At 45.6% G+C, this 144,179-nt stretch overlaps 1 protein-coding gene across 2 annotated transcripts; it reads left to right on the forward strand.

Annotated features, from left to right (window-relative positions):
* Positions 1-29,187: 29,187 nt before the first annotated feature.
* On the forward strand, positions 29,188-108,491 carry HAO1 (hydroxyacid oxidase 1). Of its 2 annotated transcripts, none has more exons than XM_073553868.1 (8): positions 29,188-29,438; positions 36,315-36,466; positions 39,687-39,942; positions 44,131-44,306; positions 59,766-59,857; positions 63,475-63,633; positions 63,730-63,799; positions 108,288-108,491. In XM_073553868.1, exons 1-8 carry the CDS (start codon positions 29,302-29,304, stop codon positions 108,353-108,355), a joined length of 1,110 nt encoding a protein of 369 aa, XP_073409969.1. In that variant the 5' UTR covers positions 29,188-29,301; the 3' UTR covers positions 108,356-108,491. The 2 variants fall into 2 exon arrangements, with proteins under 2 accessions (XP_073409969.1, XP_073409968.1); XM_073553867.1 differs by lacking the exon at positions 108,288-108,491 and adding an exon at positions 73,212-74,233.
* The last annotated feature ends 35,688 nt before the right edge of the window (positions 108,492-144,179 follow it).

The following is a 144,179-nucleotide window of genomic DNA, read 5'->3' on the forward strand; positions in this document are numbered from 1 at the left end:
ACTCTAATGTATAACGTAGTATTAGATTGGTGGCTTTTTCCAAGCGGTGTATAATTGTGCCCTCTACCTTTGTGTGTAGTCTTACTAATATATGATTCTTTAACATGAATGACGTCTTACTCCTTCCTTCCTGTCCTTCACACTAGAGGTTTTGTAATTGTCGTATCATGTATTTTAATTTTAATCTAAAAAAGTGTACGTATTTTGAGTTGTGTCCACTTTTACTATTTTTCGCAAAACTTATGCAGTATAATGGTAATTTTTTGATTTACTATTTCCTTCAGGGACATGATATCTTTATGAATCACTCCCTTTTTGATATAAACACTTTCATGGATGCAGATACCCACGGCACATACGCCACAACTAACAGGCGTTAGCTACACCCGATAGGGAATGTAAATATATATATATACTGTATATATGTATACTCAAAATGTCATCACACGCTGCTAATCCCTCAGAGGAAGCCCATGTGAAACGCTCGTTGGGGTTGTGAGGCACACACCATAATTATGGGTAAGGAACTCTTGGCCCTTTTACACTGCTCATAGCTATCTTCCATTTACATGGGGGATGCTTAACACACATGTGCTCTACTTTGTATACTATACTATATGATTTTTGTGCACTCTACTATACTTTGGACTATGCAGGGATGCTTATTATTCTCATATTTTGAGACTAGCTGATATTTTTGTATCTCTATTTTTTGTATTACATTATACTAGTGATTTTCCTTTTACTACCTATGTGTATAGACTTATTTGCTTGTCCAATTATTGTATTCCTCTATTTGAGCCTTCACTGTGAACCTTGCTTATTTTTTGTTATTATGTCTATACATTAGATTACACTGCGCTTTGGACGCTGCACATGTCTGACGCATTCAAAGTGCTGCCGTCTATTGAACGCAGGTGAATCCGATCCGCATGTGTTCACTGAACCGTGCAAATTCACCACATCCAATATATTCTATTGGTGAAATTTCTCTTGCGGAGACTAGCGTCTCCATAAGAGAAATTGACAAGCTGCGGTCTGGAGGGACGCGCTGCATATCTGTCTTCGGGTGATTCGCGGGCGTCTCTGGACACATAGTGGTCATGGGATTCATACACTGTGCTGTAACATCTGGAAGCTGCGGATTTGATGCTTCATAACTCTGGATCATGCGCACATAACCTAACAATTACTAGAAAGGGTCTTTTCTCTGGAAGTCACTAATTTCAATTAGACATTCTTCCATGGCATGGGGCTGATAAGATAGTACATTGCCTCCTAAAAATCAGAGCTCAGAGGCCCTTCATTATACTTCTTTTTTTATATAAAAAAAAATTGAGGTTTGTGACATCAGACCTGTCTCCTTCATATTTTTCCATCAATAGAGCTGTGTGAGCGCTGTTTTTTTCCATGGCAAGCTGTTCGTCTTTATACCAATATACGGAACATGCGATGCTGTGATAGCTTTTTTTTTTAATTTGTGAGGAGTTGTGGAGAGCAAAAAAAATCACATTGTGTTTTGGGTTTTCCTCTCTTTACAGCTTTTCCGTATGGATTAATTCATTTTAGATTTTGGATGACCTCACTTTTATTTTTTAATGGAAGAAAAGAGGAGCGATTCTAATTTTTATGTAACCCATTTTTAAATTCTTAAAAGGTTTAGATTACAAGTCTGTAGTCCCTCTCCATGATTGCAGACTTGTGAATATTCACAGTGCACGTATTGTGTACTGTGAGGATTCTCCGCTGCCGGCAGCGGCGGGTACATGATTGCAAATATATGATTTGCATGCATGAAGTCACATGCCGATTAGATGTGTGCTGCCTGGCTCAATGCAATTGTATTGAGCAAGGCCAGACATGTCTAGTCGGAATGTGGTGGAAGTATTCAAATAGCATACTTGCAGTCACATGACCGTCCCGCGGCAGAACTGTGAGGATTCACAAGTCTGCAGTTACATACAGTGACAGCAGACTTGAAGCCTAAGGGTCCCATTACACACAGCGATCTCGCTAGCGAGATCGCTGTGTGTGACGGGGATCAGCGACCGGCCCCCCTGCCGGTTATCGCTGATCGTGCTCGAGCGGCCTGGGCCGTTTTTCGATCGCTGGTCTCCCGCTGCCCAGCACGCATCTCGTGTAGCAGCGAGAGACCAGCGATCAGCGACGCTGGATGCTGGTTGCTAATGTAAACGTCGGGTATCCAGGAGTCGCGGTGCTCCTGGATACCCGACGTTTACATTAGAAACCAGTGTCCAGCGTCGCTGGTCCTGATCGCTGGGGCTGTCTATGTGACAGCTCACCAGCGATTAGCATAACGATGTCCCAGCAATCCCATCATGTCGGATCATTGGTGGGATCGCTGGGACATCGTTTAGTGTAAGGGGGCTTAAGACAGGACAACCCCTTTAACTTTCTTTTCTCATCCCCTTCAGGGACTTTTATCTTGTGATCTGATCATTTATTCTGTATACTGCAATACCAATTGTGCAGTATATAGTCTCTTATGAGCCACGGGCTGTGCTTCACAGGAGTACCAAGATAGCAGTTACAGGTCCTTGGCTGCCATGGTAGCCCATTGGTGCCTCACATGTGCACACCACACTATTTAAATGCCACTGCCACAGATTGTCATCTACATGATTAACAACAATTATTTTAGGCTGGTTTCACACTTGCATAGGGCAGAGCTGCGGAGGGTTGCGTACATCCTCCATGAAGCCCTGCCCACTGCCGCACCTCTTCTATTCAGCTCCGCCTACGTCGGCATGCGTCCTGCGTCCTGCGTACCTATATTTAACATTGGGTATGCAGGCCATGCAAATGTATGCGGATGCCTGTGCATGTGTCTGCCGTACGCAAGTGTGAAATCAGCCTTAGCTCATGTCCATTCACTGCTATTATAGATGTATGCCATCAACGTTACATTTACCGTTTGTGGTGGGCGGTATGCTCCTGACTACCTCTCCACGCATGTGGACCCCATCACTGATATATAGTTACGTCAATTTGTGGTAAAGAGATCCGATCATGTGAAAAAATATATATTAACCTGCAGATATGGGGTTAATCTTTAGGTTATTAGCATATTTTACATGACAGGCTCACTTTAAGCTGTTAGAATTTTTCTGATATGTTAGATCCCTTTTAAATGCTCTGTAGATCTGTGGGATGCCTTTCTACCCCGACCAATCACAGAAAACCACTGTACAGAATAACACAGAACAGTCCATGAGCTTAGTAGAATGTCTGTGAGTCGATACACTCCTGTGTGCAGGCTCATGCAGGTGCTGAGCGCTTCAGTACAGTGGTTTGAGCAACTTGCAGAAGTTTCAGGAGCTGGACCCCCTCCAGTCTAGAAGGAGTTTAAAAGACTCCAAAATATATTTAAAAAATTCTTAAAGTTTAGTTACACTGTAAGTGGACTGAACCCATCAGTTGGCATACAGATTGCTCAGTGCTTTGAGTTTATCTATATAAAGGGCTAAGCGTCACTCTGTCTGACACCTCTATAGACTGCGCAAGCGCGACACGCCTGCGCACTGCGCAGTCTTGATCCAGACAGAGTGACGCATCCCTCCCAAGAGATTGCGGTATGTGTAAGCACTGAACGCATACCGCGATCTCTGCAACACCTTACCGAGCTGATGTTGCTGTTGCCGTGGAGTCTTGTGCCATGGGATGTCAGGAGAGGGCGGGTTGTGGCGTCGGAAAGATAGGACTACGCAGGCGCAGAGTCCGGCGCCACAACCCACCCTCTCCTGACGTCACATGAATCGGCGCCTACGCAGTCCGTGCTTACCGCCGCCATGTTCTTGAAGACACACTGCAGTGTGTCTTCAAGAACATGGCGGCGGAAAGCGAGGACTGCGCAGGCGCCCAGTCCGGCACCACAACACACCCAGAACAGGACAGCGCTGGACACAGGGAAGAAAGGTGAGTATAAATATTTTTTTTTTAATGTGTGCAGTTTAATAGGGGTGAGGGGGACCATTCATATCAGGATTGGGGGTGAGGGGACCATGCATACCAGGAAAGGGGGTGAGAGGACCATGTATACCAGGATTGGGGGGTGAGGGGGCCATGCATACCAGGAAAGAGGGGTGAGGGGACCATGCATATTAGGGTAGGGAGTGAGGGGACCATGCATATTAGGATAGGGGAGTGAGAGGACCATGCATACTAGGATTGGGGGGTGATGGGACCATGCATACCAGGATTGGGGGGTGAGGGGACCATGCATATTAGGATAGGGGGTGAGGGGACCATGCATATTAGGATGGGGGAGAGGGGACCATGTATACCAGGAAAGGGGAGTGAGGCTACCATGCATACCAGGATAGCGGGGTGAGGGGACCATGCATACCAGGATTGGGGGTGAGGGGACCATGCATACCAGGATTGGGGGCTGAGGGGACCATGCATACCAGGATTGTGGGTGAGGGGACCATGCATACCAGGATTGGGGGCTGAGGAGACCATGCATACCAGGATAGGGGGGTTAGGGGACCATGCATACCAAGATTGGGGGGTGAGGGGACCATACATACCAGGATTGGGGGGTGAGGGGACCATGCATATTAGGATAGGGGGGTGAGGGGACCATGCATACCAGGATTGGGGGGTGAGGGGACCATGCATATTAGGATAGGGGGGTGAGGGGACCATGCATACCAGGATTGGGGGGATGAGGGGACCATGCATACCAGGATAGGGGGGTGAGAGGACCATACATACCAAGATTGGGTGGTGAGGGGACCATGCATATTAGGATAGGGGGTGAGGGGACCATGCATACCAGGATTGGGGGGGAAAGGGGTCCATGCATATTAGGATAGGGGGATGAGGGGATCATGCATACCAGGATTGGGGGGTGAGGGGACCATGCATACCAGGATTGGGGGATGAGGGCACCATGCATACCAGGATAGGGGGGTGAGAGGACCATACATACCAGGACTAGGGGGTGAGGGGACCATGCATATTAGGATAGGGGGGTGAGGGGACCATGCATACCAAGATTGGGGGTGAGGGGACCATACATACCAGGAAAGAGGGTGAGAGGACCATGCATACCAGGATAGGGGGGTGAGGGGAGCATGCATTCCAGGATTGGTTGGTAAGAGGACCATGCATACCAGAATGGGGGATGAGAGGGCCATGCATACCAGGATTGGGGGGTGATGGGACCATGCATACCAAGATTGGGGGGGTGAGAGGACCATGCATACCAGGAAAGGGGGTGAGAGGACCATGCATACCAGGATAGGGGGGTGAGGGGAGCATGCATTCCAGGATTGGTTGTAAGAGGACCATGCATTCCAGGATTGGGGGGTTAGAGGACCATGCATACCAGGATAGTGAGGTGAGAGGACCATGCATACCAGGATTGGGGGGTGAGAGGACCATGCATACTAGGATTGGGGGATGAGAGGACCATGCATACCTGGATTGGGGGGTGAGAGGACCATTCATACCAGGATAGGAGGGTGAGGGGACCATGCATACCAGGATTGGTGGGTGAGAGGACCATGCATACCAGAATAGAGGGGTGAGGGGACCATGCATACCAGGATAGGGGGTGAGGGGACCATGCATACCAGGATAGGGGGGTGAGGGGACCATGCGTACCAGGATAGGGGGGTGTGAGGACCATGCATACCAGGATAGTGAGGTGAAAGGACCATGGATAGGGGGTGAGAGGACCATGCATACCAGGATTGGGGGGTGAGAGGACCATGCATACCAGGATTGGGGAGTGAGAGGACCATGCATACCTGGATTGGGGGGTGAGAGGACCATGCATACCAGGATAGGTGGGTGAGGGCACCATGCATACCAGGATTGGTGGGTGAGAGGACCATGCATACCAGGATAGGGGGTGAGGGGACCATGTATACCAGGATAGGGGGGTGAGGGTACCATGCATACCAGGATAGGGGGGTGAGGGGACCATGCATACCAGGATTTGGGGTTCAGAGGACCATGCATACCAGGATTGGGGGGTGAGGGCACCATGCATACCAGGATAGGTGGGTGAGGGGACCATGCATACCAGGATTGGGATGGGAGAGGACCATGCATACCAGGATGGGGGGGGTGAGAGGACCATGCATACCAGGATTGGGGGTTGAGGGCACCATGCATACCACGATAGGGATGAGGGAGTACCATGCATACCACGATAGGGATGAGGAGGGTGCCATGTATACCTCGATAGGGATGAGGGGGGGTGCCATGCATGCCAGGATTGAGGGGTGAGGGAACCATAAATACCAGTATATGGATAAGGGGGTACCATACATACCAGGATAGGGATGAGGGGTACAGCACATACCAGGATGGGAGACCATATAACAATAAAAAGGCCCGCCACCTGGACGTAGAACAGGTTCATAGCTAGTTACTTATATCTGTATAAATATGGTTGTCAATGTACGGTATATACCGTATTTTTCAGACTATAAGATGCACCTTTTCCGCAAAAAATTTGGGGAGAAAATGGGTGGTGCGTCTTATAGTCAGAAAGCAGGCTTACTGGGGGGGGTTGCTGCAGTGGTGTAGCAGCGTCCCTTCCTCTGTAAACCGGCAGAGACAGATGTGTGGGGATGCTGAAGCTCGGTGTCTGCGGTGAGCAGTGCAAAGTGCATCATCGGTTTCCCTGCAGCCATCTTCCTGAAGCTGTGGGCCACTGGAAGCGGTGAGTGCGTGGATTGAGATCTTGGGTGGGCCGCTCGTGCTCCATTTTCCTGAGGCTGTGGGCTTCAGGAAAATGGCCACCAGGAGCCGCGCGTGTGCAGATTGAGATCTTGGCGGCCCTCGGCTTCAGGAAAATGGCTGCCGGAGCCCACTCGTGCACAGATTAAGATCTCTGCTGCTCTCGGCTTCGGGAAAATGGCCTCCAAGAAACCAATGATGCACTTGGCTTTGCTCACCATGGATACCGGGCCGCAACATCACCACATTTCTGCATCCTGAAGAAGGGACCCTGCTCCATGCAACGCACTCTGCTCTACCTCACCGCCGACAGCGGACCTGCTGCATCGCACCGCTGGGATGCCCCGGGACTGCAGCATTGCCCCCGCTTCTGCCGCCGCCAACTTCTAGAGGAAGGGACCATGCCTCCTGTGACCCTGCTCTAACACCGCCGGCTCTCAGGTAAGCTACCTTAAAATCGGATGATAAGATGGACCCCCATCTTATAAAAATCTTTTTTTGCTATTTCCATCCCAGAATTTTGGGTGTGTCATATAGTCCGTGCAGCTTATAGTCCAAAAAATACGGTATTGTTGTTCTTGAGCTCCTGTTTTGTGGATTGTCTTGCCCTGTATAATTGTGAACACACGGACATGTGCGCAACCCCATAGATTATAATAGGTGCACGATTCAGATCCAGCATTATCACACACTTTGAAAAGGCTGCTAACACTTTTAGCTATACAAAAGAGATGTCATCAATCATCACAGCTGATTTATGATTCATTTTCTATTGTTTTTTTTTTCTTTTATAAACTGTGTAGTTTTTAACATTTGTTTTATTGTAGATGGTGGAGACCGATGCTGAAGTTCTTTTTTTCTTTATAAATAATTTATATAATATATAGACTACTGTTTATTAGAGTTGAGCGAAATGGGTCGAAAAATTTCAAAAGTCGCCGACTTTTGGCAAAGTCGGGTTTCATGAAACAAAACCCGACCCTAGGATGAGGTCGGCCATGAGGTCGGCGACTTACGCGCCAAAGTCGCGTTTCAAAAGTTTGTTTTGCGCTCTTTTTCAGCCAATCAGGATCCACGGACACTGTGGGCAACGTGATGACATAGGCAGGGGTCACCACCATCTTTCAGAAAGGCATGCAAGTGATTGGCTTGCTTTGGTGGGCGTCACAGGGGGTATAAAAGGGCGTGCACGCCGACCGCCATCTTACTTCTGCCGATCTTAGCATAGGGAGAGGTTGCTGATTCTGTAGGGAGAGCGTTAGGCAGGGAAGAAGAAAAAAAAACTGCTTCTGCTGCTAGCGATTTTGCCTGTACAACACACCAGTCACTGTGTGTGCAGTGCAAGGGGAGGCTATATTGTGGTGGATCAGCGGTGTTGGTTGTTAGGCTGCCTTCTAAGGCTTCCTGACAGCTGCATTGCTGTTTACCCACTGCTCTGCAAACTGCTTTTTTAAAAGCAATCCCAATTTTTTTTTTTGTCCTGCTGAGGTACTGAGCGTGCATTTTTTCACACCATACAGCGGTGTACGTTCCTCACACAGTACCGTGTAACGGCTGTTATCACAGCCACAGTGAAGCTATCTGTGTGTCACTGTGGAAGGATAAGTGGAGGACTTGTTCCGTTCTTACAGACCTACACTCTAGGGAGATTCCTATTCTGCCCAATTCTACATACACCTTGTAGTTTGTGATACACTAGCCAATTTCTGCCTGTGACATAGCGCTCTGATATTCAGTGGGCCTCACACAATCCAAAAGTGTCCAGTGTCCACTAGTGTCTGCAGAAATTCAAAATCTCCCTTATCCTGTAGTCACTTTTTTCACACCTGTGCCATCGAGCCTGTGACATAGCGCTCTGATTTTCAGTGGGCCTCACACAATCCAAAAGTGTCCAGTGTCCACTAGTGTGTGCAGAAATTCAAAATCTCCCTTATCCTGTAGTCACTTTTTTCACACCTGTGCCATCGAGCCTGTGACATAGCGCTCTGATATTCAGTGGGCCTCACACAATCCAAAAGTGTCCTGTGTCCACTAGTGTGTGCAGAAATTCAAAATCTCTGTGATCCTGTAGTCACTTTTTTCACACCTGTGACATCGAGCCTGTGAAATAGCGCTCTGATATTCATTGGGCCTCACACAATCCATAAGTGTCCAGTGTCCACAAGTGTGTGCAGAAATTCAAAATCTCCCCTGTCCTATAGACACCTTGTACCTTGTTTTACATTACTATATAGTTTGTTGGATTTTGTCTACATTTCTACGAAAAATGAGGAAGGCTGGTGGAAGAGGCCGTGGAATTGGGCGGGGGTTGGCAGCTGGTAATGATGGTGTTGGTGGTGGATCTGATGGTAGTGGCAAGAGCAAAATAGGACCGAATGCAGGAGGTGTTGAGCCTGCGTCATCGTCTGGCTCCATAAGGCTTTGAAGGCTTAGTTTTCTAGGAGTTGGCAAACCGCTTTTAAAGCCAGAGCATCAGGAAAAAGTTTTGTCTTACATTGCTGACTCAGCCTCCAGCTCTATCGCCTCCTCTTCTGAAGTTGTAAAAAGTAAAAGCACTGAGTCGTCATTGGAGGCTCATGTTCATGAACCACACCTTTCCTTGTGTCCTTCACCCCAACCAAGATTGAAGGATGACGCAGGCCATACTACTGATTACTCCATGGAGCTGTTTTCACATACCATGCCTGGATTATCAAGTGAAATGGTGAATTACCCAGGCCAAGATGAATCTGACATGGAGTGCACTGATGCACAGCTGCTGATAGATGATTCTGCTGGTACATTCACTCAGAGCACTACATTGTCCTCGCAGTGTACAAAGCCAGATTCTGACCCTGATGAGACTCAGGTGCCCCTTCCCGCACACTATACCACCATACACGGTGACACAGAGGAAGGTGCACATGACATTGAAGAGGAGGTGATGGATGACCCAGTTGTTGACCCAGATTGGCATCCATTGGGGGAAGAGGGTGCTGCTTCCAATAGCTCAGATGAGGAGCATCCACAGCAGACATCGACATCGCAACAGCTGTTATCTGGCAGGCCCGGAACACTCCAAAGACAGGTTCCAAAAATCAAAAGAGTTGCTGGACAGCTTGTCCAGAGGGTCAAAAGATCACAACGTGCTAGGCCGCAAAATGTCTACCAAAGTAGGAAGAGTGCAGTGTGGCACTTTTTTGAACAAAATCCTCATGATCAGGCCAAGGTTATCTGTAAGAAGTGCGCAAAGACCTTTAGCCGAGGGAAAAATCTGAAAAATTTGAATACCAGTTGCATGCTTAGACATTTAACCAGCATGCACTTGCAAGCGTGGACACAACACCAAACCTCAAGTGCCACATGTGCAACTGATCACAAAGAAGGTAGTCAGCAACGCTACATTGTTTCCCCCACTGTAAGCCCACCGGTTAGCACAGCAGCAAATGTTGAGGTGTCGTTGCAAGGCCACAGCAGTCAGGGAATCCCACTGTTATATCAATGAAATACTGAATCTAGGCCATCAGAAAGAACACCAACTCCATCACCATCATCAACCCTCTCTCAGTCCGCCCTGTCCACCGCTACTTCCACCATATGCAGCTCTCAAGTCCAGCTCACTCTCCCAGACACTATGAGTAGGTCAAGAAAGTACTCAGTCTCTCATCCGTGTACACTGGGTTTGAACGCCCACATTGCCAAACTAATCTCGCTTGAGATGATGCCCTATCGGTTGGTGGAAAGCGCAGCTTTCCGCGAACTCATGGCCTATGCAGTACCACGCTATGACCTACCCAGTCGCCACTTCTTCTCTCGCAAAGCCATCCCAGCCCTCCACCATCATGTAAAAGACAGCATTGTCCATGCACTCAAGCAGTCAATGAGTGGAAAGGTGCACCTCACAACTGATGCATGGTCAAGTCGACATGGCCAGGGCCGTTACGTGTCCATCACTGCGCACTGGGTTAATGTGGTGGATGCAGGGTCCACAGGGGACAGCGGTGGTGGGACAGTGCTGCCTATCCCACGGTTTAGGAAACAGTTGGCTGTAGGCGTTCGACCCTCCTCCTCCTCCTCCTCCTCCTCCTCCAGAAGCGAAAGCTCGTCCACAGAGCGCAGTCGTACGAGCACTCCATCTGCAGCTGCCACTGTTGCACACGAGGTGTCACCCTATCGAGCAGCTAGTGGAAAGCGTCAGCAGGCTGTGTTGCAGATGATGTGTTTTGGCGACAGACACACCGCCGAGGTGCTGGCCGAGTACTTGAAGCGACAAACTGAGTCATGGCTGGGCAGTGTACATCTTGAGGCAGGCAAGGTAGTTAGTGATAACGGCCGTAATTTTGTGGCAGCCATAGCCCTTTCAAAACTCAGCCACATACCTTGCTTGGCTCACTCCTTGAACCTGGTGGTGCAGTGCTTCCTCAAAAATTATCCGGAGTTAACAGCCCTGCTCCAGAAGGTGCGAAGACTGTGCATGCACATCCGCCGGTCGCCTGTATACTCTGTTCGTATGCAGAAGCTGCAGCGATTGCTCCACCTTCCCAACCACCGCCTCATTATCGACATTGCAACAAGGTGGAACTCCACCCTGCACATGGTGGAGCGGCTGTGCGAGCAGAGGCAGGCCTTAATGCATTTGTGGGAGGATACATGGCCAGGCACTTTGAGAGCAGACATGGAGTTGACCGGTGTGCAGTGGTCGAAGCTGAAAGACCTCTGTAAAGTCCTTCAGTGTTTTGAGGAATGCACACGGCTGGTAAGCACAGACAACGCCATCTTAAGCATGAGCATCCCACTTATGCGTCTTTCTCATGCAAACTTTGATGCACCTTAAGGAGCTGGCGTCTGCAGCCAATGTTGATAAGGAGGAAGAGGAGGAGGGAATCCTTGATGACATTCAGTCATTGTCTGCTCAGGGACCTCTCCTGGACGAGGTGGAGGAAGAAGAGGAGGAGGAGGATGATGATGGGGATGATTACTTAGGGAAGGAGGATGCATCTCGTGGGACAAGTGAAAATGTTGGCGTGGCAAGGTCTGGTACAGTGTTTGTGTGTGACTGGAGGGATGTGGATTTGCCAGAAAGTGCTCCTCCAACCAGCACTCGCAGTGCATCATTGACACCGGGAACATTGGCCCACATGTCAGATTATGCCTTGCAGATCCTAAAAAGGGACCCCCGCATTGCCAAAATGACGAACGATGACGACTACTGGTTGGCCAGCATCCTGGATCCACGCTATAAAGGCAAATTAGAAAACATCATGCCACAGGAGAACCTTGACCTAATATTGGCTAATAAACAAGCAACTCTGGTAAATCGGTTGCTTGAGGCATTCCCAGCACACAGCAGCGGTGATGGTTCTCACACGAGCCGTACGGGCTGGGGGCAGCTTGGCAGAGGTGTTCATGATGCACACAGCAGAAGTGGCGTTGGAGACAGGGGTTTCATGACAATGTTGTGGACTGATTTTTCAAGTACCGCTCACACAACTGGTAATACTGCATCGATGGAAAGTGACAGGAGACAGCAGTTGTCAACTATGGTTACAAACTACTTTTCCTCCCATATCGATGTTCTCCCACAGAGGTCATTCCCCTTTGACTATTGGGCCGCTAAACTGGACACCTGGCCTGAATAGGCACAATATGCCTTTCAGGAGCTCGCTTGCCCAGCTGCAAGTGTGCTATCGGAAAGAGTCTTCAGTGCAGCTGGATCAATCCTGACAGAAAAAAGGACCCGTCTGTCAACCCAAAATGTGGATGATCTAACCTTCATTAAAATGAACCATGCATGGGTTTCCAAGGATTTTGTCCCACCTTCCCCTGATGACACATAGGGTGACAGAAAAATGGCTTGCTTTGGTCCACCTCTTCCTGGGACTTGACCTATTTCGCCTTTTGCATCAGCTGAATGTCCAACATCAACATATGCCACTTTCTAAAACTCCCTAACTGTGCTGCCTCCCCCCCCCATGGCCGGGGTCACCACCTAGCGCACGACACCGTGCGAGTGCCGTTGCCCTGGACAGGTGGGTAGGCCGACTCTTGGGCACGGGCACTGGCACAGGGTCCCTCATAGTGCAATCAAGTGTCTCTGACGGTGGTGGTGCACACCCGCCGTCAGACACACCGCCGTACTATGAGGGGCCCAGTGCCAGTACCGACGCCCACGAGTGGGCCCCCCTTGCTTGGGCAGGGCCCCAGCATTTGCAATCTTTACCTCTCCCTGCTCCTCCGCTGTGTAGTCTGGGCCGTCAAATCCATACTGTGCCTGACACCGTCTGAGCCTGCCTCCTGATGTATAGACATATATTTTGAATGTGTACGCTATCCATACATGTTATCCGGGGATACGGTACCCTTTCTCACCTTTGTGCAATCACGTGCAATCCATACTGGGCCTAACACCGTCTGAGCCTGCCTCCTGATGTATAGACATATATTTTGAATGTGTACGCTATCCATACATGTTATCCGGGGATACGGTACCCTTTCTCACCTTTGTGCAATCACGTGCAAGCCATACTGGGCCTAACACCATCTGAGCCTGCCTCCTGATGTATTGACATATATTTTGAATGTGTACGCTATCCATACATGTTATCCTGGGATACGGTACCCTTCATCACCTTTGTGCAATCACGTGCAATCCATACTGGGCCTAACACCGTCTGAGCCTGCCTCCTGATGTATAGACATATATTTTGAATGTGTACGCTATCCATACATGTTATCCGGGGATACGGTACCCTTTCTCACCTTTGTGCAATCACGTGTAATCCATACTGGGCGTGAGAACGGCTGGCGAGCTGTTAAGCAAGCTACAGCACCTGTGGTTTGCACACGTAAGTTTTTCATTTTTTCAGGAATGACGGTTAGGCCTAATTCCGGAACTGCGGTTGACCTGCACTTACTGGGAAATCATCGTTCGCGGGTAATAATTGTAATCAGTGATCCCCATCACTAACGTTGTTCAGCGGGTTATCTGCACCTGTAAGCGACAAACGCTGGCCTTTTCAGTGTAGCGCACATGCAGCCACGGACATGTAAGGGCATGACACACCAGTTATTGGCCAATCTCATGTGCCAGAGCCTCACGTGTCCCTCTAGTAAGCCGGACTCGGACCGCAGGGCATGACGGAGTCTCGTTCGTTAACGGAATTAAGCTTGCAATGTGTGCATCTGTTCTGTAGCTGGCATGGTTGAGGTTTCCCAGGTGGAGTCGAATTTAACCGTAGGCTCCACTCCTGGTGGTGCCCTTCTGGACATTCCTTTAAGGTTCAGCTTTGCAACCATACTGCCCACGTAAAACAAACACTTTGCCTTCATGAACGCTGTTTGGAGGGTCATGACTCGTGGGAATAATGCCGCCCAATCAGTTAACCTGCTAGAGAGATCCTTCGTTGCTCCCAAGCATGACATCACACTCCCTAGGAGGAAGGTAATGCCACTGTGGCGACCGTACTCCTGGGGGCAACACAAGTGCACTGATGCCGAGCCACTGCTCGATGAATCTGCTGGTACATTGACCCAGACCACTACATTCCCCTCGCACGCTACACGGCCTGAATCTGACCCTGATGAAACTCAGGTTACCCTTCCCATATACAGTTCCATCTTACACGGTGACAAAGAGGAAGCTGCAGATGAAAGTGCAGGTTCGGCCCACCCGCCATCAGACACACCACCGTACTATCAGGGGCCCTGTGCCAGTGCCGTCGCCAACGAGTGGGCCCCCCCTGCTTGCTCAGGATCACAGCACTTGCAAGGTTGAAATACTGTGCAGTGAGATGGAAGATGGGGACGACGAGGAGTCCAGACTAGTACAGGGATTCCCTAGCGAGGAGACTTATTTGATTGTTTTCAATGTTGGGACAGCAATTTTTGGGGAGCACTATACTCTGGAGAATGATAGATGGGGCCCACCATACACTGGAACATTCCAAAGGTGGACATCAGACACTGGAGCATTAGAAATGGGGCCCATTATGTTTGGAGCATTATTTGGGCCCATAAGACAGTGGAGCTTCATCCATGGGGACCAACATATACTGTAGCATTATGTGGAGCTCATCATATACTGTTTCAAACATTATATGGGACCAATGATTCTGTATGGAGAAATAGATGAGCCTCGTCATGAGATGTAAAAAGTGAAGTATTTTTCATTGTACTATACCGCTATTTCTCTGCCGTATCGGAGCATGATGAGTTGTGGTATGTGTTAAAGGGGCACTCTTTCGCCCAGGGTACATGAAAACCTGGAGCCAGCCCTCCCCCCCACAACTTTAGACAAATAACCCCCATTTTTCAGTGCGTAACTTGTTTTATGAAGTTAATTAAGGTTGACAAGCTTAAGTAAAAAGAATTGATGCTTTTGGCATTCAAATGAGCACTGTAGGTGTTTTTCCTGTCCTCCTCTCACTGCCGACTTTTATTCCCCATTGACTTACATTGGGTTTCGTGTTTCGGGACGACCCCGACTTTTCCCTATAATCGTCTGATCTTGCTCGACCCGACTTTTGGAAAAGTCGGGTTTCACGAAACGAAACTCGACCCTAAAAAACCAAAAGTCGCTCAATTCTATTGTTTATACCTCTCCTATATTTTCTAAGCAGAGGTAAGAACGTGAAGAGAAAAAAAATAATGTAAATTTGTCTTTCCCTTATTTAATATTAAGGATAGTTTCAATAGTTTTCTTTTGCTTGAAATATATGCAGTAAGTCAGGTGTCTTTTGCGTTTAGAGAAGTAATTTTTCGTTATTAATCGTACACTAGATTAACAGCCTGGTACTGTAGATATGTAATTTATCCATTAGATGGCGCTATCATACTTGGAAAGAAATGTAACTATGAGCTCAGCTGCTGTCTGCATTTAGTTTGTCAATAGTTAATATTCTAATATTTAACTTACATATAATACTAACATGGCATACCGTGCCCCAGCTCACTTAAATCATTGCTGACTACAGAAAATGCTGGATATATATATATAATATATATTCACTGGATAGAATGCTGCTGCAGCCATACAATACACTCACAGTTATGGGAAAAATACTACTTCATGTAACACTTCAATATTATTAGCATAAACCATTGTTAAGTTTTAGGCAGGTGTGGAAATATGCTGCAATGTAGCAATGCTTTAAAAATAGAGGTGTTAATAATTTATTTTTATCAATTAGCAGAATGCAAGGTGAGTGATTAAAATCTAAATCAAATCTACTGTATATTTGTTCAGTCAGGTATTTTGTAAAATTGTCATGTGTATAAGTAATCATTTTTACCAAACAGTTGATAATGATCATCATTATCACATATAATTTCAAATACAAGCATTAACTGAAACAGAAACCTCCGTGTTGGAGGCTTACAACCGGGTGAAGAACAGTCAAACTCTGCTACAAAGGTGAGATTATGGAAGACAGTTTTATGGCACAGGTCATACATTCATTATGGCAAGGCTGAGTGCAGTGACAAGACACAAGGTCATTTAAATGCATCAACAAGGTCTTTCCCAGGCAAAGATTTCAAAGCAGACAAAGATTACAAGTTGGGCTGTTCAAGCTCTTTTGAAGAACACCAAGAAATGGACAATGCTGAGCACCATAGACACAGAGGTCAGGCAAGGAAACGTAGTGCAGAAGATAAAAGACACAACATGCTCTCTTACCTTTGACACTGGAAAATGCCCAGCAGTGGCAGTAGTTTAGAATTGACAGCAATTAGTGGGACCCAGCTACACCCATCTACTGTTCTGAAAAGTCTGGTCAGAAGTAGTTTTTATAGAAGCGTAGAGGCCAAAAAGCCATAGTTTTTACATGGAAACAAGGCCAAATGTATTAACTATGCTTGGAAACATAGGAACTGGGTTGTAGAAAATTTGCAGCAGGTGCTCTAGACTGATAAGTCAAAATATGAAATATTTGGCTCTAACTGCAGAAAGTATGCTCACTAAGAGCTGGAGTGCTACAATGATGAGTGTTTGCAGGTAACAGTGAAGCATGGTGGAGGGCTTTGTAAGTTTGAGACTGCATATTAGCAAATAGAGTTGGTGATTTGGTCATGATAAATGGTGTCCTCAAATTTGGGAAATACATACAGAGGTGTATCCATTATGCAGTAGGACAGCGACCCCAAAACATATAGGTGATGTTAGAATAGTGCCTCTTTCCTCATAGACTGTAAGCTTGCGAGCAGGGCCCTCTTTCCTCTTGGTATTTGTTATAATCTACTGTATGTGATTATTGCTATGCTGTAATGTCTATTGTCTGTACAAATCCCCTCTGAAATGTAAAGTGCTGCGGAATATGTCGGCGCTGTAAAAATAAAATTTATTATTATTATTATTATTAATAGTGTGAATCAATTTGCAAGAACCAGGCCACAGGTCAGGTCAGTAATCTCTGCCACTGATGGGAGCCCTGAGAACTGCCTCTTACCTACCAGAATTCACAGTTCATCTTTGGATTAATTGGCATGACATCATATATGCAAAACAACACAATGATGAAGTCCCGCCAGGCATGTTAATCAAAAGTTAAACCACAAATGCTGGAAGGTAAGCGGTGATTCTCAAGGTTCCCATCCAGCGGCCAAAGATTACAGACCTTACTGATGGACTGGGTCCTGCTAATCGATTTGCAAGAGTTCTATTTTCAGCATAAAGAAGAACAAAGAGTCCTGGAAGTGATGATACGGCTCCACATATCCCTGATCTCAAAATCATCAATTCTGACAGGGATTAATGAGGAGACAAAATGATTTTTGGAAACCGACATCCACAGAAGATCTGTGGTTAGTTCCCCAACATGTTTTGAACAATCTCTTGGCCAACTTACTTCAAATTCTCTGAAAGGGCACGTAGAAGAATTGATGCTGTTTTGAAGGCAAATTGATTTGATTTAGGTTTCTCTTTTGTTCATTGACTTTGCAATTTGTATATAAATATTTATATATAAACAGTTGATTTATTTATACAAATATATATAAATAAAGGCAATGTAAATGGACATAAAACATTAATATATATTGTGAAGAATTGAATAACAATTTAAAACCTTTTTTCTGACTTAAAAAAATGCAAATTTTCTAGCACCTTTTATCCCCAAAAATTGCGACTTGGGATTTTGCACTTTCCTTGTCACTTTTCAAAAGTGCCTGTAGAAATGGCCAATGTTTAGTGGAGGAGGTGGTGCCTGACTAACTATAATTTACAACAGAAAGTGGCTACACTGGTTCATAGCTCGTAAATTTTAGTTTGCACTGCATGGACAGCCCAAGATTTGCAAAGTTATTTAGATGTGTGGGCCTCTAAATAAGTTTGATGCATCTTGCTCTCAGTTGGTTTCTGTTTAAGACTAAGGGCCCCGTTTCACTTAGCGACGCACCAGCGATCCCGACAACGATGCGACCTGGTAGGGATCGCTGGTGCGTTGTCACACAGCAGCTATTCTGAACGATTCCAGCCTGCGTCCCTGAGTTCTGCGTCGCCAACAAGGTCGCTCGTCAGCGTCAAACACAGCGATGCATGCTGGCCAGCGGCACACCGACAATGAAAAAATGGCCCAGGACATTCAAGCACGATCAGTGATATCCAGCGGGGGGGCCGGTCACCGCTATGTGTAACATGTAGCGAGATCGCTGGCGAGATCGCTGTTGCGTCACAAAATCGGTGACTCTTCAGCGATCTCGCTATGTGAGACGGGGCCTTCAGGTATAAAACCTAAATCTTAATTCCTCCACATTGATTTTGCAACATTTTAATTAGCACACAAAAAGTCTAAGATATGTCACTTCTCATTTTCATTTAACGTAGAAATCCAATCTGTACTTCAAATATGGACAATCACGATTTGTTACCATGAAGCCCCAACCAATGCTAGAGGAAGCTGTTTTAGGCCTCATGTCTTCTGTTAGGTTTTCATGGATTATTGAGATTTGTTAAGATTGAGCTTAAAGGGCCTTTTACATAGGGTGATATTCATCGGAATGATTGTGGTTCATTGCATCTTTGTGCATACATCATAATTAATTTGTTAAATGCCACTAAATGTAAGTGTTTCATACAAATGATAGTTCATACAATACCCATGTGAAAGTTGCAACAACAGGTAAATATTATTAAACCAAGGCCAATCATCTTGCTATAGAGTCCTTTGGTGCTAATAGTGAAAAATGTATCTGCCTTTTTTGCAAAAATAACCTTCGAGTGAGGACCTAGGGCAAAGTGTGACCAAGACAAAAAATAAAAGTGGGGCCCCAAATGCTAACATATGACACTATGACACAGAAATGTATAGGCGCTATTACCCCGTAATGTACTGGAGGACGTAGAACTAAGTACAGGGAAAGAACCGAATGAGAACTGCATGGAACTTGCTGTTGATATTGTAACTGACGAGAATGTGCTGCCAAGTTGTTCAAGTTAAAGTTCCACTTGTTTCATTTGAACCGGACTGTGTCTCAACTCTTGCGAAACCAATTGCAGAAAGGCTTCAGCACCGCAGTGGTATCCCTGATGAGAGAAGACACAGATATGCTGGTGAAAGAATGCTGTCTTCATGTGAGAGGAGGCCAGGGCTCAGATACACCGGATTGTTCAGTCATGACTACGGACCTGGACCTACCTTACACTTGGCGTAGTCGGCAGGATGTGACTACCTTGCAATGTGGAGAAACCGAAAAGAAAGATGATGTGGGTGATGTGAAAGTATTTGCTGTTTCAGAAAACTTAAAGATGAAGATTTGGTGAATGTTAATGAAATGCCGGATGTAACTAACAAACTAGACTTGACGTGAAAGAAACTGACATTGTGTTGGCCAAGATGGCGGCCATGAAGATGGCAGGAAATGGCATTGAAGAAGAAGAAGAAGACATGGGCCTTTCTCTTCGTGGGTGCTTCAGTACAGTATTGGTGCAAAATCCACCTGTCGATATTCCCCGGTCCGCCCCTGGTGGGTGCGGATGAAGAAAAGAAGACCTCGCCTTCCCCTAGAGAATTCCAGCAAATGGGTGGAGTTGTCGGAGGCGTCCCCATCTGGAAATGGAAGGAGGAAAACCCAGATAGAAGGAAAACCCAGGTGCAGCTGCACGGCGCCATTGTGTGATCTTGGACCGGCAGCGATGGAGCACTCCTGCACCCGAAGTTGCCGAGGCATAGACCGGATGGAGCTGAAGTGGCGGCAGGAAATGGAAAGAATCCGGCCCGGCAGATCGTGGGAAGATATTGTGGAGGTCCCCACTCACCCAATCTCGGTGAAAGGCTTCAGCACCACAGTGGTATCCCTGATGGTGCAGTGAGAGAAGACACAGGTACGCCGGTGAAAGAATGGTGCTCAGACACAGCGGAGTGCTCAGCCATGACTACAGTCCTGGACCTCCCTTACACATGTTAACACAAACACACAGTCTGCATTTGTAGGAGAGAGGGTCCCCGCCGAGTGTCTGGGCCGGAACCAAGGGGACCATCACCTGGGTTCCGGGGGAAACTGTTTCCGGGGGACAGAATTCAGGGACAGACCGGTGTGACTGACAGATGGGCTGGGGGAGGAGCCGGTATAAAAGGGGCGGGGAATGAGAGTCACAGTGAGTCAGCAGAATGGGACAGAAGGAGCAGGAGACCATGGGAGCGACTGAGAGCCAAAGCAACTTACCGGAGCCAGAAAGGAGGACAGAGGCAGGAGAGACACTCATCCGGGACATCAGTGGGACAGTGCCAAGATGACCATCCAAGGACCACTGCGCTGCGTCGACCAGCATCCGCTGCCGCCTCACTCCGCCCCGCGGCTGCTGCCTACCCGCAGTCACTCACGGCCATTGCCGCCTCGCTCCTGCCCGCGGCCTCCAGCGGCCGTTGCCGCCGCACTCCACCCCGCGGCTGCGGCCTGCCCACAGCCACCAGTGGCTGTTGCAGCCTCACCCCAGTCCGTGGCTGAGGCCTGCCTGCGGTCATTCGCGGCCGTTGCCGCCTCGCTCCTGCCCGCGGCTGTGGCCTGTCTCCCGCCACCTGCAGCCACCCCGCTTCCACCCATGGCCGCGGCTAGTTCAGTGCTGTCGGCAACCACCACTGTCCCGCTCCAGTCCGTGGCAAGGGCCGGGCCGTTGCTCGCCGCTTGCCAACCGCCACCCCACATCACCGCTGCGAGCCCCGATCCGGGGGCTGCGGCCCATCTGTCCAAGAACTCCTCCGTGGCCTGTTGTGCCCCTGCTACACCAGAGCGTCGGAACGCTCGAAGATTACGACAGATCTTCAGTGGCTGGACCCAGCGGCTGCTACGCCAAAGAACCATCGTCCTGGATGCCAAAGGACGTCAGGACGGTTAAGTGACACTTTATAGTTAAGGACCCGTAGTCGGCCATACCGCGGCCCTATAGTGACCGGCTTTTGCCGGACATAGTCGTGTTCTTATATTTCCGTGTTTGTGTGTAATGTATTGAGTCCCTGTGAGGACAAGTTTTGTTATTTGTTCGGTTGCTTAGACTACCCCTGCGGATAGGTACCTACAAACCTATAAAAGTTATTACCAAAAACACAAAACCGTCTCGCGTCTTGTCACTGCATCCCGCGTGCCTGCTAGTACCACATTTGGCGTAGTCGGCAGGATGCAGTCTCCAAGCGCAGACAGCGATACTCCCGACCAAAGTGGCGACGCAGGCGCCGCCGATGATGGGGGCCCCCGGTCCAGCATCTCTTTGGGGGCTATACTAAGCAACCTGCCATGGTTTTCTGGCTCCAATACCCTGTTGTGGAGCTGGACAGAGTGCATGCGGGGGCTCTTCCGCATGCATCCAATGACCCCTGATTTGGAAGCTGAGGTAGCTCTCATGGCGTTAGATGGGGAAGCCTGGTATTCAGTAATGTTGAGACCCCCGGGACACCGCAACACCTTCGCTAGGGTCTTGTGGATTCTGGAAGAAACCCATGGGGATCCAACAAACGTGGGAGAGTTGAGGACCCGGTTTTTCAGTCGAATGCAGGGGGAGGGGGAGACCATCACTCAGTATATGAACGTCCTCCAGGAGTTATACACAGCCATCAAGCGGAAGGACAGAGTAGGGGTAGGACCTATTGACATTACCCTACGTGACCTGTTAGTGACTGGACTCCGGGACCCATTAATAAAACAGGCTTTGCGGGAGCAGATCCAAGTGAACCCACTTATAGCTTTCTCTGAAGTGGAGAGTCAGGCCCGGGTACAAGAGCAGGAGCAGGGGATGACGGTCCCTGTGGGGAAGGCCCGGGGCATGGAGGCCTCCGTGAATGCTGTCGGAGAGCCCCAGTGGATTGAGGAAGTGAGACAGGAGCTGAAGAGCATCCTAGGCAAGCTGGCCGAAATAAGGAAGAGAACTGAGCCCACGCCTGGGCGGCATGGCTTCAATGCCCGGGGTGGCCGAGCCTCGCAGCCCCAGTGTTATGAGTGCAGAGAACCGGGCCACTTCACACGAGAGTGTCCACGACGTGGGAGATACCCACCCCGACGGGCATTAAACTAGAGGGCCCCGTGCAGGGGGGACACCGCTCGGAGCTGGAAGCCACAACAAGGGGTGGTGGAAGTCCCGAAGATCTGGTCGCCAAGTGCCCAGTAGTATGGGCAGAAGTTGAGGGTCGTGCTGTATGGTGCCTAGTGGACACGGGGTCGTAAGTAACAACCATGGCTGCAACCTACTTCCGGCAGCATTTCCCGGAGGCAACAAGGCCCCAGTGGGGGTCCATGATAAAGCTAGTAGCCGCAAACGAACTGCCGGTTCCCGTCGCCGGAGTGGTATGGCTCCAAATGACGCTGTGTGGGAAACCCTCGGCTGCCGGGGAGTGGTCCTGACCCAAGGAGAAACTAACAGCCGCCATCCAGTTATCTTGGGCATGAACATACTATGGGAATTCGGCAATATACTCCTCAACGACCCCACTCAGAAAACCCTGAGCCAGTGGGGTTCCCGCATGGCCCAAGGGCGGGTCTTCCAGCAGTTGGTGCGGGAGGCGCGGGTGCTCCAGGATTGCCAGGAGGGCGAGGCGCTGGGCAAAGTCATCGCGCCGGCAGCTCCTCCGCTCGTGCTTCCCCTGGGGCAGACGGTGGTGGCCCTGCCGAACCACACCCCAATGCCATTGGAGGGCGTGGAGATGCAGGTGGAGCCATTCTACTCGGACCGCCTGCACCCTGGCATCCTGGTATCTCATTCCCTGGCCACGGTGCGGGAAGGGACCGTCCTGGTGCGCTGCGTCAACCTGGAAGACCAGGATATCGTCTTGAAGCCCCAAGCCGAAATGGCCAAACTAGTAAGACCTTTGGAGGAGGTGCTGCCAGCCCCAGCGGTCCAGTTGAAGGTGCAGCCCGAGGATCCTTGGGCAGTAACTATATGGATCCTACAGACTGCCGAATCCTCGACCCAAGAGAAAGGTCGAACCATCCTGGAGAGAATGCGGGCCAAACTCTCTGGCCTAACGCCAGCCCAACTTCGCCAGGTAGAGACACTTCTCGGACAGTATTAGAGTGTCTTCGCCAGCCACGAGGATGACTTTGGCTGCACCACGGCCATCATGCATGGAATCCCCCCGGCAGGAGCGGCCCCCATTTGGGAATGATATCAGCAAATCCCTCCACAGCTATACCAGGAGGTGAAAACCCTACTAGCCCAAATGCTCCGGAAGGGCATCATACGAGAAAGCCAGAGCCCCTGGGCGGCCCCAATTGTGTTGGCACGCAAAAAAGACGGCACCCTGCGTTTTTGTGTGGACTATCAAAAGTTGAACGCCTGCACCATCAAGGATTCGTATCCACTGCCCCGCATAGAAGAGTCTCTGTCCGCCTTGGGAAATGCAACATACTTATCAACCCTAGACCTGGCTAGTGGGTACTGGCAGGTGCCGATGTCAGAGGAAGACAGAGCCAAGACGCATTTATTCTTCCTATGGGGCTGTTTGAGTTCAATCGTATGCCGTTCCAGCCGGCCAACGCCCCAGGAACCTTCCAGCGGTTGATGGAGCGGTGTCTAGGAGGTGTCAACTTCGAAGCCACGCTGATATGCCTGGATGATATTATCATCTATTCCGCCACGTTTGAGGACCACCTGCGGCGGTTGGGGCAGGTGCTCGGCCGGCTGCAGAAGTACGAGTTGAAAGTAAAGCCCCAGAAATGCCACCTGTTTTGCACCCAGATCGAATGTCTGGGGCATGTCAACTCGGCAGAGGGCATTAGACCATCCTGGAAAAGGTTGCCGCCATCCAGGGGTGGCCTACCCCCGAGACAGTTGAAAGACGTGCGAGCCTTCCTGGGGTTGGCCGGCTACTACTGTCGGTTCGTGAAGAATTTTGCATGCCGAGCCCTGCAGGATCTGCTAAAGGGGGATCCTGCCGGGGCAAATAGGCGGAAGATCCAGTGGCAGCAACTGCAGGAAGACGCGCTTCAAGATCTTAAGGCTGCACTCTCGGAAGCCCCGGTGTTGGCGTATGTGGATTTCTCACAACTGTTCATACTGCATACTGATGGGAGCCTCCAGGGACTAGGGGCTGTGTTGTCACAGGTTCAAGACGGCCGAGAAAAAGGGATCGCCTATGGCAGCCGGTCGCTGCATGACTCCGAACGCAACCCTGCCAATTCCAGCTCTTTTAAGCTTGAGCTCCTCGCGGTAGTGTGGGCAATGACGGAGCGCTTCGCAGAGTATCTGGTGGGCTCCAAGGTAGTAGTGCGGACTGACAACCCGCTAGCCCTTTTGGAGAATGCCAAACTGGGGGCTCTGGAGCATCAGTGGGTGGTTCGGATGGCTAAGTACAACTATAAGATCATCTACAAGAAAGGGGCTGAAAACGTGCACGCTAACGCCCTCTCCAGGATCTGGCACACCACCCCAGGGAAAAATTGAGATGGCGAATTGGAAGGAGAAGAAACGCCGTTCGCCCTCACTACCGCCGTGCTTACAGCTGCCCTGCAGGGAGTGCCACATCCAAGACTCCCCCAGGGGATGCTGGAACAGCCACGCAGCAGGTGAATCCAACAGCAGCAGGAAGATGGAGAAATTGGACTCCTGCGCCGATGGGTGGCCACCGGCAAATTGCCCACTGGTACACAGAGACAGGATATGTTGCTAATCTTGCGCCAATGGGAAAAACTGGTCATCAAAAGGGGGCTATTATATCGAAAGGCCGTGTCCCGGATGACGTCTGCTACAACGTGGCAGGTGGTCGTGCCCACAGCCCACCTAGGCAAACTGGCGCTTGAAGCCCACGAAAAAGGGGCTCACTTCGGTGCTCAAAAGACTTTGCAATGGTTGCAGCAGATAGTCTACCACCCGCGCTTGCACGCCGCCGTGGAAGAAGTTTGCCGAACCTGCCGTCCATGCGAGCTTGCCACACCACCCGCACAAAGAGCCCCGCTGCAGACAATCGTAACATCAGCTCCCCTCGAGCTCCTCATGGTGGACTATCTGACCATAGGTCCCGCAAACCAGGAGTATGAACATTGTTTCGTTATGGTGGATCATTTCACCAAATTTGCCATGGTCACCCCCACCCGAGACCAAACAGCGGAGTCGGTCGCCTATGCGATTTGTACAAACTTCATCCAAGTGTACAGCCGCCCGCAACGAATACATTCGGACCAGGGAGCGTGCTTCCTAGGAAGAGTCATGGAAGAATTACATCATCTCTACGGTATCGATAAGTCTCAGACTACATCATACCACCCGCAGGGGAACGGGGCCTGCAAACGATTTAATCGGACACTAATTCAAATGCTGCGTACCCTAGAAAGCGACCGAAAGGCCTGCTGGCCTGAGTATGTCCCTGAGCTCGTGTGGGTTTACAACAACCGAGTGCACCGGGTGACCGGTTATACCCCCTATTCACTGCTGTTTGGACGAGTAGGCAAAGGAATCACAGAAGTGGAGTTGAACCCGGAGGAACCTCAGCCTTGGACAGAAGTATCCTCCTGGGTCCGAAGCCACCGGCACCGACTACAAACCCTCCACCGAATTGTCCATACAAAGCTCCAGGACCTAGAACTCCAGGGGGAGCGCTACCGCCACCTATTGACTTTCAAACTGGGCATCGGGTATTCGTACTAGATCAATGCCCCCAGAACAAGTTAGAACCCCGCTAGGAGGAAAGCCCGTATCGAGTGTTGCGCCGAATAAGCCCCGAAGGGCCTGTGTATGAAAAACAATCTGAAGAAAACAGCGTGCCTGTCACTCATGTTGTGCAGCGTAACATGCTACGTCCGTGTGCGTCCACTGATCCCCTGCGATCCGAGCCGACCCATCAGGTCCCTGACCCCCCGTTAACGGTCTGGGGCCTAGATGATGAGGAGGACTCCCCAGCCATCCAAGTAGTGACATCGCAGTGGACCCAGCCATCCCACCAGAATCTACCAACCGACCACCATCCACCACCCCAGAAAGCTTCACCACACCCGAACTTAGACGCTCCGAGTGGTCCACAGCTGGCAAACCCCCTGAACGCTACGAACAGGACCAGTTCGTATAGCGACAAGAAATTGTCATCTCAAAAGACTAACTCGAGTCTACTAAAGCCCTCGCCCGGGGACTGGCGAGCATACAGGGTGGGGGAGTGTAGGAGAGAGGGTCCCAGCCGAGTGTCCAGGTTGGAACCAAGGGGACCGTCACCTGGGTTCTGCTGGGGGAATCTGTTTCCGAGGGACAGAATTCAGGGATGGACCGGTGAGACTGACAGATGGGTTGGGGGAGGAGCCAGTATAAAAGGGGCGGGGAATGAGAGTCACAAGTGAGTCAGCAGATGGGACAGAAGGAGCAGGAGACCGTGGGAGCGACTGAGAGCCAAAGCAACTTACCGGAGCCAGAATGGAGGACAGAGGCAGGAGAGACACTCATCCGGGACATCAGTGGGACGGCGCAGAGACAACCGTCCGAGGACCACTGCGCCGCGTCGACCAGCGGCCGCTGCCGCTTCACTCCGCCCTGTGGCTGCGGCCTGCCCACGGTCACTCGCGGCTGTTGCCGCCTCGCTCCTGCCCGTGGCTGCGGCCTGCCCGCGGCCACCAGCAGCCGTTGCCGCCTCACCCCAGTCCGCGGCTGCGTCCTGCCTGCGGTCACTCGCGGCTCTTGCCGCCTCGCTCCTGCCCGTGGCTGCGGCCTGCCCGTGGCCACCAGCGGCAGTTGCCGCCTCACCCCAGCCCGAGGTTGCGGCCTGTCTCCTGCCACATGCAGCCTACCCGCTTCCACCCGTGGCCGCGGCTAGTTCAGCGCCGTCGACGGCCACCACTGTCCGTGGCAAGGGCCGGGCCGTTGCTCGCCGCTGAGCCCCCCGTTGCAGCCGCTGGCTGCGCAGGTGGCTTGGCAACCGCCACCCCACATTGCCGCTGCGAACCCCGATCCGGGGGCTGCGGCCCATCTGTCCAAGAACTCCTCCAGAGCCTGTTGTGCCCCCTGCTACACCGGAGCGTCGCAACGCTTGAAGACTACGACAGATCTTCAGCGGCTAGGCCCAGTGGCTGCTTCGCCGAAGAACCATCGTCCAGGACGCCGAGGGACGTCGGGACGGTTAAGTGACACTTTATAGTTAAGGACCCGTAGTCGGCCATACCGCGGCCCTATAGTGACCGGCTTTTGCCGGACGTAGTCGTGTTCTTATATTTCCGTGTTTGCGTGTATTGAGTCCCTGCGAGGACAAGTTTTGCTATTTTTTCGGCTGCTTAGACTACCACTGCGGATAGGTACCTACAAACCGATAAAAGTTATTACCAGAAACACAAAACCGTCTCGCGTCTTGTCACTGCATCCGGCGTGCCTGCTAGTACCACACATGTTACACACATACACACAATGCACCCTATAATCACACATAAATACTGCAACTTACCCGCATACACACAGTTCATTTTACACAAACACACTATATGTCACACACTGCATTTTCCACACAAACAATGCATATTGCATAGATGCACACACACTGCATGTTACACACATTGCATTAAACACACACACGCGTGCACACACAGACAAAATGACACATCTCATACATTCTGCATATTACACACACACACATTGCGTGTGGGTCGCCCTCCCAGGGCTGTGGGTACTCGGTACCGGGCCGGTGGGATGTGTCACAGCAGCGGTGACCCGGACCGTGGCCCTGGGCGCCCAAGTAATGGGGGAATGAATGTAATGGTTTGAATGAATAGTTTGTGACGCCACCTGTGGTGCTCGGCAAGTGAGGTGTTAGGCCAACGCTGCTTGCAGATCCTGTGGGGCCGGTGGTGTGTTGCAGCCAAGATGGTGAAGCTCCCCACAGGTGGAGCTGTAGCCCCAGGGCAGTGTGGATGTAGGGGAAGAGGAGAGGCGCAGGCGGTGTAGAGGATGGTACCCAGATGTAGCGGTGCTGAGTGTGTTAGCGCAAGAATGAATGGAGGACACTGTGGCTTGTAGTTCCAAAGCTTTACTCACAGTCTGTAGTACATACAGGTGCCTGCCTCCGGGCCGTGTCCTCCGGGTCAGAGACTCAGTCAAACTCCAGGCAAGATGGTATGCTCCCTTCCAACACTCCGCCAACATGTACCTTTCTGAACGTCTCCTCTATAGCGCCTTTAAGTGTGAAGATCTCCTAGTACTGAGTTACACTGGAGTTCCTCCTGACAGATGTTCCCAAGAACTCTACTTGTAAGGCAGACAGCTGTAGCCTGCTTCGGGGACTCCCTACTCCTGAGTCCCGGCTCTCTATCAAAGTTGCTGTTGTGCCCCAAGTCTTAGATGGGAGAAGTGCATTTACAGCCTACTACTCCACCGGTGTCTGCTGCAGAACCATAAGTGTCCATACAACCTCGGGAACCGGGCCCCGGCCTTGCGCTTAGTACTTCTAGGCAGGGTTCTTCCTCTAACCCACATTCTCTCTGTTCTCTGTTACTCCTTCATTCCGTACTAATCTCTCTCTCTTATGGAAGTTCAGGTTTCAGTTCAATGTCTTTCTCCTTTCCTTTACTGTGCCAGCTGGCTACACATATTGCATTTCACACACATGTACTCACAAACTAGATGTCACATACACGCTACATATTACACACAGATACACACTGTATGCTACACACGCGCATGCTCCCACAGACTACATGTCACATACACACTATGTATTGCACACATACACACGCTGCATGTTACACACATTTCATACACACACACATGTGTCGCACACACTGACTACATACTACACACACACAATACATATTACACACACACTGCCTGTTACACACACACATACACACTGGGAAGACCTAGGTGGCACTTGGCTATTTTGAAATCTCAGCTTAGGCACATGGAGCAGGTGCACATATTGGCTGAAAATCTTAACAATGCCATAAAATGTAAAAGTATATAAACTTTTTATAAAACAATGTAAGCATAAAAAGCCAGACTACAACCTGCAAGTGATAAACGTCTCAGTTTTGCACAAAAGGAGAAAGTCCATTCTAAAACTGTATGCATGCAGACTGGTGTTTATCCATTTACAGGGAGGACTGCTGTAGGTTATGTAAGCATGACACCGTAATAGTTATTTATTATCTTTCCCCCCATATAGCAAACTCCAAATAACCCATAGCAAGGGTTCTGTGACTTGGTGGACATATCAGCTTAAAATGTCTTCAAATCCTATTACTTTGGATGACTTTGAGCAATATGCGAAGCGTTTTATGAAAAAATCAGTGTATGATTATTACCGATCAGGGGCCGAAAATCAACAAACCCTAGCCGACAATGTAGCAGCATTTTCAAGGTGAGGCACAGAATGCAATGATTTACTCTGCTTTTCTTATTTTAAAAATAATCTTGATCGCCTTGTTCTACATTACCCTACTGTACTTGTCACATATACTGGTTGTAGCTTGGGAACCGTGAATAAAGTTGCAATTATCTCAATGGAATCCTTTATGGGAAACACAGCATTTACGGGAATGCCGACCCCTGAAGGCACCCATCCTACCTGCTATTATGTTATTGCCATAGGTTTACAATTATGTGTTGAATATGTATTTTCATTTTTTTTAGTTATTATGGTAATCATGAAATGAAATAAATATTGTTTTACTTTTTTGCTGCTATACTTTTTATATGTAGCTTCACCAAATTAGTGACCACAGATTTTGCCTCATTGCTCCCAGTACGGCCGGTTCACACATCCTCATTTCTCGGTTCGTGTATGAACCACATTTTCTAAACCAACCAGAGGTTTCCTATCTGTCTCTTAGGTCACGTTCACACGTTCAGTATTTGGTCAGTATTTCACATCAGTAGTTGCAAGCCAAATCCTGGAATGGGAACAATCAGAGAAAAAGTATAAGGGCTCTTACTTGCGAGAGACTCGCACGATTCTCACGTGAGTCTCTCCTGCATGAAAACCCGGCACTGCCGCCGGCACTCAGACAGGAGCGTGCGGCTGCATAGAAATACATGTAGCTGCACACTCCGGGCCCAGTGCCGGCGGCAGTGCCAGGTTTTCATGAGAGAGACTCACGTGAGAATCGTGCGAGTCTCTCGCAAGTGAGTATGAACCCTAATAGACACACGTCACCACTTCAGGATTTCTCATCCGCTCCTGGTTTTGCCTTACAAATACTGATGTAAAATACTGACCAAATATTGAATGTGTGAACGTGGCCTAAGGCTGTTAGTTCAGATCAAGAGAGCTACTGTCGGTCTGGAAACGGATTCATACATGGACTATGAAATGCAGACATGTGAAGCGGAACTTAGGCTACATTTACACACATTTACATATTTGTGTGACATGTCCAAGAAAAAAAATGGAACGGCATGTGGACTCATAGAGATTCATGGACCCATACTCACATCTGTGACAAAACATAGAGTAGCGTTTGACATCCATGAGATTTAGAGAAGTTCCTATTTAGGATCTGCGTTTCTGGATTAGATTCTTTCATTCAAGTCTATGGGGATCGGTGAAATACCGACGCAAATTGGAAGCCTTCCAAAAAGCTGGATGAGAAAAAAAAAGATTGTAAAGCGGATGCCACAAGGAGGTGATTCAGATGAGAAAAAAAACAGCCAATTTCTGACGGATACTAAAATTGTCACGGATGTGTAACTGTAGCCTTAGATTTATAGATACGACACCTTTTTAGTGGCTAACAAAAAATATTAAAAAGCAAGCGTATGGGACATCTTGAATCTTCATCAGTCATCAGTTGTCTCGAAAGCTTGCAGTATAAAGGGGTAGTCCAGGTTTAGCAACAAAGTCTGCAGCACTCTATGTTGTCTAGCAGTTGCACCGCTGGCCCTGGAGAATTCTCATAAAGTAATTGGAAGAATATTTAGAATTGAGAGTCCTCAGTGGTTGATACCTTTTAATGGCTAACATGAGAAGATGGTAACAAATTGCAAGCTTTCGAGACTACTCAGGTCTCTTCATCAGCTCAGTGACTCTCAATTCTAAATATTCTTCTATCTACTGGCTAACACGGTACAAAGATATATATCTTTCCTGTATCATAAAGTAACTGCACACTTTCATGAGAGAGCTGGAAATCCCTTTATTATAATTTTAGCCCTCAATTATTTTTAAGCAATATTTTTTAAACGCACTTTTGCTTTTTACTTATTTAGTTATAGCAGGATTTTTGTTTATTTTGCTTTTTGTAGGTTTTGTCAATGTTTTTGGGCCAAAGTGAACATTCTTTTATATGCTGCATGTACACCAACTTTAACTAAGCTCAATTTTTGTGTGTATTATCCAACAAGACCATGGGGAATAGGGCATGACTTTTTTGGGCTCAAGTGCAAAATCGGTAACATGGCCCACCAAGCAACACTTTTTAGACACCGTAATGACTCTTCATACAGTGCAGAGAAGCCTTTCACACTATACTCTTCTGTTTGTACCATTGGGTGGAACATGGGCATACTGTCCATAGCGGCAGTCCACCTGGCTGCTATGAAGCCTGTAAGTTGTAGGGGCCCGATGCAGCTTGGCACCAGGCCCCCTCCTCCTGTTATCACAATTTCAGCAATATAGGCATCCCCAGGACACAGATACTGTTGAATAGAAAAGTGGATCACAGGGCCAAAGCTCTTTGACTCATCATTCAGCCTGCACCTGTCAGTCTTGAGTGGGCCATTATACTGAGTGAGGGCTGGTGGAGGCCAATTTACTGAGTGGGGAGGCTGGTGGAGGCTATTATACTGAGTGAAGGGCTGGTGGTAGTAATTGCACTGAGTGGTGGGTTATGGGGGACTGTGATGGCCCACATACTGAGTTGAGACTGTGGAGGCTCCAATTCTGAGTGGGGGGTTCTCATGTTGAGTGATGAGCTGTTGGGGTTCTCTTTCTGTGTTGGGGGGTGTGATTGTCCTCTAACTGTGTCACGGGTTGAGGGGGGCCTTTGTTGAATGGTAGGCTGAGGAGGCCATCATACTGAGTGGGTAGTTGAAGGAGTTATTATATAGTGTGAGGGTTTGTGGGGGCCATTGTTCTGTGAGGGGCTGTAGGGACCATGATACTGTATGAGGGGCCATGGGGGGCCGTCATACTGTGGGACGGACTGTGGGGGTATCATAATAAAAGGGGATCTGTAGGGTTCCCATACTAAGTGTATGGTTGTGGGGGCCCTCATTCTTTGTTGGGGTACTCTTACTGAGTAAGTGGTTGCAGGGCCTTCATACTGAGTGTGACATCGGCGGCCGTGCCCGCCGATGCCCCTTCAGCGGCGGCACCTGCCGCAGCATCTCCTCACCTGCACGCTCCTGTCCACGCGCACGCCCGCTCTGCCTTCCGCCCTGCTGCGGGCACTCACGCCGGCCTTAGGTCGCAGGCGCGTGTCCTCTCGCTCTCTTCCTCTGGTGGGGGGCGTCGCTGAGGGGCGGGGCTGCAGGACGTACTTCCTGGCTCCAGGATATTTCAGGCGTCCTCCCTATGAGGAGGGCGTCTGGTGATCGTGTGATAATCCTGCACCTTTCTGGCCGCTACAGTTCCACTGTAGTCCTCACTTCACGTATTTTCCTTGACACCCGTCTGCTCCACTTCTGTCCCTGTTCCTGTACTGTCCTCCTTTCCTGCCTGCCCCGCTCTGTCTGTGCATTTCCCCAGCGTCTTCCCTGTCTGTCGGCTGTGTTAGACCCTCTCCGCCTGTCTCTCTGTACCCTTCCCTGCTGCTCCTATTGTTCCTCCTTCCGCCCAGGAACCCCTGCTCTAGTTCCTTAGTTCCGTCTGTCTCCCATAGCTTTGCTGTCCTTCGAGCCGTCCCTCTTGGTTCCGGCTGTCGCGCCTCTGTCCCCTGTGGTCCTGCCCCAAATGATCCCTGTATAGGGGTCGGTCTTCACCTGGCGTGCTGGCCCCAGGGGCTCCAGATCCGCGATCCAGAGGGTCCACTCTCGGACGTAGCCTGCTCCTAATCGTCACACTGAGTAGGGGGCTGCAAGGGGATCCTTGCTGAGTTGGAGGATGTGGGGACCCTCATACTGAGTAGGAAGCTGAGGGTGCCCTCATACTGATTAGGGACCATACTTTGTTGGAGGCAATATGGAGTCATCAACAGGGACATAATTACTATGTATTTGTTACAATACATGTCCATATATGTCTATCTATCTATATATACATATATATTGCCTTGAAAAAGTATTCATGCCCCGTATACTTTTCTACATTTTTCCTCATTAGGCACACAAACTTAAATGTTTTTTTTATTTGGATTTTATGTAACATACCAACACAAAGTAGTTGTGAAGTGTGGTTTTCTAAATATTTAAAAAATATACATCTGAAAGTGATGACGTGCATTTATATTCAGTCCCGTTCTAGTCTGATACCCCTAAAATCATGAGTGACCAACTGCCTCCAGAAGTCGCATAATTAGTCAATTGATTCCACCTATGTGTAATTTATTCTCATTATAACTACAGCTGTTCTTTGAAGGCCTCAGAAGTTTGTTTGAGAACATTAAGGATCAAACAGCATAATTAAAACCAAGGAACACACCAGACAGGTCAAGGATATAGTTAAGGAGATGAGTAAAGCAGGGTTAGGTCATAAAAAAATAGTCCAAGTTCTAAAAATCTCAAGGTGTACTATTCAAAACATCATCCAAAAATGGAGTGTGACTACTGAGATTTGCCCTAAACTAACATCCTAAGCAAGGAGAGCATTAATTAGCGAAGCAGGTGGGAGAATCTGTCCAAAAGACTCTGTCATGACTAACATCCAAAGATTCTGTCATGCAAGAGAATAAAATCCTATGTACATATGACCCTCAGATCAAATTCTGCTGCGAGCCTGATTCGAGTGTCATTTTAATGTGATTCTCTTGCATGCGAGAATGAGATAGCAGGTGTGGAGAAGACTGAGAACTTAATTTCTCAATTTTCTCCATTCTGTGAGTTGGCGTGTGTCGGTCTGCACTCGGATGACGCATAGACTTGTATGGGTGCATGCGATCCGATTCTTGGATGTACTAGCAGCAAGCTGCGACTGTTTTATCATACCGAATAACCATGAGCAAATGATTGCTGATCAGCACTTCTGCATGGTATAACATTGGGCCAAGTGCAATCCTATAGAACAATGCCGTGAAATGAGAGCTGCATCAGGTGTTTGTAAAGACGCATGGCTCTGCTCTACTCTCATCTACTGCTTATAATGACAGTAGATACAGGCAGTGAGATCAATGAGAAGAGCAGGGTTATGTGTCATCATTACAAGTCTCTCACAGAGAAAGTCAGGTCTGACATTCTCTAGGGGCATGTTCTTTTTTTCCCTTGGCATGGCACCTCATTCTTATGATTGGTTAATATCATGCGGGGGGGGGAAAGGAAACACCCACAGAGGAGAAACTCTGCTATTGTCTCAGTGATCTTAACAAAAATTAGAATATTAACTTTGCAAGCTAATATCTCTGTAATGGAGCTAAGAAATCAAGAAATAAAATATATGCTTTATGTAGCTCTACCATCAATATTTCATGGTGTGGTGGTGAAGAATTCTCATTAGAAAGATGTCTGTCTTCGGACATAGACCTGTCTGTGATGGCAATGTTTGCAGCTCAATGTTTATGCATAGAAAAGAAAGAATGGGTTTTGTCAATGTAGAAATAAAAGTCAGACTTTACAAAGGGTTACTGCTTAGTATGGAATTTAGTACCACTACAAAGAAGCCCTTGTCTGTAGTGAATATGTGGTTAAGCTACAATGTAAAAACATCATAAAAATGATACTAAAATAGACGTCTCTATTTCTTCAGCACATAAAATCTGAAGAAGATAACAATTAGCTGTAAATGTACTGTAAACACATTGTAAATAGCAATTAAATAACTGTATCTTGATTAAGTGCAAACTGAGTATACATTAATCTAAAATATGACTGCTTAAATATTGTAGGTTTTGTAGAAAGTTTGAAAATCCTGAAGAATTTGCGTAAATGCATTTAGATAAATGAAGATCATGCTATAAAATGAATAACACTTCAGTCAATATTCATTTTAATTTGTTTACTGATAATAAAACTCTTTTGTGATTATGTGGCAGTAAATTTTTGTGTGTGATTAAACAATTTGCAACATTTAGATTTTTACAAGGAGAGAGAGAGAGAGAGAATTTGTATGTGCCAGAATGGAAACTGCGGCTGCGCATCTGCAAAAACAATTGACATGCTGCGGAAAATAAGACGCAGGAAATAATTTTCCGCAGCATGTGCACAGCGGATTTGGTTTTCCATAAGTTTACATGGTACTGTAAACCGCATGGAAAACTGCTGTGGATCCGCAGGGCCAAATCCGCAACGTGTGCACATACCCTAATGGTGAATCTCATCCGATTTACCAAAGAAACTTGTACATGCTTTGATTTCTTTCTTTCACGTGCAGATTCAGTCAGTAAAAAAATTGTTCATCTGCCCTGACCCATTGAATAACATTGGCTGTTTTTTTCATATACAGCACTCAGACAGAAAATGCGGTCATGTGAATGAGTCCAAAGACTAAGGCGCTCTGACAGATTCTTGGATAATCTCATTCTGCAATGTGCAAAGAAACAAACAGCCTCAAAGCCAAATACATTTTTTTGCTGCATTTTTGCTGAAGACTAATTGTAGAAATAATTTTTAGACCAAAACACAAGCATTTAGGTGAAATAAAACTGCCACCAAAAGTGTCCATATTTTTTAACCCACCGACAAAACGCCCCCAATTTCTGTAGCACTTTACAATCATGGAAAGAGATAGTAAAGAAAATGCCAGAATGTTAAAATAAGTAAACATTTACTTTGAAACGAGAGTGTAGAAAAGAGCACCATTTATAGGAAATATGGAGAGACGCAAACCTGATATATGTAATTGTTCCTTGGAATGGGCAGAATTCGCACGGCCAGGGTAGCAGTAAAGATCGGGATGACACCTCTTCTGTACAAATATGGATAAAACAGTGCGACGTGGAAGCAATTTGGTGTTTGCTGTAAAACTGGATTGGATTCAGTTCTGCTTCTTGTCATTAGCACGTTGATTAAAGAATTGGCACAAATAGCTGCCATGAAAAATGATCCCTTTAGGATTTGCCTTGAAACGTTGCTTAATTTAAAAAAAAAAATGTGAAAACCAAATCCTAAACATGTGTCTAAAGCTCGATTTCAATCTCATTGTTGTCAGATGGAGGTTGTATCCTCGTGTTCTGAGAGATGTTTCTGGTGTCGATCTCTCGACAAGCATCCTAGGACAGAAAGTGAGCATGCCGATATGTGTAGGAGCAACCGCAATGCAGAGAATGGCGCACCCTGACGGAGAAACGGCAACTGTGCGAGGTAAACCCGCTCTTATAACGCTAGACTGTGCTCCTCCATAGAGAGGTGTCCTGTAAAAAATGTACACCAACCCAGATAGGTTTTTTAAACATAGGAGCTGCGGCCATTAAGCTTTATGTCCATTGAGAGCTTCCTCAGAACTGAAACCTTGGGCTGACACTACAGGAGGCAATTTCAGTCTATCATGGTTACCAAAATGGTGGTAACAATTAATGATTTACTATTAATAAATTAAGCCCAATGGGGTAGATTTACTAATCCTGTGCAATATTAGACAGTGCAAACTTAGATTTGACAGTCATAAAATTTAACAAATTTATAGCAGTGGCCCATTCTGGATGGTAACTTTTCTGCATATGTGGCGCCCCTGAGGCTCAGTCGCCACAGAGGTACTGCACCTTCTCCTATGGTGAGGTGCCCCACCATCCAGATAAGTTGGAGGCTCCTGACCACACTCCAACACTCGCACCCCACATTACAGAGTAGTTCAGCAAAGCCACATTGCGGCTCCTTGCTTAGAGAGTAGCAGAGCACCTTTGGTGGTTCCTTGCTTGGAACACTAAATGTGCTGGGAGGTGGGTGGAGTTGAGAATATATAAAAGAGCAGGGAGGTTTAGAATTACAGGTCAGTCAGACAGAGAGTCTGAGGAAGGAAGCCACTCGGAGAGGAGTGGGGATCCCTGGAAGAGGGATGGAGGAAGGAGTGCTGCAGCTGCCTCAGTGATCTGAGCCAGCTGACACGGGAAAGGAAAGAAGGAGAAAGACAATGAACTGCAACCTGAACTTCCATAGGAAAGAAAGACAAGTACGGAACGTAGGAGTAAAAGGGAACACAGAGGACGTGGGTTAGGAGAGAACCCTGCCTAGAAGTTCTAAGCGCAAGACCGGGGCCTAGTCCCCGAGGTTGTATGGACACTAATGGTTCTGCAGCAGACACTGGTGGAGTAGTGGGTTGTAAATGCACTACTCCTATCTAAGACTTGGGGGCACAACAGCAACTTGGATAGTGAGCCGGGACTCAGGAGTAGAGAGCCCCCGAAGCAGGCTACAGCTGTCTGCCGTACAAGTAGAGTTCTTGGGGACATCTGTCAGGAGGCACTCCAGTGTAACTCAGTACTAGGAGTACTTCACACTTAAAGGCGCTATAGAGGAGACGTTCAGAAAGGCACATGTTGGCGGAGTGTTGGAAGGGAGCATTCCATCTTGCCTGGAGGTTGACTGAGTCTCTGACCCGGAGGACACGGCACAGAGGCAGGCACTTGTGTGTACTACAGACTGTGAGTAAAGCTTTGGAACTACAAGCCCTGGTGTCCGCCATTCATTCTCGCGCCAATGCACCCAGTACCGCTACATCTGGGTACCAGCTTCTACACTGCTTGTGCCTCTCCTCTAATTTTACATCTACACTGCCCTGGGGCTACAGCTTCACCTGTGGGGAGCTTCACCATCTTGGCTGCAACACACCACCAGCCCCAGAGGATCTGCATGCAGCGTCGGCCTAACACCTTACTTGCCGAACACCACAGGTGGCGTCACGAACTATTTAATCTAACTACATTCCAACGTTAAATTTCCCCCATTAATTGGGCGCCCAGGGCCACGGACCGGGTTACCGCTGCTGTGACACATCCCACTGATACCGGCCAGGTACCGAGTACCCCACGGTCCTGGGAGGGCGACTCACATCCTTAAAATGATTGTTCACTACTGGGACAACCCCTTCTTGAACTAAATGTTTGCCCCAATTAAATTAAAAAAACCTTATACTTACCTCCCATGCCGGTGCCATTCCATCACTTGCTCTACCCAGGCCCTCGTTCGGTGTTATGACATCTGACCCTGGCACTCAATCGGCGCAGGCGTCACTGTCCCCGCCTACTTACAGATTCAACATGAAGAGGAAGTCAGAGATCAGCTGCAGCCTGGACTGCCTCTTCATGTTCAATCTGTACATTGGCGGTGACAGTGACGCCAGCGCTGATTGAGTGCCAGGGTCACATGTCACAACAGTGCACAAGGGCCCAGGGAGAGCGAGCGCCGAAACCGCAGGAACGGCGCCGGCACAGGAGAGGAGTATAGGCTTTATTATTTTACCGGGACCAAACATTTAGTTCAAGAAGGAGTTGTCCTAGTAGTGGGCAACCCCTATACGCTATCTTCACACGTTCCGTTTTAACAGCAGTTTTTGCTACATTTTTTTATACAGATTAAAAGCTGTGTTTTACAGTACTAGCAAAAGCTACGAGATTTCAGAAATCTCTTGCTTTTTTCATGACCTAATTGAAAGACTGCTGTTTTTTTAAAAAAAATTTGCAACTTGTCAATTTTGTCAGTGTTTTTGCAGAAATTTTCACTGATGTCAGTTTTTTGGTAAAAAAAAAAAACCATTCAGTAGGATGTGAAACCCATTTATTTTTGTGATTTTCCCAAATATAAACCATAATGTTATAATTTCTTGACCATGGCTGTTAGTACTTTTTATTGTAATGTAATTTGCACTTAGGCTATGTGCCCGTGTTAGCGTTTTTAAATGCTCAGAAAACCGGACTCCTTCCCAGAAACCGCGCGTTTTATGTCCGCGCGTTTTTTGCGTGATTTTTGCACAAAAAACGTGCGTTTTTTCCGCGCGGTTTCTGGAAAGCTTGGAAACATCTAAAAACGCGGACCTATGTGGAAAATAATGAGCATGCTGCGTTTTTAGCCGCTAAGCATTTTCTGAGCGGAAAAAAAAGCATGCATTGGCACAAAAAGCCAGAAATGCATTAAATTTAATGGAAAGCTTCTTTTAAGCATTTCTGAAGCGTCTGATCCGGCACAAACACTTCAAAAACACTTAAAAAAACACAACGTGGGCACACAGCCTTAATCTTTTTATTTAAGAAATATTTTGTTTCTCCCCACTTCAAGCAGTTAAATTAAATTAGTGATTATTAAATTAATGATTTATGTTAAATGTAGACAATGTCCCACCTAATAAACATAAAAAAATTTCCCCTAAATAATTTGATCAAATTGCTCGTTTTTGCACAAATGTTTTATGTTTTTGCATACGTCCTGCATTGGTGATCTAACACCTTGTATTGTATATGCTTACAGGGTGGAAGTACACATATTTTTTTCAAATGATGTTCTAATTTGCACCAAAATTGAGAGTTTTATGGGTAACATTCACATATTACCCATATTTCCATGTTATACATTGGCTCGTTTCACAATTTAGCTTGCAGGTCAGCTGGAACAGGAATGATGTTGAGCTCTTGGGCCACCTCCTCCATTGAAGAAGTTGCTGAAGCTGCGCCCGACTGTCTGCGATGGATGCAGCTGTACATCTACAAAGATCGCAACCTAACAAAGTCACTGGTTCAAAGGGCTGAACAACATGGATATAAAGCAATCTTTCTAACTGTGGACACGCCTTATCTGGGGAGGAGACTTGATGACGTGCGGAATAAGTTCCAACTACCTCCTCATCTCAGGTAATATTCCCATGTAACCAGGCTTGGACAGGAGAACAGGAGAATCCTCCAGTGGACCCCTGTGCAAGACTGGGCCACCACTCTCTTATATGAACAGTACTTGGCACAATATACTTGAATCACTATATATAGACTAAGGCAGCATCTTATTAATTTAACAGTCTACCTGGTTTATTGTTATATACATTTGGGAATTAGGGTATAGTCTGATTTGCATGTAGCTGAAAAGTGAGCCCCTAGAATTGGTTAGTGGTGGGCCCGTGGCAGCCCGGTCCGACACTGCTTGTAACTATTACTGATTGTGTAGGATTAGAAAAAAAAGTCAGTTTTCTTCCAAACATACCATCACACGTTACAGGCTGTGCATGGAATTGCGGCTCAAACCTCTCAGTTAAAGTAGTAGTTAAAGGGAACCTGTCAAACGATTCATTCCAAATGAATCAAAGCCTAGATGCACGATTGCAGCCAGGCATATTTTTCTCTAATATGCTCTGGTATTTCAGAGACAACATAGTGTAAGAAGCCGGTCGAGGACCATAGGGAGAGACATGTCTAGTTCACACATGGGTGAGACCTGTCAATCAACTACAGCAATGCAGGGGGGTGGCGTCACACTAGTAATATCAATCCCTCTGGCATTCTGGATCCTTGTCCGGTTCTATATAATATGATTTCTTTGAAACACTGTAGTGTTTCAAGGAAAAACATAAATTATTATTATTATTTATTATTATAGCGCTGTTTATTCCATGGCGCTTTACATGTGAGGAGGGGTATACATAACAAAAACAAGTACAGTAATCTTAAACAATACAAGTCATGACTGGTACAGGAGGAGAGAGGACCCTGCCCGCAAGGGCTCACAATCTACCAGGAATGGGTGAGGATAGAGTAGGTGAGAGTAGAGCTGGTCGTGGAGCGGTTTGGTGGATCGGTGGTTACTGCAGGATGAAGGCTTGTTGGAAGAGGTAGGTCTTCAGGTTCTTTTTGAAGGCTTCCATGGTAGGCGAGAGTCTGATATGTCGTAGTAGAGAGTTCCAGAGTAGGGGGGATGCGCGGGAGAAATCTTGTATCTGATTGTGGGAAGAGTAGATAAATAGCTGTGGTTGTTCAGCCTGGCTTAGGTTCATGCTGTGCGTAGTTTGTTACAGGTTCCCTTTAAACTCTGGTCAATATATTTCTTTTACTTAAAGAGCAATTGTCATTTAGATTTTTATGAAATAAAAAACAGGCTCTAACTATTGTAACTACTTTTGTAATATAATAAGCTACCTGATTCTGCCTATTTCATGCTTTATGCTGCTCCCCAATTGCTGCCCCTGTCTTTTTTCAGTCTAGTAGATGATGGTTGTTCTGTCCTATTTGTACTCAGCTCAATCGAGGCTGAATATTAATATTTGATAGGGGAAGGGCCCTCTGCGATGCACCAGCTCCACACAGCTATGACAAGCATTGTGGCCCATATTCATCAAGACCGGTGTTGTTCATGCCAGACTTGATGAGTGGGCGTGCTGGAGTCAGAGGCTAATTAGTGAATCAGGCAAGTCTTAAAAGTGGTGTGTGCCTCCGCCTCCTGTATCAGCACAGCTTCTATCCTGCACTAATTTCCCCTTCATATGTGTCCCTCCTTTTCCATTGCCTAATTCCTTCACTCTTAAGATCTATGTACAACCTTCTCACCTCCATGCTGCTATTTCCAACATTAAGTGAAGAAAGGGGGAGAGAAAAGAGAGCTGTCAGGAGTAGGAGCTATGATGATTTTGTATATTTTTGCACAACATTGAGTTAGATACATTCAGCAGCAGCAAAATAGCAGTATTTAGAAAATTGCTTAATTTTGCAGTTAGAAAGCAAATGAACAATATTAGTGCAAAGGCCGTAAGCATTTACACAGTCAAGACAGACACACATTAAGGCTAAGTTCACACGTAGCGGAACTCTCGCGGAAATTACCGTGAGAATTCCGGAATTCCATTCCGCGGGAAAATCGCATTTTAAATTCCCGTGATTTTCCCGCGGAAAAACTAGCATTTTGCAAGTGTATTTAGCTTGCAAAATGCTAACGTTTTCCAAGCGATCTGTAGCATCGCTTGGAGAACTGACTGACAGGTTGGTCACACTCGTCAAACATAGTGTTTGACAAGTGTGACCAACTTTTTACTACTGAGGCCGCCTATGCAGCATCAGTAGTAAAAGATAAAATGTAAAAAAAAAAAAAAAAAATGGTGTTATTCTTACCTTCCGACGTCCCGCGCAGCCGTTCCCAGTAATCCTTTGCGAAAATCATAGAATCATAGAATCGTAGAGTTGGAAGGGACCTCCTGGGCCATCTGGTCCAACCCCCTGCTCAAAGCAGGATTCGCTAAATCATCCCAGTCAGATGTCTGTCCAGCCTCTGTTTGAAGACTTCCATTGAAGGAGAACTCACCACTTCTCGTGGCAGCCTGTTCCACTCATTGATCACTCTAACTGTCAAAAAGTTTTTTCTAATATCTAATCTGTGTCTCCTCCCATTCAGTTTCATCCCATTGCTTCTAGTCTTTCCTTGTGCAAATGAGAATAAAGTTGATCCTTCTACAATGTGACAGCCCTTTAGATATTTGTAGACAGCAATTAAGTCTCCTCTCAGTCTTCTCTTTTGCAAACTAAACATTCCCAAATCCTGCAACCTTTCCTCATAAGACAGGGTTTGCAGACCGGTCACCATTCTGGTCGCTCTTTTCTGAACTTGCTCCAGTTTGTTGATGTCTTTTTTAAAATGTGGTGCCCAAAACTGGACACAATATTCCAGATGAGGTCTGACCAAAGAGGAGTAGAGGGAAATAATGACTTCACGTGATCTAGACTGTATGCTTCTGTTAATACATCCTAGAACTGCATTTGCCTTTTTTGCTGCTGCATCACACTGTTGACTCATATTCAGTCTGTGATCTATTAGTATACCCAAGTCTTTTTCACATGTGCTGTCACTTAGCCCTATTCCTCCCATTCTATATATGCTTTTTTCATTTTTATTGCCCAGATGTAGTACTTTGCATTTCTCCCTGTTAAAAACCATTCTGTTAGTTACTGCCCACTTCTCCAGTTTATTTAAATCTTTTTGAATCCTCTCTCTCTTCTCTAGTATTAGCTATCCCTCCTAGCTTTGTGTCATCAGCAAATTTAATCAGTTTACCCTCAATTCCTTCATCTAAATCGTTGATAAAGATGTTGACGTCATCGCGGTAATTCGCGATGACGTCACGCGAATGACCGCGAGACTTCGAGATCCCGCGAGAACGGACGCCATTGCGGGCATTTTCGCAAAGGATTACTGGGAACGAGAGCGTGGAGAGACGCGGGAAGGCTGCGCGGGATGCTGGAAGGTAAGAATAACAATATTTTTTATTTTAAATTCTATTTCTTACAGGGATATGGTACCCAAAGCCCGGAGGACAGTCTCCTCTCCTCCGGACCGTGGGTACCATCCGCAACTGTTCTGCTTACTTTCCGCATGGTGTACACAGCCACGTGCGGGAAGTAAGCGGAACAATGCATTCCCATGGGTGCGGGATCGCCGCGATTCTGCAAAATTAATGAGCATGCTGTGGTTTTTACCGCGAAGCGATTCCGCCGCGGTAAAAACCGCAGCATTAGCACAGCATTGCGAAATCCCATAGGAATGCATGGGATGCTTATTTTTCGCGTTTTCGCGGCAAAATCGCGCGGTTAAAACCGCCGCGGAAACGCGAAAAAAACGCCACGTGTGAACTCAGCCTTAAGATCATGGCCCCGATTCATCAAGATCGATGGTAAATTCATGTAAGTTTTGATGAAGAAGTGTGCTGGAGTCAGCCACTCCTGATTCATTAAGAGGCACATTGGACGGCTGGCAGACGGCTGATACAGGGAGACACACCATACCTATGGGACGCATTACAGGTATGAGGACCTATTCATAAAAGTCAATATTTCTGCGTTAGTAGGGGTCAGAAACAGAAGACCCACCTTCACAGAATGCTTCACAGGTTCCCTTTAAGAAATACATTGCTGATCCCAAACAACCTACTTAGTACAATGAGATGCAGGCTAAAAAATATTAAACTGTTTCAGTCCCATGTCTATTTGCATCCATAATCAATTCTTACTAATATTTCCTTTACATTTACTTGTAACCTGCTATTCATTTCTGTTAATAAATATCTGAAGGATGAAAAACTTTGAGACTGAAGACTTGGCATTTTCATCAAAACAAGGCTATGGAGACAACAGTGGTTTGGCAGTGTATGTGTCACAAGCGATTGATGCTTCTATCAAGTGGGAGGACATTGAGTGGCTTAAAGGATTAACGTCTCTACCCATAGTAGCCAAAGGGATTTTAACAGGTCTGTAAAAATGTAATACTGTATTACAACATAATCAATGAATTCAGCAGCATTGTGGAATGCAGTGGCCAATCAAGATACGCTTCTAGTTATCTTATGACAAGTCTTTTAGTCATGTTACCGGATGGCACCAGAGACCCACCCCATGGGTGGCAAAACTCAAAGTGCTGAAACACTCCATAGAATACCATGTCCATTGACTGTGACACCAATTCTTAAAGGGAATGTGTCACCCTCTGGACGTATGTGACCTATTAATATGGGCATACAGATGATAGAAATGTTACACTAGTCCTACCTTTAACCCCTTTCTGACATCCGACGTACTATCCCGTCCATGGGCCCCGGGCCCCTATGCCCATGGACGGGATAGTACGTCTACCGCGATCAGCGGCGCCCACGTGGTGAGCGCCGCTGATCGTGGCCGGGTGTCAGCTGATTATCACAGCTGACACCCGACACAATGTGTCAGGGGCGGTCACGGACTGCCCCCGACATGTTAACCCCTTGCACACCGCGATCAAACACGATCGCGGTGTACCGGGGGATAAAGGGAAGCATCGGCAGGGAGGGGGCTCCCTCCGTGCTTCCCTGAGCCCCCCACGTCAGCGCAATGTGCAGCGCTGCTGCGGGGGGCTCCTTTCCTGCAGGCCCCCGAATCCAAGATGGCGATGAGGGCCTTCGGGGGCCTGCAGGAAGCTGGCTTCCTCAGTGCCTGCAAAGCGCAGGCAAGAGGAAGTCTTCTTCAATGCCTGTGACAGATTGCTGATCTGTCACAGTGATCTGTGATGTGACAGATCAGCGATCTGTCACAGGACAGTGATGTCCCACCTGGGACTATTTAATAAAGTTAAAAAAAAAAAAAAAAAGTGTTAAAATAATTTTTAAAAAATCGCCAAATAAATTAGAAAAAAAAAAAATATTCCCCCAAATAAATCCATTTTTTGGAAATAAAAAAAACAAAAAACAATAAAAGTACACATATTAGGTATCGCCGCATCCGTAACGACCCGCCCTATAAAACTGTCCCATTAGTTAACCCCTTTAGCGAACCCCTTAAAAAATAAAAATAAAAAACGAAGCAAAAAATAATGATTTATTATCATACCGCCAAACAAAAAGTGTAATAGCGAGCGATCAAAAAGACGCATATAAATATCCATGGTACCGCTGAAAACATCATCTTGTCCCGCAAAAAACGAGCTGCCACACAGTGTCATCAGCGAAAAAATAAAAAAGTTATAGATCGCAGAATAAAGCGATGCAAAAATAATTATTTTTTATATAAAATAGTTTTCATTGCATAAAACCGACAAAACATAAAAAAACGACCTAAATGAGGTATAGCTGTAACCGTACTGACCCGAAGAATAAAACCGCTTTATCAATTTTACTGCACGCGGAACGGTGTAAACGCACTCCCCCAAAAGAAATTCATAAAACGCTGGTTTTTGTTCATTCTGCGTCCCAAAAATCGGAATAAAAACCGATCAAAAAATGTCACGTGCCCGAAAATGGTACCAATAAAAACGGCAACTCGTCCCGCAAAAAATAAGACCTCACATGACTCGGTGGGTCAAAATACGGAAAAATTATAGCTCTCAATATGTGGTGATGCAAAAACTATTTTTACAATAAAAAGCGTCTTTTAGCGTGCGACAGCTGCCAAACATAAAAACCGCCATAAATAGTAAATCAAACCCCCCGTTATCACCCCCTTAGTTAGGGAAAAATAATAAAATAAAAAAATGTATTTATTTCCATTTTTCCATTAGGGTTAGGGTTAGGGCTAGGGTTAGGGCTAGGGTTAGGGTTAGGGCTAGGGTTATGGTTAGGGTTAGGGCTAGGGTTAGGGTTAGGGCTGAGATTAGGGTTAGGGGTGTGTTGGGATTCGGGTTGGAGTTAGAATTGGGGGTTTCCACTGTTTGGTCACATCAGGGGCTCTCCAAATGCAACATTGCGTCTGATCTCAATTCCAGCCAATTCTGAGTTGAAAAAGTCAAATGGTGCTCCTTCCCTTCCAAGCTCTGCCATGCGCCCAAACAGTGTTTTACCCCCACATGTAGGGTATCAGTCTACTCAGGACAAATTGCAAAACAACTTTTGGGGTCCAATTTCTCCTGTTACCCTTAGGAAAATAAAAAATTGGGGGCAAAAATATCATTTTTGTGGAAAAAAATGATTTTTTTATTTTCACGTCCGAGCGTTATAAACTTCTGTGAAGCACTTGGGGGTTCAAAGTGCTCACCACACATCTAGATAAGTTCCGTGGGGGGTCTAGTGTCCAAAATGGGTCACTTGTGGGGAGTTTCAATAGTTTAAGTACATCAGGGGCTCTCCAAACGCACATGACACCCGCAGACCATTCCATCAAAGTCTGCATTCCAAAACGTCACTGCTTCCCTTCCGAGCCCCGACGTGTGTCCATACAGTAGTTTTCTCCCACATATGGGGTGTCAGCGTACTCATGACAAATTGGACAACAACTTTTGGGGTTCAATTTCTCCTGTTACCCTTGGGAAAATAAAAAAATTGGGGACTAATTGATCATGTTTGTGGAAAAAATACGATTTTTTTATTTTCATGCCCTGGCATTATAAACTTCTGTGAAGCCCTTGGGGGTTCAAAGTGCTCACCTCACATCTAGATAAGTTCCTTAGGGGGTCTAGTTTTCAAAATGGGGTCATTTGTGGGGGGTTTCCACTGTTTAGGTACATTAGGGGCTCTCCAAAGGCAACATGACACCCGCAGACCATTCCATCAATGTCTGCATTCCAAAACGTCACTACTTCCCTTCCGAGCCCTGACGTGTGTCCATACAGTAGTTTTCTCCCACATATGGGGTGTCAGCGTACTCAGGACAAATTGGACAACAACTTTTGGGGTTCAATTTCTCCTGTTACCCTTGGGAAAATAAAAAAGTTGGGGACTAATTGATCATGTTTGTGGAAAAAATACGATTTTTTTATTTTCATGCCCTGGCATTATAAACTTCTGTGAAGCCCTTGGGGGTTCAAAGTGCTCACCTCACATCTAGATAAGTTCCTTGGGGGGTCTAGTTTACAAAATGGTGTCATTTGTCGGGGGTTTCCACTGTTTAGGTACATCAGGGGTTTTCCAATCGCGACATGGTGTCCGATCTCAATTCCAGCCAAAAACGTCAAATGGCGCTGCTTCCCTTCCGAGCTCTGCCATGCGCCCAAATAGTGGTTTACCCCCACATGTGGGGTATCAGCGTACTCAGGACAAATTGCACAATAACTTTTAGGGTGCTGCTACCCTTGGAAAAATAAGAATGGAGGGTGAAAAGATCATTTTTGTGGAAAAAATATGATTTTTTAATTGTACGGCTTTATGTTATAAACTTCTGTGAAGCCCTTGGGTGTTCAAAGTTCTCACCACACATCTAGATAAGTTCCTTAGGGGGTCTAGTTTCCAAAATGGTGTCATTTGTGGGGGGTTTCCACTGTTTTGGTACATCAGGGGTTTTCCAATTGCGACATGGTGTCCGATCTCAATTCCAGCCAAAAACGTCAAATGGCTCTGCTTCCCTTCCGAGCTCTGCCATGCTCCCAAATAGTGGTTTACCCCCACATGTGGGGTATGAGCGTACTCAGGACAAATTGCACAATAACTTTTAGGGTCCTGTTACCTTTGGGAAAATAAAAATTGGGGTGAAAAGATCATTTTTGTGGAAAAAATATGATTTTTTAATTGTACCGCTGTACGTTATAAACTTCTGTAAAGCCCTTGTGGGTTCAAAGCTCTTACCACATATCTAGATAAGTTCCTTGGGGGGTCTAGTTTCCAAAATGGGGTCACTTGTAGGGGGTTTCCACTGTTTAGGTACATCAGGGACTCTCCAAACGTGACATGGCGTCCGATCTGAATTCCAGCCAATTTTGCATTGAAAAAGTCAAACGGCGCTCCTTCCATTCTGAGCTCTGCCATGCGCCGAAACAGTCGTTCCCCCCCACAAATCAGGTAGCAGCGTACTCAGGACATATTGCACAATAACTTTTGCAGTCCAATTTCTCCTGTTACCCTTGGTAAAATAAAAAAAATTGAACCTGAAGTATTTTTTTTGTGAAAAAAAGTTAGATGTTCATTTTTTTTAAATATTCAAAAAAATTCCTGTGACGCACCTAAAGGGTTAATAAACTTCTTGAATGTGGTTTTGAGCACCTTAAGGGGTGCAGTTTTTAGAATGGTGTCACTTTTGGGTATTTTCTATCATATAGACCCCTCAAAGTGGCTTCAAATGTGATGTGGTCCTAAAAATAAAATGGTGTTGTAAAAATGAGAAATCGCTGGTCAATAGAGTTGAGCGATACCGTCCGATACTTCAAAGTATCGTATCGGATGGTATCGGCCGATCTTTAAAAAAAGTATCGGTATCGCCGATTCCGATACCGGAAGTCCCATTCAAGTCTATGGGACTTCCGGTATCGGAATAAGAAAAACCCTTTCCTGCCCTTGTACAGCCTCTCTGGGGTCTGTACGGGCCTTTCGGGGGGCTGTGCCGGCCTGCCAGGGGGTCTGTGCAGGCTCCGGTGGTCTGTGCCGGCCTGCCGGTGGTCTGTGCAGGCTCCGGGGGGCTGTGCCGGCCTGCCGGGGGGCTGTGCCGGCCTGCCGGGGGACTGTGCAGGCTCCGGGGGGCTGTGCCGGCCTGCCGGGGGGCTGTGCCGGCTCCGGGGGGCTGTGCAGGCATCGTCCGATGGGACTACAAGTCCCATCGGGCGATGCCTGCTACCATGACAGTGATTGACACATTAGCCAATGATGGGACAGTAGTAGTCCCATCATCCGGCTAATGTGTTAAATGTAAAAAAAAAAAAAAAAAAAAAAAAAATTACATGCTACATACATACAACATGCATACTACATACATACTACATTCATACTACATACTACATACTACATACATGCTACATTCATACTACATGCAACATACATACTACATATATACTACATGCATGCTACATACATACTGCATACTACATGCTACATACATACTACATATATACTACATGCATGCTACATACATACTACATGCTACATACATACCACATACATACTACATATATACTATATGCATGCTACATACATACTACATGCTACATATATACTACATGCATGCTACATACATACTACATGCATGCTACATACATACTACATGCTACATACATACCACATACATGCTACATACATACCACATACATACTACATATATACTACATGCATGCTACATACATACTACATGCTACATACATACCACATACATGCTACATATATACTACATGCATGCTACATACATACTACATGCTACATACATACCACATACATGCTACATATATACTACATGCATGCTACATACATACTACATGCTACATACATACCACATACATGCTACATATATACTACATGCATGCTACATACATACTACATATATACTACATGCATGCTACATACATACTGCATGCTACATGCATGCTACATACATACTACATACATACTACATGCTACATACATACCACATATATACTACATACATACAATACATTCATACAATACATGCATAGACATACAGTACATATAACATAGAGTAACATACTTACCAATACTTGTCACATTGTTCCCCGAAGCCATTGTCGTCTACGGAATAAATATTAACATAACAAACCACAAAAATACTCACCCACGATCCGAAGCAGTCCACGAGTGTGTCCCACGACGATCTTGGGTAGAGAACGGCAGCATCAGCTGTTGCTGCCGTTCTCTACGGGCTGCAGGAATCCAATGACGGAAGGTAGGTATCCTTCCGCACTGTATTCCTCCGCCACTTAAAAAAAAAAAAGTCCCTAGTCTCACTTTATGCCATTGCTGTGTGGGAAATTCCCACGCAGCAATGGCATAAAGTGAGACTAGGGACTTTTTTTTTTTTAAGTGGCGGAGGAATACAGTGCGGAAGGATACCTACCTTCCGTCATTGGATTCCTGCAGCCCGTAGAGAACGGCAGCATCATCTGATGCTGCCGTTCTCTACCCAAGATCGTCGTGGGACACACTCGTGGACTGCTTCGGATCGTGGTTGAGTATTTTTGTGATTTGTTATGTTAATATTTATTCCGGAAAGACAATGGCTTCGGGGAACAATGTGACAAGTATTGGTATAAGTATGTTACTCTATGTTATATGTACTGTATGTCTATGTATGTATTGTATGAATGTATTGTATGTATGTAGTATATATGTGGTATGTATGTAGCATGTAGTATGTATGTAGCATGTATGTAGTATGTATGTAGCATGCAGTATGTATGTAGTATGTATGTAGTATATATGTAGTATGTATGTAGCATGCATGTAGTATGTATGTAGCATGTATGTAGTATGTATGTAGTATATATGTAGTATGTATGTAGCATGTAGTATGTATGTAGTATTTTTTTTTTTTTTTTTTTTTAACATTTAACACATTAGCCGGATGATGGGACTACTACTGTCCCATCATTGGCTAATGTGTCAATCACTGTCATGGTAGCAGGCATCGCCCGATGGGACTTGTAGTCCCATCGGACGATGCTTGCACAGACCCCCGGACATCAGCACAGCCCCCCGGCAGGCCGGCACAGCCCCCCGGCAGGCCGGTACAGACCCCCACAGGGTGCACAGACCACCGGCAGGCCGGCACAGCCCCCCGGCAGGCCGGTACAGACCCCGGGCAGTCCACACAGCCCCCCGGCAGGCCGGCACAGCCCCCCGGCAGGCCGGCACAGCCCCCCGGCAGGCCGGCAGAGACCCCCGGAAGGCCCGAAATGACGGCGCATCATGATGCGCACACACCGCGCATCATGATGACGTCAGGCCGTCAATCAACTGAACTTCCGATTCCGATGCCGAATTCCGATATTGAAAAAATATCGGAAGTCGGTATCGGAATTCCGATACAGCAAGTATCGGCCGATACCCGATACTTGCGGTATCGGAATGCTCAACACTACTGGTCAACTTTTAACCCTTATAACTTCCTAACAAAAAAAAATTTTGGTTCCAAAATTGTGCTGATGTAAAGTAAACATGTGGGAAATGTTAGTTATCAAGTGTTTTGTGTGCCGTATCTCTGTAATTTAAGGGCATAAAAATTCAAAGTTGGAAAATTGTGAAATTTTCAAAATTTTTGCCAAATTTCCATTTTTTTCACAAATAAACGCAAGTTATTTGAATGAAATTTTACCACTAGCATGAAGGACAATATGTCACGAGAAAACAATGTCAGAATCACCAGGATCCATTTAAGCGTTCCAGAGTTATGACCTCATAAAGGTACAGTGGTCAGAATTGTAAAAATTGGCCCAGTCATGAATGTGCAAACCACCCTTGGGGGTGAAGGGGTTAAACCTTTCTCCCGCACAAACATGTCAATGATAGAAGAGCCAGTTTTATGTCGCTATTTTTTTATTTTTGCGTATATATTTATACATATGATTAATTCATGTTAAATCATTTCACCTTTCAGCTGTAAGACTTGGGCTTCATTCAGACATCCGTGTAGCACGTACATGTTCTGTGCTTTTCACAGATACAATTGTAGTTATTATAGTCAATGAATACAAGTCTATGGCTTCATCATGGATATCATAGTCCATGGATCCATGAACATGGATGACCGTGTGCAGTCTGTGCACTGTCTGTGATTAAAATTGCAATGGAAAGGAGAAGCTTTGCAATTTATTTATCCACACGTGATAATCACAGACGTCTGAATGAGACCTTTTGGTACATTCATGCTGTACCACAATATTTAACAGTCAACTTTCAGCTGCAATACCCGGCAGACCCTGACTCCTAATGTGAGTTGACTGCATGATATAAGCCTATGAGACCATTAGCTCAGGTCCGGAGACTCAAGAGGGGGCCAGGAATTGTGTCGCTCACAGACTGTAAAATATGGTGATGTAATTGCACCCTAAATGTAGGGGCATATACCGTGAAGTATCCATGTGAATGTAAAAATAAAATGACTACTTTAACCCCTTCATGACAAATGACATATGCAGTATTTACATAATATGTCATGTCCTTGACTTTGATGTCGCCTCCAGCGCTGAGCCCGCATCTTTCCTGCAAATGACAGCTGATTTAACTACCGCAGGTAGATCGGAGCTCCACTCTCGGCTGTAAGCCAGTTAGATTCTGCTGTCAAACACTGACAGCAGGATTTAACGCACGTCATTCCGGCTGCTTCTTGGCATCCCGTGATCACAGGGTGCAGAAGGTTTGTCATGACAGCCGGGGGACAGCAGAAGACCTCCGTGCCTGTCATCACGATACTTCTATGAATGCTGGTCGGTGGAGCTGAAGTCCTGGTAGGTATAGCACGGATGTCACAGCCTCAAGTCTCTTAAGGAGACTATTAAATAAAGTAAAAAATGAAAACAAAGTTTTTAAACATATGAAAAAAGCAAACAGAAGTTCAAATCACCCCACTGAAAATAAAACAATAAAAAAAGCACATATTTGGTATTGCTGTGTTTAGAAATGTCCGATATTTCAAAATCTAAAGTACGGTAAATTAATCAGATCGGTAAATGGTGTAACGAGAAAAAAATCGAAACGCCAGAATTAAGCTTTTGCCGCCTCAACATTGCAATAAGTGGCCATCAAAACATCATATCTATGACAAATGGTATCAATAATAACATAAGCTCAGGGCACAAAAAGTAAGTCCTCACCCAAAAAATGGAACTCTACAGATCTCGAAAAATAGCAACAAATGCAAAATTCCTACAACCTTCAGAATTTTTTTCCCCTACTCCCCCCCATAAAAACTATACTATATACGTATGTTTGGTATCTGCGTACTCATACTGACCTGGGAAATCATATCGCCAGGTCAATTTCACGATATAGTGAACATGGTAAATGGAAAAAAATAAAAACAGCTATTGTGGAAATGCAGTTTTTTTGCAATTTAAATCAATTATATTATTCAAAAGTAATAATAATAATAATAATAATAATCTTTATTTATAAAAGTACAACTCGTCCCACAAAAAAACAAGTCCTCATACAGCTATAATGATGAAAATATAAAAAGTTATGGCTCTTGAAAGAAGGTGAGGAAAAAAACAAACAAAAAAAAAAACGGAAAATGGCCATGGCGTGAAGGAGTTCAGGTCTAAGCCTTAATACATACATACAGTCATGGCCCAAGTATTGACACCCCTGCAATTCTGTCAGATAATACTCAGTTTCTTCCTGAAAATGATTGCAAACACAAATTCTTTGGTATTATTATCTTCATTTAATTTGTCTTAAATGAAAAAACACAAAAAGAATTGTCCTAAAGCCAAATTGTATATAATTCCACACCAAACATAACAAAGAGGGTGGACAAAAGTATTGGCACTGTTCGAAAAATCATGTGATGCTTCTCTAATTTGTGTAATTAACAGCACCTGTAACTTACCTGTGGCACCTAACAGGTGTTGGCAATAACTAAATCACACTTGCAGCCAGTTGACATGGATTAAAGTTGACTCAACCTCTGTCCTGTGTCCTTGTGTGTACCACATTGAGCATGGAGAAAAGAAAGAAGACCAAAGAACTGTCTGAGGACTTGAGAAACCAAATTGTGAGGAAGCATGAGCAATATCAAGGCTACAAGTCCATCTCCAAAGACCTGAATGTTCCTGTGTCTACCGTGCGCAGTGTCATCAAGAAGTTTAAAGCCCATGGCACTGTGGCTAACCTCTCTAGATGTGGCCAGAAAAGAAAAATTGACAAGAGATTTCAATGCAAGATTGTGCGGATGTTGGATAAAGAACCTCCACTAACATCCAAACAAGTTCAAGCTGCCCTGCAGTCCGAGGGTACAACAGTGTCAACCCGTACTATCCGTCGGCATCTGAATGAAAAGGGACTGTATGGTAGGAGACCCAGGAAGACCCCACTTCTTACCCCGAGACATAAAAAAGCCAGGCTGGAGTTTGCCAAAACTTACCTGAAAAAGCCTAAAACATTTTGGAAGAATGTTCTCTGGTCAGATGAGACAAAAGTAGAGCTTTTAGGGCAAAAGCATCAACATAGAGTTTACAGGAGAAAAAAGAGGCATTCAAAGAAAAGAACACGGTCCCTACATTCAAACATGGCGGAGGTTCCCTGATGTTTTGGGGTTGCTTTGCTGCCTCTGGCACTGGACTGCTTGACCGTGTGCATGGCATTATGAAGTCAGAAGACTACCAACAAATTTTGCAGCATAATTTAGGGCCCAGTGTGAGAAAGCTAGGTCTACCTCAGAGGTCATGGGTCTTCCAGCAGGACAATAACCCAAAACACACTTCAAAAAGCACTAGAAAATGGTTTGAGAGAAAGCACTGGAGACTTCTAAGGTGGCCAGCAATGAGTCCAGACCTGAATCCCATAGAACACCTGTGGAGAGATCTAAAAATGGCAGTTTGGAGAAGGCACCCTTCAAATATCAGGGACCCGGAGCAGTTTGCCAAAGAAGAATGGTCTAAAATTCCAGCAGAGCATTGTAAGAAACTCATTGATGGTTACCGGAAGCAGTTGGTCGCAGTTATTTTGGCTAAAGGTTGTGCAACCAAGTATTAGGCTGAGGGTGCCAATACTTTTGTCCGGCCCATTTTTGGAGTTTTGTGTGAAATGATCAATGTTTTGCTTTTTGCTTCATTCTCTTTTGTGTTTTTTCATTTAAGACAAATTAAATGAAGATAATAATACCAAAGAATTTGTGTTTGCAATCATTTTCAGGAAGAAACTGAGTATTATCTGACAGAATTGCAGGGGTGTCAATACTTTTGGCCATGACTGTATATGCCCATATCAGTTTTGACTGGTCCACACTCAAACCACATAGCTAATATCAGTCAATTAAAGGTGTTATCTGTGGCTTAGGGTCTTTTTTCCTATAGGGTTAAGAATAGTGTTGAGCATTCCGATACCGCAAGTATCGGGTATCGGCCGATACTTGCTGTATCGGAATTCCGATACCGACTTCCGATATTTTTTCAATATCGGAATTCGGCATCGGAATCGGAAGTTCAGTTGATTGACGGCCTGACGTCATCATGATGCGCGGTGTGTGCGCATCATGATGCGCCGTCATTTCGGGCCTTCCGGGGGTCTCTGCCGGCCTGCCGGGGGGCTGTGCCGGCCTGCCGGGGGGCTGTGTGGACTGCCCGGGGTCTGTACCGGCCTGCCGGGGGGCTGTGCCGGCCTGCCGGTGGTCTGTGCACCCTGTGGGGGTCTGTACCGGCCTGCCGGGGGGCTGTGCCGGCCTGCCGGGGGGCTGTGCTGATGTCCGGGGGTCTGTGCAAGCATCGTCCGATGGGACTACAAGTCCCATCGGGCGATGCCTGCTACCATGACAGTGATTGACACATTAGCCAATGATGGGACAGTAGTAGTCCCATCATCCGGCTAATGTGTTAAATGTTAAAAAAAAAAAAAAAATACTACATACATACTACATGCATGCTACATACATACTACATATATACTACATACATACTACATACATGCTACATACATACTGCATGCTACATACATACTACATACATACTACATGCATGCTACATACATACTACATATATACTACATACATACTACATACATGCTACATACATACTGCATGCTACATACATACTACATACATACTACATGCATGCTACATACATACTACATATATACTACATACATGCTACATACATATTGCATGCTACATACATACTACATACATACTACATGCATGCTACATACATACTACATATATACTACATACATACTACATACATGCTACATACATACTGCATGCTACATACATACTACATACATACTACATGCATGCTACATACATACTACATATATACTACATACATACTACATACATGCTACATACATACTGCATGCTACATACATACTACATACATACTACATGCATGCTACATACATACTACATATATACTACATGCATGCTACATACATACTACATGCTACATACATACTACATATATACTACATACATACTACATACATACTACATACATACTACATGCATGCTACATACATACTACATGCATGCTACATACATACTACATGCATGCTACATACATACCACATACATACTACATGCTACATACATACCACATATATACTACATACATACAATACATTCATACAATACATACATAGACATACAGTACATATAACATAGAGTAACATACTTACCAATACTTGTCACATTGTTCCCCGAAGCCATTGTCTTTTCCGGGATAAATATTAACATAACAAACCACAAAAATACTCACCCACGATCCGAAGCAGTCCACGAGTGTGTCCCACGACGATCTTGGGTAGAGAACTGCAGCATCAGATGATGCTGCCGTTCTCTACGGGCTGCAGGAATCCAATGACGGAAGGTAGGTATCCTTCCGCACTGTATTCCTCCGCCACTTAAAAAAAAAAAGTCCCTAGTCTCACTTTATGCCATTGCTGTGTGGGAATTTCCCACACAGCAATGGCATAAAGTGAGACTAGGGACTTTTTTTTTTTTAAGTGGCGGAGGAATACAGTGCGGAAGGATACCTACCTTCCGTCATTGGATTCCTGCAGCCCGTAGAGAACGGCAGCATCATCTGATGCTGCAGTTCTCTACCCAAGATCGTCGTGGGACACACTCGTGGACTGCTTCGGATCGTGGGTGAGTATTTTTGTGGTTTGTTATGTTAATATTTATCCCGGAAAAGACAATGGCTTCGGGGAACAATGTGACAAGTATTGGTAAGTATGTTACTCTATGTTATATGTACTGTATGTCTATGTATGTATTGTATGAATGTATTGTATGTATGTAGTATATATGTGGTATGCATGTAGTATGTATGTAGCATGCATGTAGTATGTATGTAGCATGCATGTAGTATGTATGTAGTATGTATGTAGTATATATGTAGTATGTAGTATGAATGTAGTATATATGTAGTATGTATGTAGCATGTAGTATGTAGTATGAATGTAGTATATATGTAGTATGTATGTAGCATGTAGTATGTAGCATGCATGTAGTATATATGTAGTATGTATGTAGCATGTAGTATGTATGTAGCATGCATGTAGTATATATGTAGTATGTATGTAGCATGTAGTATGTATGTAGCATGCATGTAGTATATATGTAGTATGTAGCATGTAGTATGTATGTAGCATGCATGTAGTATGTAGCATGTAGTATGTATGTAGCATGCATGTAGTATATATGTAGTATGTATGTAGCATGTAGTATGTATGTAGCATGCATGTAGTATATATGTAGTATGTAGCATGTAGTATGTATGTAGCATGCATGTAGTATGTAGCATGTAGTATGTATGTAGCATGCATGTAGTATATATGTGTTATGTATGTAGCATGTAGCATGCATGTAGCATGCATGTAGTATGTATGTAGTATATATGTGGTATGTATGTAGCATGCAGTATGTATGTAGCATGCATGTAGTATATATGTAGTATGTATGTTGCATGTAGTATTTATGTAGTATGAATGTAGCATGTATGTAGTATGTAGTATGAATGTAGCATGTATGTAGTATGCATGTTGTATGTATGTAGCATGTAATTTTTTTTTTTTTTTTTTTTTTTTTTACATTTAACACATTAGCCGGATGATGGGACTACTACTGTCCCATCATTGGCTAATGTGTCAATCACTGTCATGGTAGCAGGCATCGCCCGATGGGACTTGTAGTCCCATCGGACGATGCCTGCACAGACCCCCGGAGCCTGCACAGCCCCCCGGCAGGCCGGCACAGCCCCCCGGCAGGCCGGCACAGCCCCCCGGCAGGCCGGCACAGCCCCCCGGAGCCTGCACAGCCCCCCGGCAGGCCGGCACAGCCCCCCGGCAGGCCGGCACAGCCCCCCGGAGCCTGCACAGACCACCGGCAGGCCGGCACAGACCACCGGAGCCTGCACAGACCCCCTGGCAGGCCGGCACAGCCCCCCGAAAGGCCCGTACAGACCCCAGAGAGGCTGTACAAGGGCAGGAAAGGGTTTTTCTTATTCCGATACCGGAAGTCCCATAGACTTGAATGGGACTTCCGGTATCGGAATCGGCGATACCGATACTTTTTTTAAAGATCGGCCGATACCATCCGATACGATACTTTGAAGTATCGGACGGTATCGCTCAACTCTAGTTAAGAACTCTCCGACAGGTAGTACCTAGCTACCTGCCTGTTGTGCCTTTCAACAGACCTTTCCTTGGTAAGAGCATTCATGGAGCGCTCCCACCGGCGATTCTCCTCCCGGTGATGTCATACTCTCCTCTGTTATGGGGCATCAATGCTGATGCCATGCTGATTGACAGCTGGCTCCCTTCTGACTGATTGCACGGAGCCGGCTGTCAATTAGCATGACATAAGTAATGATGTCCCATTGACAGAGCAAATCAGAAGAGAGGGAGCTGCTCTGTTGATGTGAGGTCAAAGGAAGCAGGAGAATTGCCGCCTAAACTATGAAAGATCTCCGCAGGGCAGAATAGGCAGTTTAGCATCTACCTGCTGATAGGTTTTATTTTCCTATTGTGCTAAGAACTTACCGCAAGTGCCAGATAACCTCTTCAACCTAAAGTGGTCCAATCAATAAATAACAAGTATGTATTCAGCTAACTAAGTTGTTTCAGGCCAGATTCTCCTATGAGTATTTTTGCACTCATAAAAAAATAATAACTTGACAATCTATTGCAATGCTATATTACTAATAACGCATTAAACTTCGTTAGGGGAAAAAATAAATATAGTATGTAATAATAGCTAAAAATAAAAAAATAAAAGAACGATAACCTCCCCTTTTACATTAAATACAAATATTGTTAGCGTAAAATCATTCATAAAAGTCAAACTATAACATTGTTTAAACAATACTGAAAAAACAGAATGAAAAAAAAAAAAACTCCTAAATTGCTGTTTTTCACTCACCTTACATTCAAAATAGGTAACAAAAAGCTGTCAAAATCATATGTACCCCAAAACATTAAAAGCATAGATTTAGCATCATAATGACCAACAGACTCAAATCACAAGGTCATTTTTACTGCACCAAAAAATAAGGCCCAAAATCTTTTTGTGGAATTGCAATTTTTTCCCAGCATTTCACCATACTTTTTCTCTTTTTATAGTACATTATATCACAGTGAATGGCATCATTTGAAACTAAAAATTGTCTCGCGAGAAACATATAAATATGTTTCTTGTGTACAAAGCTAACATATACATATATGGCTTTGTGGATGGAAAAATTAAAAAAAGTTATGACCTTTGAAAGAAAAGAAGGAAAAATGGAAGCAACCAAACAAAAATCGGTTAAGCACAGGAGACTATTATTTGAGGGACTTCCATGGCTGTAAATATAACTGTATTAATTGTATCTTTCCTTTAAGCGGAGGATGCAATAGAAGCTGTGAAGTGTGGCGTAAGAGGTATCTTGGTGTCCAATCACGGTGCACGTCAGTTGGACGGTGTCCCAGCCACAGTAAGTGCATGCTTAATATTTAATGTACCGCAACTCAAAGGGTCTAGATACTCAACAGGGCTTCCGCATGTAAAACTGTCTATATCAGAAAGGTAACACATAATTCTACAGCTGTATAACTATTCTTCTCTCTACTATAAGCAAATCTCAAGATCCAGAGTTCAAGTTCAGAGAAGTTAAAGAACATCATTATGTAACCTTTCCGCTGACACATATAGAACATGGTGTTCACATAGGGGCCGATTCATCAAACGATTTCCACCAGAATTCTGGCATAAAATTGCTTGCACTTTGTGTATATAGGAGGAAAAAAAAAACACCAGTATCCAAATGCTTCAACTTAGGGCCATAAATGACTCGAAGCGCGTCAGCAGTGGTTTCTGTTTTATGCAGTTGTATCCGAAGACATTCTGATGCTTTTCATTGCACAATAAGAAAGCAAGACTTTTTAAATGGGCCATTTGGATGCTCGTGCTTTTCTTTCTTTTTCATAAACCTGATTGAATTGTTGGAATATTTTTGAGCAACTCAAAGTTCTGAAAAATTGCAGGTTTTTACATTTTGATGCCAGCTTTAGTTTTCACCATTTCACTCCTATAAAGGGTCAAGGCCTTGGTTGAGAAAGCCCCTGGTTGTGTCCACAGAGTAACTGCTGGCTGATAGAGCGAGTTTGCAATGGATCGTCCTCTTACTGGGATAGTAAGATAATCCAGGTTAGGTAGTGGGAAGGAGAAGTAGATACATGAGGCCCATTCATCAAGGCTGGCTGTTCTTATAACAGTTGTGAAAAAAAGTTTGTTAGAGTAAGATACACTAATTTCACAAGCTGCCAGCCTCTTGATGAATTTTGCACATTTTTGGGGGCTGTAGAGCCACACAGTTTGAAATTAACTCATGGTGTGAAATGTAGTGATTTTTTGCTATAGTGATGCTGTTGGGCTGCACTTGGCCATGCTCCATAGCAATACATCCTGCGCATTTTTAAAAAAGGATGGTGCTGAACTTGTGAGACCACAAAAAAAGTCACAACATTTTTGCGCATATAAGCATAGGGCAAAAACTTGCAACTTGTATATACCACACTTGCTTACTTATATAAAAGACATGATGAATTTTGTCCATAGAGTTACATCAGAAAATGATATGTATCCATCACTAGGGCGCTTATGAGTTTACTGTATACAGTTTATTAAACAGATCAGGACCAGACCATCTTCCCCATTCTCAACCAAGCACATTTTAAGATGTTATCATATGAATCTAAAAAATGTTCTCTTTTCGATATCAAGTAACTTTTTGCCTCTTTTTTTCAATATCTATGAGGGCTAATTTTTATGTCATTTTTTATATTCCTAATTAATAAAAAATATAAGGAAGAAAAATGTAATGTCTATTTTTCACATTTTTGTAGTTATTTTTTATGACAACAAAAGACTGCTGCCAAAAAAATTTAAATTAGAAATTATTTTTATTTATTGGACATAATTTTCTGCAACCGTGTCGGGACTATAAATAGCCATTTGGACAGGTGGTGTTGTTTGTTGTTTTTAATTATTTTTTCTTCTTCTCTATTTTTTTTCTTCATTTATTCTGCACAGTATGATTCCCATAACGTCTTTATGACCTCTGTGGGAATTTGAACATATAAATAGGTTATTTTTATTGTTCATTACTAAAGGGCTAGTAATCCCAGTTACAGGGGCTACAATAGGGCCCACTGGACCCAGCTGCTCCTGATCCCTCCCCACACTCAGAGATCACACGATCACTGGGTTCTGGAGGAGGAAGTGTTGTTAGTATACAGAACTCATTCCGAATTGTGTGCACAGTGATCAGGAAGGAAAAATTGTAAAAAATCATGTCTGCCTTCTCTTTTGGTAGTTGACTGTGTCTGACAATGGCTCCCTGTCCCTGCAGCTGCACAATCTGCTGTAGGCTGCCTACTTTGCATTGAAACTTAAGAACGTCACTACAGAGTAAAGTGTGGACCGCCCGCGCATTTAACGTCTATGAGCAATCCAGAAATAGCACTCCTTAGTGGTGGGCAAAGGCAGGCGAAGTCTTAAATTTTGTCTCAATGAAGATGGCTTAAAAAATATATGGCAAAAAAATGTGAAAAAACATTTCAGGTTTGTTAAAGTTTAAAATAAAAAGAGTTCAAGATTATTCACTAACAAAAATGCATAGAGAAAACAGCCGTTTTACACATATTCTCCCAAAATGTACCGGAAAAATGAATTGGGGTGATCCAGGATGTTGTCATTATACAGAGACCTGATATGAAAATGCTCATTCATGGGTGAAACACAGGATTCGAGGTACATGGGGGCACATCTAGGATATGGTTATGTACAAAAAAGTGCAAAAAAGTTTATCAATATTTCTAACGCAGCAGTACAGTGCCTCTCAGAACACCAAAAATTGGCAAATTTAGTTTAATCTAATGTTGATCTTTGTACACCTCATTGGATATCGTCTCAATAGCATTGTACACTGTATCCCAGGATATTCATACCCACAAAGGCAGGTGTCACGTCACCACTTCCTTCTGCCGTGCCAACGCTCCCTGTGCCCCGTCAAACTCACCAGATTGCAGCTTCCCGGTGCGTCCCCGTCTGTTCCCCTGCTCTGACGACAGCGCTTGCTTCCTCCCGGGCGTGCACTCCCCGCAGCTCTCTCCATGCACGAGCACTTCCTCCTCTCTGAGCTGGTCACTCTTCCTGGTCCTCTCTATGGTCAGGAGGACCCTGACCCGGGAGCTCCTCCCCATGCTCCCATATCAGGCCGTCGCTCCCTAGTGACGCTGCCTGATCGTCACTTGCCTTCCCTTGTGATTCTGGCCCCTTTTGCTGGCATTCGCCGCCGCTACCTCCACGTCTCGTCCCCTGGCTTGCTCTCTCACATTTTGTTACCTGTTCTCTTCTATGTTCCAGTGTTCCTACCTTGCCAGCCCACAGCTCCAGTCTCCTGTGCTCCCGCCGCTCTACCCTGGTCCAGTCTCCTTCGTTCCTGCTGCTCTACCCTGGTCCAGTCTCCTGGTTCCTGCCACTCTACCCTGGTCCAATCTCCTGGTTCCTGCTGCTCTACCCTGGTCCAGTCTCCTGTGTTCCTGCCGCTCTACCCTGGTCCAGTCTCCTGGTTCCTGCCACTCTACCCTGGTCCAGTCTCCTGTGTTCCTGCCGCTCTACCCCGGTCCAGTCTCCTTTGTTCCTGCCGTTCTACCCCGGTCCAGTCTCTTGGTTCCTGCTGTTCTACCCTCGTCCAGTCTTCTGTGCTTCTGCCCTAGGTACCAGCTGCCGCGGTAATAGTTTCCCCTGGGCCTGTCCCTAACACTCCCTGTATAGGGGGTGGTCCACCTGGTCCGCTCGCCCAGGGGAGGTTCGTTGCCATGGTCCAGTGGGTTCACCTTCAGGGTTCCTAACAGCTGGATATTTATGTAGTGACCCTGCATACTTTCTCTGAAGGTGTATGTGTCATTAGTTATTAGTGATGTTATTTCTGTAGTCCATAGCAGAAACATTCTGATATTGTACAGTGAGGGATGGCTGTGCCTTTTATTTATGGTACCGATTTATATGTGATACTGAACGTCATTTATTCACCGTTTTACCCCACAGCTTGACGTGCTTCAGGAAATTGTGAAAGCTGTGGATGGGAAAGTCGAAGTATATCTGGACGGTGGAGTAAGGAAAGGAACAGATGTTCTGAAAGCCTTGGCATTGGGGGCCAAGGCAGTGTTCATAGGAAGACCTGTGTTATGGGGCCTGGCCTATCAGGTACAGTAGATTTATAGGATATGGAGGCATGTAGAATACATTACAATGATCAGTAGAATTTGAATTGCTTACGTACACCTTCTGTATTAATACAAGGGAGAACATGGTGTGGAAGAAGTACTTAATATTCTAAGAGATGAATTTCGTCTGGCCATGGCTCTCTCAGGTAAGTTAAAGAGTAAATATAGAAATATATGTACGGTATATACATATGTGTGTATGTATAAAAGTAGTCACATATCTTATTACAGACATTTGCTTCTAACTCCTCCTGGTCTGCTCGCTCATTCATGGAAAAAACCTGTCTTCAGTGACTACAGATTTTCCCAGCACTGAGGGGCTAGATGACAGTTGGTGCTTATAAAGTTCTATGGAGAAGGAGGAGCTAGAGGCAAATACAGATATTATGCATTTCCTGAAATGACAGGTACACTTTAATGCACTTTTTTCATGGCTCGTGGCAGCAAAAATCATTTCCCATCATAGTTACTGTGACAATCCTTGAGCTTCAGAACTGTTCCTTCTCCTATACATAGTAAAATTTTTACATTATGATGTTCCTATCCTGGGGGGAGGGGGGAGCTGGAGGGATGAAAGAGGCCCGATCACTTCTATTGCTCCCTTTTTGAGGTATAAGCCAGGAAATGATTTCGCACAGTTTAGCCCATGTGAGCTATTCCCTGTTTTTTTTAGACATTTATTCAACCTTAAATGTATTTTATTTGGTAAATCTCAGAGTATTAGTTTTGCCCACAGTGTTTCTCAAGTTATTTAGGTTACAATACGTAAAGAAACTATGCTGCAACCACAGTTCATGCAACCGACCTTGTGCGCTTATCTTACTGCAATCTGCAATAACTACAACTTATACATGAAATCTCTATCTTACTACATCCATTATCAGGATGCATCAAAGGAAAGATGAGAGCTAAATCTCCTTACAACGTGTCAACAAAAAATGCAAAAAAAACTATAAAGAAGTCCCGTTATATTCTAAAAGAAATAAGTTACTTTATTAAATATTAATAATTAGACAGGACATGACAAAATGTCATACAATTAACAAAGAATAAAATGTATAAAATCGAGAACAGGCGAACAGTGATGCAGCCGAAGTAATGGAGCGGGGAAAATGTAAACAAAAGGTATTAGAAACCCCCATGTTAAACATCAAAAAATGGGTACTATATCATGAAACACAGAGTCAAACCCCATGTGGCATATGTATAAGGAAAGTGCATAGAGGCACCAACAATACAAGGGTGGTAGACTAGTGCAATTAAGCCAAGATATGCACAAGGCTCCCTGTATGGAAAAATAGTCCAACAGCAGATAATAATTGCAACCATTAAATAAACAAATCACAGAGGTCTCATACCCATGGTGAAGGTGTCCCCGCACCACACAGAAGCCCCAACGCGCGTTTCGCACCTCGCTTCCTCGGGTGGCAGTGTAATCCTTCATGACCTGCATGTCTAAATGTATTACATTGGTATACTTACATTTATCGAGATTTGATATGCATTGTTAGGGCTGTATGTCATTTAATTGGTTATTGTATAGTCATGTCCTTAGTTAATATGGAATAATATAGCTTTATGTGTCTTATTTACATTGCCACTTTTGTGCTGCGCACGTCGTCGGTGCTTTCCGGTTGACTTATGCATCCGCGACATTGGAAGTGACGGTGTGTCTCCTGGTGCCCCGCCCCCGTGCGCTCCGTGTGCACACTGCAGCTGATTGGCCATATCCATAGGACGGCGGCATATTTAAACACGCAGATCATGAAGGAATACACTGCCCCCCAAGGAAGCGAGGTGTGAAACGCACGTCGGGGCTTCTGTGTGGCGCGGGGACTCCTTCACCATGAGTATGAGACCTCTTTGGTTTGTTTATTTAATGGTTGCAATTATTATCTGCTGTTGGACTTTTATGTCCTGAAGGTTTTTTCCATACAGGGAGCCTTCTGCATATCTTGGCTTAATTGCACTAGTCTACCACCCTTGCATGGGTGGTGCATCTATGCACTTTCCTTATACATTAGCCACATGGGATTTGACTCTATGTTTCATGATATAGTACCCATTTTTTGATGTTTAACATGGGGGTTTCTAATACCTTTTGCTTACATTTTCCCCGCTCCATTACTTCGGCAGCATCACTGTTCGCCTGTTGTCGATTTTATACATTCTATTCTTTGTTAACTGTATTGTATGATATTTTGTCATGTCCTGTCTAATTATTAATATTTAATAAAGTGACTTCTCTCTTTTTGAATATAACGGGACTTCTTTATAGTTTTTTTGCATTTTTTGTTGACATGTTCTAAGGAGATTTTAGCTCTCATCTTTTCTTTGATGCATTCTAGCTATATGGAGAGTATCTCTAACCATAATTATGGTATTTTTGTGTATCCATGTTCCTAGCTATGTGCTCATGAATCCATTATCAGCAGAGGCCTGAAGCATAACTGGACATCAAGGCTCACGGTTATGAATGCAGATGCTACACAGTAGCTTCTCTGTGGATAATGAGTTGCATACAAACCAATTTTTCTATAGTGTTACCTTGTTCTGCAGGTGGCAACATCTAAAGATAACTTGACTACACTAAAGCCAGCCATACACATTAGATGGCTATCAGGCAAACAATGCGCCGGCTCATAGTTTGGCTGACAGCCATCTAGTCCGTCTCACCCATACACAGCAGTGCTCATTCGGCTGAAAGCTGTTCTGTTATACATGAGAAAGCCACCGACAGATACAGTATGTCTGACAGCTGATTTAACTCTGTGAGAACCAAATGATTGGCAGTCCAAGATTGGACATATCTGATTTGACATCTCTCCCAACAATCAGTTGGTCAGCTTCCCCATATACATTAGAGCGTCACCTGAACCCCCTGATATTGATGGGTTTGCCCGACATTAGTCTATGTATGGGGGCTTTAGCCTGTGATCATCTCCTTAACCAATGGAGTAGACACAGTTATGAAACCATGGAAAAACAAATGTCTTGGTCTGTGTGATGTCATAAGTTGTACTCACGTAGTCTGCAGCCTGGAGGTCTGGGTTATGTAAGGTTGGGATTTAGCTGTAGCTACCTGTTTCCTACACACAGAAATATGCCATGTAAAATGGACTCTGAAGTTTCCAAATCCAGTGTAAATGATGATAAATCAAAGAAAACCAGGGTGGAAACCTGTTCAGACTTTCTTAGTTGCCGTGAATTTTTGCAGTGTTTTAGCTATGCTTCATCCGTGCCAGGAACATACCTGTTGTATCTGCCGCATTATACAACTTCAAAATTCTATGGAGCCATAATACGACACCCAGTATTACAGCACCCAAAGACTTATATAGGGCCCTACTCTTCCTCCAGTTATATAGAGAGGCATGTACAGAATTTTGTCTCATGGAGTCAGTATGAAACATTTGCCATGTTACATATAATTCTCCATGTAGGTTCTCTGTAGCAGCTCATTGAATGCCAACATCTCTGTATTATGGAGCCATATGGTCTCTGTATGTATGAGATTATTTTAAGTAAAAGGGGTGTTACCAGTGTGAGACATGTAATGACTGACAGTCTGCTCTCCCGATCTACATGTCTCAAACTTTTTGATTTAAAATAATCTGCTATCCCTTGAGGCAGATTCTCAGGAACATCTATGTCCAGCCCAAAGATCTTAACAGCTCATTTACATACTGAGGAAACCAGGATTTGCCTGGGATAAAATATCGGATCAAAGATATCAAGGTATCATTTTATTCAACGTTCTATGACCAAGGCAGGTGTTAGCGGCAGACAGACCAGGCAGCTGCCTAGGGCACCCGCTCCCCCAGGGGCCCCCAGCCAATGGCGTGCTGCTAGTAGCGGCATATCACGCAGCCGCTATGGGGCTTCTGGGTCAGGAGGGCCCACCTGCCACCAACGCCGATTCCCCCAACGCCACCACCGCATTCAAAGCAATGATGGAGGAGAGAGCGTCATTCCACTCTGCCTCTAACAATACGGGTACGTGGTGACATCACTTCTTCACGCACCGCACCCACTGTGTGCTGCCATTGAGACCGTAGCAGAGCCTGGAGCAGCACGGTGGGCGAGGAGAGGTGAGGATTGTGGGTTTTTTTTATATATATATCAGTGAGTAGAGTTGAGCAAAACAGGTCGGCCAGATTCATAAGTCACCGACTTATGCCAAAGTCGGGTTTCACCGACCGAAACCTGACCCATAGCGTGAAGTCGGCCATGCGGTCGGCAAAACGAGCGCCAAAGTTGGATTTCCCAGAATGCTTGCAGGTGCCTTTTTTCAGCCAATAAGCAAGGACGTACACTGTGGGCAACAAGATGACATGCAGCGTCCACCACCATCGTAGAGAAGGGCATTGCAGTGATTGGCTTGCTTTGGGGGCGTCATAGTGTCTATAAAAGCCCTGATCACCGACCTCCATTTTACTTCTGCCGATCTTAACAGTAGGGAGAGGTTGCTGTTTATCAGTATGGAAAGATATAAGAAGTTCGTATGTGCTTGTGCTGATAGCAATTGTGCTGTACAGTTAGTGTGCAGTGACAGGGGAGGATTTAACTGTGTGCAGCATTATTAGGCTGCCTGATAGCTGTATTGCCGTGTGTACACTGCTGTGCAGACTGCTTTTTACAAAGCACTAATACTTTTATTCTTTTTTTCTGAACAGTTACCGACCGATCATTTTTTCCCACACCGTATAGAGCTGTACGCTCCTCACACACTACCGTATACCGGCTGGCATCACAGACAAATACATGCTGACTATCTGTGTACGACTCCGGAAATAAATACAGAGATTTAAATTTTCCCTTACACTGTATACAGCTGTACGCTCCTCATACAGTACAGTATATCTGCTGTTTGTATTACGGTCAAACCCATACTGAGTGAGCGTCTGTGTGTGACTCCGGAAATAAATACAGAGATTTAAATTTTCTCCTACACCGTATACAGCTGTACGCTCCTCATACAGTACCGTATATCTGCTGTTTGTATTATGGTCAAATCCATACTGAGTGAGCTTCTGTGTGTGACTCGGAAATATATACGGAGATTTAAATTTTTCCCTACACCGTATACAGCTGTACGCTCCTCATACAGTACCATATATCTGCTGGTAGTTTTGGTACATTTTCCCAAACATGAGGAATTATGGTGGAAGAGGCCGTGGACGTGTGCGGGGGGAGCAGCTGGTACTGATGGTGGTGGTTGTGCATCTGCTGGTAGTGCCAAAAGCACAATAGCACCTAAGGCAGGAGGTGTTGAGCCTGCATCATCGTCTGGCTCCAGAAGGCCTGGAAGGCTCCCTTTTCTGGGAGTAGGTAAACCGCTTTTAAAGCCGGAGCACCAGGAACAGGTTTTGGCTTACATTGCCGAAACAGCCTCCAGCTCTATCGTCTCCTCTTCTGAAGTTTCAAAAACTGCAAGCACTGAGTCATCAGTTCAGGCTCCTGGTCAGGAACAACACCTTTCCTTGTGTCCTTCACCCCCACCAAAATTGAAGGATGCGGCAGGCCACACTTCAGATTACTCCCTGGAGCTCTTTTCACATACCATGCCTAAGTTATCAAATGAAATCCTGAATTCCCCAGTCCAAGATGAATATGACATGGAGTGCACTGATGCACAGCCAGTGCTATATGATTCTGCTGGTACATTCACCCAGAGCACCGCATTGACCTCACAGTCTACTGAGCCAGATTCTGACCCTGATGAAACTCAGGTGCCCCTTCCCGCATACTATACCACCTTACTTGGTGAAACAGAGGAAGGTGCAGATGAAATTGAAGAGGAGGTGATGGATGACCCAGTTGTTGACCCGGATTGGCATCCATTGGGGGGAGAGGGTGCCGCTGGCAATAGCTCAGAAGAGGAGGAGGATCCGCAGCAGGCATCGACATCGCAGCTGCGGTTATCTGGCAGGCCCATAGCAGTCCAAAAACGTGTTAAAAAAACAAAAAGAGTTGCAGGACAGCTTGGCCCATAGTAGGAAGAGTGCAGTGTGGCACGTTTTTGACCAAAATCTTATTGATGAGGCAAAGGTTATCTGTAAGAAGTGCGGAAGGACCTTTAGCCGAGCGAAAAATCTCTGAAATTTGAATACCCAGTTGCATGCTTAGACATGTAAACACCTGTTTTACCACGTCAAAGTGACAGGGCGGGTACGCCCTTACCTAACGCTCACTAATATACGAATTAGGCACACTGAATACAGTTTTATGGTAAAACAATAATGTAACAATTTATTAAGATTACATCAGGATAATGCTAAATTATGGAATGGCAAATATAATAGTACCCTGTTTTGTTAATTAATTCATTTCATGTGAATCATACAATTAATATGAATTATAGTACATAGAGAAATAAGCATCGATACATTACCAAGTAGTATTGCAACATCACTTCTCCACTGGAGGGACCACAGTGTCAACAAGAAGGAAATACTCTGGTCTTTTCATCACAGAAATCGTGCACCCACGATACCTTCTGGAAATGTCCCCACCTCACTGACACAGGGTCCACCTTTTTATGTTGAATCTATTTTATTGAAAACAATTAGACGTAACAACATACAATACAACAAACAGTGTACACCAAGGCATATTAAGGTTACAATATAATCATTCTCTTATAAGGATGAGATATCTTCTGGTTCTAAGGCTCGTAACTCCTCTGTTGAATAAAAACGGTGTATATTCATCAGTACTGTCAAGTACCAGAGGACAAACGTATTTCATCCCGTGGTTTGATAATCTCAACTGTATATACATCTGTTATACATTGTTGACTCGTAGATATCAACCAAAAGAGATGTCACGCCGCCCCGTGTTTCATCCGGAACATCAACATCATTAATAAGCAAATATAAAAGAATAGTAACTACAAGCGTGTTTAACAATGTCACACATGTAACCAGTATAGGCGTACTTCAAAAAACATTGAAAGAAAAAACTAAGAAAGGGAAATAAGAACCTTGTGAGAGGTATAGCGGGGAGAGCGGACCTCGGGCCTCTGAGTCGACCCTTAATTTGCTTCCTCGACCAAGCGGGGTAATTCGGGAGTTTCCTTGAATAATATCCAAGGCCATTAATTCCTCCATACGGAAGATGTCTGCAAATTCCGTCACCCATTCTGCCATAGTCGGTGGTGTTGTTGTGCGCCAATGGCGTGGAATTACCATATGCTCCGCGGTAATGCAAATTTTGAGAAGGTTTTTTTTCTGAGTGGATATGGGACCTGGAAGGATTAGGATGGCAATTAGTGGGGAGGGGGGAACACATGCTCCAGAAATCTTTTGATAAACTCCGAACACCTTTACCCAAAATGGTTGTATAGCATGACACTGCCACCAGATATGGAATAGCGTGCCTCTTTCAGACTCACATCGCCAGCAGGTATCGTCAACTGACGGATAAATTGACTGTAGTCTGACGGGGGACAAGTACCACCTAGTCAGTATCTTAAAATTTTTCTCCTGCGCGCCCCCAGCCGGAGACATTTTATGTGTAAAAAGATAAGCTTTGTCAAGGTCTTCAACTGAAAATTTTTGTCCCATCTCCTCCTCCCATGCCTGGATGTAATTTGGAACCGCATCCGAGTCTCCTGAATGAAGTTCCTTATATAAAAGAGAAATCAGATGAGAAGGAGGGTCTTGTTGCGATAGTAAGTTTTCAAACCGCGTCGTGGGGGAGTGAGAAGAACGGTCGCCCGAGTGTCCCCGAATAAATGATCTCAGCTGATTATATTCCATCCAGGAAAGTGTTCCCGCGGGGGACCCCTGCGTTAAGGTTTCCAAAGATGGAGCCCTCCCCTCTATCAACACCTGTCCCAGACGCAAGTCAGAACTTCTATGCCAACCCAGAAATTGGTCTCTGTGACGCCCTGAAGGAAAATCTGGGTTACCAAATATTGGTGTCAGCGAATTCAGAGCGCTGATCAATTTCTTTCTGGTTTTAACACGATGCCATAACTGTAAAACTTCTCGAGTCAAGAAGCCTGTATTTCCCTCAGAATCATTTGTGACCAAGTCATAACGTCGGATCCATGGAAGGTGGCGCAATGGAACATTAAAAGATGTCTGCTCCAGCTGGACCCACTGTTTGGAGTGATGACCGAATTGCCAATCAAATAAACGTGCCAGTATGGACGCTCTATGGTATAACTCAAGGTCAGGGAGGCCTGCGCCACCCCTGGACTTTGGGGTAGTCAAGCTAGCGTACTTTAGACGGGGTTTAGAGGTCTGTTAGATAAACCGGATCAGCACCGATCTGATGGTCTGGAAGAATGTTTTCGGCGGTACAATCGGGACCGCCTGAAACAAGTATAAAAATCTGGGGAGAATATCCATCTTAAATGAGTTCATCCTGCCAAACCATGAGATATTCTTCCGTCCGTACTCCCTCAAACGTTTCAAGTTCGACTCTAAGAGGGGCAGGTAATTTAATTTGTACAGATAAGTCATGTCGGAAGGGATTTGAACGCCCAAGTATTGAATAGCCCCGACCCTCCACCGAAAGGGGAAATTTCCCATGATTCTTGTAAGCTCTGTGTGTCTCAAAGATATATTAAGGGCTTCGGTTTTCTGAAAATTAATCTTAAAGCTGCTGACTGCTCCATATTTGTGAAACTCTTCCATCAATGATGGAAGGGTAATGTGAGGCTGGGATATATACAGAAGGAGGTCATCCGCATAAAGAGAGACCTTATAATGAACATGGTCTACCCATTAACCGTGCACACTGGGGTTCTTCCTGATCGCTACCGCAAGATGTTCCATAACTATTGCATATAGCAGAGGCGACAAAGGACATCCCTGTCGGGTTCCATTCCTGATGGCCATAGAGTCTGACATCGCCCCGTTGACTTTAACTCTCGCCGAAGGGCCGGAGTAAAGAGCCGCGATCCTATGTAGGAAGCGACTCCCCAGTCCTATTTGTCGTAGGGCCGAAAACATGAAGCCCCAGTGTACACGGTCAAAGGCCTTCTCTGCATCAATCGACAGCAAAGCCAATGGTTTATGATTTAATTTAGCATGTACAGTCAGGATAAGGGTTTTACCTATACCATCTCTCGCCTCTCTTACCCGTACAAACCCCACCTGGTCCGAGTGTACCACTAAAGGCAAAAGAGGGGCCAATCGATTTGCTAAGATTTTTGCGTATAGTTTTACGTCGACGTTAATGAGAGATATTGGACGGTAAATGATTACCACTTTAGGATCTTTCCCTGGTTTCGGTATCACCGTAATAAAGGCTTCTAAGGATTGCGGAACAAATGGGGAACGCATCTTGAGGAGTTCTCTGTGCGGGGGGGGATGCGGGGGTGCGAATCGCACTCCCCGCAGCCCGCTTTGTAGCTGGTATCCAGTAAACACAGCGGGTTGCTAGGGACCGCGTTCCCCGCTCTCCCGCATGTGGGGAACATGCGGAGGCTGAGAAAATTTCTAAGTTCCCTGCTGGATTCGCAGGGAACTGAAATTCTCTCAAATGTGAACCTAGCCTTTAGAACCAAAACAAAATGTTAATTTGAAATTATTTATCTTGCAGATGAGGAGACTCCTCCTCTACCAAAAAAGAGAGCTCGGTTGGCGAGTGAGCTGACAGAGACCGCAAAATATGGCACAGTGTGGCGTGAAGTACAAGTGGGGAAACGTCTCCATTTCACCCCAATAGAACCGTACCCTACAGATGGAGAGCCAAGTGCTAAGGCCAGACGAAGTGTCCGGAGTCGCCTTCAGAGCTTCCTCTGTTTTATCACTCTTGACATGCTTCGTAGCATTCAAGAATGGACTACTCAACATGCACGTCACTCGGAGCTGGTGGATTGGTTCATGGGTTTTGTTTTGAAGCACACATGAAGTGTTTTGGGAGAGATGTGACCTTTTGCTGCTGATCCGTGATGTTGTGCTGCATTATCCAGGACATTTTGCCAAATGTACATATAGTTTGCAAAACATACAATCTGTTTCAATTTTTCAAGTTTTTCTAAAAGAATTTAGTTATGTTTTTGTTTTAAAAAAAATGTGAAAGAAGTGGGTTAAAAATGACAGACAAAAAAACAAAACAAATAAATTGTGTTGATCCACCTCAACAAAGGTCTTGTAAAAGAGCAAAAGAATGTAAGCTGCTCCTGAGTGTGTCTGCCCACCCCCAGCTGCATTGTTGTGCGGGGGATATGCATAAGGTTGCTAACACCTTAGCAAATTTGCATGCAGCCTCTTGTGCTGTGGGGGATAAATAGGTGACTGCTTCACCTATTTTGTTCATAAGAAACAAAATGCAGAGAAGGCTCACCACTCAATTGTGCAACTGAGAGATGTATTGACTGCTACAAATACACGTGTGGCAACTGTACCAGGGACATACCCAGGCAGTGCCAGGTATGTTCCGACAGTGCAGACAGACTGCTCGGTGAGTGCTGAAATGCTAGTCACACAAGAAGGACATGCCACTCACACACACACATGCAGCCCCGCCACTGTAGCCTATTGTAAATATGTGTGGAATTGTTTTATTTCTTGTATTTTTTTTATTATTTTTATAACAATAATAAAAAGCATGGAAACAAATAGTTGTTCTTTTGTATATTTTTCACACTGAAATTTCAGCCCTCTTGTGCGATTTTTTTTCGCTAGTGTGCTTGAGGCCTTAGACACAAATGATTCTGGTCATTACTCACAGCTGTACCTTGCTCTAAAATTTCTAATTCTCTATTTAAAATATATAAAAAATGATTCATTGTTTCAGTGCTTTTTTGCTCAAATAAAACTAAACTAAATACAATATGTATAGTCTTTATATTATCAAATACAATAAACTAAATAGAGCTAACTAGAAACTAAATGGCTAAACTCAATGGAAAACAACAACCTCCTGTGGTGCGACAGTAATGGCCTTAATTACAGAACAAAAGACGGTGATTAGAGGACGTTAACTAAAATCCTTCAGGTCATTCGACCCGTCTCTGGGTTCCAAAGGTAGAAATGTTAAATGACCCCTCTCTGGGACTTCTAGTGTTAAAGTGTGTCTCCTGTAGAATCAGCACATTTACTCTTTTCTTGTGCATACCATATAGGATTTGTGACCGCGTCTGCGGGATATTAACCCCTTCCTGACATCAGACGTACTATCCCGTCCATGGGCCCCGGGCCCCTATGCCCATGGACAGGATAGTACGTCTAGCGCGATCAGCGGCACCCACGTGGTGAGCGCCGCTGATCGCGGCCGGGTGTCAGCTGAATTATCACAGCTGACACCCGGCACTATGTGTCAGGGGCGGTCACGGACTGCCCCCGACACGTTAACCCCTTGCACACCACGATCAAACATGATCGCGGTGTACCGGGAGTTAAAGGGAAGCATCGGCAGGGAGGGGGCTCCCTCCGTGCTTCCCTGAGCCCCCCACGGCAGCGCAATGTGCAGCGCTGCTGCGGGGGACTCCTTTCCTCCAGGCCCCCGGATCCAAGATGGCGACGGGGGCCTTCGGGGGCCTGGAGGAAGCTGGCTTCCTCAGTGCCTGCAAAGTACAGGCATGAGGAAGCCTTGTGCACTGTCTGTGACAGATTGCTGATCTGTCACAGTGATCTGTGATGTGAAAGATCAGCGATCTGTCACAGGACAGTGATGTCCCACCTGGGACTATGTAATAAAGTAAAAAAAAAAATAAAAAAAAGTGTAAAAATAATTTTAAAAAAATCGCCAAATAAATTAGTAAAAAAAAAAAAAAATATTCCCCAATAAATTCATTTTTTGAAAATAAAAAAACCCAAAACAATAAAAGTACACATATTAGGTATCGGCGCATCTGTAACGACCCGCCCTATAAAACTGTCCCATTAGTTAACCCCTTTAGTGAACCCCTTAAAAAATAAAAATAAAAAACGAAGTTAAAAAATAATGAATTATTATCATACCGCCAAACAAAAAGTGTAATAACGCGCAATCAAAAAGACGCATATAAATATCCATTGTACCGCTGAAAACGTCATCTTGTCCCGCAAAAAACGAGCTGCCACACAGCATCATCAGTGAAAAAATAAAAAAGTTATAGCTCGCAGAATAAAGCGATGCAAAAATAATTATTTTTTATATAAAATAGTTTTCATTGCATAAAACCGACAAAACATAAAAAAAGACCTAAATGAGGTATCGCTGTAACCGTACTGACCCGAAGAATAAAACCGCTTTATCAATTTTACCGCACGCGGAACGCTGTAAACGCACTCCCCCAAAAGAAATTCATGAAACGCTGGTTTTTGTTCATTCTGCGTCCCAAAAATCGGAATAAAAAGCGATCAAAAAATGTCACGTGCCCAAAAATGGTACCAATAAAAATGTCAACTCGTCCCGCAAAAAATAAGACCTCACATGACTTGGTGGGTCAAAATACGGAAAAATTATAGCTCTCAATATGTGGTGATGCAAAAACTATTTTTACAATAAAAAGCGTCTTTTAGCGTGTGACAGCTGCCAAAAATAAAAACCGCCATAAATAGTAAATCAAACCCCCCGTTATCACCCCCTTAGTTAGGGAAAAATAATAAAATTAAAAAAATGTATTTATTTCCATTTTTCCATTAGGGCTAGGGTTAGGGCTAGGGTTAGGGCTAGGGTTAGGGTTAGGGTTAGGGCTAGGGTTAGGGCTTGAGTTAGGGCTGAGATTAGGGTTAGGGGTGTGTTGGGGTTCGGGTTGGAGTTAGAATTGGGGGTTTCCACTGTTTGGGCACATCAGGGGCTCTCCAAATGCAACATTGCGTCTGATCTCAATTCCAGCCAATTCTGAGTTGAAAAAGTCATATGGTGCTCCTTCCCTTCCAGGCTCTGCAATGCGCCCAAACAGTGTTTTACCCCCACATGTAGGGTATCAGCCTACTTAGGACAAATTGCAAAACAATTTTTGGGGTCCAATTTCTCCTGTTACCCTTAGGAAAATAAAAAATTGGGGGCAAAAATATCATTTTTGTGGAAAAAAATGATTTTTTTATTTTCACGTCCGAGTGTTATAAACTTCTGTGAAGCCCTTGGGGGTTCAAAGTGCTCACCACACATCTAGATAAGTTCCATGGGGGGGTCTAGTGTCCAAAATGGGGTCACTTGTGGGGAGTTTCAATAGTTTAGGTACATCAGGGGCTCTCCAAACGCACATGACACCCGCAGACCATTCCATCAAAGTCTGCATTCCAAAATGGCACTGCTTCCCTTCTGAGCCCCGACGTGTGTCCATACAGTAGTTTTCTCCCACATATGGGGTGTCAGCGTACTCAGGACAAATTGGACAACAACTTTTGCAGTCCAATTTGTCCTGTTACCCTTGGGAAAATGAAAAAATTGGGGACTAATTGATCATGTTTGTGGAAAAAATACGATTTTTTTATTTTCATGCCCTGGCATTATAAACTTCTGTGAAGCCCTTGGGGGTTCAAAGTGCTCACCACACATCTAGATAAGTTCCTTAGGGGTTCTTGTTTCCAAAATGGGGTCATTTGTGGGTGTTTCCACTGTTTAGGTACATTAGGGGCTCTCCAAAGGCAACATGACACCCGCAGACCATTCCATCAAAGTCTGCATTCCAAAATGTCACTACTTCCCTTCCGAGCCCTGACGTGTGTCCATACAGTAGTTTTCTCCCACATATGGGGTGTCAGCTTACTCAGGACAAATTGGACAACAACTTTTGGGGTTCAATTTCTCCTGTTACCCTTGGGAAAATAAAAAAATTGGGGAATAATTGATCATGTTTGTGGAAAAAATACGATTTTTTTATTTTCATGCCCTGGCATTAAAAACTTCTGTGAAGCCCTTGGGGGTTCAAAGTGCTCACCTCACATCTAGATAAGTTCCTTAGGGGGTCTAGTTTTCAAAATGGGGTCATTTGTGGGGAGTTTCCACTGTTTAGGTACATTAGGGGCTCTCCAAAGGCAACATGACACCCTCAGACCATTCCATCAATGTCTGCATTCCAAAACGTCACTACTTCCCTTCCGATCCCCGACGTGTGCCCATACAGTAGTTTTCTCCCACATATGGGGTATCAGCATACTCAGGACAAATTGGACAACAATTTTTGGGGTCCAATTTCTCCTGTTACCCTTGGGAAAATAAAAAAAATGGTGACTAAAAGATCATGTTTGTGGAAAAAATACGAATTTTTTATTTTCACGCCCGGGCGTTATAAACTTCTGTGAAGCACTGGGGGCTTCAAAGTGCTCACCACACATCTAGATAAGTTCCTTGGGGGGGTCTAGTTTCCAAAATGGTGTCATTTGTGGGGGGTTTCCACTGTTTAGGTACATCAGGGGTTTTCCAATCGCGACATGGTGTCCGATCTCAATTCCAGCCAAAAACGTCAAATGGCGCTGCTTCCCTTCCGAGCTCTGCCATGCACCCAAATAGTGGTTTACCCCCACATGTGGGGTATCAGCGTACTCAGGACAAATTGCACAATAACTTTTAGGGTGCTGTTACCCTTGGAAAAATAAGAATTGAGGGTGAAAAGATCATTTTTGTGGAAAAAATATTTTTTAATTGTACGTCTTTATGTTATAAACTTCTGTGAATCCCTTGGGGGTTCAAAGTTCTCACCACACATCTAGATAAGTTCCTTAGGGGGTCTAGTTTCCAAAATGGTGTCATTTGTGGGGGGTTTCCACTGTTTTGGTACATCAGGGGTTTTCCAATCGCGACATGATGTCCGATCTCAATTCCAGCCAAAAACGTCAAATGGTGCTGCTTCCCTTCCGAGCTCTGCCATGCGTCCAAATAGTGGTTTACCCCCACATGTGGGGTATCAGCATACTCAGGACAAATTGCACAATAACTTTTAGGGTCCTGTTACCCTTGGGAAAATAAAAATTGGGGTGAAAAGATCATTTTTGTTGAAAAAATATGATTTTTTAATTGTACCGCTGTACGTTATAAACTTCTGTAAAGCCCTTGTGGGTTCAAAGTTCTCACCACATATCTAGATAAGTTCCTTGGGGGGTCTAGTTTCCAAAATGGGGTCACTTGTAGGGGGTTTCCACTGTTTAGGTACATCAGGGACTCTCCAAACGTGACATGGCGTCCGATCTGAATTCCAGCCAATTTTGCATTGAAAAAGTCAAACGGCACTCCTTCCATTCTGAGCTCTGCCATGCGCCGAAACAGTCGTTCCCCCCCACAAATCAGGTATCATCGTACTCAGGACAAATTGCACAATAACTTTTGCAGTCCAATTTCTCCTGTTACCCTTGGTAAAATAAAAAAAATTGAACCTGAAGTATTTTTTTTGTGAAAAAAAGTTAGATGTTCATTTTTTTTTAAATATTCAAAAAAATTCCTGTGACGCACCTAAAGGGTTAATAAACTTCTTGAATGTGGTTTTGAGCACCTTAAGGGGTGCAGTTTTTAGAATGGTGTCACTTTTGGGTATTTTCTATCATATAGACCCCTCAAAGTGGCTTCAAATGTGATGTGGTCCTAAAAATAAAATGGTGTTGTAAAAATGAGAAATCGCTGGTCAACTTTTAGCCCTTATAACTTCCTAACGAAAAAAAAATTTGGTTCCAAAATTGTGCTGATGTAAAGTAAACATGTGGAAATGTTAGTTATCAAGTTTTTTGTGTGCTGTATCTCTGTGATTTAAGGGCATAAAAATTCAAAGTTGGAAAATTGCGAAATTTTCAAAATTTTTGCCAAATTTTCATTTTTTTCACAAATAAACGCAAGTTATTTGAATGAAATTTTACTACTAACATGAAGTACAATATGTCACGAGAAAACAGTGTCAGAATCACCGGGATCCATAGAAGCGTTCCAGAGTTATGACCTCATAAAGGTAGTGGTCAGAAATGTAAAAATTGTCCCGGTCATGAACGTGCAAACCACCCTTGGGGGTGAAGGGGTTAAAACCCCTAGTGTTCAAAGAGCCCAATATACCATAATCTTTTGCATGGCCTTCTTACCTAGCATTGCATTTGTAGTCCGAAGTCAAGAACACAGACTTCGCCAAGAAGGGTGGGTCATCCTCGGAGTCCGGTGCCCGCTGTGAGGAGGGGAGGAGGGAGCTAATAGGGGGAAGTAGGCACAATCAGAGAAAATAGGTAAGAGTTAGAGAAACAATGGTACAAGAAAATTATAACAATACGAGTGTGGATAGACACACTCTAACAAACAATTTAGAGCCAAGTGGAGGTTATTGTTAATTGCTGCGTGCCTCAATGGCCAGGCAGCCCTCCGGGGGGTAAGTGTACGACAGAAGAAGAGTCGGAGACGCCGTCTCCTCCGGTTTCCGACCCCATTATGATGTATCAGTCGCAACCTCTAAAGCAGTGAGTCTGATGGGTACCGGCCATATACAACCCAGCCTAACTGTGGACCCATGAGCCGTGACCCATCCCATTTTGTAATTACTTTCAGTATCATCAAAAAAATAGAACCCAACCAAACCCGCCATTGTTTAAAGGCACCCTAATCTATAATCCTGAAACAGCATAACTTTTAGACAGCAAATCTATCCTTTAGACTAGGGCGCCCCACCTTAAACCACCAATAAAAGCTTGTGGGAGTGGTTAATATGAAGGATTAACTGTCTAAGGGTGTGAGGGGGCATTTGATAGTGTAAGAATATTTACATTTTAGTCCTGTATTACTCGTAGTAAAGATCCCCGAGTCCCACCCCCGTCCGAATACATATAGACCCATGTCAAATCGGATAGAAAAAATTGAATTTTACAATACTGGATAATCAGTCAGCGTCTTCCTCTATTAGATATGCACGCCCATGTCCATTGGGCCGTCTTCCACGTCTATGCTGACGTTGAGGATCTGGGCCTCCGGGAGGGTCTTCCATTCTATAAAACGATGGTAGGATTGGCCACTCAGGAATATCCACCTCAGGTATATCCAGGGCGACCGAAAAGGCTGGAATGCCGCCAGGGTGGCTCAGTCGGTGTACTCTGCCTTTCTTCTGAACCTGAAGACAAAACGGGAACCCCCATGTGTAGGAAAGTTCACGTTGCTGCAACTCCTCCAGAAGGGGGCGGAGAGCTCTGCGTCTTTGTAAGGTCCATCTGGACAAATCTGGTAAAAGCTGTATGCGGGTGTCCAAGTGGTTTATGGACTTTGCCCTCCTGGCTGCCCCCATGACCGCATCTTTAAGTTGGTATTTATGTACCCGGCAGATCACATCTCTCGGTGGGTCCTGCTCGCTAGGACGTGGGCCCAGGGTATAGTAAAGAGAAAGTATTCAGTCAAAGCAAATATCACTTGTGTGCAAATCAGGATAATGAATCTTTGAAACACAGAGCTTCAAAGACCACAGAACAATTCCTTGTCTTACGGTATTGACACAGAGCAAACGCTTTGTGGCTCAGTATCAAAGTTCAGTATCAATGATAAAACACCATAGTATATTGCAATATATAGTGTTTGGATTCAAACAACCATATTTCATATTTGCAATACATTCCACCCTTGGTCTAATGACCACACTATATCAAAGCATATAAGCAATATATTACAATATTTAGGTTATAAGATATCCATATTTTATTAGCACCACAACACCATGCACTTGCAATGCAAAATCTCAGGTAGCACATGTGCATCTGCTCCGACTGAAGGTAGCCAGCAACCCTACATCGCTTCCCCCACTGTAAGCCCACCTGTTATGAATGGGTCACCGAGGAGAAAAAAGCAACACACGCTAAGTCTCAGAAAACCAGAGAGGTTGGTAACTATGCAGATTGCAGATCCCTGATCTTAACACACAACTAGCAGTAGTCGTGGAGCGTGCCTACGATGGTCCTGGACGCCTCGTCACAACCGGAGAGCTAAATAAGCCTAAAGAAAGAAAAGAGCAAAACTAACTTCCCCAGAGCAGACCCCAAAGGAAAGACAGCCCCCCACATGTATTGACGGTGAAGCAAGATGAAAACACAAACAAAGGCACAAAAATAGGTTGAGCCAACGATGGGGCCAAACTAACTTGAAAGGACAGGAAAGGAAAGAAACTGTCTGCAATCTGCCAAAAAAACCCTACCCAAAATAATGTCCAACACTTCTGATAACAAAATTAACCCTGAAGTCACTAGAATTCTCCCACTATATCAGCACTCTGAAATATTCTGAGACAGAGCAAAAAAGAGGCCAATCTAATAAAGGACAAAAAGGCAAATTGGCAAATACAGATAAATAAGAGTGGAAATTCAGCACAGCCCAGCCGGGCTGGCTGACTGCACAAAAACTGAGTTGACCAACAAGAGCAAGTGTGAACAATAGCAAAAACAAACTTAACTTGAGAAGACTGGAGCAGAGCTGAAGTCCAAGACCTGAGAAGCAGACTGAATCACCAGCACTAGGATAGGGCGTCGGCTGTCTTATATCCAGTCTGATACTCCAGAGATCCAATCATTATCCTCCTCGTCAGGTGGCAGACCATTACCAATTAAACCAACCTCACTACCTCCTGTCACCACCAGAGGGAGAACGCAAGGAGAACTCCCAGCTGGTGGAGCAGAAAATGAGCTCATAACACCCACCGGTTAGCACACCATCAGCAAGAAATGTTGAGGTGTCGTCGCAAGGCCAAAGCAGTCAGGGAATCACAATGTTTTTCCAACGAAAGACTGCATCTAGGCCATCGCCACCACCACCACCATCACCATCACCAACCCCCTCTTAGTCCGCCATGTCCACTGCTAGTTCCACCATATGTACAGTAGCTCTCAAGTCCAGTTCACCCTAGCAGAGACTCTGAGTCGGACAAGAAAGTACTCATCCTCTCATCCGCGTACACTGGCTTTGAATGCCTACATTGCAAAACTGATCTCATTAGAGATGATGCCCTTCCATTTGGTTGAAAGCGCAGCGTTCCGAGAGCTCATGGCCTACGCTGTCCGATGCTATGACCTATCCTGTCGGCACTTCTTTTCTAGAAAAGCCATCCCTGCCCTCCACCTGCATGTGAAAGACCGCATTGTCCATGCACTCAAACAATCAGTGAGTGGAAAGGTGCACCTCACAACAGATGCATGAGCCAGTAGGCATGGCCAGGGCCGCTAAGTGTCCATTACTGCGCACTGGGTGAATGTGGTGGATGCAGGGTCCACAGGGGACAGCGGCGGTGGGATAGTGCCACAGGGGACAGCGGTGGGATAGGCAACAGTTGGCTGTAGGCATTCGACCCTCCGCCTCCTCCTCCTCCAGAAGCGAAAGCTCGTCGACAGAGCACAGTCACACGAGCACTCCATCCGCCGCTGCCAGTGTTGCACCCGAGGTGTCCCACTGTCGAACAGCTAGGGGTAAGCGTCAGCAGGCTGTTTTAAAGATTATGTCTTTGGGTGACAACAGACACACCACAGAGGTACTGGCCGACTACTTGCAGCGAGAAACTGAGTCATGGCTGGGCAGTCTACATCTTGAGCCAGGCAAGGTAGTCAATGATAACGGATGTAATTTTGTGGTGTCCATAGCTCTGGCAAAACTCAGACACATACCTTGCCTGGCTCACACCTTGAACCTGGTGGTGCAGTGCTTCATAAATAATTATCCGGAGTTACCAGCCCTGCTCCATAAGGTGCGAAGACTGTGCTCGCACATCCGTTGCTCGCCCGTAGACTCCAGTCGTATGCAGAGGCTGCAGCGATCGCTCCACCTCCCCAAGCACCGCCTAATCATAGACGTTGCAACAAGGTGGAACTCTACCATGCACATGGTTGAGAGGCTGTGCGAACAGAGGCAGGCTGTAATGCATTTGTGGGAGGATACACGGGCAGGCAGTTTGAGGGCAGACATCGAGTTGTCAGGTGTGCAGTGGTCAAAGCTGAAAGACCTCTGTAAAGTCCTTCAGTGTTTTGAGGAATGCACATGGCTGGTAAGCGCAGACAACAATATCATAAGCATGAGCATCCCACTTATGCGTCTGCTCATGCAAAGTTTGACGCACATTAAGGATCAAGCGTCTGCAGCAGAGGAGGAGGAGGAAAGCCTTGATGACAGTCAGGCATTGTCTGCTCAGGAAACTGTCCTGGACGAGGTAGTGGAAGAAGAGGAGGAGGATGAGGGGGATGATTATTTTAGGGAGGAGGATGCTTCTCAGGGGGCAAGAGAAAATGTTGGCTTGCCAAGGTCAGGTATAGGGTTTCTGCGTGACTGGAGGGATGTGGATTTGGCAGAAAGTGCTCCTCCACCTACCACTGGCAGTGCATCATTGACACCTGGAACATTGGCCCACATGTGTGATTATCTCTTGTGGATCCTAAAATGGGACCCCCGCATTGCCAAAATTATGAAGGATGACGACTGCTGGTTGGCCAGCATCCTTGATCCACGCTAAAAAGGCAAATTACAGAACATCATGCCACAGGAGAGCCTAGAGCTAATACTGGCGAACAAACAAGCAACTCAGGTAAACCGTTTGTTAGAGGCATTCCCAGCACACAGCAGTGGTGCAGGTTCTACCACGAGACGTACTGGGCAACATGGAAGAGGTGTTCGTGGTGCACACAGCCGAAGTGGCGTTGGAGACAGGGGTTTCATGACCATGTTGTGGACTGATTTCTCGAGTACCGCTCAAAAGACTGGTAATACTGAATCGATTGCAACAGACAGGAGACAGCAGTTGTCAACTATGGTTCAAAATTACCTCTCCTCCCCTATCGATGTTCTCCCTCACAGTTCATTCCCCTTTGACTACTGGGTCTGTAAACTGGACACCTGGTCTGAATTAGCACAATATGCCTTACAGGAGCTCGTTTGCCCTGCTGGTAGTGTGCTATCAGAAAGAGTCTTCAGTGCTGCTGGATCAATCTTGACAGAAAGAAGGACCCGGCTGTCGATCCAAAATGTAGGTGATCTCACCTTCATTAAAATGAACCATGCCTGGGTTTCAAAGGATTTTGTACCACCTTCCCCTGATGACACATAGGTTGCCAGCAAAATGGCTCGCTTTGTCCTCCTCTTCCTCCGACTTCTACAATTCCTCCATTTGCAGCTGCTGAACATCCAGCCTACACCTCAACATATGCCAGTTTTTCCACCTCCCTAACTGGGCTGTACCCCCCCACAACTTTAGCCAAATAACCCCCAGTTTTCAATGCATTTCTATTATTATAAAGTAAATTAAGGTTGACAAGCTTAAGTAATAATAATTGATGTCGTTGCCATTGAAATGGGCACTGTAGGTGTGTTTACTGTCCTCCACTCACTGCCGACTCTTATTCCCCATTGACTTGCATTGGGGTCAGGTTTCGGTCGGAACTCCGACTTTTGCCGATAGTCGGCCGATTTAGTTTGACCAACTTTTGGTAAAGTCGGGTGGTCCAAAACCCGACTCGACCCTCCCGGAGGTAAAGTCGCTCATCTCTATCAGTGAGTACTGGACTGTGGGGTCATTCTTGGGGGGGGGGCTACATTAAATTCTATGGGGAGGTGGGCTGTGTTATATTCTATAGGGGTACATTATATTCTATGCAGGTGGGCTGTATTATATTCTATGGGGGGGCTACATTATATTCTACAGGGAGGTGGGCTACATTATATTCTATGGGGTGCTACATTATATTCCATAGGGAGGTGGGCTGTATTATATTCTATGAGGATACATTATATTCTATGGGGGCTACATTATATTCTATGGGGGGATGTATTATATTCTATGCGTGAGGATTGCATCATATCCTTTGATGGGCTACATTATATTCTATGGGAAGGTGGGCTGTATTATATTCTATGGGGGGCTACATTATATTCTATGGGGGGCTGTATTATATTCTATGAGGGGTGATTGCATAATACTCTATGAGGTGGCTACATTATATTCTATGGCGGGGCTAGATTATATTGTATGGGGGGCTTCATTATACTCTGAGGGGGCTACATTATATTCTTTGGGGGAGTGCATTATACTATATGAGGAGGGCTACATTGTATTCTTTGGAGGGGCTACATTATACTATATAAGAGGGCTACATTATATTCTATGGAGGGGCTGCATTATATTCTGTGGGGGGCTGCATTATACTCTATGAGGGGGCAAACCATATATTGTATGAAGGGGCTGCATTATACTCTATGAGGGGGCAAACCATATATTGTATGGAGGGGCTGAATTATATTCTATGGGAGTTAAATTATATTGTTTGGCGGGGCTGCATTATACTTTGAGAAGGCTATATTATATTGTGTGGGGTGGCTGCATCATACTCTGTGGGGTGGCTGCATTTTGCTCTATGGGGTGGCTGCATTATACTGTATCGAGGACTATGGGGAATACATTATACTATAAGAAGTACTATGGGAAGTGAATTGTACTACATACATGGATACTATGGCGGTGCATTATGGTAAATGGAGCACTATGAGGAGTGTATTATACTATATGGAGGAATGAGCAGTGCATTTTAATATATGCAGGACAATGAGGAGTGTATTATACTATATGGAGGACTGAGTAGTGTATTTAAATTTATGGAGGACTATGAGGAGTGTATTATACTATATGGAGAACTATGGGAAGTATATAATACTATATGGAGGACTATAGGGAGTGTATCATACTATATGGAGGACTATGGGGAGTGTATTATACTATATTGAGGACTATGGGGCACATTATATTATATGGAGGACTATGGGGTGTGCATTTTACAATATGGAGGACTGTGGTGCACATTATAATATATGGAGGACTATGGTGTGTATTATACAAAACAAGCAAAATGCTGCCTATTTATCGAGTGACTGGATTGTTTATCCCGGAACAGAAATCATTGTTCTCAGCAGCACCTCGCCGGTGGAAACTGTAGATATGCTGCCGATAACATGATACTCTATGTGGACAGATTGATCTATTAGTGATTGTTCTGTTCCCATCATTCTTTCTCAGTTGGTGTAAAGAGGCTGGGAAACAAGCGTCGAATTACTTCAGTATTGTCAGTCACGCTCGTTTAGTGGCCTGAACTCAGCGCATGTAAATATAACAGAAATACTTCTGTGTGATATGCAATATGTCAGCATTTGGGGCCCAATTTTAAACTTTTGCCTAGGGCCCCACTTTGCCTAAAACCGTCCCTGTCTATGACCTATGTGCCCATAAAGACAGAAGTGGGTTTATCCTACTGTCAGACTCCCTATAAAGTAAGCTAATAATCGTAACTTTCATAGTTTACCTTGCTATTTAATATACAGTAAATACAGCATATTATCTGTGTGTAACCTGCATATGGCCAAAACATGCATTTTTCCTTATAAAGCTTCATCCTAATTAGTTGGCAGTGCATTCATGCAGCGATTAGAACAGGCATTTAATTTGTAATACCCCATAAAACCCCTTTATTTGGCTAGTTCATTAAAAGAGGATTTATAGCAGGTGTCAAGCTTCTCTGTCACATTTCAAGGCATGGCTTTACCCAAGACAAAAGTGTTCAGGTAATGACTGACATGGAGAACAATTCAGACTTCAACCTATTTATTTACTGTTCTTAGTTTTAATCTCTTCATTGAAACCAAGGTCTTTGTAGTTATTTTAATCTCTTCAAAGACAAGACAGCGAAAAACTAATACAACGTACATTTTACCATTTTACTGTAATTTTCTACTGTTAAAGGGGACTTACAGTATTTGGGTTGGAATATAGACAGGGCACCAGTAATGAGAATACTAAATTTATCCAACAAAATTTAAAGGGATTAATATACTAATAACCAGACTCATTACAATACACTTTGCCACTGCATGCAACTCCAGTACTTCATAATATGAAAACAAGAGAACCATAGGAGTTTTATAATATAAAATTACAAAAGTTACTTTATTAATATAACAAAATGCCCGAGTCCTCCTTTCTCCTTTCCACAAATTAACTTATTGATGTGGACATAATATGAAATTGGGTTTACTGTGCTGTGGTATAAAGGAGAAGGACCTTTAAGCAGTTGCATGGTCCCAATTAGTAGCTTTTGTGGCAGTCTAACTTACTTCATGGAGGACTCAGGCGTTTAGGTTAGGTATGTGTTAGGGGATTGCTCCCAGGATATATTATTATCTGACATATAATGCAACGGTGTATATATGTTGTATTGATTGCCATATGGTCTTTTTTGGTGTCCGGTGTAACACATCTTTTTATTCATGTTTGTCTTTTAGCTTTGTTATATTAATAAAGTAACTTTTGTAATTTTATATTATAAAACTCCTATGGTTCTCTTGTTCTCAAAATTTAAAGGGAGTCTGAATGCACAGAATGACCAAGTACAGGCGCTCAGGGCATCATGGCGGGGCAATTCATTTAATTACATGTTCCCATCTGCTTGTTTTCCCTCTATCTTGACCACCTTCTTCTTTGATTGACAGCTCTGACTTTAAAGAGCCAGAGAAGGGCTGACATAGATGGAAAACAAGTAGGTGGGCAGGTGCATTTAAATGTCTGACCCCCCCCAAGGGTGCGCCTGTACTTAGTTTGCACTCCTTGTAACAAATGTGTTGGGGTTGTGATTTTGTGGTACTTATCAATATAAGTGTTACTGGTTCTCCTCCTGTACTTGTTAGTGCTGCCTTTCTCACAGACTGATAAAAAATAAAGATAGCACGCACCAACATAGCTAATGCAATGGGGTATAAAATATAATATATACTACCAACAAAGGGGTTAGTGATAACCCCATAGTATACATGGTGTTGTGGACTAAGTAGAGACCATTTGTCAAACAAATATATGCAAGGGGGAGGAAGAAAGAAAAACTTCCTGACAACAGACAGGTCAATAAATAAAATTGCTTTATTTAGGATACAGGGCAAGGAACAATACCAATAAAAATTTGTATAAGTTGTTAACTTGTCATGAAAAAGGTACCAAAAGTCCTCACATATCAATCAAGCATAACCCAAATGGGAAGGACAAAAGGGAAAAACACAGAGATGTTATACCAAACACACAAAGTATGAAGTGGGAACATAGCCCACTCAGTGTAGCAGTGATACCGTCTTGATATATAGCACAGAGTCATGACACACAAAAGTAATGTGGGAACATGGCCCGCTTGATATGACAATAATACCATCAGAGTATATTACACAGAGTCATGACACAGAAAATATACATCTGTCCTACATTACCAATTAAAATGTCCGTGCACAAAGACAGGTGAAAGGACCAGGTACCCGCCCGTACCTTGCCCTGTATCCTAAATAAAGCAATTTTATTTATATTCTGTTGTCAGGAAGTTTTTCTTTCTTCCTCCCCCTTGCATGCTTTCTCACAGAATGCATCATTCTGACGATGCGACGACCCACGTCTAACACTAGTTTGAATTTTGATGCAGTTGCCGCATCGTCAAAACGACACACACTGTACTGATTGTATATGTCACTAACATTTCTACATCTATGTATTTTGTGTGTATATACTGTATGTAATCCATCTATTCTATCCTGTCGGGTCCTGCTGTGATTTTACTGTACGCGGCAGATGAATTGCCAACTTTTATTCTATCTACCATATATACTCGAGTATAAGCCGACCCCCTAATTTTGCCACAAAAAACTGGGAAAACTTATTGACTCGCGTATAAGCCTAGGGTGGAAAATGCAGCAGCTACTGGCAAATTTCAAAAATAAAAATAGTTACCAATAAAAGTAAAATTAATTGAGACATCAGTAGGATAAATGTTTTTGAATATCCATATTGAATCAGGAGCCCCATATAATGCTCCATACAGTTCATGATGGCTCCATAAGATGCGCCATGCAAAATACACCACATATAATGCTGCACAAAAGTTAATAATGGCCCCATAAGATGCTCCATAGAATAATATGCCCCATATGCTGCTCCATAAAGGTTATGGCCCCATAAGATGCTCCATAGAATAATATGCCCCATATAATGCTCCATAAAGGCTATGGCCCCATAAGATGCTCCATAGATTATGCCCCCAAAAGATGCTCCATAGATTATTCCCCCATAAAATGCTCCATAAAATGCTCCATAGATTATGCCCCATAAGATGCTCCATAGATTATACACCATAAGATGCTCCATAGATTATGCCCCCATAAGATGCTCCATAGATTATGCCCCCATAAGATGCTCCATAGATTATGCCCCAATAAGATGCTCCATAGATTATGCCCCATATGCTGCTCCATAGATTATGCCCCCATAAAATGCTCCATAGGTTATGCCCCCTTAAGATGCTCCATAGATTATGCCCCAATAAGATGCTCCATAGATTATGCCCCCATATGCTGCTCCATAGAATATGCCCCATATATGCTGCCCAATAGAATATGCCTCCATATGCTGCTCCATAGAATATGCCCAAATATATGCTGCTCCATAGAATATGCCCCCATATGCTGCCCCAATATGCTGCCCCATAGAATATGCCCCCATATGCTGCCCCATAGAATGTGCCCCAATATGCTGCCCCATAGAATATGCCCCCATATGCTGCTTCATAGAATATGCCCCCATGTGCTGCTCCATAGAATATGCCCTCATATGCTGCCCCAATATGCTGCCCAATAGAATATGCCCCCATATGCTGCCCCATAGAATATGCCCCCATATGCTGCTTCATAGAATATGTCCCCATATGCTGCTCCATAGAATATGCCCCCATATGCTGCCCCAATATGCTGCCCCATAGAATATGCCCACATATGCTGCCCCATAGAATATGCCAAATATGCCCCCATATGCTGCCCCATAGAATATTCCCCCATATGCTGCCCCATAGAATATGCCCCCATATGCTGCTCCATAGAATATGCCCCCATATGCTGCTCCATAGAATATGCCCCCATATGCTGCTTCATAGAATATGTCCCCATATGCTGTTCCATAGAATATGCCCCCATATGCTGCCCCATAGAATATGCCCCCATATGCTGCCCCATAGAATATGCCCCCATTTGCTGCCACAAAGAATATGCCCCCATATGCTGCCCCATAGAATATGCCCCCATATGCTGCCCCTTAGAATATGCCCCCATATGCTGCTCCATAGAATATGCCCCATATGCTGCTCCATAGAATATGCCCCCATATGCTGCTTCATAGAATATGTCCCCATATGCTGCTCCATAGAATATGCCCCCATATGCTGCCCCAATATGCTGCCCCATAGAATATGCCCCCATATGCTGCCCCATAGAATAAGCCCCCATATGCTGCCACAAAGAATATGCCCCCATATGCTGCTCCATAGAATATGCCCCCATATGCTGCTCCATAGAATATGCCCCCATATGCTGCCCCATAGAATATGCCCCCATATGCTGCTTCATAGAATATGCCCCCATATGCTGCCCCATAGAATATGCCCCCATATGCTGCTCCATAGAATATGCCCCCATATGCTGCCCCATAGAATATGCCCCCATATGCTGCTTCATAGAATATGCCCCCATATGCTGCCCCATAGAATATGCCCCCATATGCTGCTTCATAGAATATGCCCCCATATGCTGCTCCACAGAATATGCCCCATATGCTGCCCCATAGAATATGCCCCACATATGCTGCTCCATAGATTATACCCCATATGCTTAAAAAAAAAACAAAACGCTATACTCACCTCTTGTCGGTGGGGGACAGGTGCCAATGTCGCCGCTTGCTCAGGACCCGGCACCTGAGACATTCACCTGTCCCGGGTCCATCGCTGCTTGCTGCTGTCTGCTGCATCCTGTGTCAGTGACTGTTTAGCCAGCAGAGGACGCGGCGCGCAGTAACTACGTCATCAGGTCCTCTGCTGCCTAAACATCACTGACACAGGATGCAGCAGACAGCAGCAAGCAGCGATGGATGGGGGACAGGTGAATATTGGATATACTTACCCCCTCCTAGCGCATATTCATGAGTTTAATGAGTGGTACCACGTGACCGTTGAAGGAAGGAAGGGAGACCGTGAGAGAAGCGGGGGGGCTGCAGAGACGCATCGAGGGGGTCAGTATGATCTCTGACACCCCCGTTCCCCCTCTCCCGCCAACCCCCATGTATATGACTAGAGTTGAGCGAAATGGGTCTAAAAAATTCAAAAGTCATCGACTTTCGCCAAAGTCGGGTTTCATGCAACGAAACCCAACCTTAGTGTGAGGTCGGCCACGAGGTCGGCGACTTTAGCGCCAAAGTTGCGTTTCAAAAGATGCTTTAGCGCCCTTTTTCAGCCAATCAGGAAGAACGGACACTGTGGGCAACATGATGACATAGGCAGCGGTCACCACCATCTTGGAGAAGGGCATGCAAGTGATTGGCTTGCTTTGTGGGGCGTCACAGGGGGTATAAAAGGGAGTGCACGCCGACTGCCATGTTACTCATGCTGATCTCAGAATAGGGAGAGCTGCTGATGATGATTCTGTAGGGAGAGCGTTAGGAAGGCAAAAAGAAAAAAAAAAAAACCTGCTTCTGCTGCTAGCGCTTTTCACTGTAGTTACTGTTCTGTGCAGTGAAAGGTGAAGATTTTTGCTTTTGTGCTGCAGCGCTGGTGGTGATTAGCCTGCCTTTTAAGGCTAGCTGCATTGCTGTGTGCACACTGGTGTTCAAACTGCTTTTTTAAAAGCAATCCAAATTTTATTGTTTTGTCCTGGTGAGGTACTGAGCATTCATTTTTTCACACACCGTACAGCGGTGTACGCTCCTCACACAGTACCGTGTAACGGCTGTTTTCATGGCCAAATTGAAGCTATCTAAGTGTGTGACTCTGTAAGGAAAAGCCTAGGGGTTTGTCCGTTCTTATAGACCTACACCTTATAGTTTTGTCCATTTTTCAAACAGTTTATTATATTTGCTGTTTGATTACATTCAAAACTAGAGAGAGACAGCGTGTGTCAGTCCGTATACAAAAACACGGAGCTTGACAATTTTACATACACCGTACAGCGGTGTACGTGTACGCTCCTCTCACAGTACCGTGTAACGGCTGTTATCACTGCCAAATTGAAGCTATCTAAGTGAGTGACTCTGTAAGGAAAAGCCAAAGAGTTTGTCCGTTCTTACAGACCTACACTCTAGGGAGATTCAAATTCTGCCCAATTCTATATACACCTTGTAGTTTGTCATACACTAGGCAATTTCTGCCTGTCACATTGCGGTGTAATATACAAAGGGCCTGACAGAATCCAACTGTGTCCTGAAGTCTAGAGAGATTCCAATTCTCCCCAGTCCTCTATACACCTTTCTTACACCATTCAGAATCTGCCTGTCACATTGCGGTGTAATATAAACAGGGCCTGACAGAATCCAACTGTGTCCTGAAGTCTAGAGAGATTCAAATTCTCCCCAGTCCTCTATACACCTTTCTTACACCATCCAGAATCTGCCTGTCACATTGCGGTGTAATATAAACAGGGCCTGACAGAATCCAACTGTGTCCTGAAGTCTAGAGAGATTCAAATTCTCCCCAGTCCTCTATACACCTTTCTTACACCATCCAGAATCTGCCTGTCACATTGCGGTGTAATATAAACAGGGCCTGACAGAATCCAACTGTGTCCTGAAGTCTAGAGAGATTCAAATTCTCCCCAGTCCTCTATACACCTTTCGCACACCATCCAGAATCTGTCTGTCACATTGCGGTGTAATATAAACAGGGCCTGACTGAATCCAACTGTGTCCTGAAGTCTAGAGAGATTCAAATTCTCCCAAGTCCTCTATTCACCTTTCTTACAACATCCAGAAACTGCCTGTCACATTGTGGTGTAATATAAACAGGGCCTGACAGAATCCAACTGTGTCCTGAAGTCTAGAGAGATTCCAATTCTCCCCAGTCCTCTATACACCTTTCTTACACCATCCAGAATCTGCCTGTCACATTGCAGTGTAATAAAAACAGGGCCTGACATAATCCAACTGTGTCCTCAAGTCTAGAGAGATTAAAAATCTCCCCAGTCCTCTATACACCTTTCGTACACCATCCAGAATCTGCCTGTCACATTGCGGTGTAATATAAACAGGGCATGACAGAATCCAACAGTGTCCTGAAGTATAGAGAGGTTCAAATTCTCCCCAGTCCTCTATACACCTTTCTTACACGATCCAGAATCTGCCTGTCACATTGGGGTGTAATATAAACAGGGCCTGACAGAATCCAACTGTGTCCTGAAGTCTAGAGAGATTCAAATTCTCCCCAGTCCTCTATACACCTTTCTTACACCATCCAGAATCTGCCTGTCACATTGCGGTGTAATATAAACAGGGCCTGACAGAATCCAACTGTGTCCTGAAGTCTAGAGAGATTCAAATTCTCCCCAGTCCTCTATACACCTTTCTTACACCATCCAGAATCTGCCTGTCACATTGCGGTGTAATATAAACAGGGCCTGACAGAATCTAACTGTGTCCTGAAGTCTAGAGAGATTCAAATTCTCTCCAGTCCTCTATAAACCTTTCTTACACCATCCAGAATCTGCCTGTCACATTGCGGTGTAATATAAACAGGGCCTGACAGAATCCAACTGTGTCCTGAAGTCTACAGAGATTCCAATTCTCCCCAGTACTCTATACACCTTTCTTACACCATCCAGAATCTGCCTGTCACATTGCGGTGTAATATAAACAGGGCCTGACAGACTCCAACTGTGTCCTGAAGTCTAGAGAGATTCAAATTCTCCCCAGTCCTCTATACACCTTTCTTACAGCATCCAGAATCTGCCTGTCACTTTGCGGTGTAATATAAATAGGGCCTGACAGAATCCAACTGTGTCCTGAAGTCTAGAGAGATTAAAATTCTCCACAGTCCTCTATACACCTTTTTTACACCATCCAGAATCGGCCTGTCACATTGCGGTGTAATATAAACAGGGCCTGACAGAATCCAACTGTGTCCTGAAGTCTAGAGAGATTCAGATTCTCCCCACTACTATATACACCTTTCTTACACCATCCAGAATCTGCCTGTCACATTGCGGTGTAAAATAAACTGGGCCTGACAGAATCCAACTGTGTCCTGAAGTCTAGAGAGATTCCAATTCTCCACAGTCCTCCATCCACCTTTTTTACACCATCCAGAATCTGTCTGTCACATTGCGGTGTAATATAAACAGGGCCTGACAGAATTCAACTGTGTCCTGAAGTCTAGAGAGATTCCAATTCTCCCCAGTCCTCTATACACCTTTCTTACACCATCCAGAATCTGCCTGTCACATTGCGGTGTAATATAAACAGGGCCTGACAGAATCCAGCTGTGTCCTGATGTCTAGAGAGAATCCAATTCTCCCCTTGTCCTCTATAAACCTTTCGTACACCATCCAGAATCTGCCTGTCACATTGCGGTGTAATATAAACAGGGCCTGACAGAATCCAACTGTGTCCTGAAGTCTAGAGAGATTCAAATTCTCCACAGTCCTCCATCCACCTTTTTTACACCATTCAGAATCTGCCTGTCACATTGCGGTGTAATATAAACAGGGCCTGACAGAATCCAACTGTGTCCTGAAGTCCACACTACAGATTACTCCATGGAGCTGTTTTCACATACCATGCCTGGGTTATCAAGTCAAATCGTGAATTACCCAGGCCAAGATGAATCTGACATGGAGTGCACTGATGCACAGCCACTGATAGATGATTCTGCTGGTACATTCACTCAGAGCACTACATTGTCCTCGCAGTGTACTGAGGCAGAATCTGACCCTGATGAAACTCAGGTGCCCCTTCCCACGTACTATACCACCATACACGGTGACACAGATGAAGGTGCACATGACATTGAAGAGGAGGTGATGGATGAGCCAGTTGTTGACCCAGATTGGCATCCATTGGGGGAAGAGGGTGCCGCTGCCAATAGCTCAGAAGAGGAGGAGGCGCATCTGCAGCGTGCATCGACATCGCAACAGCTGTTATCTGGCAGGCCCGGAGCAGTCCAAAAACAGGTTACAAAAACCAAAAGAGTTGCAGGACAGCTTGGCCAGACGGTCAAAATAGCACAGCGTGCAAGGCCTCAAAATATCTTCCATAGTAGGAAGAGTGCAGTGTGGCACTTTTTTGAACAAAATCCTAATGATCAGGCCAAGGTTATCTGTAAGAAGTGCGCAAAGACCTTTAGCCGAGGGTAAAATCTGAGAAATTTGAATACCAGTTGCATGCTAAGACATTTAACCACCATGCACTTGCAAGCGTGGACGGACTACCAAAACTCACGTACCACATGTGCAACTGCTCCCAAAGAAGGTAGTCAGCAACACTACATTGTTTGCCCCACTGTAAGCCCACCGGTTAGCACACCATCAGCAGCAAATGTTGAGTTGTCGTCGCAAGGGCAAATCAGTCAGGGAATCACACTGTTATTGCAAAAAAAGACTGAATCTAGGCCATCAGAAAGAACACCAACTCAATCACCATCATCAACCCTCTTTCAGTCCGCCATGTCCACCACTAGTTCGACCATATGCAGCTCTCAAGTCCAGCTCACCCTACCAGAGACTATGAGTAGGACAAGAAAGTACTCATCCTCTCATCCGCGTACACTGGGTTTGAACGCCCACATTGCCAAACTAATCTCGCTAGAGATGATGCCCTATCGGTTGGTTGAAAGCACAGCTTTCCGCAAATTCATGGCCTATGCAGTACCACGCTATGACCTACCCAGTCGCCACTTCTTTTCTCGCAAAGCCATGCCAGCCCTCCACCTTCATGTGAAAGACCGCATTGTACATGCACTCAAGCAATCAGTGAGTGGAAAGGTGCACCTCACAACTAATGCATGGTCCAGTAGGCATGGCCAGGGCCGTTACGGGTCCATCACTGCGCACTGGGTTAATGTGGTGGATGCAGGGTCCACAGGGGACAGCGGTGGTGGGACAGTGCTGCCTAGCCCACGGTATAGGACACAGTTGGCTGTAGGCGTTCTACCCTCCTCCTCCTCCAGAAGCGAAAGCTCTTCCACAGAGCGCAGTCGCACGAGCACTCCATCCGCAGCTGTCAGTGTTGCACATGGTGTCCCCCTATCGATCAGCTAGTGGAAAGCGTCAGCAGACTGTGTTGAAGATGATGTGTTTGGGCGACAGACACACCGCGGAGGTACTGGCCGATTATTTTCAGCGACAAACTGAGTCATGGCTGGGCAGTCTACATCTTGAGGCAGGCAAGGTAGTTAGTGATAACGGCCCGGAATTTTGTAGCAGCCATAGCCCTTTCAAAACTCAGACACACACCTTGCTTGGCTCACACCTTGAACCTGGTGGTGCAGTGCTTCCTCAATAATTATCTGAAGTTAACAGGCCTGCTCCAGAAGGTCCGAAGACTGTGCTCGCACATCCGTTGGTCGCCGGTACACTCCAGTCGTATGCAGAAGCTGCAGCGATTGCTCCACCTTCCCAAGCACCGCCTAATTATCGACGTTGCAACAAGGTGGAACTTCACCCTGCACATGGTTGAGCGGCTGTGCGAACAGAGGCAGGCCGTAATGCATTTGTGGGAGGATACACGGGCAGCCACTTTGAGTGCAGACATGGAGTCGACAGGTGTGCAGTGGTCGAAGCTGAAAGACCTTTGTAAAGTCCTTCAGGGTTTTGAGGAATGCACACGGCTGGTAAGCGCAGACGACGCCATCATAAGCATGAGCATCCCACTTATGTGTCTGCTCATGCAAACTTTGATGCACATTAAGGAGCAGGCGTCTGCAGCCGTGGATGGTGAGGAAGAGAGGAGGGAAGCCTTGATGACAGTCAGCCATTATCTGCTCCGGGAACTCTCCTGGACGAGGTGGAGGAAGAAGAGGAAGAGGAGGAGGAGGATGATGATGGGGATGATTATTTAGGGGAGGAGGATGCTTCTCGTGGGGCAAGAGAAAATGTTGGCGTGGCAAGGTCTGGTACAGGGTTTGTGCGTGACTGGAGGGATGTGGATTTGCCAGAAAGTGCTCCTCCACCCAGCACTCGCAGTGCATTATTGACACAGGGAACATTGGCCCACATGTCAGATTATGCCTTGCAGATCCTAAAAAGGGACCCCCGCATTGCCAAAATGATGAATGATTACGACAACTGGTTAGCCAGCATCCTGGATCCACGCTATAAAGGCAAATTCCAAAACATCATGCCACAGGAGAACCTTGACCTAATATTGGCTAATAAACAAGCAACTCTGGTAAACCGGTTGGTTGAGGCATTCCCAGCACACAACAGCGGTGATGGTTCTCACACGAGCCGTAGGGGCCGTGGGACAACTTGGAAGAGGTGTTGGTGGTGCACACATCAGAAGTGGCGTTGGAGACAGGGGTTTCATGACCATGTTGTGGACTGATTTTTCAAGTCCCGTTCACACAACTGGTAATGCTGCATCGATTGAAAGTGACAGGAGACAGCACTTGTCAACTATGGTTACAAACTACTTCTCATTCCATATCGATGTTCTCCCTCACAGGTCATTCCCATTTGACTACTGGGCCTCTAAACTGGACACCTGGCCTGAATTGGCACAATATGCCTTACAGTAGCTCGCTTGCCCAGCTGCAAGTGTGCTATCGGAAAGAGTCTTCAGTGCTGCTGGATCAATCCTGACAGAAAAAAGGACCCATCTCTCGACCCAAAATGTGGATGATCTAACCTTCATAAAAATGAACCATGCATGGGTTTCCAAGGATTTTGTCACACCTTACCCTGATGACACATAGGTTGTCCTCTTCCTGGGACTTGACCAATTTCGCCTTTAGCAGCAGGTGAATGTCCCACATCAACATATGCCATTTTGTAAACCTCCCTAACTGGGCTGCCTCCTCCCCCCATGGCCGGGGTCACCACCTAACGCACTCAACAGTGCGAGTACCGTTGCCCTGGACAGGTGGGTGGGCCGACTCTTGGGCGCGGGTACTGGCACAGGGTCCCTCACAGTGCAATCAAGTGTCTCTGATGGTGGGGGTGCACACCCGCTGTCAGACACACCGCCGTACTATGAGGGGCCCAGTGCCAGTACTGACGCCCACGAGTGGGCCCCCCTTGCTTGGGCAGGGCCCCAGCATTTGCAATGTTTACCTCTCCCTGCTCCTCCGCTGTGTAGTCTGGGCTGTCAAATCCTTCACTGGGACGGCCACTACAAATTTGGTGAACTGATAGAAGATGATGGTTAAGACGTAGCTATGCCCTGTCCCGCTGGCCGGGCTCTAGCTTCAGATGATCAATGGCTTCCAATTCTTATGGACATCGACTCACAATGAGTTGCAGTGGTGGTTTCTCATCAGCTTTCACAGTTTTCCTACCAACAGACGTGTGACATTCCAGCGCACATTTTTAAATGTGCCCTCTCATGCCAATCCAATTGAATCACCTACGGCCTGTGGCTTCTGTGTTTTGCACTCCAAAGTTTCGTGACAGATCATGTTAGGCAGTGAGCACCATGTTTACATCTCTCCCTGTGATCAAAATTGGATGGATATGAGTAATGGCAAAGGGATCAAGGGTACTGCGATACAGCAACACTTTCTTCACAAAGAAAGGTTTTTTCTGTCTCCACACACTAATTAATTGAGGGTCAGCATCGCCTCTGAGAATTGTGACGGAAGTTTTTCCCGTGAATAGTAATTCCTAGATTTCTGCAATCACTAGACTTTATGTCAGTAATTGTATGCATCTCATTTCCTATTGCGGGGAGTCTGGACTGTCTTACTGAGACTGAAATATATATGAAGATTAAAAAATACCACCAAAAGTGTATACTGGTGTACGCTTCAAATACATTTCCTTTTTTCGACTTTTTAGATTGTTGTCTAATCCATACTGAGAACACGGAGATTTTAAATGTTTAAACTATGCTATATATACCTGCTATCCAGTGATAATGTACCCTTTCTCAACTTTGTACAATCTGGTCAAATCCATACTGGGCCTGAGACCGTCTGAGCCTGCCTCCTGATCTATAGAAATATATTTTTAATGTGTAAAATATGGTATACATACCTGTTATCCAGTGATACGGTACCCTTTCTCACCTTTGTCCAATCACGTCTAATCCATACTGGCCCTGAGACCGTCTGAGCCTGCCTCCTGATATATAGACATAGGTTTTTAATGTGTAAACTATGCTACATATATACGTGTTATCCGGTGAAACTGTACCCTTTAGCACCTTTCTAGAATGTTGTTGAATCCATACTGGGCCTGAGAACGGCTGCCGAGCTGTTAAGCAAGCTACAGCACCTGTGGTTTGGACACGTAATTTTTTGCATTTTTTCAGGAATGCCGGTTAGGCCTAATTCAGGAATTGCGGTTGACCTGCACTTACTGGGAAATCATCGTTCGCGGGGAATAATTGGAATCACAGATCCCCATCACTAATGGTGCTCAGCAGGTTATCTGCACCTGTAAGCGACAAAAGCTGGTCCTTTCAGTGTAGCGCGCTTGCAGCCCCGGACATGTAAGGCCATGATAGACCTGTTATTGCTCGATCTCGCGTGCCAGAGCCTCGCGTATCCCTCTAGTAAGCTTGACGCATACCGCGGGGGCATGCTGGAGTCTCGTTAGTTAATGTAATAAAGCTGACAAATTGCTAGAACAACTACAAACGGACATACCACACCACACACAGAATCAACAAAACTTTCAATGTGTGCATCTTTTCTTGAGGTGACATGGTTGTGGTTTCCCGGGTGGAGTCCAATTAAGCCGCATGCTCCACTCCTGGAGGTGCCCTTTTGGACATTCCTTTAAGGTTTATACTGCCCCTGGAAAGCAAACACTTTGCCTTCATGGACGCTGTTTGGAGGTTCGTGGGAATAACGCCGCCTGATCGCCAGTTGGCATAATTTATTCGTGGGAAGTCCGACGGCATATGATCATGTTCGATTTCAGAATTTTTTTTTGGTTTGTGTTTTACATTTTTATTCCAGCCTTTCTTGACTTCATAAGGGCATGACAAGCCTATATCTGTGTCTCCTCCACCTCCTCCTTTTACTCCTCCACCTCTTTTCTAAATGTAGTTGCCCTTTTCCATATGTTATTTTTGTCTTCTGAGCATATTGTCGGCTTTGGGACACCTTTTAAGGTGTTTTGTAATTGTTTTCTATGTGTTTTTATGTGTTTGTGTTTGCCTGCCATTGTTTTCAATGTGGTTCGACGAACATGCCTCCTGTGCGACAAACCAAAACACTAGCGGGGTGGCTCAACACTACTCCTGATATATAGACATACATTGTTAATGTTTAAACTATGCTATATATACCTGCTATCTGATGATACTGTACACTTTGTCTACCTTTTATATTCTTGTCTAATCCATACTGAGCCTGTGAGCGTCTCTGTGTGACTGATGGAATATATATGGAGATTGACAATTATCCTTTGACTGAATAGAGCTGTACGCTTGTTATACAGTGCCATTGCCATATATCTGATGTTATTTTGTGTCTATTTTGCGCCAAATTTTGAAGTTTGGTGGAAGAGGCCGCGGACGTGGGCGTGGGGGGGCCAGCTGGTGCTGATGGTGGTGGTGCATCTGCTGGTAGTGGCAAAAGCACAAAAGCAGCTAAGGCAGGAGGTGTTGAGCCTGCGTCATGGTCTGGCTCCGAAACGCCTGGAAGGCTACCTTTTCTGGGAGTAGGTTAACCGCTTTTAAAGCCGGAGCATGAGGAACTGGTTTTGGCTTACATTGCCGGATCAGACTCCAGCAAATATGCCCTCCTCTTCTGAAGTTTAAAAAAATGCAAGCACTGAGTCGTCAAGTGCTGGCTCCTGGTCAGGAAGAACCCCTTTCCTTGTGTCCTGCACCCCCACCCAAAATGAATGATGCAGCAGGCCACACTTCACATTAGTCCATGTAGCTCTTTCTATCATACCATGCCTTGGTTATCAAGTCAAATCGTGAATTCCCAAGTCCAAGATGAATCTGACATGGAGTGTGGGTGGCCAGCCAGGGCAGTGGGGTTAATCGGTACCGGGCCGGTGTCTCACAGGGATGTGTCACGGTGGTGGTGACCCGTTCCATGCCCCTGGGAGTCCATGCAAAGGGGTGAATTACGTTTATAGGTGAATGATATGTGACGCCACCTGTGGTTTCTGATTAGATTGACAAGCGCTGCAGTGTCGCTTCTCTGGGACAGATGTTGTGGTGCAGCTAAGATGTAGAAGCCCTGCACAGGTAGGGCCGTAGTCGCAGGGCAGATGAAAGAGTTGGTAGATGGTGTGCAGTGCAGGATGTAGCAGAGCCGTGCGCCAGGCGCAGGAGAAAGATGACAGACACAGTCGTGCAGTTCCTTTACCTGTACTTGGTAAGTGCCGTCCAGGACCCAGAGTACAGATGGAGAAGGAGTTGGTCAGCCTGGAAGCCAATTTGGAATTCTCTCTCTGCAGATAGGTAGTGTGGCCTCCGTTCTAGTGCTTATCTGAGGTACTCGCAGTGCTGAGTTCAATGAAGTTCCCCCTGTTGACTCTCTTTTGGAACTTTCTCGTATGGCTGGCAGCTGTAGCCTTTTCCTTCTGGCTCACAAACGTCGATGCTGGGGCCTCCGAGCCTCAGTTGGGTACAGAGCATTTACAGCTGCTACTTCTTCCGGTTTTGGCTGCAGGAACGTCAGTGTTCCTACAAACTCGGAGACCGGAATCCGGACCATGCGCTCCAGCTAGGAGTGAGCCTTAACTCTGCTCATCCACCAGCTCACCTTCTCACGTCCACACACTTTCCCTTCCCTTCACAGACTGCCCTAACTTACCTCCTCCCGACCACAGAGAGCAGCTCCTCAGCAGTCAGGTTCAGAGGTCTCCCTGCTGGCCTGGAGTGGGAAATGTGTTGTGTGTTGGTTTAACTGCTAGAGAGATCCTTCGTTGCTCCCAAGCATGACATCACACTCCCTAGGAGGAAGGTAATGCCACTGTGGCGACCGTACTCCTGGGGGCGCCACAAGTGCGCTGATGCCCAGCCACTGCTAGAGGATTCTGCTGGTACATTGACCCAGACCACTACATTCCCCTCGCACTCTACGCAGCCAGAATCTGACCCTGATGAAACTCAGGTTACCCTTCCCATATACAGTACCACCTTACACGGTGACAAAGAGGAAGGTGCAGATGAAAGTGCCGGTTCGGCCCACCCACCGTCAGACACACCGCCGTACTATGAGGGGCCCTGTGCCAGTGCCATCGCCAACGAGTGGGCCCCCCCCTGCTTGCTCAGGATCACAGCACTTGCAAAGTTGAAATACTTACCTCTCCCTGCTCCACCGCCATGATGTCTTCCGCGTTTCCTGACAGTGATATTCTGATCAGAGAGCGCAATGACATCACGTCTGTATGCCCAGACTAGTACAGGGATTCCCTAGCAAGGAGACTTATTTGAGGAGACTTATTTAATTGTTTTCATTGTTGGGACAGCAATTTTTGGGGAGCACTATACTCTGGAGAATGATATATGGGGCCCACCATACACTGCAGCATTCCAAAGGTGGATATCAGACACTGGAGCAGCATTTACAGGGCCCATTATACACTAGAGCATTAGAAATGGGGCCCATTATATATGGAGCATTATTTGGGCCCATAAGACAGTGCAGCTTTATCCAAGGGGACCAGCATATACTGTAGCATTATGTGGAGCTCATCATACACTGTTTCAAACATTATATGGGACCAATGATTCTGTATGGAGAATTATATGGGCCTCATTACTCTGTATAGCGCACTATGCGGTGGCCATAATACTGTATGGAGTAATATACTGTCCGTTTTTGGAGCTATTGGAGAATTTAAAATGGATATCAGTCATGAGATGTAAAAAGTGAAGTATTTTTCACTGTACTATACCGCTATTTCTCTGCCGTATCGGAGCATCATGATTTGTGCTATGTGTTAAAGGGGCGCTCTTTAGCCCAGGGCACAGGAAAACCTGGAGCCAGCCCTACCCCACCACAAATTTAGCCAAGTAACCCCCATTTTTCAGTGCGTAACTAGTATTATGAAGTAAATTAAGGTTGAAATACTTCAGTAATAAGAATTGATGTTTTGGCATTCAAAAGGGCACTGTAGGTGTGTTTCCTGTCCTCCACTCCCTGCCGACTTTGCTTCCCTATTGACTTGCATTGGGTTTCGTGTTTCAGTCGGCCTTTGACTTTTCACAAAAATCGGCCGATTTCGTTAGACCCGACTTTTGCGAAAGTCGGGTTTCATGAAACCCGACTCGACCCGAAAAAAGGCAAAGTCGCTTATCTTGGCTTATACAGGAGTATATATGGTATCTATCTACCTATCTATCTATCTATCTATCTATACAGTATATATGTCACTGACATCTTTATATCTATCTATTCTATGTATATATATGTATTCTATCTATTCTATTCTAACCTGTCATGCTGTGATTTTACTGTAAGTGGCAGATGAATTGACGGCTTATCAAAGGACATCGGTGCATAAAAATCGGACAGCACTTGCATGGTCCGAGTGCTGTGCCATTTTTTTCTTGCACCCATTGATTTGCACTGGCAAGTCTCGGATGATATATGCATACAATCGTAGCATTCTGAAATTTTACATGCATGCTGATTACGCCTGAGAAAAAATACACTGATCTGAGCTGCCCAATGGAGTAACTCTGGGCTGAGTGGTATGCGATGTACAGTACAGCCGTATTGTACAGCAGCGTGACTCTTGCCTAATACAGATACTGAGAATTACACCCAGTGTTCAGGATAGTAAAAGTGGTATTGCATATTATATATACACTGTGCAATACCACTTTTCCTATATAAAATAGTATATAGTGCAGAATAATGCAGATACTGAGAACTACACCCAGTATGCAATACAGTAAAGGTGGTATTGCATAGTGTACAGTGGGTACGGAAATATTCAGACCCCTTTACATTTTTCACTCTTTGTTTCATTGCAGCCATTTGGTAAATTAAAAAAAGGTTAATTGTTTTTCTCATTATTGTACACTCTGCACCCCATCTTGACTGAAAAATACCCAGAAATGTAGAAATTTTTGCAAATTTATTAAAAAAGAAAAACTGAAATATCACATGGTCTTAAGTATTCAGACCCTTTGCTCAGACACTCATATTTAAGTCACATGCTGTCCATTTCCTTGTGATCCTCCTTGAGATTATTCTACTCCTTCATTAGAGTCCAGCTGTGTTTATTTAAACTGATAGGACTAGATTTGTAAAGGCATACACCGTATATACTCGCGTATAAGCCGAGATTTTCAGCCCATTTTTTTGGGCTGAAAGTCCCCCTCTCGGCTTATACGTGAGTCATATATGCCAGGGGGTTGGCGGGTGAGGGGGAGCAGGGGTGTCAGATCATACTGACCCCACCTGATGAGTCTCTACAGCCCCCCTGCTTGTCCCACGGTCTCCCTTCCTTCCTTCAGTGGTCACGTGGTACCGCTCATTAAACTCATGAATATGCGCATATTCATGAGTTTAATGAGCGGTACCATGTGACCGCTGAAGGAAGGGAGACCGTGGGAGAATGGGGCTGCATAGGCCACTCCAGGGGGGGGTAAGTATATCTAATATTCACCTGTCCCCACTCCATCGCTGCTCGCCGCTTTCTGCCACATCCTCTGTCAGTGACATTCCGCCAGCAGAGGGCACGGTGATGTGGTTAATGTGCGCCTCGCCCTCTGCTGCCTGAACATCACTACTAAAGGATAAAACAAGGGAGGGGGCGCAGACATAGGGCTTCACCTGGTATAAATTAATGAAAAAGAAAAAAGTACTCTGAAGTACTCACCCTTTATGGGTTGTGTTCAGACACAACCACTCACAACATTTTTTGCAGTTGTATAGCTGCTGCAGAGCTCGTGCAGGTGGAAACGTCCACTAAGAATCACAAGTTGAGGATCAAGAAAAGCACTTCTGAGCAACCGCGCTGCTACAGTGACACGAATTCTTCAGAAATCCATATAAATATTTCAAGTTCTTTATTAAATGTACTACAAAAACTAAGCGTTTCGAGGAGACAAACCGCACCTCTTCTTCAGGTTACAGTACAGAGTTGTAATCGGTCTATAAAAGTGATAGCTTTATATGCTGTGTGGACATGGCCCCCCGTCGTAAGAAAAGGGCGTCAACCCACACATGTTGCACATAAAGATATTTAAGAAGAAAAACAAAAACAGGCAAAATAACATATATATCAAAAAACATATATTCCAGATAGTGATAGCATTGTGTATCCCATTCAGACAATCAATATGATAACATAGACTTCTATAATTAAATAAAAAGAAATATAAGAAATATCTAAAACACAAAAAAAGGAAACAAAAGAGGATAAGAACCAATTTCATCGTGGTGAGTTTAAGACAAATGTCTGACGATTTCACCACTGAGCCATCATAAGTGATCAGTTATCAGTGGTGAAAAGTAATAAAGAGTAATTACTCATTTGATATAACTAGTATAAATAAAGAGTGCAAAAAGTGTCCTTTCACCAATAATAGTGATAATTTCTTTCCTCTTTATATATAAGCGGCCATACTTTATAATATATTTAGGGAGAGAATAATTAGACCATCCTTTCAGTCAAAAAGATGGGCTATCATGGTGACAGTAACCACTGTATATTCCCTACATAAGTGGTTTTCTTGATCCTCAACTTGTGAACATCACTGACAGACGACGCGGCAGACAGCGGTGAGCAGCGATGGATCGGGGACAGGTGAACATCTCAGGTGCCGGGTCCTGAGCTAGTGGTGACACCGGCACCTGTCCTCATAGCGCGTCGGTTTTGCCGCCTGCTCAGGACCCGGCACCTGTCCCCCAGCGACGAAGAGGTGAGTATGTCATTTTTTTTTATTTGCAGCAGCATATGGGGTATAATCTATGGAGCATCTTATGGGGCATAATCTATGGAGCATCTTATGGAGCATCTTCTGGGGGCATAATCTATGGAGCATCTTATGGGACATCTTATGGGGGCATAATCTATGGATCATTTTATGGGGCCTATTCTATGGAGCATCTTAAGGGGCCATAACCTTTATGGAGCAGCATATGGGGCATATTATTCTATGGAGCATCTTCTGTGGCCATTATTAACCTTTGTGCAGCATTATATGGGGTGTATTTTGTGTGGAGCATCTTATGGGGCCATCATGAACTATATGAAGAATTATATGGGGCTCCTGATTCAATATGGATATTCAAAAACATTTAACCTACTGATGTCTCAATTAATTTTACTTTTATTGTTATCTATTCTTATTTTTGAAATTTGCCAGTAGCTGCTGCATTTTCCACCCTAGGCTTATACCCGCGTCAATAAGTTTTCCCATTTTTTGTGGCATAATTAGGGGGGTCGGCTTATACTCGGGTCAGCTTATACACGAGTATATATAGTATCTGTCTATATAAGACCTCGCAGCTCACAGTGCATGTCAGACCAAATGAGAATCATGAGGTCAAAGGAACTGGACAAGGAGCTCAGAGACAGAATTATGGCAATTAACAGATCTGGCCCAGGTTACAAAATTTCTCCAGCACTCAAGGTTCCCAGGAGCACAGTGGCCTCTATAATCCTTAAATGGAAGAAGTTTGGGACCACCAGAAGTCTTCCTAGACCTGGCTGTCCAGCCAAACTAAGCAATCGTGGGAGAAGAGCCTTGGTGAGAGAGGTAAAGAAGAACCCCAAAATCACTGTGGCTGATCTCCACTGATGCAGTAGGGAGATGGGAGAAAGTTCCACAAAGTCAACTATGACTCCAGCCTCCATCAGTCGGGCCTTTATGGCAGAGTGGCCCAACGGAAGCCTCTCCTCAGTGCAAGACATATGAAAGCCCCCATAAAATTTGCTAAAAAACACATGAAGGACTACCATACTATGAGAAATAAGATTCTCTGGTCTGATGAGACAAAGATATCACCAAAAAGTTCTAATTCTAAGCGGTATGCATAGAGAAAACCAGGCACTGCTAATCGCCTACCCAATACAATCCCAACAGTGAAACATGGTGGTGGCAACATCATGATATGCGGATGTTTTTCAGCTGCAGGGACTGGTTGCAATTGAAGGAAACATGAATGCAGCCAAGAGCAGAGATATCCTGGATGAAAACCTCTTCCAGAGTGCTCTGGATCTCAGACTCACCTTCCAACAAGACAATGACCCTAAGCACACAGATAAAATAACAAAGGAGTGGCTTCAGAACCACTCTGTGACCATTATTGACTGGCCCAGCCAGAGCCCTGACCTAAACCCATTTGAGCATCTCTGGAGAGACCTGAAAATGGCTGTCCACTAACGTTCACTGTCCAACCTGACTGAACTGGTGAGGATCTGCAAGGAAGAATGGCAGAGGATCCTCAAATCTAGGTGTGAAAAACTTGTTGAATCATTCCCAAGAAGACTCATGGCTGTACTAGCTCCAAAGGGAGCTTCTACTCAATACTGGGCAAAGGGTCTGAATACTTATGACCAGGTTATATTTCAGTTTTTCTTTTTTATTAAATGTGCAAAAATATCTACATTTCAGATTTTTTTCAGTCAAGATGGGGTGCAGAGTGTACATTAATGAGAAAAAATGAACTTTTTTTAATTTACCAAATGGCTGCAAAGAAACAAAGAGTGAAAAATTTAAAGGGGTCTGAATACTTTCCGTACCCACTGTGTAAATGTCCTTACATCAGTTATTCTAATGCAATCTGTTATTATTCTGGAATATGAAACTTTGGAACTATTACATGCATTTTAAACAAGATATCTATTTTTTTACAGGTTGCTGCAGTGTAAAAGAAATTGACAAATCTTTTGTTCGAGAAGACCGATTTCTTTCCAAAATGTAGACTACTGAATGGAAGCGAGAAGCTTGGTCAGGAAAAGTTAGGTGGAACGTGAGACTCATCTAACTGGTGGTGAAAATAAGCAAAAAGAGACACTGTAGTATATTATGTTATAAATAATATATTATGCTATAATTCATCTTTGGAGTATTCTTTGTGTATTTTCAAAAATAGAATGAAATCATGATACTACTGAATATATTGCTACTGTTTTGGCTCATATATTTTCTTTTATGAACTGTTAAGCTGGTGTATAATATGGATTTAGGATGTATTACAATGTCTTAAAGGGATTGTGCGATTTTAAACTACAAGTCTGCAGTCTATGCATGTGCACTGCGTGCTATGAGGATGCTCCGGAGTCAGTGCCAGGAGCAGCGGTCTTGCGATATGCTTACTCAAGTATTGGATATGCTTACTCAAGTATTGGATATGCTTACTCAAGTATTGGATATGCTTACTCAAGTATTGGATATGCTTACTCCCGACCACATTTCGGCTAGATTGTTTCCAGCATCACTCAATACACTTGCATTGAGCGAGGTTGGAATGTGGCCAGGAGTACACATACTTGCGATCACGTGTCACCCTTTCCCGATGCTGACACTGGAGAATCATCACAGTACGCAGTGCGCGCGATGTGAGGATTCTTAAGTCTGTAGTCACAGAGAGTGACTGCAGACTTGTATTTTAAAACAGGACAACCGCTCTAAGAGGGTATAGCTAACTACTGCTAATGGAAACTTCATTTTCTGGTTGGGTAAAAGGAAGAAAATGGCATGAAATAATAAGAAAAGTATTAGTTTATGGGTACCTGTTACAGCAGATGATGCAAATTATCCTGGCTGACTTAAGGCCCCGTCACACACAGCGAGATCGCTAGCGAGATCGCTGTGTGTGACACACATCGGCGACCGGGCCCCCTGCTGGGTATCGCTGATCGTGCAGGATCGGCCTGGGCCACTTTTTGATCGTTGCTTTCCCGCTGGCCAGCGTGCATCTCTGCGTGTCACAGCGGGAGCCAACGATCAGTGAGGCTCCCAGCGCTTTAAGCAGACACTGGGAGCTGGTATCTAAGGTAAATATCGAAATCTACGTGTGCACGTAGCCTAACTGCCTCTATTGTCAAGGCAAAGACATCTGTCCGTGCTCAGGAACATACAAAACTTAGATGATGGTGCACTGGTTTTTCTCAATTTCATATAGACAGTAACAGATACTGTGAGCAGCATAGGAGGCTCAGCACTGGACCTGGGGAGGGTGAGTAAAGCCAGTTTGTTTTTTTATAACAAATTACAGCCGGGAGAGAGGAGTTTTATGATAATGGTAAACGCCTTCATGGAGTAACTGCATTTTTTTCCCCAATTTTTGACAGGTCCTGAAATGTCCTGCAGGTTGATGGGGTCTCGACCCAGTCCGATTATCAGGGGCGGGTTGGGGTGGTGGCAGAGGGGCATATGACCGGCTGCTTCTTCTGCCGGGCCAGCACTGCACCTTTAAATCTTGTTTGTGTGCTGGCCTGGCCGCATCACAGCTAGCAGACACAGCCCTATCTGCTAAAATGACACAATGTAGTGGGCCCTGCACTGCCATCTTCCTGCTGGACACAGATGACCTGGACACTGGAGTGTGGGGCAGAGACAATTCTGGAAGGTAAAAACTCCCCTATGTGTTGTGTCTGTAAATGTACTTGTCTGTACATATGAATTTTATAAGATTGATTGTATCTAAGTCTATAAATGTGTGTGACTGCATGTGTATACAATATATCTGTGCATGTGTGTGCGCTTGTCTAGGTGCGTGTATGCATATGAGCGTGTCTGCGATCATGTCTAGGTGCATGTCTGCATGCGAGCGTGTCTATAAGTGTGTCTTTATGCATGTTGCGAGCGTGTCTGTGGGTGTGTCTACAAGCGTGTCTGCATGCATGCGTGGTTATAAGTATGTCTATAAGCGTGTCTGTGTGCATGCCTGTGCGTGTGTATTAGGGTTTGTTTCCATGGTCAGTATTGGCAGCACATGCCCGCTCCCTCCAAAGCGCTGCCGGCTATCCGTGCGGAATCACCGCATCCTATACATAGACGGTGATATTAACCTTGTGGAGATGGAGCGTCTCCACAAAATAAATTGACATGCTGCGGTCTAGAAAGACGTGCCACATGTCCGGTTACACAGGGACGCCGGAGGCATTCCTGCATGCATAGTGAAGATGAGATTTCATAAAATCCCCTCCACTATGCTGTAACATCTGGCCGCTGCGGATTGCACGCTGTGGCTGTACGCAGCGTCCAATCCGCAGCAAATACGGAACATGGAAACATACCTTTAGTGTCTTCCGTGCGAGTCTCCAATTCAAGCTATTTGAATCATCGCTTGGAATGTGATTGACAAGTTGGTCACACTCGTCAAACATAGTGTTTGACTAGTGTGACCAACTGTTTGCTATTGAGGCTGCCTATGCGGCATTAATAGTAAAAGATAGAATGTTAAAAATAATTAAAAAATCATGATATTCTCACCTTCTGACGTCTCACGCAGCCTTCCCGATCCTCGCGATGCTCCCGTTCCCAGCGATGCCTTGCGAGACCTTTGATGACATAGCGGTCTCGCGATACTGTAGCGGTATCGCGAGACCGCTACTTCATCACAGGTCCTTGCAGCAAGGCATTACTGGGAACGGGAGTTGACGGGAGCATCGGTAAGGCTGCACAGGACGCCGGAAGGTGAATATAACCCAATTTTTTATTTTTTTTTAATTTTTTTTACAGGGATATGGTGCCCAGGGCCTGGAGGACAGTCTCCTCTCCTCCACACCGTGGCTACCATCCGCACATGATCCGCTCACTTTACGCATAGTGGGCATAGCCACATGCAGAAAGTAAGTGGATCAATCCATTCCTATGGGGGCGGAATCGCCGCGATTCTGCAAAAAGAATCAGCATGCTGCGTTTTTTGCCGCGATGCAATTCTGCCGTGGAAAAAAATGCAAATGCAGCATTAGCACAGCATGTGCAGAATGCCATAGGAATGCATGGAATGCGTTCTGTATGTGTTTTTGCAGCGTTTTCGCGGCAAAAACGCATAAAATCTGCATCGTGGGTACACAGCCTAAGAGTATCTATTAGCATGTCTGTCTGTGTGAATATCTATGTGCGTGTCTATGTACTTATCTAACTGAGTGTGTGCGAACATCTCTGTGTGCATGTCTGACTATATGTCTATGAGCGTGTCTGCAAGCCAGGCTCGGTCTGGCCTGGCACGGTAGCGGATAAATGCCCGGTGGGCCCCGAGGGTTGCTGGGGCCCTTTAAAAATGCGACCCCTTTAAATGCGTGGGCCTTTTTAACCCCTTACCTACAATTGACGTAATATTCCGTCCATGTGACCATGGACCTAATTACCATGGACGGAATATTACGTCATGCCCTTTAATGCGACATCGCGACTTAAGTCGCGGTGATCGCATTAAAATGCCGATGCCATCTTACCTCAGGATAGATGGCCTCGGCATCCCGGGCAGTCTCCGCCCTGGCCCGCCCCTCTCTGAGCTGTGATTGGCTGTTCAATTCAGAACAACCAATCACAGCAACTCTCTTTGTTTCAGCCAATCAGATTGGCTGAAACAACAGGAATCTAGGCTAGGATCGAGTACCGATGTACTCGATCCTAGGACCGGTGCCTGGCAACGCCAGGCACCGGAGAAAAGCCCCCAGATTGGCGCGATCGCCGATCTAATCGATCGCGCCAATCGCAGCGCACAGCGGCGCAATATCGCCGCTGTGCCCTGCCGGTACCGGCCCGGATCGGTGCTGTAATAGCACCGATCCTAGGCCAGAGCCTAGGACAGGCCCAGTAGGGCCTGCAGGAAGTGGTTGGCGCGATCGATTAGATCGGCGATCGCGCCAGCCACAGGGCACAGCTGCGGTCACCATGTGACCGCTCTGTGCCCTGCTGATGACCTGGCCATGACCTGCCTAGGAATCGGAGCTGTGAGCTCCGATCCTAGGCAGTTACCATGGTCACCAGGCAGATCAGGGATTGGTGGGATCGATGTAATCATTCGATCCCACCAATGACAGGTCACAGCAGCGAAGTGACCACTCTGTGACCTGCCCCCTGACCTGCCTCTGACCTGTCTAACCTGTCTGCAGGGGTCCTCACTCTAGCTGAGGATTCCTGCAGAGAGGTCGGACGCAGCAAGAGCTCCTGTGCTGGGTATTGTGGTGCCACAGCTTGTAGCATCACAATCCCTGCAGAAGAAAGAAGAAGAAGAAAGAAAACTACAACTGTAAGTGCTAATTGATCCCTGATCCCCTGCCCAATCTATCTTCACCCCCCCACCTATCTTCATTCCCCCGTCCCCCCTTTTACCCCCCTCACCCCCCTTTTACCCCCCCTCACCCCCCTTTTACCCCCTCCACCCCCCCTTTTGGCCCGCCTCCGTGTGCAGCCGCCAAGCGTTGATCGGTGACGCAGTTCACCGATCAACACTTGTGCTCGCTTTTTTTTACTCCGCACACACATCCCGTTTTTCATTTTTTTCTCCCCCCCTTGTGCCACCTAACTACAACCCTAACTGACCCCTGCCCAATCTTTCTTCATCCACCCCAATCCCCCCATCCCCCTTCCCCCTATTTTTACCCCCCTCCACCCCACTTTTGCGCCACCTCCGTGCGCAGCCACCGAGCGTTGATCGGTGACGCAGTTCACCGATCAACACTCGTGCTCGCCTTTTTTCCTTCGCACACACATCCCGTTTTTCATTTTTTTTCTCCCCCCCTTGTGCCACCTAACAACAACCCTAACTGACCCCTGCCCAATCTCTCTTCATCCACCCCAATCCCCCCATCCCCCACCCCCCTCCACCCCACTTTTGCGCCACCTGCCTGCCGTTTTAAATTTTTTTCTCCCCTTTTTGTGCCACGTAACTACAACCCTAACTGTTGATCCCTGTCCGATCTCTATTCATCCACCCCAATCCTCCCAGCCCCCTCTTTTTACCCCCCTTTGTGCGGTTTCCGTGTGCACATTTAGCAGCCGCTGAATTTTGATAAGTGACGCAATTCACTTATAAAAGTTCGTGCCGACTGTTTTCCATTTTTATTTTTCACCTCCCCCCCCCTTTGAGCCACCCCTGTGCACACATCCAGCAGCCACTGAATTTTGGTAAGTGACGCCGTTCACTTACCATATCTAGGTCCTGCTGTTTTAGACTTTTTTTTCCACATTTCCTTTTAGCTTTTTCTTACAGGATAGTGTGCACCAATCACTAGCCCCCCACCACATACACAGTAATAAATAAAGTACACCCAAGCACCATATTTACACAAAAAAATGTCCCGCCCATCACGTTCCTCCCAACAGCGCTATTCAATGGAGGAGGCATATTCTTACCTTGCCTCCGACACTGATAGCGAGGATGACGATCCGACTTTTCTTTATTTTTCGGATTCTTCATCCTCTTCTTCTTCCTCTTCCCCCTCCTCATCTTCCTCCTCGGCTCCTGCGGAACCGCCACGCAGACGCTCCAGGACAGAAGATGAGGCAGCGCCCACCATGCCCGCAGCTGATTCAGGAGACCCTGTGTGGACCTCGCCCCCCGAAAATTACGAGCCACTGATTCCTGATTTTGTGGCAGAATCAGGAATCAAGTTTGACACCACCGGCCTCACAGAAATTGACTTTTTCAAAGTCTTTTTCTCTGAGGATTTTGTTAACCACATGGTGGAGCAAACTAATTTGTACGCTCGGCAATTTTTGGAGCAAAACCCGCTTTCATCCTATACTAACTGGTCTCCTGTGGACGCAGTTGAAATGACGAAGTTTTGGGGCCTGGTCCTCCACATGGGTATCCTGAAGAAGCCTGAAATTTCGCAATATTGGAGTGTTGATATTTTATACAACACTCCAGTATTCCGAATGGTCATGGCCCGGGCGCGTTTTCAGGCCATCCTCAAGTTTCTGCATTATAACGATAATGCACAGTGTCTCGCACGAGATGACCCCAACTTTGACCGTCTGTTCAAAGTTCGGCCGGTCATCGAACACTTCAACAAAAAGTTTGCTGAAGTGTACGTGCTCCAAAGGAACATCTGCGTGGACGAGTCCTTGGTCCATTTTAAGGGCAGGCTCGGATTCCGTCAATACCTGCCCAGTAAGAGGGCCAGGTACGGAATCAAACTCTATAAGCTGTGTGAGAGTACCTCAGGGTACACCCACAGGTTTAGAGTGTACGAAGGAAAGGACACCAGGATTGAACCCCCTGAGTGTCCTCCTGACCTGGGAGTGAGTGGGAAAATTGTGTGGGATTTGGTGCACCCACTGCTGGATAAAGGTTATCACCTCTACACTGATAACTTTTATACCAGTGTCCCACTCTACAAAGCCCTCTTTGCGCGAGGTACCGCAGCTTGCGGTACTGTCCGCAAAAATCAGAGAGGCCTCCCGAAGACGCTACTTGGGCAGACGCTCCGAAAAGGTGAGAGCAGGGCCCAATGTAGCGACCACCTGCTGGTGGTCAAGTACAAGGACAAGAGGGATGTCTTTCTCTTGACCACCATACACGGTGATGGCAGCGCCCTCAGCACTGTACGGGGTACCTCGGCACAGGTCAGCAAACCTGAATGTGTGCTGGGGTACAATAAAAACATGGGGGGCGTTGATCGCTCCGATCAATACCTCCAACCGTACAATGCTTTGAGAAAGGCCAAGGCGTGGTACAAAAAGCTGGTCGTGCACATCGTCCAATTGGCAATGCTCAACGCATTCCTATTGTCACAATGTGCATGCCCCAGCGATACGTCGTACCTTCAGTTTCAGGAGGTAGTGGTTAAGGCCCTGATGTTTGGCACTCTGGAAGGAGCGGGCCCCAGAACTTCCGGAACTGAAGGTGCTCGTATTGTACCAGGTCAGCATTTCCCGGGGGAGGTCCCGCAAACTGGAAAAAGAGGTAAATCGCAAAAAAGGTGCCGAGTGTGTTACAAAAACGGAATACGCAAGGACACCATTTATCAATGCGACACCTGCCCCGAAAAACCTGGCCTGTGTATGAAGGATTGCTTCAAATTGTACCACACCTCAATGCACTACTAAATTTCGTTACCGGAAACATTAGATTAGTTGGGGCACATCTAGATAAGTTCCTTGGGGGTCTAGTTTCCAAATCAATGTCACTTGTGGGTTTTTTTTACTGTTTAGGCACATCAGGGGCTCTGCAAATGGAAAATGACGCCCACAGACCATTCCATCTAAGTCTGCATTTCAAAACGTCACTCCCTTCCGACCCTGCCGTGTGCCTAAACAGTTTTTTCCCACATATGGGGTACCAGCGTACTCAGGACAAATTGGACAACAACTTTTGGGGTCCAATTTCTCCTCTTATGCTTGGGAAAATTGAAAATTGGGGACTAAACGATCATTTTTGTGGGCACAAAATAGGATTTTTTATTTTCACGCCTGGGCAGTATAAACTTTAGTGAAACACTTGGGGGTTCAAAGTTCTCACCACATATCTAGATAAGTTCCTTAGGGGGTCTAGTTTCCAAAATGGGGTCACTTGTGGGGGGTTTCTACTGTTTAACCACATCAGGGGCTCTGCAAACGGAACATGACGCCCGCAGACCATTCCATCAAAGTCTGCATTCCAAAGCGTCACTTCTTCCCTTCTGAGCCCCGACGTGTGCCCAAACAGTAGTTTTCCCCCACATATGGGGCACCAGCGTACTCAGGACAAATTGGAAAACAACTTTTGGGGTCCAATTTCTCCTCTTACGCTTGGGAAAATTGAAAATTGGGGACTAAACGATCATTTTTGTGGGCACAAAATAGGATTTTTTATTTTCACGCCTGGGCAGTATAAACTTTAGTGAAACACTTGGGGGTTCAAAGTTCTCACCACATATCTAGATAAGTTCCTTAGGGGGTCTAGTTTCCAAAATGGGGTCACTTGTGGGGGGTTTCTACTGTTTAACCACATCAGGGGCTCTGCAAACGGAACATGACGCCCGCAGACCATTCCATCAAAGTCTGCATTCCAAAGCGTCACTTCTTCCCTTCTGAGCCCCGACGTGTGCCCAAACAGTAGTTTTCCCCCACATATGGGGCACCAGCGTACTCAGGACAAATTGGAAAACAACTTTTGGGGTCCAATTTCTCCTCTTACGCTTGGGAAAATTGAAAATTGGGGACTAAACGATCATTTTTGTGGGCACAAAATAGGATTTTTTATTTTCACGCCTGGGCAGTATAAACTTTAGTGAAACACTTGGGGGTTCAAAGTTCTCACCACATATCTAGATAAGTTCCTTAGGGGGTCTAGTTTCCAAAATGGGGTCACTTGTGGGGGGTTTCTACTGTTTAACCACATCAGGGGCTCTGCAAACGGAACATGACGCCCGCAGACCATTCCATCAAAGTCTGCATTCCAAAGCGTCACTTCTTCCCTTCTGAGCCCCGACGTGTGCCCAAACAGTAGTTTTCCCCCACATATGGGGCACCAGCGTACTCAGGACAAATTGGAAAACAACTTTTGGGGTCCAATTTCTCCTCTTACGCTTGGGAAAATTGAAAATTGGGGACTAAACGATCATTTTTGTGGGCACAAAATAGGATTTTTTATTTTCACGCCTGGGCAGTATAAACTTTAGTGAAACACTTGGGGGTTCAAAGTTCTCACCACATATCTAGATAAGTTCCTTAGGGGGTCTAGTTTCCAAAATGGGGTCACTTGTGGGGGGTTTCTACTGTTTAACCACATCAGGGGCTCTGCAAACGGAACATGACGCCCGCAGACCATTCCATCAAAGTCTGCATTCCAAAGCGTCACTTCTTCCCTTCTGAGCACCGACGTGTGCCCAAACAGTAGTTTTCCCCCACATATGGGGCACCAGCGTACTCAGGACAAATTGGACAACAACTTTTGGGGTCCAATTTCTCCTGTTACGCTTGGGAAAATTAAAAATTGGGGACTAAACGATCATTTTTGTGGGCACAAAATAGGATTTATTATTTTCACGCCTGGGCAGTATAAACTTTAGTGAAACACTTGGGGGTTCAAAGTTCTCACCACATATCTAGTTAAGTTCCTTAGGGGGTCTAGTTTCCAAAATGGGGTCACTTGTGGGGGGTTTCCACTGTTTGAGCACATTGGGGGCTCGTCAATCGCAACATGGCGTCCAATCTCAATTCCAGCCAATTTTAGGTTGAAAAAGTCAAGCGGCGCTGCTTCCCTTCCGAGCCCTGCCGTGCGCCCAATCAGTGGTCCCCCCCACATACAGAGTATCAGCGTACTCAGGACAAATTGGACAACAACTTTTGATGTCCAATTTCTCCTTCTACCTTTGGGAAAATAAAAAATTGGGGACTAAACGATCATGTTTGTGGAAAAAATATGATTTTTTATTTTCACGCCCGGGCGTTATAAACTCCTGTAAAGCCCTAGGGGGTTCAAGGTGCTCACCACACATCTAGATAAGTTCCTTAGGGGGTCTAGTTTCCAAAATGGGGTCACTTGTGGGGGGTTTACACTGTTTGGGCACATTGGGGGCTCGTCAAACGCAACATGGCGTCCAATCTCAATTCCAGCCAATTTTAGGTTGAAAAAGTCAAGCGGCGCTGCTTCCCTTCCGAGCCCTGCCGTGCGCCCAAACAGTGGTCCCCCCCACATATAGAGTATCAGCGTACTCAGGACAAATTGGACAACAACTTTTGGGGTCCAATTTCTCCTGCTACCTTTGGGAAAATAAAAAATTGGGGACTAAACGATCATGTTTGTGGAAAAAATATGATTTTTTATTTTCACGCCCGGGCGTTATAAACTCCTGTGAAGCCCCAGGGGGTTCAAGGTGCTCACCACACATCTAGATAAGTTCCTTAGGGGGTCTAGTTTCCAAAATGGGGTCACTTGTGGGGGATTCCACTGTTTGGGCACATTAGGGGCTCGTCAAACGCAACATGGCGTCCAATCTCAATTCCAGCCAATTTTAGGTTGAAAAAGTCAAGCGGCGCTGCTTCCCTTCCGAGCCCTGCCGTGCGCCCAAACAGTGGTCCCCCCCACATATAGAGTATCAGCGTACTCAGGACAAATTGGACAACAACGTTTGGGGTCCAATTTCTCCTGCTACCTTTGGGAAAATAAAAAATTGGGGACTAAACGATCATGTTTGTGGAAAAAATATGATTTTTTATTTTCACGCCCGGGCGTTATAAACTCCTGTGAAGCCCCAGGGGGTTCAAGGTGCTCACCACACATCTAGATAAGTTCCTTAGGGGGTCTAGTTTCCAAAATGGGGTCACTTGTGGGGGATTCCACTGTTTGGGCACATTAGGGGCTCGTCAAACGCAACATGGCGTCCAATCTCAATTCCAGCCAATTTTAGGTTGAAAAAGTCAAGCGGCGCTGCTTCCCTTCCGAGCCCTGCCGTGCGCCCAAACAGTGGTCCCCCCCACATATAGAGTATCAGCGTACTCAGGACAAATTGGACAACAACTTTTGGGGTCCAATTTCTCCTGCTACCTTTGGGAAAATAAAAAATTGGGGACTAAACGATCATGTTTGTGGAAAAAATATGATTTTTTATTTTCACGCCCGGGCGTTATAAACTCCTGTGAAGCCCCTGGGGGTTCAAGGTGCTCACCACACATCTAGATAAGTTCCTTAGGGGGTCTAGTTTCCAAAATGGGGTCACTTGTGGGGGGTTTCCACTGTTTGGGCACATTAGGGGCTCGTCAAACGCAACATGGCGTCCAATCTCAATTCCAGCCAATTTTAGGTTGAAAAAGTCAAGCGGCGCTGCTTCCCTTCCGAGCCCTGCCGTGCGCCCAAACAGTGGTCCCCCCCACATATAGAGTATCAGCATACTCAGGACAAATTGGACAACAACTTTTGGGGTCCAATTTCTCCTGCTACCTTTGGGAAAATAAAAAATTGGGGACTAAACGATCATGTTTGTGGAAAAAATATGATTTTTTATTTTCACGCCCGGGCGTTATAAACTCCTGTGAAGCCCCAGGGGGTTCAAGGTGCTCACCACACATCTAGATAAGTTCCTTAGGGGGTCTAGTTTCCAAAATGGGGTCACTTGTGGGGGGTTTCCACTGTTTGGGCACATTAGGGGCTCGTCAAACGCAACATGGCGTCCAATCTCAATTCCAGCCAATTTTAGGTTGAAAAAGTCAAGCGGCGCTGCTTCCCTTCCGAGCCCTGCCGTGCGCCCAAACAGTGGTCCCCCCCACATATAGAGTATCAGCGTACTCAGGACAAATTGGACAACAACTTTTGGGGTCCAATTTCTCCTGCTACCTTTGGGAAAATAAAAAATTGGGGACTAAACGATCATGTTTGTGGAAAAAATATGATTTTCTATTTTCACGCCCGGGCGTTATAAACTCCTGTGAAGCCCCAGGGGGTTCAAGGTGCTCACCACACATCTAGATAAGTTCCTTAGGGGGTCTAGTTTCCAAAATGGGGTCACTTGTGGGGGGTTTCCACTGTTTGGGCACATTAGGGGCTCGTCAAACGCAACATGGCGTCCAATCTCAATTCCAGCCAATTTTAGGTTGAAAAAGTCAAGCGGCGCTGCTTCCCTTCCGAGCCCTGCCGTGCGCCCAAACAGTGGTCCCCCCCACATATAGAGTATCAGCATACTCAGGACAAATTGGACAACAACTTTTGGGGTCCAATTTCTCCTGCTACCTTTGGGAAAATAAAAAATTGGGGACTAAACGATCATGTTTGTGGAAAAAATATGATTTTTTATTTTCACGCCCGGGCGTTATAAACTCCTGTGAAGCCCCAGGGGGTTCAAGGTGCTCACCACACATCTAGATAAGTTCCTTAGGGGGTCTAGTTTCCAAAATGGGGTCACTTGTGGGGGGTTTCCACTGTTTGGGCACATTAGGGGCTCGTCAAACGCAACATGGCGTCCAATCTCAATTCCAGCCAATTTTAGGTTGAAAAAGTCAAGCGGCGCTGCTTCCCTTCCGAGCCCTGCCGTGCGCCCAAACAGTGGTCCCCCCCACATATAGAGTATCAGCGTACTCAGGACAAATTGGACAACAACTTTTGGGGTCCAATTTCTCCTGCTACCTTTGGGAAAATAAAAAATTGGGGACTAAACGATCATGTTTGTGGAAAAAATATGATTTTCTATTTTCACGCCCGGGCGTTATAAACTCCTGTGAAGCCCCAGGGGGTTCAAGGTGCTCACCACACATCTAGATAAGTTCCTTAGGGGGTCTAGTTTCCAAAATGGGGTCACTTGTGGGGGGTTTCCACTGTTTGGGCACATTAGGGGCTCGTCAAACGCAACATGGCGTCCAATCTCAATTCCAGCCAATTTTAGGTTGAAAAAGTCAAGCGGTGCTGCTTCCCTTCCGAGCCCTGCCGTGCGCCCAAACAGTGGTCCCCCCCACATATAGAGTATCAGCGTACTCAGGACAAATTGGACAACAACTTTTGGGGTCCAATTTCTCCTGCTACCTTTGGGAAAATAAAAAATTGGGGACTAAACGATCATGTTTGTGGAAAAAATATGATTTTTTATTTTCACGCCCGGGCGTTATAAACTCCTGTGAAGCCCCAGGGGGTTCAAGGTGCTCGCCACACATCTAGATAAGTTCCTTAGGGGGTCTAGTTTCCAAAATGGGGTCACTTGTGGGGGGTTTCCACTGTTTGGGCACATTGGGGGCTCGTCAAATGCAACATGGCGTCCAATCTCAATTCCAACCAATTTTAGGTTGAAAAAGTCAAACGGCGCTGCTTCTCTTCCGAGCCCTGCCGTGCGCCCAAACAGTGGTCCCCCCCCACATATAGGGTATCAGCGTACTCAGGACAAATTGGACAACAACTTTTGGGGTCCAATTTCTCCTGTTACCCTTGGGAAAATTAAAAAATTGTTGCTAACAGATCATTTTTGTGACTAAAAAGTTAAATGTTATTTTTTTCCTTCCATGTTGCTTCTGCTCCTGTGAAGCACTTGAATGGTAAATAATCTTCTAGAATGTAGTTTTGAGTAGCTTGAGGGGTTCAGTTTTTAGAATGGTGTCACTTTTGGGTATTTTCTGCCATATAGACCCCTCAAAGTGACTTCAAATGTGAGGTGGTCCCTAAAAAAAATGGTTTTGTAAATTTTGTTGTAAAAATGAGAAATCGCTGGTCAACTTTTAACCCTTATAACTTCCTAACAAAAAAAAATGTTGTTTCCAAATTTGTGCTGATGTAAAGTAGACATGTGGGAAATGTTATTTATTAACTATTTTCTGTCATGTAACTCTCTGGTTTAAGGTAATAAAAATTCAAACTTTGAAAATCGCAAAATATTCTAAATTTTCGCCATATTTCCGTTTTTTTTATAAATAAACGCAAGTTATAGCGAAGAAATTTTATCACTAAAGTGAAGTACAATATGTCACGAGAAAACAATGTCAGAACCGCCTAGATCCGTTGAAGCGTTCCAGAGTTATGACCTCATAAAGGGACAGTGGTCAGAATTGTAAAAATTGGCCCGGTAGTTAACGTGCAAACCACCCTTGGTAGTGAAGGGGTTAAAACGCTTCCCAGGATTTGCAGGGACGCGCGTGCACATTATACCATAGCGTACCCGTACCCCACTGAGGCTCTGAAGCGGCGTCTGGCGGGCTCCGGTTCCACTGACTCTGATGACTCACCCAGGACCTTGCCGCGTGACGTCGCTGTTCTTGATGGGCGGTGACACGCACCGCGCTCTGCTTTCCGGCTCTGTAGCTGGCTGCTGGCTGGTTAATAGCATAGCTTGTGAGACTCAGACACAACAGACAATGAGGACGCCAAGCTCTGCTCTCCCTGCTGCTCCCGCTCGCTCCTATGCTCCTCTGCTCTCTCTGTGTGTACTGGCTGCTGGCTCCGGTGAGTAGAGTAGTAGTAGAGTGGGTCTGTGTCCCTCTCCTGTCAGTCCGACTCCGTGATCCGTCCTTACTCCAGCCCTCAGGCTCAGAGTCAGGCAGCTCTGCTCTGTCGGCTCCCGACATGGGGGGCAGTGCTGTATACCATGGGGGGGCAGTGCTGTATACCATGTGGGGCTGTGCTATATACCATGTGAGGCTGTGTTATACACCATGTGGGGCTGTGTTATATACTATGTGGCTGTGTTATATAATATGGGGCCAAATTATATTCTATGGGGAGGTGGGCTGTATTCTGTTCTATTCGGGGCTACGTTATATTCTATGGGGGGGCTGTATTATATTATATTCTAAGGGGGGTGATTGCATCATACTTTATGAGGGGGCTACATTATACTATATGAGGAGGCTACATTGTATTCTATGGGGGGCTGCATTATATTCTATGGGGGCTAGATTATATTGTATGGGGGCTCTATTATACTTTATGAGGGGGCAACATTATATTCTATTGGGGCTGCATTATGCTATATGAGGAGGGCTACAGTGTATTCTATGGAGGGCTACATTTTACTATATAAGGGGCTGCCATATATTCTAATGAGGGGCTGCATTATACTATATGAGGGGGGTGCATTATATTCTATGGGGGGTTACATTATATTGTATGGGTGGCTGCATTATGCTCTATGGGGTGGCTGCATTATACTATATGTGGGCTGCATTATACTGTATTGAGGACTATGGGGAATACATTATACTGTATGAAGAACTATGGGGTGCATTATACTATGGGAAGTGAGTTGTACTACATGGATGACTGGCGGTGTATTATACTATATGGAGGACTATGGGGAGTGTATTATACTATATGAAGGACTATGGGACACATTATATTATATGGAGGACTATGGGGAGTGTATTATACTATATGGAGGACTATGGGGCACATTATATTATATGGAGGACTATGGGGTGTAAACTGTAGATGTGCTGCTGATAACATGATACTGTATGGGGACAGATTGATCCATTAGTGATTGTTCTGTCCCCAGCATTCTTTTTCAGACAGTGGAAAGAGGCCGGGAAACAAGTGTTGAACGACTTCAATATTGTTGATCGCACTCATTTAGTGGCCTGAACTCAGCACATGTAAATACAATCAAAATGCTTCTGTGTGATGTGCAATATGTTAGCATTTGGGGCCCCATTTTAAACTTTGCCTAGGGCCCCACTTTGCCTAAAATCGGCCCTGCTAATACACATGACATAATGCAGCATCACAGATCACAATCTCTGCCAGTGCCTCCTATATAAGGCTACTTTCACACTAGCGTTTTTTTGCGCTGCGCAGCATGCGCAGTGCAAACGCATAAAAAAATGCATCAAGTGTTTTGCATGCGTTTGCTTATTTTTTGCGCATGCCTTTTTACCACTTTGACTCTAAAAACGCATGTGTTTGTAAACGCTGATGTGCGCATGTCCATGCGCACGTTAGCGTTCCCATAGACTGTAATGTGTTTTTTCTGTGCATTCCGTGCGCATTTGTGTGCATGCGGCTTTTTACACAGGTTGGGCGCACAGAAAATGCAACAGGGTGCGTCCGGTGCGCATAGGCGCACACTGCAAAAAAACTCATGCGCACAAAAACGCATACAAACGCTAGACAATGCGCACCCATATTAAACATAGGGGTGCAAGTGCAAAAAAACGCTAGTGTGAAACCAGCCTAAGATACACACACCACACTCTTATATGGCCTAATATGTGAAATGAGGCCTCTATACCGACCGTACAGACCGCACTATCATCCTCTTGTATGCCGTACATAGGCAGAGAGTGCGGTCTGTACAGTATCTAAGAGGGCGACAGTCTGTATGTCTTATAGGAGGCCTAATAGGAGGCCGACAGTCTGTATGTCTTATAGGAGGCCGACAGTCTGTATGTCTTATAGGAGGCCTAATAGGAGGCCGACAGTCTGTATGTCTTATAGGAGGCCGACAGTCTGTATGTCTTATAGGAGGCCGACAGTCTGTATGTCTTATAGGAGGCCGACAGTCTGTATGTCTGATAGGAGGCCTAATAGGAGGCCGAAAGCCTGTATGTTATATGCCAGGCCAAAATGCCGTACATACCGCAATATCGGCATCCTATATACTGTACATACCACACTCTCAGCCTCTTATAGAAAGTATCTATTATAGGAGACCGAGAGTGCGGTCTGTATGTGATATAGGATGCCAAGAGTACAGTCTGTATGATATATAGGAGGGTGAGAGTGCGGTCTGTATGTGATATAGGATGCCAAGAGTACAGTCTGTACGATATATAGGAGGCTGAGAGTGTGGTCTGTACAATATATAGGAGGCTGAGAGTGCGGTCTGTACGATATATAGGAGGCTGAGAGTGCGGTCTGTACGATATATAGGAGGCTGAGAGTGCGGTCTGTATGATATATAGGAGGCTGAGAGTGCGGTCTGTATGATATATAGGAGGCTGAGAGTGCGGTCTGTACGATATATAGGAGGCTGAGAGTGCGGTCTGTACGATATATAGGAGGCTGAGAGTGCGGTCTGTACGATATATAGGAGGCTGAGAGTGCGGTCTGTACGATATATAGGAGCCTAAGAGTGCGGTCTGTACGATATATAGGAGGCTGAGAGTGCGGTCTGTACGATATATAGGAGGCTGAGAGTGCGGTCTGTACGATATATAGGAGGCTGAGAGTGCGGTCTGTACGATATATAGGAGGCTGAGAATGCAGTCTGTACGATATACAGGAGGCTGAGAGTGCGGTCTGTACGACATATAGGAGGCTGAGAGTGCGGTCTGTACGATATATAGGAGGATGAGAGTATAGGAGGCTGAGAGTGCGGTCTGTACGATATATAGGAGGCTGAGAGTGCGGTCTGTACCATATGTAGGAGTCTGAGAGTACAGTCTGTACGATATATAGGAGGCTGAGAGTGCGGTCTGTACGATATATAGGAGGCTGAGAGTACAGTCTGTATGATATATAGGAGGCTGAGAGTGTGATCTGTACGATATATAGGAGGCTGAGAGTGCGGTTTGTACGATATATAGGAGGCTGAGAGTGCGGTCTGTACGATATATGGAGGCTGAGAATGCAGTCTGTACGATATATAGGAGGCTGAGAGTATAGGAGGCTGAGAGTGTGGTCTGTACGATATATAGGAGGCTGAGAATGCAGTCTGTGCGATATATAGGAGGCTGAGAGTGCGGTCTGTATGTGATATAGGATGCCAAGAGTACAGTCTGTACGATATATAGGAGGCTGAGAGTGAGGTCTGTACAATATATCGGAGGCTGAGAGTATAGGAGGCTGAGAGTGCGGTCTGTACGATATATAGGAGGCTGAGAGTGCGGTCTGTACGATATATAGGAGGCTGAGAGTGCGGTCTGTACGATATATAGGAGGCTGAGAGTGCGGTCTGTACGATATATAGGAGGCTGAGAGTGCGGTCTGTACGATATATAGGAGGCTGAGAGTGCGGTCTGTACGATATATAGGAGGCTGAGAGTGCGGTCTGTACGATATATAGGAGGCTGAGAGTGCGGTCTGTACGATATATAGGAGGCTGAGAGTGCGGTCTGTACGATATATAGGAGGCTGAGAGTGCGGTCTGTACGATATATAGGAGGCTGAGAGTGCGGTCTGTACGATATATAGGAGGCTGAGAGTGCGGTCTGTACGATATATAGGAGGCTGAGAGTGCGGTCTGTACGATATATAGGAGGCTGAGAGTGCGGTCTGTACGATATATAGGAGGCTGAGAGTGCGGTCTGTACGATATATAGGAGGCTGAGAATGCGGTCTGTACGATATATGGAGGCTGAGAATGCAGTCTGTACGAAATATAGGAGGCTGATAGTATAGGAGGCTGAGAGTGCGGTCTGTACGATATATAGGAGGCTGAGAGTGCGGTCTGTATGTGATAAAGGATGCCAAGAGTACAGTCTGTACGATATATAGGAGGCTGAGAGTGTGGTCTGTACAATATATAGGAGGCTGAGAGTGCGGTCTGTACGATATATAGGAGGCTGAGAGTGCGGTCTGTACGATATATAGGAGGCTGAGAGTGCGGCCTGTACGATATATAGGAGGCTGAGAGTGCGCTCTGTACGATATATAGGAGGCTGAGAGTGTGGTCTGTACGATATACAGGAGGCTGAGAGTGCGGTCTGTACGATATACAGGAGGCTGAGAGTGCGGTCTGTACGATATATAGGAGGCTGAGAGTGCGGTCTGTACGATATATAGGAGGCTGAGAGTGCGGTCTGTATGATATATAGGAGGCTGAGAGTGAGGTCTGTACAACATATCGGAGGCTGAGAGTATAGGAGGCTGAGAGTGCAGTCTGTACGATATATAGGAGGCTGAGAGTGCGGTCTGTACGATATATGGAGGCTGAGAATGCAGTCTGTGCAATATATAGGAGGCTGAGAGTATAGAAGGCTGAGAATGCGGTCTGTACGATATATAGGAGGCTGAGAATGCAGTCTGTGCAATATATAGGAGGCTGAGAGTATAGGAGGCTGAGAGTGCGGTCTGTACGATATATAGGAGGCTGAGAATGCAGTCTGTATTATATATAGGAGGCTGAGAGTATAGGAGGCTGAGAGTGCGGTCTGTACGATATATAGGAGGCTGAGAATGCAGTCTGTGCGATATATGGGAGGCTGAGAGTGAGGTCTGTACGACATATAGGAGACTGAGAGTGTGATCTGTACGATATATAGGAGGCTGAGAGTATAGGAGACTGAGAGTATAGGAGGCTGAGAGTGAGGTCTGTACAATATATAGGAGGCTGAGAGTGCAGTCTGTACGATATATAGGTGGCTGAGAGTGCAGTCTGTACGATATATAGGAGGCTGAGAATGCTGTCTGTATGATATATAGGAGTCTGAGAGTGCGGTCTGTACCATATATAGGAGGCTGAGATTGTGGTCTGTACGAATTAAAGGAGGCTGAGAGTGCGGTCTGTACGATATATAGGAGGCTGAGAGTATAGGAGGCTGAGAGTGAGGTCTGTACAATATATAGGAGGCTGAGAGTGCGGTCTGTATGATATATAGGAGGCTGAGAGTGCGGTCTGTACGATATATAGGAGGCTGAGAGTGCGGTCTGTATGATATAAAGGAGGCTGAGAGTGTGGTCTGTACGAATTAAAGGAGGCTGAGAGTGCGGTCTGTACGATATATAGGAGGCTGAGAGTACAGTCTGTATGATATATAGGAGGCTGAGAGTGCGGTCTGTACGAATTATAGGAGGCTGAGAGTGCGGTCTGTACGAATTAAAGGAGGCTGAGAGTGCGATCTGTACGATATATAGGAGGCTGAGAGTGCGGTCTGTATGATATATAGGAGGCTGAGAGTGTGGTCTGTACAAATTAAAGGAGGCTGAGAGTGCGGTCTGTACGATATATAGGAGGCTGAGAGTATAGGAGGCTGAGAGTATAGGAGGTTGAGAGTGAGGTCTGTACAATATATAGGAGGCTAACAGTGCAGTCTGTACGATATATAGGAGGCTGAGAGTGCGGTCTGTACGATATATAGGAGGCTGAGAATGCAGTCTGTACGATATATAGGAGGCTGAGAGTGCGGTCTGTACGATACATAGGAGGCTGAGAATGCAGTCTGTACGATATATAGGAGGCTGAGAGTATAGGAGGCTGAGAATGCAGTTTGTGCGATATATAGGAGGCTGAGAGTGAGGTCTGTACGATATATAGGAGGCTGAGAATGCGGTCTGTACGATATATAGGAGGTTGAGAATGCAGTCTGTACGATATATAGGAGGCTGAGAGTGCGGTCTGTATGATATATAGGAGGCTGAGAGTTTAGGAGGCTGAGAGTGCGGTCTGTACGATATATAGGAGGCTGAGAGTGCGGTCTGTACGATATATAGGAGGCTGAGAGTGTGGTCTGTACGATATATGGGAGGCTGAGAGTGTGGTCTATACGATATATAGGAGGCTGAGAGTATAGGAGGCTGAGAGTGAGGTCTGTACAATATAAAGGAGGCTGACAGTGCGATCTGTACGATATATAGAAGGCTGAGAGTGAGGTCTGTTCAATATATAGGAGGCTGACAGTGCGATCTGTACGATATATAGGAGGCTGAGAGTATAGGAGGCTGAGAGTGAGGTCTGTACAATATATAGGAGGCTGAGAGTGCAGTCTATACGATATATAGGAGACTGAGAGTGCAGTCTGTACGATATATAGGAGGCTGAGAATGCGGTCTGTACGATACATAGGAGTCTGAGAGTGCGGTCTGTACCATATATAGGAGTCTGAGAGTGCGGTCTGCATGATATATAGGAGGCTGAGAGTGCGGTCTGTACCATATATAGGAGTCTGAGAGTGTGGTCGGTACGATATAAAGGAGGCTGAGTGCGGTCTGTACGATATATAGGAGGCTGAGAGTATAGGAGGCTGAGAGTATAGGAAGCTGAGAGTGAGGTCTGTACAATATGTATGAGGCTGAGAGTGAGGTCTGTACGATATATAGGAGGCTGAGAGTGCGGTCTGTACGATATATAGGAGGCTGAGAATGCAGTCTGTACGATATATAGGAGGCTGAGAGTGCGGTCTGTACGATACATAGGAGGCTGAGAATGCAGTCTGTATGATACAGTGAGGCAAAAAAGTATTTAGTCAGTCAGCAATAGTGCAAGATCCACCACTTAAAAAGATGAGAGGCGTCTGTAATTTACATCATAGGTAGACCTCAACTATGGGAGACAAACTGAGAAAAAAATATCCAGAAAATCACATTGTCTGTTTTTTTTTCATTTTATTTGCATATTATGGTGGAAAATAAGTATTTGGTCAGAAACAAAATTTCATCTCAATACTTTGTGATATATCCTTTGTTGGCAATGACAGAGGTCAAACGTTTTCTGTAAGTCTTCACAAGGTTGCCACACACTGTTGTTGGTATGTTGGCCCATTCCTCCATGCAGATCTCCTCTAGAGCAGTGATGTTTTTGGCTTTTCGCTTGGCAACACGGACTTTCAACTCCCTCCAAAGGTTTTCTATAGGGTTGAGATCTGGAGACTGGCTAGGCCACTCCAGGACCTTGAAATGCTTCTTACGAAGCCACTCCTTCGTTGCCCTGGCGGTGTGCTTTGGATCATTGTCATGTTGAAAGACCCAGCCACGTTTCATCTTCAATGCCCTTGCTGATGGAAGGAGGTTTGCACTCAAAATCTCACGATACATGGCCCCATTCATTCTTTCATGTACCCGGATCAGTCGTCCTGGCCCCTTTGCAGAGAAACAGCCCCAAAGCATGATGTTTCCACCACCATGCTTTACAGTAGGTATGGTGTTTGATGGATGCAACTCAGTATTCTTTTTCCTCCAAACACGACAAGTTGTGTTTCTACCAAACAGTTCCAGTTTGGTTTCATCAGACCATAGGACATTCTCCCAAAACTCCTCTGGATCATCCAAATGCTCTCTAGCAAACTTCAGACGGGCCCGGACATGTACAGGCTTAAGCAGTGGGACACGTCTGGCACTGCAGGATCTGAGTCCATGGTGGCGTAGTGTGTTACTTATGGTAGGCCTTGTTACATTGGTCCCAGCTCTCTGCAGTTCATTCACTAGGTCCCCCCACGTGGTTCTGGGATTTTTGCTCACCGTTCTTGTGATCATTCTGACCCCACGGGGTGGGATTTTGCATGGAGCACCAGATCGAGGGAGATTATCAGTGGTCTTGTATGTCTTCCATTTTCTAATTATTGCTCCCACAGTTGATTTCTTCACTCCAAGCTGGTTGGCTATTGCAGATTCAGTCTTCCCAGCCTGGTGCAGGGCTACAATTTTGTTTCTGGTGTCCTTTGAAAGCTCTTTGGTCTTCACCATAGTGGAGTTTGGAGTCAGACTGTTTGAGGGTGTGCACAGGTGTCTTTTTATACTGATAACAAGTTTAAACAGGTGCCATTACTACAGGTAATGAGTGGAGGAAAGAGAAGACTCTTAAAGAAGAAGTTACAGGTCTGTGAGAGACAGAAATCTTGATTGCTTGTTTCTGACCAAATACTTATTTTCCAACATAATATGCAAATAAAATGAAAAAAAAACAGACAATGTGATTTTCTGGATTTTTTTTTCTCAGTTTGTCTCCAATAGTTGAGGTCTACCTATGATGTAAATTACAGAAGCCTCTCATCTTTTTAAGTGGTGGAACTTGCACTATTGCTGACTGACTAAATACTTTTTTGCCCCACTGTATATAGGAGGCTGAGAGTATAGGAGGCTGAGAGTGCGGTCTGTTCGATATATAGGAGGCTGAGAATGCAGTTTGTGCGATATATAGGAGGCTGAGAGTGAGGTCTGTACGATATATAGGAGGCTGAGAATGCGGTCTGTACCATATATAGGAGGTTGAGAATGCAGTCTGTACGATATATAGGAGGCTGAGAGTGCGGTCTGTACGATATATAGGAGGCTGAGAGTGCGGTCTGTACGATATATAGGAGGCTGAGAGTGTGGTCTGTACGATATATAGGAGGCTGAGAGTGCGGTCTGTACGATATATAGGAGGCTGAGAGTGTGGTCTGTACGATATATAGGAGGCTGAGAGTGTGGTCTGTACGATATATAGGAGGCTGAGAGTGCGGTCTGTACGATATATAGGAGGCTGAGAGTGCGGTCTGTACGATATATAGGAGGCTGAGAGTGTGGTCTGTACGATATATAGGAGGCTGAGAGTGTGGTCTGTACGATATATAGGAGGCTGAGAGTACGGTCTGTATGATATATAGGAGGCTGAGAGTGCGGTCTGTACGAATTAAAGGAGGCTGAGAGTGCGGTCTGTACGATATATAGGAGGCTGAGAGTGCGGTCTGTATGATATATAGGAGGCTGAGAGTGTGGTCTGTACAAATTAAAGGAGGCTGAGAGTGCGGTCTGTACGATGTATAGGAGGCTGAGAGTATAGGAGGTTGAGAGTGAGGTCTGTACAATATATAGGAGGCTAAGAGTGCAGTCTGTACGATATATAGGAGGCTGAGAGTGCGGTCTGTACGATATATAGGAGGCTGAGAATGCAGTCTGTACGATATATAGGAGGCTGAGAGTGCGGTCTGTACGATACATAGGAGGCTGAGAATGCAGTCTGTACGATATATAGGAGGCTGAGAGTATAGGAGGCTGAGAATGCAGTTTGTGCGATATATAGGAGGCTGAGAGTGAGGTCTGTACGATATATAGGAGGCTGAGAATGCGGTCTGTACGATATATAGGAGGTTGAGAATGCAGTCTGTACGATATATAGGAGGCTGAGAGTGCGGTCTGTATGATATATAGGAGGCTGAGAGTTTAGGAGGCTGAGAGTGCGGTCTGTACGATATATAGGAGGCTGAGAGTGCGGTCTGTACGATATATAGGAGGCTGAGAGTGTGGTCTGTACGATATATGGGAGGCTGAGAGTGTGGTCTATACGATATATAGGAGGCTGAGAGTATAGGAGGCTGAGAGTGAGGTCTGTACAATATAAAGGAGGCTGACAGTGCGATCTGTACGATATATAGAAGGCTGAGAGTGAGGTCTGTACAATATATAGGAGGCTGACAGTGCGATCTGTACGATATATAGGAGGCTGAGAGTATAGGAGGCTGAGAGTGAGGTCTGTACAATATATAGGAGGCTGAGAGTGCAGTCTATACGATATATAGGAGACTGAGAGTGCAGTCTGTACGATATATAGGAGGCTGAGAATGCAGTCTGCACGATATATAGGAGGCTGAGAATGCGGTCTGTACGATATATAGGAGTCTGAGAGTGCGGTCTATACCATATATAGGAGTCTGAGAGTGCGGTCTGCATGATATATAGGAGGCTGAGAGTGCGGTCTGTACCATATATAGGAGTCTGAGAGTGTGGTCGGTACGATATATGGAGGCTGAGAATGCAGTCTGTATGAAATATAGGAGGCTGATAGTATAGGAGGCTGAGAGTGCGGTCTGTACGATATATAGGAGGCTGAGAGTGCGGTCTGTATGTGATAAAGGATGCCAAGAGTACAGTCTGTACGATATATAGGAGGCTGAGAGTGTGGTCTGTACAATATATAGGAGGGTGAGAGTGCGGTCTGTACGATATATAGGAGGCTGAGAGTGCGGTCTGTACGATATATAGGAGGCTGAGAGTGCGGCCTGTACGATATATAGGAGGCTGAGAGTGCGGTCTGTACGATATATAGGAGGCTGAGAGTGTGGTCTGTACGATATATGGAGGCTGAGAATGCAGTCTGTACGAAATATAGGAGGCTGATAGTATAGGAGGCTGAGAGTGCGGTCTGTACGATATATAGGAGGCTGAGAGTGCGGTCTGTATGTGATAAAGGATGCCAAGAGTACAGTCTGTACGATATATAGGAGGCTGAGAGTGTGGTCTGTACAATATATAGGAGGGTGAGAGTGCGGTCTGTACGATATATAGGAGGCTGAGAGTGCGGTCTGTACGATATATAGGAGGCTGAGAGTGCGGCCTGTACGATATATAGGAGGCTGAGAGTGCGGTCTGTACGATATATAGGAGGCTGAGAGTGTGGTCTGTACGATATATAGGAGGCTGAGAGTGCGGTCTGTACGATATACAGTAGGCTGAGTGCTGTCTGTACGATATATAGGAGGCTGAGAGTGCGGTCTGTACGATATATAGGAGGCTGAGAATGCAGTCTGTACGATATATAGGAGGATGAGAGTATAGGAGGCTTAGAGTGCGGTCTGTATGATATATAGGAGTATGAGAGTGCGGTCTGTACCATATATAGGAGGCTGAGAGTACAGTCTGTATGATATATAGGAGGCTGAGAGTGTGGTCTGTACGATATATAGGAGGCTGAGAGTGCGGTCTGTACGATATATAGGAGGCTGAGAGTGCGGTCTGTATGATATATAGGAGGCTGAGAGTGAGGTCTGTACAACATATCGGAGGCTGAGAGTATAGGAGGCTGAGAGTGCAGTCTGTACGATATATAGGAGGCTGAGAGTGCGGTCTGTACGATATATGGAGGCTGAGAATGCAGTCTGTACGATATATAGGAGGCTGAGAGTATAGAAGGCTGAGAATGCGGTCTGTACGATATATAGGAGGCTGAGAATGCAGTCTGTGCGATATATAGGAGGCTGAGAGTATAGGAGGCTGAGAGTGCGGTCTGTACGATATATAGGAGGCTGAGAATGCAGTCTGTATGATATATAGGAGGCTGAGAGTATAGGAGGCTGAGAGTGCGGTCTGTACGATATATAGGAGGCTGAGAATGCAGTCTGTGCGATATATGGGAGGCTGAGAGTGAGGTCTGTACGACATATAGGAGACTGAGAGTGTGATCTGTACGATATATAGGAGGCTGAGAGTATAGGAGACTGAGAGTATAGGAGGCTGAGAGTGAGGTCTGTACAATATATAGGAGGCTGAGAATGCAGTCTGTATGATATATAGGAGGCTGAGAGTGCAGTCTGTATGATATATAGGAGGCTGAGAGTGCAGTCTGTACGATATATAGGTGGCTGAGAGTGCAGTCTGTACGATATATAGGTGGCTGAGAGTGCAGTCTGTACGATATATAGGAGGCTGAGAATGCGGTCTGTATGATATATAGGAGTCTGAGAGTGCGGTCTGTACCATATATAGGAGGCTGAGATTGTGGTCTGTACGAATTAAAGGAGGCTGAGAGTGCGGTCTGTACGATATATAGGAGGCTGAGAGTATAGGAGGCTGACAGTATAGGAGGCTGAGAGTGAGGTCTGTATGATATATAGGAGGCTGAGAGTGCGGTCTGTATGATATATAGGAGGCTGAGAGTGCGGTCTGTACGAATTAAAGGAGGCTGAGAGTGCGATCTGTACGATATATAGGAGGCTGAGAGTGCGGTCTGTATGATATATAGGAGGCTGAGAGTGTGGTCTGTACGAATTAAAGGAGGCTGAGAGTGCGGTCTGTACGATATATAGGAGGCTGAGAGTACAGTCTGTATGATATATAGGAGGCTGAGAGTGCGGTCTGTACGAATTAAAGGAGGCTGAGAGTGCGATCTGTACGATATATAGGAGGCTGAGAGTGCGGTCTGTATGATATATAGGAGGCTGAGAGTGTGGTCTGTACAAATTAAAGGAGGCTGAGAGTGCGGTCTGTACGATATATAGGAGGCTGAGAGTATAGGAGGCTGAGAGTATAGGAGGTTGAGAGTGAAGTCTGTACAATATATAGGAGGCTAAGAGTGCAGTCTGTACGATATATAGGAGGCTGAGAGTGCGGTCTGTACGATATATAGGAGGCTGAGAATGCAGTCTGTACGATACATAGGAGGCTGAGAGTGCGGTCTGTACGATACATAGGAGGCTGAGAATGCAGTCTGTACGATATATAGGAGGCTGAGAGTATAGGAGGCTGAGAATGCAGTCTGTATGATATATAGGAGGCTGAGAGTGAGGTCTGTACGATATATAGGAGGCTGAGAATGCGGTCTGTACGATATATAGGAGGTTGAGAATGCAGTCTGTACGATATATAGGAGGCTGAGAGTGCGGTCTGTATGATATATAGGAGGCTGAGAGTTTAGGAGGCTGAGAGTGCGGTCTGTACGATATATAGGAGGCTGAGAGTGCGGTCTGTACGATATATAGGAGGCTGAGAGTGTGGTCTGTACGATATATGGGAGGCTGAGAGTGTGGTCTATACGATATATAGGAGGCTGAGAGTATAGGAGGCTGAGAGTGAGGTCTGTACAATATAAAGGAGGCTGACAGTGCGATCTGTACGATATATAGAAGGCTGAGAGTGAGGTCTGTACAATATATAGGAGGCTGACAGTGCGATCTGTACGATATATAGGAGGCTGAGAGTATAGGAGGCTGAGAGTGAGGTCTGTACAATATATAGGAGGCTGAGAGTGCAGTCTATACGATATATAGGAGACTGAGAGTGCAGTCTGTACGATATATAGGAGGCTGAGAATGCAGTCTGCACGATATATAGGAGGCTGAGAATGCGGTCTGTACGATATATAGGAGTCTGAGAGTGCGGTCTGTACCATATATAGGAGTCTGAGAGTGCGGTCTGCATGATATATAGGAGGCTGAGAGTGCGGTCTGTACCATATATAGGAGTCTGAGAGTGTGGTCGGTACGATATAAAGGAGGCTGAGAGTGTGGTCTATACGATATATAGGAGGCTGAGAGTATAGGAGGCTGAGAGTGAGGTCTGTACAATATAAAGGAGGCTGACAGTGCGATCTGTACGATATATAGAAGGCTGAGAGTGAGGTCTGTACAATATATAGGAGGCTGACAGTGCGATCTGTACGATATATAGGAGGCTGAGAGTATAGGAGGCTGAGAGTGAGGTCTGTACAATATATAGGAGGCTGAGAGTGCAGTCTATACGATATATAGGAGACTGAGAGTGCAGTCTGTACGATATATAGGAGGCTGAGAATGCAGTCTGCACGATATATAGGAGGCTGAGAATGCGGTCTGTACGATATATAGGAGTCTGAGAGTGCGGTCTGTACCATATATAGGAGTCTGAGAGTGCGGTCTGCATGATATATAGGAGGCTGAGAGTGCGGTCTGTACCATATATAGGAGTCTGAGAGTGTGGTCGGTACGATATAAAGGAGGCTGAGAGTGCGGTCTGTACGATATATAGGAGGCTGAGAGTATAGGAGGCTGAGAGTATAGGAAGCTGAGAGTGAGGTCTGTACAATATGTAGGAGGCTGAGAGTGCAGTCTGTACGATATATAGGAGGCTGAGAGTGCGGTCTGTACGATATATAGGAGGCTGAGAATGCAGTCTGTACGATATATAGGAGGCTGAGAGTGCGGTCTGTATGATACATAGGAGGCTGAGAATGCAGTCTGTATGATATATAGGAGGCTGAGAGTATAGGAGGCTGAGAGTGCGGTCTGTTCGATATATAGGAGGCTGAGAATGCAGTTTGTGCGATATATAGGAGGCTGAGAGTGAGGTCTGTACGATATATAGGAGGCTGAGAATGCGGTCTGTACCATATATAGGAGGTTGAGAATGCAGTCTGTACGATATATAGGATGCTGAGAGTGCGGTCTGTACGATATATAGGAGGCTGAGAGTGTGGTCTATACGATATATAGGAGGCTGAGAATGCAGTTTGTGCGATATATAGGATGCTGAGAGTGCGGTCTGTACGATATATAGGAGGCTGAGAGTGTGGTCTATACGATATATAGGAGGCTGAGAGTGTGGTCTATACGATATATAGGAGGCTGAGAGTGCGGTCTGTACGAATTAAAGGAGGCTGAGAGTGCGATCTGTACGATATATAGGAGGCTGAGAGTACAGTCTGTATGATATATAGGAGGCTGAGAGTGCGGTCTGTATGATATATAGGAGGCTGAGAGTGTGGTCTGTACGAATTAAAGGAGGCTGAGAGTGCGGTCTGTACGATATATAGGAGGCTGAGAGTACAGTCTGTATGATATATAGGAGGCTGAGAGTGCGGTCTGTACGAATTAAAGGAGGCTGAGAGTGCGGTCTGTACGATATATAGGAGGCTGAGAGTGCGGTCTGTATGATATATAGGAGGCTGAGAGTGTGGTCTGTACAAATTAAAGGAGGCTGAGAGTGCGGTCTGTACGATATATAGGAGGCTGAGAGTATAGGAGGCTGAGAGTATAGGAGGTTGAGAGTGAGGTCTGTACAATATATAAGAGGCTAAGAGTGCAGTCTGTACGATATATAGGAGGCTGAGAGTGCGGTCTGTACGATACATAGGAGGCTGAGAATGCAGTCTGTACGATATATAGGAGGCTGAGAGTATAGGAGGCTGAGAATGCAGTTTGTGCGATATATAGGAGGCTGAGAGTGAGGTCTGTACGATATATAGGAGGCTGAGAATGCGGTCTGTACGATATATAGGAGGTTGAGAATGCAGTCTGTACGATATATAGGTGGCTGAGAGTGCGGTCTGTATGATATATAGGAGGCTGAGAGTTTAGGAGGCTGAGAGTGCGGTCTGTACGATATATAGGAGGCTGAGAGTGCGGTCTGTACGATATATAGGAGGCTGAGAGTGTGGTCTGTACGATATATGGGAGGCTGAGAGTGTGGTCTATACGATATATAGGAGGCTGAGAGTATAGGAGGCTGAGAGTGAGGTCTGTACAATATAAAGGAGGCTGACAGTGCGATCTGTACGATATATAGAAGGCTGAGAGTGAGGTCTGTACAATATATAGGAGGCTGACAGTGCGATCTGTACAATATATAGGAGGCTGAGAGAATAGGAGGCTGAGAGTGAGGTCTGTACAATATATAGGAGGCTGAGATTGCAGTCTATACGATATATAGGAGACTGAGAGTGCAGTCTGTACGATATATAGGAGGCTGAGAATGCAGTCTGCACGATATATAGGAGGCTGAGAATGCGGTCTGTACGATATATAGGAGTCTGAGAGTGCGGTCTGTACCATATATAGGAGTCTGAGAGTGCGGTCTGCATGATATATAGGAGGCTGAGAGTGCGGTCTGTACCATATATAGGAGTCTGAGAGTGTGGTCGGTACGATATAAAGGAGGCTGAGAGTGCGGTCTGTACGATATATAGGAGGCTGAGAGTGCGGTCTGTACGATATATAGGAGACTGAGAATGCAGTCTGTACGATATATAGGAGGCTGAGAGTGCGGTCTGTACGATACATAGGAGGCTGAGAATGCAGTCTGTATGATATATAGGAGGCTGAGAGTATAGGAGGCTGAGAGTGCGGTCTGTTCGATATATAGGAGGCTGAGAATGCAGTTTGTGCGATATATAGGAGGCTGAGAGTGAGGTCTGTACGATATATAGGAGGCTGAGAATGCGGTCTGTACCATATATAGGAGGTTGAGAATGCAGTCTGTACGATATATAGGAGGCTGAGAGTGCGGTCTGTACGATATATAGGAGGCTGAGAGTGCGGTCTGTACGATATATAGGAGGCTGAGAGTGCGGTCTGTACGATATATAGGAGGCTGAGAGTGCGGTCTGTATGATATATATGAGGCTGAGAGTGCGGTCTGTACGATATATAGGAGGCTGAGAGTGCGGTCTGTACGATATATAGGAGGCTGAGAGTGCGGTCTGTACGATATATAGGCGGCTGAGAGTGTGGTCTATACGATATATAGGAGGCTGAGAGTGCGGTCTGTACGATATATAGGCGGCTGAGAGTGTGGTCTATACGATATATAGGAGGCTGAGAGTGCGGTCTGTACGATATATAGGAGGCTGAGAGTGCGGTCTGTACGATATATAGGCGGCTGAGAGTGTGGTCTATACGATATATAGGAGGCTGAGAGTGCGGTCTGTACAATATATAGGAGGCTGAGAGTGCGGTCTGTACGATATATAGGAGGCTGAGAGTGCGGTCTGTACGATATATAGGAGGCTGAGAGTGCGGTCTGTACGATATATAGGAGGCTGAGAGTGCGGTCTGTACGATATATAGGAGGCTGAGAATGCAGTCTGTACGATATATAGGAGGCTGAGAGTGCGGTCTGTACGACATATAGGAGGCTGAGAATGCAGTCTGTACGATATATAGGAGGATGAGAGTATAGGAGGCTGAGAGTGCGGTCTGTACGATATATAGGAGGCTGAGAGTGCGGTCTGTACGATATATAGGAGGATGAGAGTATAGGAGGCTGAGAGTGCGGTCTGTACGATATATAGGATTCTGAGAGTGCGGTCTGTACCATATATAGGAGGCTGAGGGTACAGTCTGTATGATATATAGGAGGCTGAGAGTTCGGTTTGTACGATATATAGGAGGCTGAGAGTGAGGTCTGTACAATATATCAGAGGCTGAGAGTATAGGAGGCTGAGAGTGCAGTCTGTACGATATATAGGAGGCTGAGAGTGCGGTCTGTACGATATATGGAGGCTGAGAATGCAGTCTGTACGATATATAGGAGGCTGAGAGTATAGGAGGCTGAGAGTGCGGTCTGTACGATATATAGGAGGCTGAGAATGCAGTCTGTGCGATATACAGTCATGGCCAAAAGTATTGACACCCCTGCAATTCTGTCAGATAATACTCAGTTTCTTCCTGAAAATGATTGCAACCACAAATTCTTTGGTATTATTATCTTCATTTAATTTGTCTTAAATGAAAAAACACAAAAAGAATTGTCCTAAAGCCAAATTGGATATAATTCCACACCAAACATAACAAAGAGCGTGGACAAAAGTATTGGCACTGTTCGAAAAATCATGTGATGCTTCTCTAATTTGTGTAATTAATAGCTTCTATAACTTACCTGTGGCACCTAACAGGTGTTGGCAATAACTAAATCACACTTGCAGCCAGTTGACATGGATTACAGTTGACTCAACCTTTGTCCTGTGTCCTTGTGTGTACCACATTGAGCACGGAGAAAAGAAAGAAGACCAAAAAACTGTCTGAGGACTTGAGAAACCAAATTGTGAGGAAGCATGAGCAATCTCAAGGCTACAAGTCCATCTCCAAAGGTCTCAATGTTCCTGTGTCTACCGTGCGCAGTGTCATCAAGGAGCTTAAAGCCCATGGCACTGTGGCTAACCTCCCTAGATGTGGCCGGAACTGAAAAATTGACAAGAGATTTCAACGCCAGATTTTGCGGATGTTGGATAAAGAACCTCCACTAACATCCAAACAAGTTCAAGCTGCCCTGCAGTCCGAGGGTACAACGGTGTCAATCCGTACTATCCGTCGGCATCTGAATGAAAAGGGACTGTATGGTAGGAGACCCAGGAAGACCCCACTTCTTACCCGAGACATAAAAAAGCCAGGCTGGAGTTTGCCAAAACTTACCTGAAAAAGCCTAAAACATTTTGGAAGAATGTTCTCTGGTCAGATGAGACAAAAGTAGAGCTTTTAGGGCAAAAGCATCAACATAGAGTTTACAGGAGAAAAAAGAGGCATTCAAAGAAAAGTACACGGTCCCTATAGTCAAACATGGCGGAGGTTCTCTGATGTTTTGGGGTTGCTTTGCTGCCTCTGGCACTGGACTGCTTGACCGTGTGCATGGCATTATGAAGTCAGAAGACTACCAACAAATTTTGCAGCATAATGTAGGTCCCAGTGTGAGAAAGCTGGGTCTCCCTCAGAGGTCATGGGTCTTCCAGCAAGACAATGACCAAAACACACTTCAAAAAGCACTAGAAAATGGTTTGAGAGAAAGCACTGGAGACTTCTAAGGTGGCCAGCAATGAGTCCAGACCTGAATCCCATAGAAAACCTGTGGAGAGATCTAAAAATGGCAGTTTGGAGAAGGCACCCTTCAAATATCAGGGACCTGGAGTAGTTTGCCAAAGAAGAATGGTCTAAAATTCCAGCAGAGCATTGTAAGAAACTCATTGATGGTTACCGGAAGCGGTTGGTCGCAGTTATTTTGGCTAAAGGTTGTGCAACCAAGTATTAGGCTGAGGGTGCCAATACTTTTGTCTGGCCCATTTTTGGAGTTTTGTGTGAAATGATCAATGTTTTGCTTTTTGCTTCATTCTCTTTTGTGTTTTTTCATTTAAGACAAATTAAATGAAGATAATAATACCAAAGAATTTGTGTTTGCAATCATTTTCAGGAAGAAACTGAATATTATCTGACAGAATTGCAGGGGTGTCAATACTTTTGGCCATGACTGTATAGGGGGCTGAGAGTGCGGTCTGTATGTGATATAGGATGCCAAGAGTACAGTCTGTACGATATATAGGAGGCTGAGAGTGAGGTCTGTACAATATATGGGAGGCTGAGAGTATAGGAGGCTGAGAGTGCGGTCTGTACGATATATAGGAGGCTGAGAGTGCGGTCTGTACGATATATAGGAGGCTGAGAGTGCGGTCTGTGCGATATATAGGAGGCTGAGAGTGCGGTCTGTACGATATGTAGGAGGCTGAGAGTGCAGTCTGTACGATATATAGGAGGCTGAGAGTGCGGTCTGTAAGATATATAGGAGGCTGAGAGTGCGGTCTGTACGATATATAGGAGGCTGAGAGAGCGGTCTGTACGATATATAGGGGGCTGAGAGTGCGGTCTGTACGATAAATAGGAGGCTGAGAGTGCGGTCTGTACGATATATAGGAGGCTGAGAATGCAGTCTGTACGATATATAGGAGGCTGAGAGTGCGGTCTGTACGATATATGGAGGCTGAGAATGCAGTCTGTACGATATATAGGAGACTGATAGTATAGGAGGCTGAGAGTGCGGTCTGTACGATATATAGGAGGCTGAGAATGCAGTCTGTGCGATATATAGGAGGCTGAGAGTGCGGTCTGTATGTGATATAGGATGCCAAGAGTACAGTCTGTACGATATATAGGAGGCTGACAGTGTGGTCTGTACAATATATAGGAGGGTGAGAGTGCGGTCTGTACGATATATAGGAGGCTGAGAGTGCGGTCTGTACGATATATAGGAGGCTGAGAGTGCGGTCTGTACGATATATAGGAGGCGGAGAGTGCGGTCTGTACGATATATAGGAGGCTGAGAGTGCGGTCTGTACGATATATAGGAGGCTGAGAGTGCGGTCTGTACGATATATAGGAGGCTGAGAGTGCGGTCTGTACGATATATAGGAGGCTGAGAGTGCGGTCTGTACGATATATAGGAGAGTGAGAATGCAGTCTGTACGATATATAGGAGGCTGAGAATGCAGTCTGTACGATATATAGGAGGCTGAGAGTGCGGTCTGTACTATATATTGGAGGATGAGAGTATAGGAGGCTGAGAGTGCGGTCTGTACGATATATAGGAGTCTGAGAGTGCGGTCTGTACCATATATAGGAGGCTGAGAGTACAGTCTGTATGATATATAGGAGGCTGAGAGTGTGGTCTGTACGATATATAGGAGCCTGAGAGTGCAGTCTGTACGATATATAGGAGGCTGAGAGTGCGGTCTGTACGATATATGGAGGCTGAGAATGCAGTCTGTACGATATATAGGAGGCTGAGAGTATAGAAGGCTGAGAGTGCGGTCTGTACGATATATAGGAGGCTGAGAATGCAGTCTGTGCGATATATAGGAGGCTGAGAGTATAGGAGGCTGAGAGTGCAGTCTGTGCGATATATAGGAGGCTGAGAGTGAGGTCTGTACGACATATAGGAGACTGAGAGTGTGGTCTGTACGATATATAGGAGGCTGAGAGTATAGGAGGCTGAGAGTATAGGAGGCTGAGAATGAGGTCTGTACAGTATATAGGAGGCTGAGAGTGCGATCTGTACGATATATAGGAGGCTGAGAGTATAGGAGGCTGAGAGTATAGGAGGCTGAGAGTGAGGTCTGTACAATATATAGGAGGATGAGAGTGCAGTCTGTACGATATATAGGAGGCTGAGAGTGCAGTTTGTACGATATATAGGAGGCTGAGAATGCGGTCTGTACCATATATAGGAGGCTGAGAGTGCGGTCTGTACCATATATAGGAGTCTGAGAGTACAGTCTGTACGATATATAGGAGGCTGAGAGTGTGGTCTGTACGAATTAAAGGAGGCTGAGAGTGCGGTCTGTACGATATATAGGAGGCTGAGAGTATAGGAGGCTGAGAGTGAGGTCTGTACAATATATAGGAGGCTGAGAGTGCGATCTGTATGATATATAGGAGGCTGAGAGTATAGGAGGTTGAGAGTGAGGTCTGTACAATATATAGAAGGCTGAGAGTGCAGTCTGTACGATATATAGGAGGCTGAGAGTGCGGTCTGTACGATATATAGGAGGCTGAGAGTGCGGTCTGTACGATATATAGGAGGCTGAGAATGCAGTCTGTACGATATATAGGAGGCTGAGAGTGCGGTCTGTACGATATATAGGAGGCTGAGAGTTCGGTCTGTACGATATATAGGAGGCTGAGATTGCGGTCTGTATGATACATAGGAGGCTGAGAATGCAGTCTGTATGATATATAGGAGGCTGAGAGTATAGGAGGCTGAGAGTGCGGTCTGTACGATATATAGGAGGCTGAGAGTGTGGTCTATACGATATATAGGAGGCTGAGAGTGTGGTCTATACGATATATAGGAGGCTGAGAGTGCCGTCTATACGATATATAGGAGGCTGAGAGTGAGGTCTGTACAATATATAGGAGGTTGACAGTGTGATCTGTACGATATATAGAAGGCTGAGAGTGAGGTCTGTACAATATATAGGAGGCTGACAGTGCGATCTGTACGATATATAGGAGGCTGAGAGTATAGGAGGCTGAGAGTATAGGAGGCTGAGAGTATAGGAGGCTGAGAGTATAGGAGGCTGAGAGTGCAGTCTATACGATATATAGGAGACTGAGAGTGCAGTCTGTACGATATATAGGAGGCTGAGAGTGCGGTCTGTACGATATATGGAGGCTGAGAATGCAGTCTGTACGATATATAGGAGGCTGAGAATGCAGTCTGTGCGATATATAGGAGGCTGAGAGTGCGGTCTGTATGTGATATAGGATGCCAAGAGTACAGTCTGTACGATATATAGGAGGCTGAGAGTGTTGTCTGTACGATATATAGGAGGCTGAGAGTGCGGTCTATACGATATATAGGAGGCTGAGAATGCAGTCTGTACGATATATAGGAGGCTGAGAATGCAGTCTGTACGATATATAGGAGGCTGAGAGTGCGGTCTGTACTATATATTGGAGGATGAGAGTATAGGAGGCTGAGAGTGCGGTTTGTACGATATATAGGTGTCTGAGAGTGCGGTCTGTACCATATATAGGAGGCTGAGAGTACAGTCTGTATGATATATAGGAGGCTGAGAGTGTGGTCTGTACGATATATAGGAGCCTGAGAGTGCGGTCTGTACGATATGTAGGAGGCTGAGAGTGCGGTCTGTACGATATATAGGAGGCTGAGAGTGAGGTCTGTACAATATATCGGAGGCTGAGAGTATAGGAGGCTGAGAGTGCAGTCTGTACCATATATAGGAGGC

This window comes from Dendrobates tinctorius, unplaced genomic scaffold (genome assembly GCF_039654945.1).
Source record: "Dendrobates tinctorius isolate UK_male_01 unplaced genomic scaffold, ASM3965494v1 ptg000203l, whole genome shotgun sequence".
Classification (NCBI taxonomy): domain Eukaryota; kingdom Metazoa; phylum Chordata; class Amphibia; order Anura; family Dendrobatidae; genus Dendrobates; species Dendrobates tinctorius.

What these genes read in the sequence shown, in the direction of transcription:
- HAO1 (XM_073553867.1), top strand. Translation starts at nt 29,302, where the DNA reads ATGTCTTCAAATCCTATTACTTTGGATGACTTTGAGCAATATGCGAAG. An exon ending in AGAAACGGCAACTGTGCGAG is followed by an intron (nt 36,467 to 39,686) that starts GTAAACCCGCTC and finishes TTCACAATTTAG; the next exon opens with CTTGCAGGTCAGCTGGAACA. An exon ending in TCTGGCCATGGCTCTCTCAG is followed by an intron (nt 63,800 to 73,211) that starts GTAAGTTAAAGA and finishes TTTATCTTGCAG; the next exon opens with ATGAGGAGACTCCTCCTCTA.